General features: G+C 54.5%; 3 protein-coding genes across 5 annotated transcripts in view; 1 reads left to right on the top strand and 2 right to left on the bottom strand.

The window, feature by feature from the left end:
* Positions 1 to 5,838, bottom strand: part of MRPS14 (mitochondrial ribosomal protein S14) — a 10,968-nt gene extending 5,130 nt beyond the window's left edge. Inside the window, exons 1-2 of the mRNA XM_024553214.3 lie at positions 5,772 to 5,838; positions 1,289 to 1,447 (exon numbers count right to left, since the gene is read on the bottom strand). Coding sequence (XP_024408982.1) covers positions 1,289 to 1,447; positions 5,772 to 5,816 — 204 coding nt within the window. The 5' untranslated portion in view covers positions 5,817 to 5,838. The remainder of the gene's footprint in view (positions 1 to 1,288; positions 1,448 to 5,771) is intronic.
* A 29,193-nt stretch (positions 5,839 to 35,031) lies between these two features.
* On the top strand, positions 35,032 to 67,242 carry TNN (tenascin N). The gene is made up of 18 exons (XM_024551753.3): positions 35,032 to 35,489; positions 37,741 to 38,115; positions 38,605 to 38,868; positions 42,003 to 42,188; positions 43,048 to 43,137; positions 43,704 to 43,967; positions 45,946 to 46,209; positions 46,848 to 47,111; positions 49,490 to 49,753; positions 50,397 to 50,660; positions 51,770 to 52,033; positions 54,740 to 54,870; positions 55,838 to 55,970; positions 56,406 to 56,557; positions 60,494 to 60,590; positions 61,386 to 61,553; positions 64,141 to 64,304; positions 66,164 to 67,242. The coding sequence occupies exons 1-18, from the start codon at positions 35,084 to 35,086 to the stop codon at positions 66,305 to 66,307; spliced, it is 3,894 nt and encodes a 1,297-aa protein (XP_024407521.3). The 5' UTR covers positions 35,032 to 35,083; the 3' UTR covers positions 66,308 to 67,242.
* Positions 67,243 to 73,643: 6,401 nt separating this feature from the next.
* On the bottom strand, positions 73,644 to 106,466 carry KIAA0040 (KIAA0040 ortholog). 3 transcript variants are annotated; one of them, XM_071219721.1, is made up of 3 exons: positions 106,174 to 106,302; positions 76,383 to 76,785; positions 73,644 to 74,294 (listed from the first exon to the last, which is right to left on the bottom strand). In XM_071219721.1, the coding sequence occupies exon 2, from the start codon at positions 76,700 to 76,702 to the stop codon at positions 76,400 to 76,402; it is 303 nt and encodes a 100-aa protein (XP_071075822.1). In that variant the 5' UTR covers positions 76,703 to 76,785; positions 106,174 to 106,302; the 3' UTR covers positions 73,644 to 74,294; positions 76,383 to 76,399. The 3 variants fall into 3 exon arrangements, with proteins under 3 accessions (XP_071075822.1, XP_024408967.1, XP_071075821.1); XM_024553199.4 differs by having other exon boundaries at positions 73,644 to 76,785; positions 106,174 to 106,466; XM_071219720.1 differs by lacking the exon at positions 106,174 to 106,302 and adding an exon at positions 88,727 to 89,042 and having other exon boundaries at positions 73,644 to 76,785.
* Between the last annotated feature and the right edge of the window lie 6,357 nt (positions 106,467 to 112,823).

Raw genomic sequence — 112,823 nt, 5'->3', positions numbered from 1 at the left:
AGACAACCAATCAGTGTTTCTCATACCAATGTTTCTCTCTCTCTCTCAAATCAATAACATACTTCAAAAAATTTTTTAAAAATCATAGTTCCTGATTTCCAATAGCTTGTAGATACGTTGCTGTTATAAAATACTGACAGAATTATACAAAACAACACAATTAAGTCGATGAACGGCAGACAGTAAGTGTTACGGGGGAACTGGAGAGGAGAGAGATGACCAGGTTGGAAGAATGAAGTAGTTTCACGGAGGCAGACCCTCAAGAATAGCTGCAAACTACTTATTTATGTATGTACATACTAGTGTATACACACACCCCCCCACCTCTCCCTGTACCCAGAAAGATCCCAGGCAGCTCACAGTGAGGAAACGAGGCAAAGGCAGATGAGACCAGAGCACGCACTGTGACAGCCCGCGGCTGGGTGAGACTGGAGCGTACACACTGGCTGGGAAGCTACTCAGCAGGCGGCACGAGCCACAGTCAGGTCCCAGAATTCAGTCTGCGCAGCTACTGCGCTTCTCTTATCAGAGACGTCTCTTTACGGCATTTCACAAGTAATGTCCTCCACAACATCTAGAGCTGAGGGGCCACTTCTTGGTACACCCTAAGTACAGGCAAGTACCTTAAGCCATTACAGCCAAAGCCGTAACAGAGTGGTCCAGGGCACTCGGTTTTCTGTTCATCTGGCTTAATCTGGACAAGATGTAAAGGAACCCATTGTAATGAGGGGCCTACATAGTCTGCAGACTTGTTCCAATCTATTTTATCTTTACTCTGAACTTTCGGTAAGTTGCGTGGCCTTGACTCTTGAATGCAGGCCCTCCGTGTCACCAGTTAGGTGCAGGACCTTAGGCTTCAGGAAGCCAAGCAGGGCTGACACCCTCTTATTCAGGTTAGGGAGTCTGGGCAAAGGGGTTCAGACAGGCAGGCCAGGAGTGGCCCTGGGTGAGGAGCACACAGCCTCATGCATCAGCAGAGCTCAGGGCGTGGAGGTACGTGGGGGCGAGACCCGAGGTCAGAACCACTGCCCGATTTCTGCGTGGCCGCCGTGCGCCGCCACTTTCTAAGGATCACCTAGCGAAACGGTTAAAGCTCAGTAGCTAGGAAGGAATAATCCTCTAATCTGGAACTCCCCAAAATCAGTTTCAGGGGTATTTGTGTTGACGAAGAGTATCTGATCATATTCTCCAGAAATCATTTTGATAGGAAGTCACAACCCACAGCACCAAGTGCTCCGATTTGCGCAAATGGCCTTGGGTGGACAGGGCCTCATCTTAATTCGCTGACCTGAAGGCCTTTGGGCAAAATGGTGTTCTTCCTGAGCGAGTTGATCCGCAGCCTCTCGTCTGCATAGTCATAGGCCATTTTCCGTCTCTTCACATCACGCAACATTCTCCAGTCTACGTAGTAACCTCGAACTTGACCTGAGGCTGATGAAGGAAGCATCTGGAAGAGAAAGGGACAACTGAAGGACAGTCAGCCCAGGCTCTCCCAGTGGTCCCACCCTGCAGTCCTCTCTTAGTCACTACTTATGACCAACTTTTTTTTTTTTTTTTTAGCAATTTGGGGTCACTTTAATAATTTTAAATAATAGACATCTTCATTCAGAATAAATAACTTTTTGGGATGTACATTAAGCCAAAATGGTGGTAACTAATACAATGCCAGTAATGTATGTTGGAAGGTGAAATATTTTCTGAGATTTTAAATATAATTCTTCACTTGATCTTTACTCAAATAGTTATGTGGTTCAACATTAAAAAAAAAAAAGTATGAAAAGAGCCCTGGCTGGTGTGGCTCAGTGGATTGAGCACCAGACTGCAAACCAAGGGGTCACTGGTTCAATTCCCAGTCAGGGCACATGCCTGGGTTGCAGGCCAGGTCCCCAGTAGGGGGTACTCAAGAGGCAACCACACATTGATGTTTCTCTCCCTCTCTTCCTCCCTCCCTTCCCCTCTGTCTAAAAATAAATAAACTCTTTTTTAAAAAACCATTACGAGAAAAGGATGAAGACATACAGTGCAGTCTCCCTCCCACCTTACCCCTCACCTTCTCAGTGACCACCCCCTACCTCCACAGGTACCCACTGTTACTAGTTTCTTCCAAAACTTTTGTCTCTACAAACACATGAATACACTCCCTCTCCCATTTTCCATCCCTTCCCTGCCCTTGTTTGCATTTAACAATATATCTTGGAGATCTTTCCATAACCAAAACAGCCTCCAGGATCCCCCCACTCTGTGGATGTGACAGGGTCTAGGACACACTACGGCAGAGTACGGCACCGCGGCATATTGACTGCTGTGAGCAAAAGAAACGTGAGACATGCCATGTGCACAGGGGCTTTCTGACCTTACCCCTGAAGCCGTAAGACCTTCACATGAAGTGGTACGTGTGCGTGTGTGGCAGGGGGGCGGGGACGGCGGGTGAAGAGCACCCTTACCTAGGAACTGACAACAGTCTGAACAAAGAGGCCTTGCTGTTTCTCCTGGGTCACACTTAGCTCATACCCTTTGCCCTGTGACAAGTTGCCTCGACTTCCCACTCGGCATCAAACCTAGCACAAAACACTCAGGTGGAACCACTTCCTGAGTCTTTAATTCCTTATGAAGGCTCCATGTCACGTAAAGCTTGTAAGTTTATATGCTTTTCTCTTGTTAATCTGTCTTTTGTTAGGGGTCCCAGAAGAACTAAGAAGGGTCAGAAGTCTTCAGGGAAATTATTTTTTTCCTCCCCACAAAAGAATCATAATTTACTTAACCTGTAACCTATTACTGGACAGCTAGACCATACCTCAGCATTTATCACTGCAAAACATGCTGCAGGGAATAACCTCCTATATAAATCATTTCACATGTGTTCCTATATAGCAGCAGGATAAATTCTTGCAAGCAGAACTACAGAGTCAAAGGGTGCTTTGGAATGATCACTGCCCTAATATTTCTTAGCACGAGCTGTCCAGAAATAACACAGCAGGCTCCTTATTGTCACATGTTTACACGGTGATAGTCTACCGTTCTGACCGAGAGTGCAGGCATAGAGTATAGGCCACTAAAAACTCAAATATCTCCCAACCGGAGCAAACATTACAGCTAGTTAAGTTGCAGCTACAGAAAATGATGATGGCTTCCTGTAACAGCTGTTTATAGAAGAAATATATGAGGTCTGTCCAGAAAAAGTCCAGCCATTGTTAATATAACAACGGCTTTACATGACATTGATGTAACCTGGCAGCCAAGGAGAGTGGACTGGAATGCGCATGTGTGGACAATGACAACTTCACTGTACTAGTCAGTGGGGGCGGTAGATGCCATTGAGTGAGGTGTGTACTGTGTGGCCGTCGCATTCAAAATGACTGAGCAAGCAGAACAATGAATCTGCATCAAATTTTGCATTAAGCTTCAACATTCCTCTGCGGAAGCTATTTGGAAGATTCAGAAGGCTGCAGCTACAGGCACCTGGTGACCGGCAGCTTCATCACGACAATGTACACTCGTGCATCACGTCTTGTGCACAGCGTTTTGGCGAAACATCAAATCACCCAGGTGACTCAGCTCCCCTACAACCCAGATTTGGTGCCCTGTGACTTCTGACTTTTCCAAAACTAAAATCACCTTTGAAAGGGAAGAGGTTTCAGACTATTGACTCAGGAAAATACAACAGGGCAGCTGATGGCCATTGGGAGAACCGTGTGAGGTCCCAAGGTGTCTACTTTAAGAGGACTGAGGTATCACTGTCCTACGTACAATGTTTCTTGTATCTTCTTCAATAAATATCTTTTTCATATTACATGGCTGGAGACCTTCTGGACAGACCACGTATGTACAGCATTATACAGAATATAAAACTGAGAATGAGAATACTATACTAGAAAGCCAACAGTTTTCCAATCTATTCACAGAAGATAAACTCAGTATTTTCAATGCTGAAATCTCTTGCGGAAATGCAACAACTCTGTAATCACCTTTTGGAAATGCGGCAAGCGTGACTGGGCTTTCAGTATTGGTTTGACACAGGCCTGGGCCAAATGGACACTCTGGCCCCATGGAAATAAGGGGCTTCATGAAGGCTCTGAGGGACTGACAGAATTTCAACTTTTTTTTTATCCTCAACCAAGGAAATTTTTTTTCATTGCTTGTAGAGAGAGAGGAAGGGAGGGAGAAGCATTGATTGGTTGCCTCTTGTAAGTGCCCAGACCAGGGATCAAACCCACAACCTTTCAGTTGCTGGTGGATGCTCCAGCCAACACAGCCACGCTGCCAGGGCCGCACTGACAGAATTTCGATACAGTTACAGGATGGGGAAGGGGAGAGAAGGTGACGCTTGTCCAAACCAAACAAGGAAATGAGAAAGACACACTCATGAAGACCAGGGGTGATCGTTCTGGCTAGAAGAATTCATACTGAGGGGCAATGCAAGGTTTGCTTTTACCTCTTCCCAGGAGACTTAGAAAACAAAATTCAACATTTTTTCCTTCAATTCTTTTTCAAACTATTCCTAATCAACTTCCTCTCTACCATTTCCTATCAGGTTCCTATTTATTTAAAAAACAACTTCCGCTCTTTATATAACTTTCTTCTGACTATAAAAGTAATACACTTTTTAAATGTATTGGTCTACATTCTGTGGATGTTTTATGTCCTTTGCCCACATTTATATTGTATTTCCTTATCAGTTTATAACAGTGCTTTATATATTAAGATTGCCTCTATTCTGTTCGGTACACGTCCTGTTCTGCCTTCCTGACTCACTCGTCTCCACCTCCTAAAATTCTTCCGCCGGGCCCTCTCCAACTAGCGGGCTACCGCCCTCAAAATCTCAGTCCTCAGTTTCTCCTCTTAACAACTGCTTCAGATTTCAGCTCTAGCTGAGTCTTGAATTTCTCCTAATAAGCTCCCTCTGTAGTTCTTCTTCCTCCCACCGCTGGGGGAGAAAAAGTAAAATTAACTTAAAAAAAAACTTTTAAAATGTGCTACTAGAAATTTTTAAGTTATATACGTGGTGAACACTATATTTCTAAAATGAAGGGAAGGGTCCACGTTCCTAAGACCAAACAATCATACACGAGACCCATTACCTCTTGCCTACCCAAGGGTACAGCTCCAGCGATTCTCTCCGTCTTTTTTTTGGGCCACTCGACAGGATCTTGCCCTTTACCACGAAAACACGCAGTTGCTTCTGTCATGTTGAACACACCCACAAAACACCCACTCTTAACTCATCATTCCTCCAGCTCCATTTTTCTGCCCCACTCGGTAGCAAAACGTCTTCAGAGGCTTGTTTCCATCCCCTGGTGTCCCATTCTTTCCTCCCATTCTCTGCAGAACGCTCTCGCCCAACCACCTCCACCACGCCCAACCACGGGCCAGTTCTCAGCGCTCCTCTAAGGGACCTTGAGCGGCTTACCACTCCCCGCTCCTGGACACTGTCACCGCCTGAGTCCAGGGCACACACTCCTGACTTTCCTCCTCCCTCGCTGAGCCCCCTTCAAGTCTCCTTTGCTTATCTCTTAACATGGGAGCCGATCCTCGGACCCCATCTCTTCTCCACCTACACTCCCTTGTAAACAGAAGTCAATTTTACGGGTACGGATACCAAATGTACATCAGCAGCAGCTCGGGCCTCCCCAGAATCGAGCGGGAGGAGGGAGAACGCCCGGCGCGGGTCCGCGCTGGGTTCTACACGCGGCAGAATAGTGCGGGAGGGCGGGGCGTGGGTTTGGGGGTTCAGGAGGGAAGAGGAGGGGTAGGGATTAGGGCGCGTGCCTGACCTGCCGAACGCTCCGCAGCAGCAACCCTAGCATGGAGGCCGCCATGTTGTCCGCCGCAAAGTCAAGCCGCTGCAACTTTATTGACACTGCCCAATACGGAGACGCTGGGGGGCGGGGCCCTGGCCTCAGGGGCGGGGCGGGGCGGGGTGGGCGTGGCTCCAGCCTACTGGAAGGAGAGGTCATTTATTGAACGTGCGTTCTCGTGGTAATTAACGGAACTCGGGCAAATTTCAAAGCTGGGAGCGCACTTTGATACTGATGGGTAGCCTGGAGCTCCTCGCTCGCTGCTGCCTTTCCGCTGGCTGCCCGCTAAGGCTACCTTCGTCGCTACCCACGCCCCTCCCGCCCCTTGCCACCCAGGTGGTCTTCGCCAAGGTCTCTTCCCCGGAGTCCTCCGTCTTACTCAACCGGTTCCTCATAGGTCCTCCTTGCAATTGAGGGGGCTACTTGCCAGACACCGACAATTATTGTCAATCCTATCATCCCGCTGTAGATGTTGCAAATCACCTTTCCACCTCAGTGGTGATAATGATCGTGTTGATGGTGGCGATGATACAGTTCCCATTTATGTCTGTGTATACACAAACACATACTCTGTATTGGAAGGGCAGCATTGCCGTTTAAAAGCTGCTGATTTCAGTCTGTAGTGCAGGGAACTTTCAGGTCATCGTACTCATTTTTAAGTGTTCAGTGGTATTAAGTGCATTCACACCATTGTACAGCTGCAACACCCATCTCCAGAACTTTTTATCTTCCCAAACTGAAACTGGGTACCCACTGGGCAAGGACTTCCCATTGCCCTGCACCCCCGGCCCCTGGTGCCATCACTCAGCTTGGGTCTCTGTGAACTGGACTCCTCTTTGTAGCTTGTCTAGATGGAATCATACACCTGTCCTTTGGTGACTGGCTTCTTTCACTGAACATGTCTTCTAGCTTCATCCAAGTGGTAGCGTGTGTTGGTGCTCCACTCCTCCTCGTGGCTGAGTAACAAATACTCCGTTGTGTAGACAAACCACATCCTGTTTATCCCTTCATCTGTAGGTGGCTATCGGCTTTGCGTCTACCTTTTTTGACTATTGTGAATAATGCTACTGTGAAAGTGCGCGTACAGTATCTTAAACAGCATCGTTATCTTAATAGGCTGTTTTTCACTGTAAGAGAAGAGATTAAAGCAATTTAATGGCTGGTAAAATAGGAGCTCAGAGATAGTGAGATACCACTCCAGGTCTTCTTTAATTAATTATGTCGGGTTTGTGAAACAGCCTAAGATCTTTTCCCCCAGCACACCCTCTTCCACTAAGTGTGGGAAGCTTGGCAAGGCCAAAAGGAGGCTTGCTTTACCTTGAGTTCTCCCAAGGGGTCTCCTTTTCACCAGAAAAAATCTCTGCCCTTCGGATGCTCCTATTCAGTTGGAGATTATAGAGTTAGACAGAGGGGGAGGTACCCACCATCGCTGTTATGCGGCCTTTGCTTTTTCCACAGTGTCTTAGCTTTGGAGGCTGAGAAGGTATTTTGGGGTGAACAGAGTAAAATTTAAGAGTTAAATTGTTTTGAGATTTGATTGTGAGAGACTGCTCTGTCACAATCTAGAGTCACAATGCTGGTTCTAGGCCTAGCGGGACAATAAAAATGACTGTATAGGTAGCGAAGGTGAGGCACGGAGACGCCGGGCGACTTGCCCAACTCCCAGAGCTCGTCCCGTGCCACGGCCCGTTCTGTTTGTCCCCATCCACACTCTCCTCTGGAGAAATGACGGCTCGAGGACAAAGGCCCGACTGTCACGGCATCCTTTCTTATGAAACCTGTCAGGTGCTTAATGTGAGATTTTGTTTCAATTAAGTCAATACCCCAATGCGATTCTTCTTAACGAAAGTAATTAAAAATATATATGTGTAAAAGAATAAGAGAAATGGGAGGGAGGTAGAAGGCTATGACATTTTTGAAAAAGAAAAATGACGGTGTTTTTGCCCTACCAGTTATTAAAAGGCCCCATATTGTTGCGCGTGACTGAACTGGCCTGGTCCTGGTGCCAAAGTCGACAGACAGGTACAGGGACTAGAACAGGTACGCCAGAAAAATACTATCAGTATAATGACAATTTGGTCTTTATTAAAGGAAGCAGAAGTTTGTTATATTGCACAAGTGGTATTAGAACAACTGTTTAAAGATTTGGGGAAAATGTTTTAATTATACTTTTACCCTTTACCACTTATCAAAATAAATTTTAGATAAATGAAGGAGTTAAATGCTAACAAACCTTACAAAGAAGAAAATATAGATGAACATATGTTTACACTTCAGAGTAACACAGTAGAATATTTGCCCGGTGCGGACTGCCCTTAGAGTCCCTGTCCTGCCGGGGCTGGCTCAGGACCTGACCACCCTCCCTTCCGGCCCGCAGTGCTCCAGACACGGTGGTCCAGCACCGCCCCCAGGACCAGGCCTTCCACCGAGGGAGAGTGGGATGAGGGGTTGGACTCAAAGGCACCAGCCTTGAGGAGCGTTTGGTGGTCCACGTGTGGGGTCGGCTGTGAGAGGCACTACAGACAGGAGGGAGATGAGAGTGAAAGGAAAGAGCGTGTGCTGGTGGAAGGGCACGGACACACGCAGAAGCGCTTCAGCCTTTGCTGTGAGGTGATGCGTGTGGACAGCCTGCCTGCCTTAAACACTGCCTGCTGAACAGTAACCCTTTTGGTGTACCCGCGTGGGCCTGGAGTAGGGGTGGCTTTTGCACCTACTTCTGGTAGCAGCCCCAGGTGCCCCTGCCTGGGAGTCTCCTCCTGGAGCTCTGTGCTGTGCACGAGTTGGACACAAGGTGGCAGTACTAGCACACGTGAGCTGCAAACCCCACCTCCCTACGGCCCCGTAGCCGGGACTGACCGCAAACTGGAAACACACCTGCACACACACACACCCCTGTCCGCCAAATAAGATGACGTCACACTGTCCTCGCGTTCAAGACGACGCGTTCCTTCCATCGGGCAGGACCTGTGTCTGAGTCTGCCTTTTTTACAGGGGTCGTGGGCAAGGCAGGCTACCCAACTTGTAGGCCCAGTGCAGAATACAAATGTAGGGCCCCTTGTTTGAAAACCAGGAAAAGTTCCTGTTGGAAATAGTAAAACATAGAGCTGAACTTGGGGGCAGTGAGACAGGCCCCTCGCACTTCTGACCTGGCGGCTTCTCTGAAGTGACACGGGACAGCTGAGGAACCAGGGACCTGCTGGGCCCTCACCCATGCGTGGCTGCCTAGTGCGGGGCAATGGACACCCGCGGGAACACCAGAACCAGTGCGGGACGGAATGGCTCCTCGAGGGTCTCGGAGGTGTGGCGTCACTAATATAGTACCGCACCCTCCGCCGCTCTGTCCTGTTCTGGCTCCGCCCTGCTCCCTGGGGTCCTTGCCCAAGCCTCCTACTGACACGTCAACCTCTGCCTTCCGATTCTGCTTTGCAGCTGGTGGGGGACTTGGGGAGGGGCTCAGGCTGAGACAAAAACACCCGGCCAACAGGCCATCCAGAGGGTGTTGAGCCTGCTTCTAGTTGTCTTCCTAACTGTCTCCATTCCTCCTCCTGCTCCTCCAGGTCAGACCCGCTTCATCTTTTGGGTTCCTTATTGTTCTTTTTGCGTCCATTTTTTAAAAACTTAACCCATCACCTTTCCCCCAAAACACACCCACCCTTTTCTGCGGCCAGAGGGAGCTTTCTCAAACACGAACTGCGCACTTCCGGTAGCTCCCCGTTGCCTGCAGAATAAAGTGCCCTGCAGCTCCACCCCCATGCCCTCAACCCCGCCTGCCCGCGGGACCGCCCCTCTCCCTTCAGTCCTCCCGCCGTGAAGCCTTTATTTCAGGCACCTCCCCATCGGGTTCGGTGTGGTTCATCCATGCTTAACTGAACACCAGGCACAGAGTAGCTTCTGCCGTCCAAGGGGTGAGGAGCAGGTGGGTGGGTGAGGAGACGTGGCAAATGACTGGGGTGAGGGGTGCTCACATGTCACCAGATCCCATGCAAATCAAGGCTTTTAGCCTGTCCCCCTCAGCTGAGGGGCCTGAAAGTATTTTTTCACCAGGCTGAACTATGGTGGAGTTTTGGTAGGGAAATAGGAATTTTTTCTTTTGCAGAATGTGAGATCTTGTAGAAAACGAAGGTTCTGAGTGGGGGAAATATATGAAAAGCCTTTTTATCCTTGTGTTAATCCTAAAGACTGACGTCTAAATAGAGGCACCACGATTGGTCTTGTGCACAGTTTAAACTAGTAGCAGTGGGTATGTGACTCAGAAAAGCAAGGTTAGGTCGTCGCCCAGCAGCTTCAGGGAGACGCCTGCATACTTGTTTTGATTTGCTGCAGATACTGCGCAAGCAAAGAGGTTTTTCTTTCCTGCGTCTCATTTTCCGTCCTCATATTCAGTGTCTTCCTGACCCGAGGGCTTGGAAAGGTTGATTTCCCACCTTCCTCGCTCTGCCTGCTGGTCCCCGGACACGGGTGCGCAGGTTGGCACCGCCCAGGGGCTGAGGGGCCCGCTGCCCCGCTCGCAGCCGCGCGGCTCTTTTCCATTCTGTCGTGATTCAGAGGTGTCAAGTACGCGGGTGCTGGAGAGAGAAGTGGTTTGGGAGAGTATTCTTTAAGCAGAGAGGCACGGCCAGCTGGGAGTTCTCCGGCCCTCCGTGCCTCTCCCCGGGTGCAGTTTCAGCCCCCGCCTTGCTGTCTGTGTGCACGAGCGCTGCGGTCGTCTGCTCTTTCGGGCCTAGCTCCCCGCCCGCTTCCTCTCGGGCTCACCCGCGCTTCTCAGGGCCCGGTTTACTTTTCCTCATTGTATTCATTTCCTGTGGCTGCGGTGACAAGTGCCACAAACCGGGTGACTTGAAGCACAGAAATTTATTCGCCACAGTTCTGGAGGCCAGAAGTCCAAAACCCAGGTGCCAGCAGGGCCCCCCCCTCCCAAAGCCTCTAGGGGAAGGTGCCTCCGTGCCTGTTCCAGCTCGGGTGGCTCCCACGCTCCTTGGCTTGCAGCCTCCTCATCCCCCTCTCCGCTCCCGTCCTCACCCGCCTTCTTCCCTGTGTGTGTGTCCTTGTGCGTTAGGTGGACAAAGGCATGTCTATTAGAATCTCTGCCAGAGGGAGGTCAAAGTCAGGGCAGATGTGTCCACACACAGCTCTTTCACTCTTGGGCCTGGTCCACACGCTCCCTAAGCTGTCATGTATATATTTGTATCCATTTCCCCAACTTATCTGAGAAGTTTCTAAGGCAAAGTGTTGTTTTCAACTTACTACCCAAGTTCCGGTGGAGTGTCGGGAATGTTCATAAACACGTGTTGGATCGAACTGGTTCCCATCCCGCCTCTGAGCAGACGTGGCCAGAATGTGCAGGAAAGGACTGGGCGGGCACAGGCTCCTCTCTCCGCTGCTGGTGCGCTGTCCCTTCAAGTCCAGTCTCCGTGCACACAAGCTGCTGGCTTAGTGTTTAATACAAAGGGCCGGTCTGTCCCTCCCTCCCCAGGCCTGCTGAAGGCCGTTCTCATGCTGCTGGGCGTCACTAGAGGTTTTGTCCCTTCCGGAGGAGAGGTGCCAGAGTTGCCCCAAGAGGGAGGGGAGGTGAGGGGCTTTCCTGCACCTCCCTAGAACACAGTGGTGAAGTACGCATCTTGGCCCCTCAGCGAGGAAGTGAAGTCCATGGGGACAGAGGGGAGGCTTGGCCTCTGTGCTCTGTGGACCCAGCCTGCCGCCCTGCGCAGAGCCAGACGCAGTCCCCGTGCTGCCTACGGCGCGCCCCGCAGTGGCTGAGACTCTTGCAGAGGTAGCCACTCTGCTGCCCCCTGGAAGCCCACAGAGCCTTGCCAGCTGCCAGCGGCAACAAAGCCCCTGGGCTCCCTGGCCTTCATGGATTCCTGAAGTCCTGCTCAGCGGAGTTCCGGGAGAAGCAGCATCCTCTTTGCCTGCGGCCTCCATGCCCAAGGCCGGGGTCAGGGCCAAGTGGATTCCGTTGCTGTCTGCCTCTGTGGCTGTGCCGGTGCCTTTCTCTCCTCTAACCAGACGCAAGTCTACCCTGACCTGAGGCTGGATGACTCAGTGGCCCCAAGGTGCTCACCCCTTCCCCTCCCCCTTCTCCAGCAGCTGCCTGTGGTCCCAGCTGAGACAAACTGCTTCCTGTGGCTTCAGGGATGAGGTCATACCCATTCTCCTGTGTGGTGGCCTCAGCAGATTTTCATTTTCGGGAATAAAAAGTTGATAGGAAAAGCAGCTTCTTTCTTTCACATCATTTTCCCCTTTTCTTTCTTTCCCCACATCCTACTTTTTCTAAATTCCAAACCCCGAAGAAAGGCGAAATGTTAGGAATTTAGCTGAACGAGCAGAGCCGTAAGTTAGTGGGAGCCGAGGGTCGGACACCCCTGCAGAGCTGCAGTGTGAGTCCCGGGGTTGCAGCACAAGGCCGAGGCCCCTTTCCCGGAGAGGACGCACGGTCAGGTCACCCTCCGGGTCGCTCAGCAGCCCCAGAGCGACGGCAGTGTGTACAATGAGTGGCTTTATGCCTGTGGTCCATGCTGGGGCCTGGGAAAGCGCAAGAGGAAGCCACCCTCACCTTAATTCCCTCTCTGTCCAGGACTCCTCGCCATGGCTTTCTCCAGAAACCCGAAGTTCTCTCCCAGCCCCGCCTCTGAGCGAACTTGTGTTAGAGTAAATGTTCCCGGGCCGGCCTTGTCTCCTGCTGAATTTATCAGTTGTCCGTCAAACCAGGTGAACTTGAATTCCCTCCTGATTTACTTTAGAAGAGGAAATGAAAATTGTGTTTCTCGAGGCCTTTTCATCCTCAGCTCTTTGCTACAGGAACAGTGGACACTCGGCCCTCAGTCAATGCCTCTTCATAGAGTAGTTAAGTCTCCAGACGGAGTCAGACTCACAGCACCTCCGCCTCCAGGGCCCCGCTGGGGGCTTTTCTTCCTTGGATGCAATTCTCGGTGAGCCAGCACCCTCGACATCTCCGCTCAAGGGAGAGAAGAGAGGAGGAAGGACAATGGTGGCTACAGAAGTCGCTTCCTGTCCGAAGGATGCACGCTGTCGCTGTCGGGTCGCTAGCATCCTGCACGGCGCTGATGCCTCCTGCCGAAGGATCCCGGAGGAATGAAAACTGCCGCTGCTTAGGTCACCTATCCCACAGAGCCCCAGGGCTGCGCCGCCTTGACATCCACCCCCTCTACCGGACGCGGGCCTTTCTCTCCAGGAATGTACACTCCACCAGGGCAGGAATGATGGCGGTGGTGGGGGTGAGGATGGTTTATTCTGCAGCCCCATCTCCCGGAACAGTCCCCAGCACACAATTCCATAAATACGTGAGTGAGCAGAGTCCGGTTTTATTGGGCGACACCTCACAGGCGACGGTAACCAGCAAAGTAGAGGTCAGACGTGTCTTCTCGTGCATGTTGAGTCTGACGTCAGGCCGACTCCTGTCTCCTCCTGTTCGGTCTGGTATCTGTGAGCAGCCCAGCCTCCTGCTTTCAGTGACCACAGGGGTCTGCTTCCGGAAGAGGAGGGGCACTTGCAGCGCAGAAAGGGAGGCGGCCAGCAGGGAAGCTGATGTAGTGATGGCGAGAACAGGCCCACACGTGTGGGTACTCACTGCAGAAGACACTTGGCGGTGTGCTCTGCCCACAGCCTCCACCGAGACCTTTTACAGGGTTCTCTTTCTCCCTTTAGCTTCACTTGCTTACCTTCCCCCTCTGTAGTGATAGGTAGGGTTTTGATTCATGTTGATTTGAATACCGGGGACTACTCAGAGAGGAGGGGCACCGACTCATCTTTGTTGGCCACGAGGTTCGGATTCGTAAGTGCATCGGGGCCAGCCCACTCTCCGGGGGCAGCAGACCTGGGCAGCTCACCTCCCGGCTGAGTCTGCAGCTGCTTCTGTCAGGGGCTTTCTGAAAGCAGCCGCCTGGTGTGTGTCTGTAGAGGGTTTGTGTCCAGCGCAGCCTCGTAGAGACATTCATAAACACACCACCACTACCAGCCAGCTCTGCTACTCCTTCCGTCCGTCTGAATTGCTGCTTGTCTTTCAGCCCCCGCAGACTGGTGCATCCTCCTGGGACACGCACACTCCCTGATACCCGCCACCCACTGGGGCCTCACCGAGGCTCCTCCCTGTGCATCCAGGCTCACAGGCTCACCAGGGACCCCACACCTTCTGCAGAGACCCAGCGCATCTTCACCTCCCTCTGTGGTTCTGTGTGGCCAGATCCTCCATTCGTAATCATTTCTGAAGCTCAGCTTTAAACCTCCCCCCAGACCACAGTGGTGTGGGAGAAGGTGAAGTCGCCAGGGTTTATTTAAGTCACGGTGCCTGGCGTCCCCTTGCCTCGGGCCATGTTCTTCCCCTGGAACATTGTGGTGGGACCAAGGGCAGACCGTGCTCTGCGCTGGTCTGATGGCTCCTCCTGGAACATAAACTAACACACGTTCCACGTGGCGCCGAGGCCCATCACAGGCGTGCTGGGATGAGCTGCGGCTGGTTTTGGAGTCAGCCAGACCAAGGGGGTTCCTGGGGTGTGTGTTTTTTGTCCTTGGTCGTTGCCACAGGGATGGCTGTAAGAGCCAAGCAAAAATAATGACGGCCTTTGAAATTCTGGGTCGGAAATCCAACCCATTCACGTCAGTGGTGACTTGGGATAGAGGACACATCTTTGGAGGGGAAATATATTCTTGACAGGCCACTCTCTACTTCTTATTCCAAATCTTGATTGCGTGGACCCAGCTTTTGGACCCCCTGGCTCCGGGCTGGGAGGCTCAGGCAGGTATAGCCAATGAATGCTCACGTGTCACCCCAATAGTCAGGAAGACCCTCAACCTCTTGGCCTTGTATGCAAGGACCCCCAAGACGTGCCCCCAGCTTCCCACTCCGACATACCACCCCCTCTTTGATCAGAACGGCACTCCTCGTGTCAGGGACCCGACGGTCTTACTTCTCCCATGGCTCCCTCTCCGTCTCCTTCAGGCCGCCTCTTCCTCCACAAAGCTGCCTCCCAAGGGTTTGGATGTCGGGGAGTCTCTGCCCTTCTTGTTCCACATGTGTTTTCCTGCACTTCGTGGCTTCAGCTCCCACAGCGAAGTTTGTATCTCTGTTTCCATCCGGAAGTCTCTTGTAAACTCCAGAACCCCTGTAATCCCACCGGATGCCTTGGATATCTCAGCCGACACCTCAAACTCAGCGTGTCCAAAGCTGAATTCCTGTCTCTCCTCAGGCTGGGTTCAGCTTCTGAATTTCCTCTCTGTGAGAATGACCCCCACGCCAAACTCTGGGATTCACCCACATTTCTTACCCAGCCTTACTTGTCAGCCCAAAAGGGAAATTTTGGTCCCTCCCCGCCACAAACGTTTTCTCCATCTCGTGTCTGTTTGCTAAGTGCCTAGTACACACCAGGCATGGTGCTAGGTGTCGGGGTCACACGTGAAGAGGAGCAGCAGCTGTCTGTCCTCCCAAAGGTTGTGGTATAACGATCTCATTGCTTGATGAGCGTTAAAGAGAAGAAATGAGGCCGGCCATTCCCTGTCCCCATGCACCCCCCACCCTGCCATGGCTCTGGCACAAATGTCTCCAAGTTCACCAGGCCTACAGAGCTCCCGGCACGACACTAGCCTTTCTAAGAGATGGGGCTGCAACCCGAGCCCTGCCTGGGGCTCCCCCGGCACACCAGGTTTCCACGGTCAGGTTCGGCTTGGTCCTTTCAGGATCGCGTGCTTCTCGCTCAGCATTGCATTCATTGCGAAAGGCTGGCCTGGAAGCCAGTGGCATCCACCCCCAAGTATCAGCAAAAAAGCTAGGAGAGTAGCAATGTGGTTGGATGAACTTTTACCAGTGAGCGATGGCGCTATTCGAGTGAACGACAGCGCTATTTCTCGTGCCAGGCCGAGGGCAGAACACACGGAGGATAGAGTAACATTTAAATGCTGTACTTTGAGATTTTAAGGAAAAAGGGAAAAACATGTAAAAACCCACTAAGTAACTGAAGGGCGGTGCAAGGATGGCCGCCCCACGGCTTGGTTAACGTTCGTTGAGTGCTCATCTGTCCAGGCTCTGCTCTCGTTGAGTTACCCCGCCCGTGGGGAGGTGCCACTGCGATCCCACCAGACAGGTCAGGCAACTGGGGCAGGGGAGGAAAGCACCTTCCCAAGACCAGATGAGTAAGTGGGAGTAACGAGGTGCGAACCTGGGCGTCTGGTGAGAAGAGAGGGGCATGTCAAGCCCCCCATCCTTTGGAATTTCTCCTGGTTCCGTCCGAGCTAGTCTGGCCTGGATACCCGGCTACCACGGGCCAGAGAAGGGGTACCTTTAAGGGGGAGTTGTAAAGTGGGCCCGTGACGTTGCCCGTGACTCTCGGGGTCTGAAGGGACGTTAACGCTCAAGCGCCAGCCGTCACTTTTATCCCTACGGCCTCGACTTTCCTCCCAAATGCGCGTGCGCCCTCTGGTCAGCGAGCAGGTCTCAGCGGCCAGGTGTGAGTCGCCACGTTAGCTCACTTCATTTTCAAGGCGTGGGGCTCAGAACCGATGGGTTGTAACGGAGGGAGAGGAGCGAGAGGCGGCCAGAGAGAGCGCGGGCGGGAGGCTGCATGTGGCAGCCCCTTCCGCAAAACACGCGTCCTTGAAACGGTGGAAGCATGATGACCTTGAAGGTCAAGATCGAAACAAGGATGCCAGCTTTCAGTGCTTCTGGTCAATTATGTCAAAAAGTATAAAGATAGAAGAAGGAAATTAAACTCCCATTATTTAGATGACATAATTATTTACACAGAAACTTGTGAAAATCTATAGCAAAATTATTGGCATATGAGAATAGAACAAAAAAGTAAGGTGTGGTAGAGGAAATACAACAAAAGGTGTAACACAAGGTCCCCGCGGAGACAGTTTAAAGCTTCGTTGACGGAAGACCCAGGTGACTGGAGAGAGCCTGTGTCTACACAGGAAAACGCAGGTGTCGGGACTGCACCCACATTCTCTGTCTTCGTTACTAGGGCCACGATACCAGAATACACAAACCGGGTGGTTTAAACAACGGAAAACTAATTTTTTCCCAGTTCCGGAGACTTCATGTCTGAGATCGAGGGGCCGGCACCACTGGCTTCTTCTGAGGTTTCTCTCCGTGGCCGGCAGGTGGCCGAATTCTCCCTGTGTCTTCAGTCACGTGGGTCTCTGTGTTGTAATCCCCTCTTCTTTAAGGCCCCCGCCACGTGGGCTTAGGGCTCACCCCCATGACCTCATTTAACCTCAACTGCCTCTTTAAAAACCCTGCCTCCAGACGCACTTACATTCTAAGGCTCTGGGTATGAGTACTTCAATATATAAACTTTGGAGGGACGCTCTGCAGCCCATGAGACTCCCTAAATGAGCCTGCAAGTCGAGGGCTGCCCCAGTCAAACTCCAGCGAGGCTTTCCTTGGACCTTGACGATCGAATCTAAGTCCTCACGAAAGAACACAGGTCAAGTACAGGCAAACATTTTTTTGAAGAAAAGAATGAGGTAGTAAGGTATGCCTTATTGGCTATTAAAACTTGCTATGAACTTACAAGAAGGCAGAGTGTGTTGGTACAGGGAAAAGCAAACAGGCACGGGAACGGGGGAGACCGCCCCTGTGCGCGTGGTGGAAACTTGATAAGGAAAGGGTGACAAGGGTGACAAGGGTGACGTGGTGCAGCAGGGGGGCACACGTGGCCTTCTCCGTACGTGGTGCTCTGCAGTGAGACATCTACGTAGAAAAATAAAACAAAACTGGATGCTTTCTTCATGCCCTGGACAAAAATAAATGTCCCATACACTATAAACCTAAATGTGTTAAAGCAAAATTTTAAAAAACCTTTATAGGAAAATAGAAAAGACTGTCTTTTTTTGACCTCCAGATAGGGTAATATTTCTTAAACAAGTCATAGAAAGAATAAATCATAAAGGGAAGAGCTGATAAATTTGACCAAATTAGAATGTTAAACTTCTGCATATCAAATATATCAGGAAGTTCCAGTAGAAGCACAGACGCGAAGAAACTATGAGAGCTGCCCCTCTCGTCCAGAACGTTATCCCACCTCCCTCCAGTGGAGGCCTCGTGCGGGGTGCTGTGGAAACGGCGGGGGGGACTGCTAGCTGGGGTCTCTGCGAGCCTACAGGACTCGTCTGCGTGACCACTTTGGTGCTTGCAGGCCTCTCGGGATTTGTAGGTGTGGCAGAATCCTTCTGAGACCTCCCGCTCCGCAGGACGGTGCCTAACCAATGGAGCCACACTGGTCAGGGCTAAGTCTGTTTCGCTTTAAGCCTCTACCTTTCCGCTAGTTTGTGACGCAGCAAGAGAAAACCAGTACAAGCATGGATAAAAGCATAACAATAAAGCAAGTTGCAACAAGAGAGTGCAACAAGATTGTTGCAACAAGATAGATACGCAACATACCCGCAACCATTCACGTAAAGCTAAAAGCAGACCAAGAAGTTCTCTGGACTGTTTGGGCTGCTGTGCGACACATGTAATGAGAATATAAAGACACACACGGCAAGGATAGTCCCACTGACAGCAAAGTGTCGTCCTCTTGGAAGGGGAGAGATGATCAGAGACACATGCAGGGGCTTTAATAGTACGTATAGTATTTTATTTCCTAAGCTGCGTGGAGACTCAAGAGAGTTTAAAGTGCCTTTCTCTAATAAACCTTTCTGTACACCTGAAATATTCCGTAACTCCCACAAGCTCTCTCTCCAGCGGTAGCTCCAGCGGAGATGACGCTTGGCTGACAATGAACCTGGCCCACTTGATGTTTCCCGAATGTGTGACTGACAAGAGGGGGTGGCAGGAAGGAGAGCCCGTAAGGCCCAGCGCAGGTGGGTGTGGGACAGCAGAGATGGGAGGAGACGGGAGGGGAGAGGGCCAGAGGGGCGGCAGTCTGCAGGGGGCCCCAGTGGGAGCCCTGTCCCTCAGGCACCCGGAGACTCACCTCCCAGAGACTGCAGTTGGCCTCAAAGGGGTGACCTCAGCAGTTCCACACAAGACCTTGTCATTACCCGCGGCTTTGCACTTCCGTGCAGCGGAACAGTCACCACACGGCAGCCTTGCTGTAACCCTACACTCTTAGAAAACAACAATTAAAAAAACAACCAAACCCCAAAATGTTGCTAGTTAAGCTGTTAGGGAGAATGAAAATGGCTTAAGACAACAATTACACCAATACAAACCCACAAAAGACTGAACAGCCTTCGGAAGAAACTTGGAGACGGGAGGCTGTGAGTCAATTCCTGAAGAAAATGATTGGGTTTCCTACCATGTTTAAGCAGTTAGTCATCTTTGGGGAGGGACGACGGGTTCTTTCTTCTCTTGGATTTACAGTCGTGAAGTTGTGCAGATGATATGGTACCTACCTAGGTAGTATAGGGACCTCTGATTCCCAGGATGACGGGGAGGAGAATTTCCAACAGCTGGCTCTGCAGAGGGAAAAGGCTCTTTTCTGATCTCCATGGTGTGAAAACTCTCACAGTGGCTGATTTTTAAGTTGCCAATGGAAGGTCCCTGAGTGTTGAACTGGGAAGAGATGCGCACAGTCAGCTCTTGGAAACCCATACATGCTGGCACCTGGAACTTCCTTCCTACCAGGGTGGCGAGCAGCCCTGCCTGGAGCTCTGAGCCATAGGGAGCTCTGAGCCATAGACCACTGCCTCGGAGGTGGCTACTGTCAGAAACCCCTATGTCTGTGGCCTCTCCTGGCTCTCTCTCAGTCCAAAGACGTTGAGATTTTATTATTCCACTTAGAATGTAAAAGCACTTCCTTCATAGCCACAATGTTTAGAGGTAAGGATATATTAAATACCTTAACCAAAACTCTATTTCTTTTAAATTTTTTTAAAGATTTTATTTATTTGTAGAGCGAAGGGAGGGAGAAAGAGAGAGAGAGAGAAATCAATGTGTGGTTGATTTTTCTCTCACATGTCCCCTACTGGGGACCTGGCCTGCAACCCAGGCCTGTGCTCTGACTGGGAATCGAACCGACAGCCCTTTGGTTTGCAGGCCGGCACTCAGTCCACTGAGCTACCCCAGCCAGGGCATATTCCTTTTTTCAGAAAAGCAATAGAGATGAGCTGTCCTCCCTGAAGAAGCCAGCGACTCGATGCTGGTGATGGAGCCCAACTTTTGTCCAATACTTTCCCGTCCTCAGCACCCTGGACGGCAGGTGTCCTCGCTGATCTCAGGGTGCTTCATCTGGGTCTCAATCTGGGAGCTCCCCTTGCAGAATGTCCCTGCCCTGTCATCCTTGCCCTGTTTCGTTTCTCTTGTGGGTGTAAGACGTCTGCCATATTCTGGGCAAGTGTGGCAACGGCCTTTGGAAAGAGAAGGGCCCACTCTTCTGACACAAGGGAACTTTTCAGAAGCCCCGTTTGACGGAAGTGGGTCAGAGATCCTTTCCTAAATTAAATCCTGCCAGAGAGACAGCAATTACTACGCTGAGCTGAGAACGAGTCAGGGTTCAACCATGAGTCACACGGGACAGCGGTAACCATGCCAACAACACGTGACCCTGCTGGGCAGGCAGCCTCCGTCCCACAGGTCCTTCCACTGTTCTGACCCCGAGACTGTTGACTCGTGCAGGTCAGTGTGGCCCTTCTGGCTGATCAGAGAGACCAACGTGAATCAGACCAATCAACCTGACCAGAAATACATTATGCTGTTTACTACATTGGTTAACTTCAAGATCGATTTGTAAACAAGTATGTATTGAAAATCTACTGGGAACTTGGTATTAAAAGTCACAACTTAGACACTGGACCCCTGATATGTAGACCTGGACAACTGGGCTTAGCGCTCCTTGTCAGCTGACAGAACGAGTGACCATTTCTCCCAGGGGAGCAGAGGTCAATACTTAGAAAGTAGATGACTGTGATTTTCAACAAGTGTGCCGTGATAATCCAATGGGGGAAGACTAGTCTCGCCAACAAACGGTGCTACCACCACTGGATGTTCACATTCAAGGGCATGGAGGGGACCCTTCCTCACACCGGACACCAAGGTTAACTCGAAATGGGTCGGTGACCTAAACGGAAGAGCCAAAACTGTAAAAAACTTAGAAGAAATCTCGTAAATCTCGTGACCTTGGGTTAGTCAATGGTTAGTTCCTTCCACATGACTCCTAAAGCACGAGCAACGAGAGAGAAAGAAATTGGACTTCGTCAACATGAAAGGTTTTTATGCTTGAAAGGATGCTATCCAGAAGGTGAAAAGACAGTCCAAGGAATGGGAGGGAATATTTGTAAATTATGTACATATTTATTAAGAGTCCAGTACCCAGAATATATAAAGGACTCCTACAACTCGACAATAAAAACACAGATAATCTAATCAAAATGGGCACAGGATTTGAACAGACATTTCTCCAAAGAATGTACAAATTTCCAGTACGAACATGGAATGGTGTTCAGCATCATGCACCATCAATGAAGCGCAAACAGGAACTCAGGCTACTGCCTCATGCCCGCTGGGGTGACATAACGTGAAAGACGGGCGGTAACAAGCGTTGGAGAGGGCGTGGAGAAACCGGAAACTCGTCTGTCGTTTGTGGGAGTGTGGAATGGTGTATGTAGCCCTTTTGGAAAACCATTTGACAGTTTCTGAAAAAGTTAATGTTACCCCACATGGCCCAGCCATCAGCTCCACTCAGAGCTAAACACCTGGAGAAATGAAAACACGTGTCCACGCAGAAACTTGTACGCAAATGTTCCTAGAAGCACTGTTTATAACGGGCAAAAAGTGGAAAACCCCACATTTCTCTCAGTGGATGAAGAAATAAACCGAACACGCTAAATCCATCTGATGGGATATAATTTGGCCCAACAAGGAGTGAATGCTACCACAGGGGTGAACCTTAAAAGTGCTGTGCTAAATGGAATAAGCCAGTCACAGAAGGTCAGATGTCCTATGATTCCACTCACATGGAATGTCCAGAACAGGCAAGGGGGTAGGTGGTTGCCACGGGGCGGGGGAGGGAGAGGTGACTATTGCCGGGCGTGGGGTTTGTTCTTGGGTTGAAGAAAGTGTTCTCCAAGTAAATAATGGTAACAGCTGGACAACCGCATGAATATATTAAGATCCACTAGGTTGGACACTTTATGGGGCAGAGTTCTATGGCATGTGAATTATATTGCAATGAAAATGTTTTTATGACTACCTCAGGTCTTTGGGGGAAAATAAGACAAAAATCAGTGGACTAATACACGCTTCGTTTGCAAACCCCGTAAAACCCCTTTATGATTCTGAAATTCCCATAACCCTCTTGATCTCCTCCTGCTTCCTTGGCCCGGTGACCTACGGGCAGACCAGTGCTTCTCAACCCCGGCCGCGCTTTTCACAGTCACCCCAGGGGGCTCTCTCGGCCAGTGAAATCCCAGTCCCTGGTTCGGGTCTTCCCACACCCTGACATCTTGCTGCTTTTATTAAACGCTCCAGGTGATTCCCACGTGCTGTTGAGACGGAGAAATCCAGGAGCAGGCACAATCTGGGCAGCACTGGGTCATGTAGATGCAGTGGCCCTTCGGCTGAATCTTTTCCCCCCTTAGGTCAGGTTTATTGAGATACAATTTTTATGCGTTGAAATCTACCCTTTTAATGTGCACAGTTCAATGAATTTTGATAAATGTGCCCAGTGCTGTGACAACCACCAGTCGGGACACACTAGCATCTTTATGCCCATCGCTCCCCCAGACCCCTCCGTGCCCCGCTGCACCCCACCCGTCCCCCGGGAATTAGACACACATGCTGGAACACTATGCAACATGGAAAGCATGTCCTTGAAAACACGTGTAAGGAAACGAGGGGGAAATACTACATCAAGTTTAGAGCAAAGAGCAGAAAAACCTCTATGTCGTGTAATCTTAGACGTTTACTCTCTTTAAAGTACACGCATCTCTCCACATACGTGTACCTTTGTAGAAGAAAATCAGTGGTCATCCCTGCTCGTGGGAATTAGAGGAAATGTCAGTTTTCTTCTTCATGTTTTGCTGTGTTTTTAGTCTACTATAATAAGTTACTTTTATAATGCAGGATGACTTCCTCAAAACGGCCATCTCTGGGCAAGCGGTGCACAAAGAGCCCCTCCGAAAGACCGGACCACCCCCGCTCCGAGGTTCCCGGTCGCACACTCAGCCCTTTGCACCCACCCACGTCAGGCTCATGGCACCTGCTGTCCCCAGAAAAGACGAGTAAGAAGACATCGACTAATACCGAGATGGAGATCAAAAGCGTCGGCCCAAGAGAGGAAACTGTTGAGGGAAGAAGAGCCACCGCCCTCGGGGCTGCAGGCCGGGTTCTGTGCTCTGTCGTGCAGACTCCTGCACCTCTCAAGTCAAAGATGCCACATCGCTGTGCGCCCCGTGAGAGCTCTGAACTCAGACTCTGCCCCAAGGGAAGGCGACCCCTTGGGTACAGAGTATAAATAGTTTAGGGCCGAGGGAGGGAGCCAGCGAGTGAGCTGGGACCACGTCTAGACGGCGGAGGTCTGTTTAGGGTTGGTTTCACTTCCCTCAGCTTCAGCCGAATCTTAATTAAAGGTACCAGGACAGACCCGCCGACCAGCTCAAACGGACCCAGAGCAGCGAAGACCAGGAGCAGGTCTCCAAACCAGACACAACGGAGCCAGGCTCCCTCGGGGCCAGCACGTGCGTCTATTGGGTCATTTCTCAGGACAAATAAAATGGGAGCTGACTGTGGTTGGATTACTTTTTCCTACAAGTTCGCCAGTAAAAGAAGATGATACAATAACATGTAGGCTGAACCATCATTTGAAGCAGCAACTCTGTTTTTTCCCCAGGTGGTTGTGGAATGGGTCACACTGTGTGGACGAAATAATGGGTTGCAATGAGTTTCAAGTTAAATTATTCCCCCAGTCTGGGAAGAGGCTCGGTATCATTTTTCCGTTGTTGCATAGTGAACCTCTCCAAAGCACAGTGACTTAAAACAAGTACGTCTTTGCTTATAATTCTGTGGGCTGGCAGTTTGAGCTGGACTGGGCTAGGGCGGCTTGCACGGGGCTGGCTGGGCTCACTCCTGAGTCTGGGGCCTCGGCCAGCATGGCTGGGCCTCGCTCTCCTTGTGTCTTCTCTCTTCCAGGAGGCACTTGGGTTCCAACAGGCTGAGAGCAGATGCTGCAAGGCCCCTGGAGGCCCCAGCTCAGAATCACATCACTTAGCCACATGCCGCTGGGCCAAGAAAAGCGCAAAGGTAAGGCAAGTTCAAGGAGTGGGGAAACCAACTGAACCTCTCTCGGGGAGGAGCCGCAGAGAATCGGTGGCCATTGAAAATGTGCCGTGGGCTCCCGGTCTGGACACAGCACAGTGAGGCCGAAAGAGCAGAAAGCCTTGGGAACTGACTTCCTGTCTCCAAGCCCCGCTTGTCTCTGGCTGGGGCTGTTTTCCTCCTGGGAAATCTACCCTGCATCTCTCTCTCCGTGTCCTCAGCAGGATCTCAATAAATCACTTTGCTCCTAGGAAACTAACTGAGCAATGTCGGGTCCCTTGAAACAAAATCCCGACTCAAGAAAGTTCTGAAGCAGGCAAACTGGAGGGCTAGTGAATTCAGCAGGTTAACAATGGCATAAGAACCCTAGATGCCTTCCCTCTCTCTGCTCTGCCTTCCGGGACAGGCTCTCTTTTCTTTGGCTAGTGCTCCTTAATGTGGCTGCAAGGTGTCTTGGGGTTTCAGGCATTACATGAAGATGTGACAATGTTTGTTTCTTCTTTGGGTCATTTATTTATTTTTTGAGTGAAAAAACCTTTCCCTGAAGCCCAGCCCGCAGCCTCTTGCTGCATCTCACTGACTCCAAGGGCATCGCTCGTTTTTGTCTGAATCGAGGTCAGTGGGACAGGGCGATAGGGTTACCCTGCTTGGCTCAGATCAGTCAGAAGCCGCCTCCTGGAGCCCACCTGTGGGAGGAGGTGACTGGCTGTCTCAAGAAAACTGGGGTTCTCTTGGGAAAGAGGAAGGGGGCAGACAAAACAGTGTGGCCGCCGTGGTGAGGCCTGACATGTCTGGGGAGTTGTCCTTGGACATCTAAGGAATAAATTTGTCATAATGGAGTTTCAGGTGACATGTTATGGACCTTGCAAAGGTAGTGAGCGGAAAGGAAAACAGCGTCTCCCTTCTCCAGAAGCTTGTCCTGAATTTAAGGAGCCACTGCCCGGACACACTGACAAGCCAATCAGCTCTAAGGGTCTCGAGATGAGGAGTGGGCCTTGAGAGGGAATCTTGTGGCCCAGGTGCCAGCTGACGTCACCTTTGCTAGAGTTACTTAAAATTGGTTCCAACCTTCTTCCTCCAACCTTGGGGAATCCTACGGTCTTCGGGAAATCCTATGAGCTTTGGGAGACCCAAAGCGCCCCTGTCCCCCGCCCATTCCCAGCTCCGGTGTGTGCGAACTCTGTCCTGGGCAGGGTGTAGGGGCGTGTGGTCCACGGGCACGTCCGGCTCTGGATCCCTGCTTCCTCTGAACATGGCCACACACGTCTAAACCTCACGGCTGTCTCCTCGTCTTGGTGCAGTGCCGACCCAGATGCGGGTCCCAACTCCTTCCCTCGGTTTCCCTCTCCCTGCGGCAAACCAGTCCAAAACAGCACCTCTGTTTGTGGGGGACTTACTCTAAGGTTTGGGGGCATTAAGGGAGATTTATACAAAGCAAAGCAAACACTTTCACATTGAATAGACACCACTGTTAAAAGTAATTCAGCTGCTAAGGAATATCTCAGGGGCCCCACTCCTCCCCAAGACCCAGCCTTTGGGGCTTCACCTCCCAGAAATCTTTGGAATTTGTTTCTGTTTCCGTTGCCAATTCCTGTCCGTGCCAGTTTAGCCTTTTATTTGTTTGTTTGTGTCTTTGTTTCATTACAAGTCTGCCCTTAGGATCCCAAGGATTTGCCCGAACAAAGAGAGGTCCCTTCCTAACAATCTCTGGGGCCAGCTGCTTGAAAACTAAAAACTGAGGACATTCGGCAAAATAACTGACCTGCACCCTTCAAAATCGTCTGGGTCGTGACAGACAGAGAAAAGCCCGAACGAAGAACTGACCCAGGGTCAGGGGGACTCCAAAGCCAGGACAACTAGACCCAATGAGTTATCCCGAGTTGGGTCCCGGACCAGTAGAAGTTATTTCCTTTTTCTTTCGTGGTAGGAGAGAGAAGCCCGTGTGTCGGACAGTGCTGTTCTGTCGGTGTCAACGTCCTCACTCTGACGGCTCTACCGAGGTCATGTAAGACTTGTCCTCGTTTGGGGGACTGTCACACACTGACCGTCCTGGGGGCCTTGGGGGTGACTTTCCTATTTAAGAAGCAGCAAAGAAAGGTGCAAGGAGAAGAGAAACGGTTGGGGCCGGGGGACACTCCGCAGCCCTGGTTCCCACCACAGCATGCCCTGGGTGTATAGCCGGCCTATGTTCACGGCGGATCGAAGGACTATTTTCGGTCGTAAGGAAGGAAGGGCAGAGAACTGTGAGCCCATCTAGACTGGGGTGCAGGTATCAAAGATGACTTTCCGGGGTACACAGGAATAAAAACTGATAATGATGACTACAACAACCATAGCAACTGTTACTTATTGACCCCTCGTTGTGTCCCTGGGACAAGTAGAAATTCTTTACATGGATCAACTCATTTAATTCCCACCATAACTGTATTTTCATCTTTAAAGATGAGTAAATTGCCCTGGCTGGTGTGGCTCAGTGGATTGAGCACCAGTCTGTGAACCAAAGGGTCACTGGTTTGATGCCCAGTCAGGGCACATGCCTGGGTTGCAGGCCAGGTTCCCAGTAGGGGGAGTGCAAGAGGCAACCACACATTGATGTTTCTCTCCCTGTCTTTCTCCCTCCCTTCCCTCCTCTAAAAAATCTTTAGAAAAATAAAAGATGAGTAAACTGAGGCAGGAAGAGGTTAAGTCAAAGGTCATTTGCAAGTAGCAGGCGGAAGCTTCAGATACAGGCAGGTCTGGCCCTAGACACACCCTCACACAGCTTCTGGGCAACTCCTTGACCACCCCACCTCTGCTGTCCTCCTACGCTGCATCGACACTCACTGTGGACTTCAGTGAACTGAGACTAGACGGGCTCCCTCCCTGTGCCCTCAGGCAGCCAGGCAGCCAAGGGGGGCAGGGAGAGAGAGCAGTGCTGGTTCACAGGAAGCAGAATGGCCTGTCCATCTGATGGCCGAGAAGGGAAGGGGCGTGAAGGGGCATCCTGCACTTTCCTGGTGATGGGTGGGTGTCCGGGTGGACTGAGGAACTGAGGGCACCGGGTCTGCACTTCTTGCTTCCAGCTGGCCTTGGACTCTGCCACTCACCGCTGTGAGCTGATGGGCAGAGGAGCAGCAGCCATAGGAGATTCTGTCCCTGAGGATCTCTGCTCACGCCTGTCCAGACTGAAGGTCTCTTCCTAAGTGGGAGGCAGTCCATCTCCGAGTACCCAAAATCGGGAAAAGAGAAAAACTTTAGAAACACACTTTCAGACCCTGAGACCCCGCTCCCAGCCAGGAGACCTGCAAACTCTTAATTTAATAGCCTTATTCTGGAGCTTCTTATGACTTTTTAATTGAATTTACTAGGGTCACATTGGTTTGCAAAACCATACAGGCTTCAAGTGTGCGACTCAACAAAACATCATCTGCACACTGCATTGCACCCCTATCACCCTAAGCAAGGCCTCTTTCCATCCCCAACCCCCCTTTGCCCACCTCCCCCATCCCCCCACCCCCCTTTCCCTCTGGCTGTCACCACACCGTTGTCCGTGTCTATGTGATATATATATATATATCTATGTTTTTTTGCTTAAATGGAAACAGTACTTTTAGTGGCTAAGTATTTTCCATCCCGTTGTTAGAATGAGTTGCTGAGCTGAGCTGCTGCCAGTAAGGGGAACACCCAGGAGGATCGGGCCAGCTCCTCCTCTGGCCCGGCCGGTATTTAAACCAGGGAGGGAAGCCGAGGACAGGAGAGAACCAGGGGCTCGGGGCTACCAGCACCAGGGTCCCGGTGGCAGGAGAGTTGGACGGACATGGGGCCCAGCAGCCTCCCAGGTAAGAGCACTGGTCTCCGAGGGCTTCACCTGTGAGATGGGACGGCGGCCCGGTGGGCGCCTCCCGTCACCTCCCCGAGGAGCGAGGCCAGTTAGGAAGTACTCCCCAGGCGCTGAGTGAAGGTCCTTAGCCAGCCGGCCCACCGGGGGCCAGGACGACCGTCTTCCTCCCGGCCCAGTGCGTCTGTGCTGCAGGGAGGTTTCCACCTGGACAGCAGAGTTGCAGGAAGTGCTTCCTGTAAGTCTACCTGTTCTTCTCGTCTTTACTTCTCGTCTTTGCTGGCTCCTTCCCCGTGTCAAAGGACTGTTTTTAAATCTATGCACATACACATTTTAAATTGCAGTTACGTGTAACAGTGTATCAGTGTCAGGGGCACAACATAGTGATTAGACATTCGCGTACCAGACAAAGCCATCTCCCTGCTAAGTCCAGCGTGCTGTGCCTCACTTTTTTTGTGAAAGATGCTTGAGTTTATTTTATTTGTATTTTTACAGAACTTATTAAAACTTTTTTCCCTCCACCATTTATCCCCATTTATGCCCTCTTCTACCTCCCCTCTCCCTCCCCCCAGCAATCACCACACTCTTCTTGTCCACGTCCCTGAGTTCTTTGTCTTTTCTTTCTTTCTTTCTTTTGTCCAATCCTTGCACCCAACTCTCACTTAAAAAAAGAAATCCTAAAATAGGACCTCTGTTGTAGTTGCGATCAGGAAACTATTAGGACTTTCCCTGTCTCTGGCTTTTGTAAATACCAATTAGATGAGGTTTACGAGTGCACTTGATTAGCTACGAACTTTATTCAAACATTTACTTTTATTCTCTCTGTGAGATGACTTCTTTTCTCCAAATTGGCATGCTCTTATCCTCACATTGCCTCAAAGAAGACATTTCGAAACATTTCAATACATGATGTGGTGGACTGTTTTTGGAGGTCTATTTAATGTATCTATTTATCTTCGGGGTTGGGAGAGAGCTGGGAAAGGAGAGAGAAAGAATGAGCCAGAGCAGTCTCTTCAAAGTACGAACCTTGGGTTGCTTATATGAGCATTTGAAGAATGCTAACATTGCCCTAACGTGAACGTAGCCAACCGCCCCCGTCTGGGCACAGGTGAGCCCCAGTGCCCGCAGCCCCCTGTTCTTGGAGACGACGCAGCATCACCCAGGTACCAGGGGACACCTGCTGAGCCAGGACCACAGGCTGGTGGCTGGCAGAGCACAGGATGTGCGTGGAAAGAAGATTCAGTGGTTTTGGCACTTGGGCGTTTTGGAACTCAGGGTCAAGCCAGGTGAGGGTGTTGGAAAAGGGACTCAGGAGGGAGTGGAGAGGATGAGATCCCCCACCTGGCATTGTTTCAGACGGAATTTTCAACCTTTGTCATCTCACGGCGCATGTAAACTGACTCCTGCCGTTCTGCGGCGCACCAGAAAACATAGTTCTTGCCGGTCTGACCAAAAAAATAGGTTATAGTTTTGATTTATTCACACCAGATGACTTTTGTATCAACTGTTGTCCTTTTTTAGTTTGACACTCGAAGGGAAGGAGGTCAGGGCCCCTGACTCAGTGGTCGGGCACTGCGTGTTCTGAGAGTTCTTGTGGCCCACCGGCTGGAAATCGCTGTTTCATGCAGCTTTAATTCCTGCTGTGTCCCAAGTCTGTGGGCTGCAGCCGACTCCTGAAAGAGGGGAAATAGGGCAGGATGACTTCAGATCGTCTCGTGGCTTCTGGCTGCTGCTCCAGCCGGCTCTGTGGTTTGAAATGTGGGGTGGACGGAGGTCTGTTCCTGAGAAGAGGCCCGAGGAAGCCCTGCCCAGGCCCACTGGAAACCCGTGTCCATCCACGGCTCGTCCCGGAGCCTAGGCTCCAGCAGGGTCTGGATGCAGACGAGAGACCGTGGTGTACGTTCTGCAGCTGTGTCTGGAGCCACCAGTCTGCGAGCTGGTGATGCTGAGGCCTTGGGCCGATGCCCGGACAGGCAGGGCCTTTGCTGGGTTTCGCTACAGTAGACTCACTGCTCATGCCCACCGGCCCCCGTGTCCACCAGCCACCACCTCAGGGGGCGCTGTTGGTCCCGAAGACAGACCCAGAGAGTGTGGGCGGAGCAGCGCAGGTCCTTGGGAGTTAGCTAAGAAAAGCCTCTCTCCTGTGGCAGGAGGCTGGCACTGAAAGCTACTCTGTATGTGGACAAGCACCCGTCAAACTAAGGCAAGGAACTGCAACCTCCTCCTCACGTCCCTCTGCCCCTGCTCGTTCAGGCGAAGCTGAGCCTGTGGTCGGGTGCCCCGCCGTGGGGAAGAAGGCCGGCCGTGTCTGAGGCAGTCTGTAGTCATTCTGGGGACTGGGTGCTTGGTCCAGCGTGGCTCGAGGTCCCTGCACTTACGCCCCCGTGTCCATTTGATCCTGTCGTTGTGCTCGAGCCAGTGCAAGCCCAGGAAAGCAAAGGAAGGTCTTTAGTGAGAAAGGGTTTCATTCCGCGGGGTGAGTCAGCATCTTTGCCCGATGTCTTTAGGGGGACCTTTGAAAGTGCTTGGCACAGAGGCCGCACACGGCAGGTGCTTTGAAAACGGGGCCGCCCTTGCCCTCACACATGTGAACCGTGCAAGGTGGGTTACATTTTGGTTGGCAGCACCGAACAGCCACAGCAGCCTGTGGCCACCGTGGCAAGGGGACTAGTGATGAGGCTGGGCCAGGGAGGCCGTCTCTCTCTCGTCTTTTCCAGCAGACTTACGGGGAGAGCTCTTAGGGAAAAGGGGGATGGCTCGGTGGGGTGTGAGCCCTCTACAGGTATGTGGGGCGCTCACTGGATGTCCTCCACGGGACCAGAGAGTGAGGGGCCAGGAGGACACCCAGAATGTGACCGTCTGAATTAAGCCTTATCACGTAAAACCAGCTTCTCATTCTCACCCACACCTGGCTTTCCCGTGTCCGCGATGGCATGCCTGTGCAGAGTTCGGCATCGCAGGGGCCAGGAGTGAAAATGTTCGTGTGTGTCCCGGGTCTGCCTGGAGTGCGACCCAGCAGCAGCAGAGCAGCCTGGGCGCTGCGCACGCTTGCATTCCTTCCGAGCTCTGTGACGCCCGCCCTGTCATTTGGGGACAGGGCGTCGTTCAAAGTGGCTCCACTGGAGACCCATGATAATCCAGCCTTTCTAACCCCCGAGCGGTGCTCTCGTGTGCTGTGGTTAACTGCGCAGGCAGGATGAGGTCATGAGGGAACCAGAGAAAGCCCTGGACTTCCGTGGAAAGATCCGCAGCAGCGAATAAGCATTTGGCTGCCCCTCTCTTTGGTGTCAGCAGTTTGCTCTTTTCCTGACCAGGGAGCATGTCCTCCTTTAGGGGAAGTGAGGAGACTCGGAGGCCGTTAGTCCTGGGATTGGAGAGGACCGTCCCGGACCCCCTGCCGGGACTCAGGGTACATCCTCCTCCTCCGGCCATGCTTGGTCAATACCTGCTCCTGGGTTTCCTAGGAACAGAGTTCCCCTGCCTCGCGTGAGACGAGACGCGATGGGGTGCAGCTCCCTATGGGGAAACACTCATTTGTCCCTGCAGGGGTTGTGCTTGGCACTCACTGCTCGGAGGAAGTGCAGGCTCAGGGTTTGGTTACCGAGTAGGTAATGTTGAACGGAGCACCCCGTGTGCCTTGGGTCTCCTCTCCTTTCAGGAGAAGCCCTCTCCTCTGTGCATCAGGGAAGAGGGCATTTTGGTCTTCCGTTGGACTCTCTCATTTGGGGGAGCGCCTGCAGTGGACAGAGGGAGAGCACAGGCGTGGGACGCGGGTAGACCCTTCATTCCATCCCAGCTCTGGCTGATTGGCTGTGTGTTCTCAGGCAGGCTGCCTAGCCGCGAGGGCACCCATAACGAAGATTGCCGTCATTGGGGTCCTGGGACCGCGCAGATTACATGAGGAGGGTGTTCATGAACTTCTGGGCACGGCACCCATCACGTAATAAACATGCCAGCACCCAGTGGCTGTTAGAGTTGAATGCGCAAAGTAGTCTTGTGGCCAGGACTGTGCCATGAGGCGGGGGGTACAGAGGGGACCCACATGGCCACGGCCATCCCTGAGCCATCCCTGAGTGCACGGGGGTGGCTGGTCTGGGAACTCGAACACAGATGTGGGAGCCGTCAGTGTTTGCCTGGGAGTTAAAGCCACAGGGGCAGACGTGGCCACCAAGAAAGAATGAGCAAAGCACAGATGTCTGCATGTCTGTGACATCAGTGTGTCTCTCAGACTGATCTGAGACAGGTCTCAGGTCACCGGACAGGTCCACCTGGCCCACTGTCAGCGGCACACATCTCAAAGGGCCCTTCTCTAAAATGCAGTCTCGGACAGCGGGTGTCCTGAGTCCCAGCGCGCCTCCACCCTCGCCCGTCCTTGCCGCCCTGCTCCCTGGCCGCAGCCAGAGCTGAGGAGGTGACTGGCGGGTGAGAATGGTTCCTGGGGACCCCGATGGTCTCCTGTGGTCTCCTGCACACACACGCCTGCAGCTGAACTCCCTTTGCCTCGTACATCCTGCCAGCACTCACCCCACTTTCTGTGAGAAGCATCCTCAATAGAGTAAGCGTTCCCACTGGGAAACCCGCCACCCTGCATTTTCCTTGGTGAGGCTGTGGTGCCGGCCGGCCCGCCCCAGCCTAGGGGAGCCTGCCCTGCCTGTAAGAGTGGGTGAGGTCATCCTTTCCTCGAGCTGCGACACGGGCAAGTGCCTCCTGCCACACATCCCCGGGAGAGCCAGGAGGGCTTCCTCTTGCTCCTCACCCTCCACAGAAGGGCTGGGGTGAGGACTGCCCCGCCCGCCCCATCTCCTTTCAAGCAATGACTCTGCCCAGGAAAACATGTCCTTACCACTCAGGACGGGGACACCCAGGGCTCCTACAAGGGCTTCTGGGGTTTCTCATATTCCAGGCTTCAGAAAACAAACACCCTGAGACTGGGCTGTGTGCAGCCTTGCGGTTTATGGCAAGAATCTGTGGCTTTTTCGCACTGGTTTGGAACGTCTTCGGAAAGCCATCTGCGTGCCATTTATGTCTGAGAGCAGTGAGCCCAGGGCCAGGCCGCGGGGGTGGGCAGCAGGGGTGGGCAGAGGGCTGAGCCTGCTTTGTGGCCCTACTGTCGCCCAGGAAGGGGGTCCTGGACCGTGCACACACGCGTGCTGTGCTGTACCAGGAAGGCACTTTGAGATCTGTCTGTGTGGCTTTGGGGGCGGCAGATGCGCACCGGGGTTAACGGCCCCGTGAGGGGCTCCGTGAGGGGCGCTGTGGCCTGGGGCTCAGTCTGTAGCCTGGCACTGACCTCGCGTCATCAGGGGCACCGGCTTCACGCCTCTGAGCTCGGCCCCATCTGAGGGGTAGGCAGGGAACTAGTGTGGGACAACTCCATGTCATAGAGCTGAGCTTCGGAAGACGGCAATGGTGAAGTAGCGTTATTTTCATCCTGCACCGGCCTTGCGTCTGGCTCTGCTCACCTCCCCAACCTCTGACAGAAGCCTCAAGCAGATTCCAGAGCTTTTCTGGTCACTTTTGTTATCGCAAGAGAAGCCTTTGGGAAAGGATTCTCTTTCCAATATCAGCCTCAGGGCCCCATCCTGGCCACACATTCCTTTCTACGGAGCTCAGGCCCCGTGCTGGGATTGAGGGTGAGCAGGAGGCACAGGGGACAGAGGGTGTGCCGGTGCTTTCTTCCCTCCCCCCACCCCCCAGTACTCACACACTGTCGCACTGCTGCGGGCTCCCCTGGCTTGCTGGCTGGGCAGGGCGTGGGGGGCCAGAGGAGAAGGGAAAAGGCGCTCGTGTCTGTGTGGGCTGCTGCAGCCCCTGGGGCTCTCCAGTGACCCTGTTATGGCGGCTCCCCGCCACTCCCGTGGGAGCCTTGTGTGGTTTCTTCAGACAGCCTTTGCTCTGTGCTGCCCGCTGGCCCCGCCTGCTGCGGTCTGCCCACCGGGGCAGCACACTCCGGCTGGGCTGGGGGGCTGCTCCCCACTCCAGCCCTCAGCTGCCTTTTCTCTGTGGCAGGACTTATCCTTGTCCCCCCCCACACTCTGGGGTGCAGGCCTCCGTCACATGGCCTCCTCGCAGTGTCTGCTGTGCAGCCAGTTCCTGGCCAGCACCCATCTCTGAATTCCTCCAGGGGAGGAGCTGGCGCTGGGCACTGCCCTCCACCCCTCTGCACCCCCGTCCCCCACCCCCCAGAAAAGCATCTCTTTGAGATGGATGGGTACTTTTTTTTTTAAAGATTCTATTTATTTATTTTTAGAGACAGGGGAAGGGAGGGAGAAAGAGAGGGAGAGAAACATCAATGTGTGGTTGCCTCTCATGCACCCCCAACTGGGGACCTGGCCTGCAACCCAGGCATGTGCCCTGACTGGGAATTGAACCGGCAACCCTTTGGTTCGCAGGCCGGTGCTCAATCCACTGAGCCACACCAGCCAGGGCAGGTGGGCACTCCTTACCCACTGTCCATACCCCACCACCACGACAACCATCCTGCTGCCGTTCTATTGTGTCTGCATGGTGGCCAGTCCAGCTCCTGGGACGTAGTAAGCGCTCAGAAAAGGCGAGCTACTGTTAGTATTATCAGCAGCACTACACGCTTTGGGCAACAGCAGGAGCCATGCAGCAGTGGGTGGGGAAGGGCTGTCTTTGGTGCTGTGCTGTTTCGTTCCCAGTGGCGGCGCCTCCCTTGGGTACCGCATGCAGGACATGTGGCCAGGAGATCCTTTAAGGTAGGTAGCTGTGCCCCGGTTTCCCTCTCTGCAAAACGGGGGTGATCACAGCAAATCCCACGAAGGCTGCTGTGAGGATGAAGTGGTACGTGTGGACCACTCAGGACAGCGCTGGCCCACAGCACGCCCCCTCTGCGCGGCCACAGCCGCTGGCATTGTCGACGGGAGAACATTCAGGTTGTTGCAGAAATTAGGGATCGGGGGATTGAAGCCTGGCCCACAGTAGGCGCTCAGTACAAGACAGTTCTCCTCGTTCCCATGAAAATGCAGGCGAGTGCAGGATGAGAAGCGCAGAGAAGGGCCTCCAGGAGTGGGAGCAGTGAGAAGTAAGCAAAGGCAGGAGGCGGGAGTGTGCCATGCTTGGGGATGGGACAAAAGACAATGTAGCTCGGTCCCCAGGAGATACAAGGTGAACTTTTCTGCTGGTTTCTCAGCTCCCTGTGGACTCTTAGAACCCATTTTGAAGTCCAGTTTCCATCTGCAAATCTCCATGGCTGCCTTTGTGTTTTTTCTGGATACAGGCCTGCTCCTCGTCTCTCCAAGGATGGCCCACCGGGGCATGTTCTGCTTCTCCCTGGGGCTCCTGTTTGGCTCCCTGCTCCTGGTGGCCTCGGCGCCAGCCACTCCCGAGCCTCATGACTGCGGTGACAAGGAGCGTCAGGTGACCGTCAGCCACACCTACAAGATCGACGTGCCCAAGTCTGCGCTGGTGCAGGTGGAAGCCGACCCTCAGCCCCTCGGGGACGATGGCACCTCGCTCCTGGCCCTGGGGGAGGCCGAGGAGCAGAACATCATCTTCAGACACAACATCCGCCTGCAGACCCCGCAGAAGGACTGCGAACTGGCGGGTGTCGTCCAGGACCTCGTGGCCCGTGTGAAGAAGCTGGAGGAGGAGATGGCGCAGGTGAAGGAGCAGTGTGACGTCCAGCGTTGCTGCCAAGCGGCTGCCGGTGAGCTCGCCACCTGTGTCTGTCCAGGAAACACTTCATGAGCACCTTCTGCTCAGTCTGGTGCCGTCCCGCCCGTCACTCCGTGTTTCCCCTGGGGGACTGTCGCTGGCCCCAGCTCCAGGGGCACGCGCAGGCCTGAGCAGGGAGGGGCCTTTCTGGGAGCCTGGACTCCTGGGTCAATGCCCCCGGATGGGAAGGCTCCGGGGTGCTGTTTTATCGGCGGATCCAATCTCTCCTTTTCGGGGAAGCAATGCAATCGAGAGGAAAGAGCTAGACAGGACTGGGGACAAGTCCTGCCCCTTTTTAGCTCTGTGACTTTAGGCAAATTTTCAAGTTTCCTGAACTGTCCAGCGAGGACAATTCTATCAACTGGTCTGGTTCTGAGACCCACAGATGATGTATTTAAGGTTCCTGGCCCATAATACAGACTCAGCAATTTTTTTTTCTTTTTTCACATTTTTTAGGGCCTTGAACGGGGTGGGGGCGCCTCAGAGGGTGAGGGCAGCTTTGCCTCCCTTGTTGGGGGCTGTGTTCCCAGCTGAGCTGAGCGAGAGGAGGCTGGGCATGAAAATCTAGCTGAGAATAAAATTAAGGAGTTTGGGGGAGTGCTGCTGGGAGGAAAGACCCTGGGCTTGGGGTTCCCCTCTCTTAGGGGCAAGAACTCCTCTTTGGCAGGGAGAAGGGCAGCTGCTTTGTCTGGGTCCCAAAGCCCAAGGCCTGCTGGGGCAGCAGGGGTCGGGGCTTCCCAGAGGGGCTGAGACCCTTCCAGGCTCCGCAGGGAAGGAGGGATTAGCAGCTCCAGGGAGACGTTGGAAGGCAGCCCCTTCCTTTACAAGTCAGGCCTCATAAAATGGATCAGAGAGGGGCATGGGAGGGAGGCATGGGGAGAATTTAAATAAGTTTGTAAATTGTTTTTTATAGAACATTCTAGCAAGTAGCCCACTGCTCAGGTCACTAAAATCTCTCCTTCCTGGGCAAGATTGCTTTGAAGGGAAGGTTGGCCATTCTTTTACTCTCTCTTAGCAGGTTTGCTGGTGGAGTGGGGAGGGGGGGTGGGGAGGGAAGGGGTCCCGTGTGGGCCCCTCCTTCCACACCCTGTCCCTGGGTACACCAGCGAGGCCTGCTCCGACTGGAACTGAGACGCCGGGTTAAGACAGGCGGAAGTGGGCTGGGGTGGAGGGGGGCAAAGGCATTAGGGAGGGTGGGGGCAGGGGCAGGGGGGAGGGGCGCAGCTGCTGCTTCTGTCCCTCTGAACGCCTGGGTCCCTGCAAAAGAAGAAAGGAAAAAGAATATTTTCAAGTACAGGTTAAATTCAACAGCATCTTGTACTAGTTCCAGGTGTGCAGCATAGCGTCTCCACAACCCTATAAATTTACAGAGTGACCCCCCATATCTCCAGCGCCCCCCCAGCCCCATACATGGTGTTCCCATATTACTGACTGTGGTTCCTGTGCTGTACTGTTCATCCCGTGACTATTTTGTAATTACCGACCTGTGCTTCTCAGTCCCTTCGCTTTTTTTTTTTTTTTTTAACATAAACTTCCCAGGCTGACCCAAGTAATACTGAGCGGCCCTTCACACACATCTCCGTGCCCTTATATGCTACACCCAGAGCTAGACTGGGGCGCCAGCAGGAATGAGTCAGCGCGGGACTGGCCCTGGGGAGTCTCCGGGGAAGAATCGTTTTCAGGAAGGAAAGCAGGTGTCCTGAGAAAGGGGGGTCACTGACTGGCCCGCCCGGCGACCGCCTCTCGCTGTCCAGGGTCAGAGAGGGGAGGCCGGCAAATCCCCTCTCCCATCCTCACCTGCTGTCGGCTGGGCTGTTCTGTAGCGTCTGCAGGTCCGCTTTCCCAGGCTTCCGTTTGGGCTCATTTCCCGAGGACATGGCGTCGCTAGGCCCAACCCCCTCCCGCCGCCCAGCCTGGAGTTCACCTGCGGGAACCAGGAGCCTGCCCCTGACTGGGTCCAGGCTGGAGCAAAGGCAGAGAATGAGCACCGTTTAGAAAGGACAGAACCGGAGGCTCCCCGTGAGCGCTTGGGGTGGGAATGGAAAGGAAGGGTGGTTACTTTTTAGGCAGGAAAGGAGGAAACAGGTCGTAGATTTCACAGGTCAGAGGCTGGTCCAGGTTGGAGGGGGCGGACCCCCTACAGTCCTCCAGAGAAAGAGCCCCGCAGGGCCTGCGCCTCGGGGTCTGCAGGGAAGGAGGCCCCACTCTGCAGCCCACAGCCCTGTCTTTCCTCTCGCTGGCAGGTGTGAGCCGCCACTGCAGCGGCCATGGGACCTTCTCACAGGATACCTGCAGCTGCCGCTGCGAGCAGGGCTGGGAGGGCGCCGACTGCGCGGAGCCCGCCTGCCCGGGCGCATGCAGTGGCCACGGGCACTGCGAGGACGGCCGCTGCCGGTGTGCCGCGCCCTACGTGGGGGCCGACTGCGCCCACCCCGCCTGCCCCAGGAACTGCAGCGGGCAGGGCGTGTGCGTGCAAGGCGTGTGCCAGTGCTACGAGGACTTCACGTCGGAGGACTGCAGCGAGCGGCGCTGCCCCGGCGACTGCAGCGGCCACGGCTTCTGCGACACGGGCGAGTGCTACTGCGAGGAGGGCTTCTCAGGCCTGGACTGCTCGCAGGGTGAGAGCCGAGCCCGCCCAGGGCTCTCCCTTTCCCTGCATGCGCGACCTCCAGGCACTGCCTGATCGTCAGTCCCCCTGGTCCTCAGAGGGGCGGGCTTCTAGCCCTGGCCAGACGCCCCAAGGGCTTGTTAAACCACAGCTGATTGCGCCCACCCCGAGTGCCTGATTCAGCAGGTCTGGGATGGGCTCCTCTTGGTGTGATCTGCCTCATGGCATTTTCAGCAAGTTCCCAAGGGACGCTGCTGCTGCTAGCTTCAGGACCAGTGGTCCTATGTGATCTAGTGGCTGTGTGTGTGTGTTAGCGGAGGGGGTCAGCATTGACTCCCAGCCGGACAACTTTTGGGGGGTCCAGAAGGGTGGCTCACACAGCTTCCCCACACCCAGTATGGTAGCATGAAGTACATAGTAGGTGCTCAGCCAGGACCCATTGGCTGTGGGTTCCGACCCTCTCCCCTCGCCTTCTCCACCCTGTTTCGGTCCTGCACAGTGGTTGCCCCCCAGAGCCTGCAGCTGCTCAAGAGCACGGAGGACTCCCTGCTGGTGGGCTGGCGGCCCTCCACCGAGGTGGACCACTACCTCCTCAGCTACCACCCGCTGGACAAGGAGCTCTCTGGGAGGCAGGTCCAGGTGCCCAAGGAGCAGCACAGCTATGACATCCTCGGCCTGCTGCCTGGGACCAAGTACATCGTCACCCTGCGCCACGTGAAGGAAGACGTTTCCAGCAGCCCCCAGCACCTGCTGGCCACCACCGGTGAGGGGCGCCAGGGGCCCCCCTTTCCCAGGAGAGGTGCCATTTAGCACGGTGTTTGCATTGGGCCCCACAAGTGCCTTTCCACTAGCCAGGCTGTTGTCCTGATTTGGGGCTGAAAAGGCAGCTACTGCAATCCCAGGGCCCGCAGAGAGGTCTCAGTTCTTGTTCCCCTCACCAATTATTGAGTCCCCCAAGCCGGTGACAGAGCCTGCTGCTTTGGAACCCCCGGGCTCTTCTCCCCCTGAGAGTAGTGAGGTCCGACTGCCCCGCACCCACACACAAGCAGCCACACGCCTGTGTCCCTGACTCCCCACTGAGCCTCTGAGGCCACAGGTGCAGGTTGGGATGAGTGAGGGCCTTCTGAAGCCACCTATTAGATTGGTCTCAGCAGGAGAGAGGGAAGAAATAGGGCAGTTGAAGAAGGTGTAATGAAAAGGTTATTTACAAAGGTGTGGGTGGGGCTTGGGTGGTGTGACACTCTAGGACTCGCATCCCTGGGGCTCTACTCCCAGGGCTGAAGGGGAGGTGGTGGGAGTTGGTGCTGAGACCCAGCAAGAGCTGTAGGAGAGGGCTGCGGGAGAGGGCTGCCCGATGAGGTGCTTTGGTAACAGGACACAGGCAGTCCTCTGTGTGCCCCTGGGAGGGAGTGAAGGAGTTCAGTCACCCCAATTCTGTCTCCTGCCATGTGACCTGGCAACCCTTACTGGTGGAACCCAACCAGAAGCCAGAGGTGAGGGAGCCTGGCTAACGCAGTTCCTAGAGGTCAGAATCCGGGATACAGAGCAGCCTGGGGGATGGATCTGGACGACAAACGGTCTCTGAGGCACCACCAAACGCTGCCAAAATGTTTGGAAGGACAAGCATCACTACTTACTCTTTAGGAATTCTTGTTTCCTCATGCAAGGTCTTAAAGCTGCTTAGCTTTTCAAGGACTTGGAGAAAGTGTATTGTTTGAGTGATTCTGATTCATTTCTTCATGCAACATATTTTATTGAGCCTCTACTATGTGCCAGGCACTGTTCTAGATGCTGATAAAAAAGAGCTTCCTCCATTCTGCACTTAACTCCTGGGGAAAGACCCAGGGAGCCCCAGACAGGTAGGCCTTCGGCAGTGTCCATGCAGAAACATCTGGCTGGCTGTCCTGTTTGGTGGTGGGGTAGGGATGGCTCAGGGTTGGAAAGAGCCCTGAGGGACTTGTCATTGGGGAGCACAATTTCTGATTGCCTTTGTTGGCTCCTCTGGAAACATCCCTGCCGTTGAACAAGTTGCTTTTACCGAGTGTTGTGGCAGGGGGAGAGGGCACGCGGAGGGGGGGGGGATGCGGCACTGTGGGCGTCTGAGTGACAGAGGGTGAGAAAGGCCAGAATGGGATGTGGGCTGGGGTGGGTGACTTGGGGAGGGTGTAAGGGAGCAAGGCTTTGCACCCTGTCAGGAAGGTGGGTGACCTCATGATGGCACCTCAGTGCCTCTTACCTAGAAAGGGTGGCCTAGAGAGAGGCGAAAGCTGCGATTGTCACATGAGGAACAGTCACTTACGTTAGTTCGGAGAGAGGTTGTTTGGTCTTTTTAGTGGTTTAGACGATGTTCCCGTGTTTGTCTGTGTTCAGACGTCATCACGAAGGTCTTATTTTTGTCCTGATCTGTCATGGCTGCAGAGCAGCCTGTCCGGTGTTGGGGTCCTGCGGAATTGTTTACGTTCAATGGGAGAACACGGCTGGGCCTCACCCTGGGGTCGCTCTCCTGGTCTCCCTTTCCGTCACCGCCTCTGCCTTCAGACAGAGCCGCGCCCAAAGCCTCCGAGGGCGGTCATCTGTTCTGAAAGGCTTAACACCCCCTCTCGGCCTCTTGTCCTAGGGACTTGTAGGACCCTGTGGCTCTCTGCCTGATCTGCCTCACGGCAAGCTCATCCTTACTTACTCTTCAGGGGGCCTCAGCCCAGGAGACACCCATCCCTGTAATACCCTTGACCCTTTTCCCGAAAGTCCTGCTTTTCCACATGTGAGCCCTGCAGGACCGTCTTCCTTACTCACTTCCGGACCTGTTTTCCCAAGGATGCCGTCTCTGCAGGGAGAGCCTGCAGGCCCTGCGGGCTGTGGGAGCCAGCAGGGTTGGGGGATGGGGGGTGCTCGGAGAGAAGGCTCTGCAAGGTCCTTCAGTCCTGACAGTGAACGGGGACTCGGCAGAGGCCAAGGGCCTGGAAGCCGCTGAGCTCCCTGCCCGATGCACAGTCCTCTTCCCTCGTCCTTGGTGAGGGGTCGCCAGCCTGGGTGGGGTTGTGACTGAGGAAGGGGGCGAGGCTGAGGGGCTGGGGCCTTGTGCCCCAGGCAGGCCCATCAGCCTGGGCTCTGGCTGTGGGAATTCAAATGCTCCCAAGACCCCAGGACTCCGAGGGAGAGTCCTCCCTCAGAGCCACGTCAGCGAGCCCTTCCCTTTGTGCTAGTCAGTAAATCTTTGGGAGGCGGGGGTGTGTGTAAAGATTTAGCCTTTAACACTTCACCATGAATAAACGTGTACAGTAACCCTCCTCCACAGGAGGGACGGACCGTTGGGCAGCCCAGGCCATCAGGTACCTGGTGGAGGTGCTGAAGTTTGGCCTAAGGGGCAGGAAGGGTACTCATAAGGACCAAGTTGAAGTTCACCCACTTTAGTGTTGCCTCGGGTTAACCCCACAGGAGCATTTGGGAGGCTGAGGAAGGAGCAAGTTGAGTGATCAGTGTTACGCTTCCAGAACCTGCAAAATGCATTTTCCGAACTTGACATGAAGGGGCCTGAGCCCCTCTTCCTGGGCTGAGTCTTGGAGGGCAGGGGCTCTGCACCCAAAGGGCGAGTGTTCAGTTCAGTTCAGATCAGCCTGAGTGCCTGCGAGGGCCGGCCTGAGCCGTGTGGTCGGGAGGGCTGCGTGGTCTGAGGGGATGGGACGGGCAGAGAAGGCTTTCCCGGAGCAGAGCCCGCCCTCTGTGGACCACGTGCAAACCAGCAGTCACCTGGGTGGTCTAGAATACCTGTGTCCCAGGGCGAGAGCCTGCTCTCAGTGCGTCATGAAGGTGAGCTGACCTGGTAGCCAGCATCCGGTACAAACCTGCTGGACCTCGGCTCCTCACCGCCTCCCCGTGCCATCCCAACCCCTGCCCTAGATCTCGCTGTGCTGGGCACCGCTTGGGTGACGGATGAGACGGAGAGCTCCCTGGACGTGGAGTGGGAGAACCTCCCAACCGAGGTGGACTATTACAAGCTGCTGTACGGCCCTGTGACAGGGCAGGAGGTGGCTGAGGTCACCGTGCCCAAGAGTAGCAACCCCAAGAGCAGATATGACATCACCGGTAAGAGCCAACACCGAGGACGTGGATGCGGGGTCAGGGGCAGCGAGGGCCGGGGATCCACATCTGACGGCTCAGGTGTGCGCAGGGGTCCTGGGGCCTGGGAGTCCCTGGAACCCTGACCCCAGAAACCCCCAGACGTGAGCCCACTCTAGAAGCACAAGGGCTCTGCTCCAGCCTCCCAGGGTGACCCCACAGTCTCAGGGCACCCGGGTAACAGAGGGAGCATCCGCCTGGGACACTAAGGCTATCATACTTTCAGCACGTGGCCTCAGAAGGGGCCCAAGCTGCCTAGTGGGGCCTCCTCTGGGGCCCGTTTCTCCGTCTGCTCCTGAGGTTCCATCCTGAATGGCCGTCTGGGGTCCCCACTGTGGTGCAGTGAAAACCAGTGTTCGCTCGCACACGCTGTCTGCCAGCAATCGTTCGAGTTGATTCTGCTGAGAAATCACAACGAAAGGCAGAGAAAAGAAAAAAAGGAAAAAATTTAGGTTAATTCTTATAATGAGAAGGAAAGAAACTTTTGAGGATAAAGGATGGTGGGGAGCAGAAAACTGTTTGGGCTGTGGAGACATTGGGAAACCAGTTCTCAGTGGCCCCACAGAGGAAACTGCGTGGGCTTCATCTCATCCACTCTGCCCGCCCCTCCACCCCCACCGCCCCACCAAAGGGCAAGCCCCTCCTCCAAGCTCCATGCCAGGAGCCCACTGGGCCTGCAGCTCTTTACCTGCCTAGATAGATTTGTAGTTAGGTGAGAAGCACAGTCCCTCTGCCCGCCCCCCAACAGAAAATCCCCAGGGAGCGCAGTGCCCCACCGAGGGGTGGGAGGCTGCACTCACATCCAGCACTGGCCATTTGTCCCCAGGTCTGCAGCCCGGGACGGAGTATAGGATCGTAGTTGTCCCCGTGAGAGGAGACCTGGAGGGCAAGCGGATCCTCCTGAACGGCAGGACAGGTAAGAGCTGCTGGGAGGCACTGGGAGCTCTTCTCTCCTCTGTGGGGACAACTCTGGGACTTGTGTGCACAGAGGCCCTGTCTTTGGTACTGAAGTCTGTTTTGGGGGGCAGGAGACCGGAAGCAAGTCTCCTAGTTGTTTTTTTTTTTTTTAAGAACCTCCAGCGGATCTTGGAGTCAAGAGAAAGGGCCATGTCTGACACCTTTCTGCTTACTTTAGTAGCTGCAGTCACTGGGTTATTTTTGAGGCGATTGTTTCCATGAACCCCGGCATCTTAGCTAAAGTCTGTCATTTCTCCCTTGCTGCCCCGTGACTGTTCCCAACGTCACACTCCGGCAGTCTGCTTTTAAACGTCAGAAGATGCTAAGGAGCCTTACGTGGGGTAGCAATATATTTTCCAGTGGTGGATTGAGACAACATAATGACAAATGTTATAAATCAGTAACATGTGACAATAAACCTGTAGTTTATTAATCAGATTATTAATGAACTAGATCTTGAAGCACTTGTGGCCTTGACCCACCAAATGGCTTCTCTGATTTTTCTTTCTCATGTGTTTTATGAAGAAATTGATAGCCCAGCCAATATGGTCACGGAGCGCGTGACCGAAGACTCGGCGGTGGTGTCCTGGGACCCCGTCCAGGCCGTCATCGATAAGTACGTGGTGCGATACACCTCCGCTGGCGGGGAGACGCGGGAGACGGCGGTGGGCAGGGAGCAGAGCAGCACGGTGCTGACGGGCCTGCGGCCGGGCGAGGCGTACAGAGTGCAGGTGTGGGCCGAGCGGGGCGGCCAGGAGAGCAAGAAGGCCGGCACCACGGCCCTGACAGGTAAGGGCGGCGGCACAGGCCGTCAGCAGGTGTCCTCGCTTGCAGGGGGGAGGAGCCAGGAGGCCGCTGCCCACCTGGGCGCAGAGCCTTTCTTTGTAAGGGTCGGGGAGGGGTAGCAAAGCAATTTCAAATTTCATAGTGATGAAATTTTTCCTTTTTAAACCTCAGACAAAAGAGACCACCAGCCTTTTTATTTGACCCAGACGGCCACACGTATTGGGGTTGGGGTCCCATACAGAGCTCCCTCAGAGTAGAGCAGCACTTCCGGATTTTCATTGTTTGGACGTGGAAACTCCAAACGTTGGCTGACAGGGACTCCGGGTGCGCATCTCCCGGTGTGCGGCGCTGCACAGGCACGTGGCCTGGGACCTGGAGCTCTCTTTCCGCCCAGGGACACGGTTTGCATCCTGAGTCATCACTCACCAAATGTGCCGAATCTGCCTTGAAGCTTTCGGAAGGGCCCCTGTAGGTCACCCCCGGTCCGCTCAGCTCTGGCAGGTGTCCTGAGACTCACGGGAAGACCGAGGACGTTCCCTCTGCGCGCACCGCCTCCAGGCCCGCCCGAGTCCAGAGAAGCCTGGTCCTGGAGAACGCTTGAGGTTGCCAGCACCTGCCAGGAATCACAGAAAAGACTTGCTGTGGGGACAGGCTCTGTTCTGACAGCCACGGGGTAGAGAAGCTCTTGGAGAAGCAGATAATGAGTTCAGAATATGTGTTCGGAAGCTTGATGGTCCAGGTTTTATAGCTGAGTGGCTTTGGGCGAGTTTCTTCACCTCTGTTCCTCAGGTTCTTACCTGTGCACTGGGCATCCGTGTGTCTGCATCCTAGGGTTCCATTCGCTAATGCATGTCAGTGTCCCACACATTGTGAGTGCTCCACAGGGTGGCCGTGTCCTTTCTGAGAACGTGTCTGTCCGCCCATAACCCAGGCCGCTATAACGTGACACCGTGGGGAGGGGGCTTCCACTGCAGAAAGGCATTTCTCAGTTCTGGAGGCTGGGGAGCCCCGTTCTCTGAGGGCCGGCTGGTTCGGCTGCTGGGGAGGACCCTCCTCTCGGCATGCAGATGGCCACCTTCTTCTAGCGCCTCGTGGGAGAGAGGAAGCTTGGCGCTGGAGGAGGAGGAGGAGGCTTCTGGAGCAGGAGAATAGAGATGCTAATCATGCACGCGGTGTCTTGGACTTCTGGCTCTCTGTGGGCTTACACTTTGAGGAGAACGTGGTATCTCATACCTCCAGTGACATACGTGATAACAAAGAGCCCATGTTTGAGGGTTTGCTGGGCGATGTCTGTTTACTGTTTGCCATGACCTGGGCGGGAGGCACTGAGAGCTCCCTCTTCGTTGAGACGAGCAGACCCAGACTGCAATCATGCAGGCTGTGCGGAGCTAGGAGCCGCAGTGCTGCAGCCCGGGGTTCCGACACGGCCACCACGCGCCACCTGACAGGTGCTGCAAAGGGGGGTTACGCTGATCAGCCCAGACCTCAAACACCATCAGCTAAAAAGCCCCCAGGTTTTGTGGCCACAGACATAAATGGGGAGAACTGGCAGCTCCTCTTCCCAGGATAATTTTCTTCCCAAAGAAAATATTACAGCAAATGCAGAGATTTATTGAAGTAGAACTGCTTTCACATAGGCATGAGGATTTGGAAACTGAAAGAGTGTTTTCCGTAAATCCAGAGGAAAGGAGAAATTTGTGTATGAAGACCAATCGTTTGTATCCAAAGGCAACTCATGGGGAAAGTGCATGAGGCTGAGACTCTATGGCAGCTTTGTCTGCACTCCCTACTTCTGATGAAGTGCAGCTGGCTCCTCCCTGGAACTTCTGACCACTCGTTTAATTAAGCCCTTAAGTTATCTCAATCATTGGCATATAGCGGGCTGTGAAGTTTCCTGAGGTCATTATTTTGGTTGCGTGTATACTGGCCTTTCATGAACTAGAGAGTTGGTAACTGCTACCCTCTTTCATTTCTCTTAAAGAAATCGACAGTCCCCAAAACCTGGTGAACGACCGGGTGACAGAGACCACGGCCTCCATCTCCTGGGACCCGGTGCAGGCCGCCATCGACAGGTACATGGTGCGCTACACCTCTGCTGACGGAGACGCCCGGGAGGTGCCGGTGGGGAAGGAGCAGAGCAGCACGGTGCTGACGGGCCTGCGGCCGGGTGTGGAGTACACAGTGCACGTGTGGGCTGAGCAGGGGGCCCGGGAGAGCCGGAAGGCCGACACCACGGCCGAGACAGGTAACAAGAGAAAGGCGGTGAGTTGGAGTTGAATTTTCAGTGCGTGCATTTGCGTGTTCATGGTGCCAAGCGATGGGGCCTGAGTTGAGGGACTTTGCAGAGCCAGTCTTAGCGATCGAGCAGGCCAGCGAGCCTAGTGGTTCTGTCCACAAGCTGCTCTCTTCTGGCTGTGCCCCGCTGCTCACAAAACCCTCAGCCCACTGGAAGGGAGATGTGAGGTTGTGACGTAGCCATGTTTCTAGCAGTGGAGATGTTCAGAGGGTGTGGCCATTGCAACGCTGGTGATAACACACTTAGAACAGTCTCCCGTGATACAATGATGCATGAGGTGCCCTGCACGCCATGGCAGATACGTGTTCGATTGTTCTGATGCGCCATAATGTTGCTGAGAAGGCATCGTTCCTTCCACGTTGTCAGCAGCTGGAAGCCAAGAGAGTAGGTCAAGTTTCTAATGCGTAGTCCGTTGAACTTGAGACCCAGAGGGGACTTTTCCCTCCACTTCCACTCAGGGAGAGACCTGGGTGGGGACTGTCACTGCCCTGTGCTGAGCGCCCCAGAAGATGAAGTCATGGGGATGGGCTGGTGGCCGTCTCTTCTGTGGCTTCAGAGCTTAAACTTCTCTAAACCTTTTCTTAAAGAAATCGACAGCCCCCAAAACCTGGTGACCGACCGGGTGACAGAGACCACGGCCTCTATCTCCTGGGACCCGGTGCAGGCCGCCATCGACAGGTACATGGTGCGCTACACCTCTGCTGACGGAGACGCCCGGGAGGTGCCAGTGGGGAAGGAGCAGAGCAGCACGGTGCTGACGGGCCTGCGGCCGGGCGTGGAGTACACGGTGCACGTGTGGGCCGAGCAGGGGTCCCGGGAGAGCCGGAAGGCTGACACCACGGCCCCAACAGGTAACAGAATTTGCATTGTCTGTCACTGTGAAGCCCGTGGTGTCCCTAGGGTGGCGTTCTTTCTGTGCCCTTGGCAGAAAGGGGGCTTCGTGAAGGAGCAGGTGGGCATCCCGGTGCAGTACACGATGTGCCCCTAACGTCCCTCTGGTGGCTTCTCTAGAGTGCGAAGCGCGTCCTGCAGCCTCCAGACCCCGGGCTTGGGTGACTGGCGTTACTGCACCAGGACCTGGCCCTCTGCCCACACACCTCCTTCGTTGCTAGCACGCTGTGTGCGTCCCCTCGATGGGGGCTGGGCGCGAAGGGAGCACAGGAGCTGTCGTGCTGAGGGAGCTGGACATGAGACTGGGCTCCAAAGCCATATCCCCTCCTCACCTGTTTAAACCCTTGCTGTGGAGATCGGCTTTGTTTTTGGATGAATGTTTTAGGTAAAACAAACAAACAAACAAAAAACCAACAACAAAAGTTTTATTAGCTAAAAATAAGCAAATATCTAGTCACTTTTAGTCCCCCAAATGTGTCATTTTAGTAATTACAATGCCCACAGCCCTGGACGTACTCATTTAGAACAGTAGTAGGTACTCATTCCACTGGAGGGAGAGGCGGGCTCAGCTTCCCTTGATTTCTGGTCTGGCACTTCGGGTGCCAGCCTTCCGGAGTCTCCCTGCGGTTTCCGACCTGTTTATGTTTGGCGGTCATGGGTGGTCTTGCTTGACTGCAAGTCACACTGGCTCGGGCCTGTCCTGGGGCCTGAAAAATGTTGAAGTTTTTCCTTCATGGGACACTTCTGTGGGTTCTTCAGAGACATGTCACCTGTCTCCTCCCAGGACCTCTCCCTGTAATGGTCCTGTGCAAAACGCACCTGTCCTACTCCTCTCCCTCAGCCCTCGTATCTGGGGGTGCACCCCAGTGCCTTTCTGGAGGGGTCTCTGCACCCCTCCCGGTGATCCCCTTGGACAGCTTCTCAAGCCCACATCTGGTCCACAGGGACGCGCAGGCATCTTTCGTTGATTCAGCCAGAAGTGCAGGTCTCTGCGATGCTGCTACCTGCCGCTGCCTCAGGGCAACTGGCCGTTTTCTTGCCTTGTAGCTATTTCAGGCACAGGTCAGATGCCTGCCCACTTGGCCCCCCAAGTCGGGTTTCTCAGCCGTGACTCTACCGATATGCCGGGAGGAGCCTTCTTTCTTGCTGGGGTCTTCTGTGTGCTGTAGGATGTTTCACAGCATCCCTGGCTCTACCTGTTAGGAGTCTGCAGCTGCCCCATCCCACATGGAATGGGGCCAAGCAGAAATGTGTCCAGATACTGCTGTGGCCCCTGGTGGAGACCCCTGCTCTGGGGTGCAGTCAGCACACCCTGTGACTGGGCCACTGCAACTGCTCACTCACCCAAGGCTCGGGCCTTGCCCGGGGCCCCCCAGAGACGCTCCAGAGAAACCCTCTTTGCAAGTCACACCTCTCTGGCCTGTTCCCTGTCACAGCCTGGATGTGGCTGCTCAGCCCAGAGCCACACAACTATTGGTCCTGCGTTTGCTGTGGGCTCTCAGGTTGGAATAGAGATAGTAATTTTAGAGGGGTCGTGGACTAAACCAAGAGAAGCATAGCCCCACCTTGACATGCCACGCACACGTGTGACGGGCCTGGGGGCAAAGGCTCTAGGGGAGCGGCTTTTGCAGTGAACTACTCAGAACAAAGAAGTGCCTTCATCGTGATGATGGTGATGGTGATGAAGATTGGTGAGTGCAGCTTTGAACACCTTCTCTCTGTGCGGCGTGAAGGAGCATAACCTCTTACTTGCCTTCATAAGACATCAGTGAACTGCTGTCAACCATAGCTATGGTCACTGGGCTCCCAGTCCGTGCTGGGACCCGCCCTGGATTACACTCTGAATTCTGGGGTGTGCGCTCTGTCATTTGGGGGTAAAGACTGTCCCACTTGGTCTTCAAGGCCCTTTTCCACATGACGTGTTTGGTCTTGGTTGTCAGTCACCCGAAGAGTTCTGTACGATGACCGGTCACTGCCTCATTTTACACATGCAGCCAGGGCACCTGCTCAAGGTCACAAAACAAGTTAGTCATCAGATGCGTGCGTGGAGTACGGCATTCAAGGGCACTCCGCCTGAGGCTCCCGGCGAAGGTGCCAAGGCAGCTGAGTTGTCCAGGGCCACAGGTTTTCTGACAGTGGCCCAGGTGCTCATCCCACTGTCCCGTGCCGCCTCCTTGAGGATCCAAGAGCCTGGCTGTGGGGAGAAGGCCTGTGTCTGTGACACAGCTGAAAACTGGCACATGGAACAGGGACACCCCAGGGACAGGGAACTGTCCCCCCCACATGACATGACCCCTAGTCTGTCAGTAGTGTTCACTGATCATCATTTTGCTCTCAGACATTGACAGCCCCCAAAACCTGGTGAACGACCGGGTGACAGAGACCACGGCCTCCATCTCCTGGGACCCGGTGCAGGCCGCCATCGACAGGTACATCGTGCGCTACACCTCTGCTGATGGAGACGCCCGGGAGGTGCCGGTGGGGAAGGAGCAGAGCAGCACGGTGCTGACGGGTCTGCGGCCGGGTGTGGAGTACACAGTGCATGTGTGGGCTGAGCAGGGGGCCCGGGAGAGCCGGAAGGCCGACACCACGGCCGAGACAGGTACCAAGAGAAGGGGGTGAGTTGGAGTTGAATTTTCAGTGCGTGCATTTGCATGTTCATGGTGCCAAGCGATGGGGCCTAAGTTGAGGGACTTTGCAGAGCCAGTCTTAGCGATCGAGCAGGCCAGCGAGCCTAGTGGTTCTGTCCACGAGCTGCTCTCTGCTGGCCGAGCCCAGCTGCTCACAAATCCCTCAGCCCACTGGAAGGGAGACGTGAGGTTGTGACGTAGCCGTGTTCCTGGCAGACTCAGTGGAGACGTTCAGAGGGTGTGGCCATTGCAGCGCTGGTGATAACACACTTAGAACAGTCTCCCGTGATACAATGATGCATGAGGTGCCCTGCACGCCATGGCAGATACGTGTTCGATTGTTCTGATGCGCCATAATGTTGCTGAGAAGGCATCGTTCCTTCCACGTTGTCAGCAGCTGGAAGCCAAGAGAGTGGGTCAAGTTTCTAATGCGTAGTCCGTTGAACTTGAGACCCAGAGGGGACTTTTCCCTCCACTTCCACTCAGGGAGAGACCTGGGCGGGGACTGTCATTGCCCTGTGCTGAGCGCCCCAGAAGATGAAGTCATGGGGATGGGCTGGTGGCCGTCTCTTCTGTGGCTTCAGAGCTTAAACCTCTCTAAACCTTTTCTTAAAGAAATCGACAGCCCCCAAAACCTGGTGACCGACCGGGTGACAGAGACCACAGCCTCCATCTCCTGGGACCCGGTGCAGGCCGCCATCGACAGGTACATGGTGCGCTACACCTCTGCTGATGGAGACGCCCGGGAGGTGCCAGTGGGGAAGGAGCAGAGCAGCACGGTGCTGACGGGCCTGCGGCCAGGTGTGGAGTACACAGTGCACGTGTGGGCTGAGCAGGGGGCCCGGGAGAGCCGGAAGGCCGACACCACGGCCGAGACAGGTAACGGAGCATTGTTCTTGGGAGTGTAAGGCCTGCCACGCTAAGTGTGCGGCTGGTCAGGTTTTGTTTTCCTGCGCTGACACAGGGAGAACCCATGGTTTGTGCGAGGGCAGGTGGCGTCCCTTTGTCATAGGATGTGCACATCGTCCCCCCAACTGTAGCTGGTTTCGTACCGTCCAGGCCCCCCCAGCAGCCCCTGAGTGACAACGTTGCCACGATGGTCACGTCGAGCCCCCTGAATGTTGGGTTGTGGGCAGTGCCGAGGGTCTGCCATTGAATTTGTGAGTGGGACAGAAGAGGGAGATCAAATGCTGTTAATATTAGCATGTTGAAAATTTAACTTCAGAAAAGTAGACTGTACCTCTGGCGGAGCGAGTGGATGCCTGTGGCTTGCCCTGCTCTCTGTGAGCGGTGCGACGATTCTGGCTTTGGGAGTAAGGATAGCTTCGATGTCGCGTTCCCATCCCGTTGGGAAGCAGACGCGTGGCCGCGTTTCTGTGTGGTGACTGAGCCAGCAGACGAGCACCCGAGGAAGTGCATCTGCGGGAGGATAAAGGACGTGGGGACAGGGTTTGGTGTTTGCCGGTTCACTGAACAGCGCACCCTCAGCGCTGGCCATTGGCCTGTCCGCTCCGCGGCAGCGAGGACCCCGAGGGTGGCCTCTGCCCCAGGGGCTCACACCTGCCACCGGCTGTTGGGATCTTCGCTCATGAGATGGGAGGTCTTCACCGATTGGTGCTGGAAACAATATTGTCAGGTGCTTGCGAGCGAAGGCCTGGCCTTTAGTTGGACCCAGCACCCTGCTGAGCGCCCTGCCGTGTGCTTAGCGGGAGCCAGACACACGCTTACTAACTGAGCAAAGACATCTGTTTTGCTAAACTCTTGCTGGAGGTAAGGGCGCAGATTTTCAGATGCTGGTCCACTGGGATGGCTCCTCAAGGAGCCAAAGTCTATGTGGGGAGAGGACATTTGTCCACGACGGAGCTAGAGCATTGGAGATGGGAAAACCACAAAACACGAGCAGCTTTTGCCCCAAGCAAGATGGCCACGGGCTTCTGCTCCCCCTTTGCCCATTGACGGTGCATATTGATCAGCATTTTTTCTTCCAGACATTGACAGCCCCCAAAACCTGGTGACTGACCAGGTGACGGAGACCACAGTCACCATCTCCTGGGACCCGGTGCAGGCCGCCATCGACAGGTACATGGTGCGCTACACCTCTGCCGACGGAGACGCCCGGGAGGTGCCGGTGGGGAAGGAGCAGAGCGGCACGGTGCTGACGGGCCTGCGGCCGGGCGTGGAGTACACGGTGCAGGTGTGGGCCGAGAGGGGGGCCCGGGAGAGCCGGAAGGCTGACACCACAGCCGAGACAGGTACTTCGAGGGACCGGAACAGGGGACCCTTCACACGGGTCAGGTGTGGGGAGGGGGCGGGGAAGACCGTTGTTTCACCTGAGGACATTCTTCAGAGGGGTTCCCCCCTTTTACTCTGGGGTCACGCGTTGATGTGACCTTTGGGATTGATGTGAAAGAGAGCAGAGGACGTGTGTCAGGCAAGGCTGCGTGACTGGTCGAGGAGGCAGTGCAGAAGGTTACCTCTCTGACCAGCCCCTGCCACCCAGTTCCACCGTTGTGCCGTTAAGGGGCATGTATGAGATCGTGGCCACTTCATTTGGAGGTTCGGATTTGCAGACAATAAAGACCCCCAGTCAAAGGTGAATAGCTAGGCACTTTATTAAGCGAGAGCAAAGAGAAAAGCAAGACTCAAGGGCATACATCACCAGACAGGAAATCACCAGCTCCCGAATGCAGATGCTAGGGAGCCCCAGAGGCAGCAGCATTTGGGGTTCCTGTGGGAAGAGATCTGAGGGAAGCGTCCTTCCCTCGGGTGGGATTCCGAAGTCTCACTTCGGGGGCTACGATTAAATATGCTTTAGACAAACGTGGCCACACACCAAGGGCCTCGTGAGATTTTGACTGACTAACCGTTCTCTCTGGGAGCAGGGCCAGTTCTCCCTGGGTTACAGCACTATATTTTGCTTTTCCCATGAAGTTCACAGCTCAGGCATAAACAGGGAGGGTTCTCAAAGTCCCTTTAATCCTTCACATGTCAGCCCCAGGCCGGCGGACAGCGGGGTCAGGAGCCCCGATCCCACCCTCTTCCAGGCTGGGGCCACAGTGCGGCATCTCCTCTCCGCAGGGTCCCCTCCAGGTGGTGAGCAAGGGGCCTGGGCACCTGATTGTAGGTGCTTGACGGGGCCTCTGGTCCCGCTGAGCATCATGGCGATTGGCCCTGGGGGTCCTGAGAAGAGCCTGGTGCCCTGAGGTCTGCGGGCCTCCTTAGCCAGTCTGGGCAAGACCTGGCCGTCCCCTCTGTGGCCAGAGCAGCGCTCGGGACCCTGGAGTTACAGGAGACTTGAATTTTTGAATTATTTTTATGAGTTACAATAGGCATTTTTAACCAAAAAAGCGATACATGCTTCTATAAAATTTTCAAACAAGGGGTATGTGGAAAGAAAACCCTTTTCCACGGCCCAGGCTCCCTAACAACAGCACTGTTCCCCAGGGGTGGCCAGTACCTTCTCCCTCCCCCCTCCCCCTTCTTCCTTTCCCCTCTCTCCCTCCCTCCTCTGCCCCCTCTGCCTCCCTTCCTCCCCTGTCTCTTCCTCCCTCTCTTCCTTTTCTTCTCTTTTGCTTCACTCTTTCTTAAAGGCAACGACATTACCATGTTTCTAGTGCATAGAACCTCTACAGCCCCTAACCCCGGATGGGTGGGCAGTCAGGGAGGTGGCAGAAGCCAGCGTAAGATATTTAAATCGTCCAGGTTTGGCTTTGATTTTGCAAGTGGAAATTCAGTTTTTCCGTGTGATGGCTACACTAAAATCCATACCAGATGTTCCGCTTTAGAATGTCAAACCAAGCTGACATCACAGAAACTCAAAATTTGTCAAAACATCCTAACTCAAAACAACAGCTGCCTGATTTCTATTCAACTACAGCAATTCAGTTCTCAGCTGAAAAGCTACTGGGTATAAAATAGCCTGGAGACACCTTTTTTTGGGAACGTCGAAATTAAAGCCAGTCTATAATGACTTTTCAAAATGGAAATTTCCATTCATATCTTATTTGGTTGGAAAAAAATAGCCTCTGACCAATTACTATGGTGTTGACCGCGAGTTTGCTGAGCTTTAGTTTTCTGGTCCACCGTACACGCAACCCTGTGTCCCCGCATGTCCCCACTCCATGTCCCCACTGGAGTTTGCGTGGGAAAGTGCATGGGACCTGGGGGAGAGCTCTGCTTGTTTCTACCTCGGCTTTTCCTTTCCTTCTGCTTCATTCTTTCCCTTCCTTCCAGTTCCCTCCCCTCCCCTCCCCTCCCTTCCCCTCCCCTCCCCTCCCCTCCCCTCCTTCCTAATCTTTCTCTTATCCTTTATACAAACACCCCTGCCCCAGCTTCTCTCTGCACAGAGCACGCATCTAAGGGCACATAGTTAGATATATAAGGAGTAGAACTTCATATTTCTATGCCAACTTAATGTCCATTCTAAGCCCTACTCTGCTTGTTGGATATAAATCTCAGTAAATTAGGGCCATGCTCCTTCCCCTGGATTGAATGTAAAGCCTTGGGTGGTTTCCAAATATCAGGCCTGGGGGCCCATCCAGCCCTTGGACCATCTTTCCCAGCAGCTATTTGCCGAGGCGCCCTGGCTTCCACGTGCAGTGCCCTTCCGGATCTGCCCTCTCCTGTCTCCACACCACTGTGGGAGCCCTGCTGTCCCTGAACCTGTCCCTAGTCTAGCTTGCTCCTACCCACTGGCCTCTGGGAGTCTCCTGGGCAGGTGGGAGCCCAGGCTCACTCCATCTGGGGGGAACTCCGCCCAAGCATCTGTTCCTTCGTCCTTGTCCTCAGTGGATCTGTGCTTGTCGATGCAAAGGTCAGAAAGGGAGCAAGGGAGAACAGAGCCTGCCACCTGCTCGAAGGGAGGAAAAGAAATGGGCAGGAACTGTAAGTTAACACTTCAGAAGTTACCCTGCCCCCGTTACCTGAGTAACAACCATCACCTGACTTTCGCTACACAGACATTGACCCTCCCCGAAACCTTCGTCCATCTGCCATGACACAGCCTGCGGGGGGATTGACCTGGATGGCCCCCTCTGCCCAGATCGATGGCTACATTCTGACCTACCAGTTCCCGGATGGCACCGCTAAGGTACTGGGCTCTCCTGGCTCTTCTCTCGGTGCCCCTGCCTGGCCCCAGGTAGAACCACTGCCTCGGGTCAGCCGCCATGACTGCCGGTCCCACGACAGCCAGCTGATAATGGAGTGGATCCTCACTGATCACCTGCTGTGTGCAAGGGACTGTGCTGAGCACAGTCACCTGTGGCCGCCGGGTCTCACTTTACAGGGCTAGCCTGTGCCTGCTCCCACTGACCACTGCGTACCTGCTGTCCACACCTCGGCCCGTGTTGTTTGTTTCTCGTGCCCCATAAATCTCAGCTCCGTGAGGACGGGGACTTTTCGTCTCTTTGGCTGAGTGCCTACCAGGTAGGCGCTCAGTAAAGATTTATTGAATGAATCCATTAACCCTTATTTCAGAGATGACACCTCCCACCTGGGATCTGAAGGCCAGTACATTTTCAAAATTAGTCCCAATGGAAAATGATTATCTTTTCTCCTTGGGAAAAAAGAAAGGAGGAAGGAAGGGAAAAAGGAGAGACGCATTGATTTAGCCATTAGCGCAGCGACTGCCTAGGACTGCTAGAGGAAGTCAGGCAGGTTCAGAAGGGAGGCGACTGAAAAACCAGCCCCCCTCCCAGCAGTGGGCCGGTTTCACTTCCCTCTTCACTTCTCAGCCTGGCGTGGACGCCCTGGCGTGGAGCCCCCAGCGTGGGCCTGGGGACCAGAGGTCTGAGAGACCTGCCGGTGTTCCCCAGGCTGCTGCGTCTCACTGGCTCCCAGCGTGTGCGCCCAGCGTGTGCACCCAGCCCATGGGCCTGGTGGTGCTGAACCTGGAGAAGCAACTGGGACACACTGGAGTCCTGGGCTGCCTCTGAGCCCTCAGAGGCAGACACTGTGCTGTCCGAGAGCTTCTGGCATTGGCACCGGGGATGTTCCTGACGCCCGGGTGCTGAGCCTGATAAACTGAACGTGTGCCTCCCGTCTCCTTTGTTTGGTAGGAGGTGCGGCTGGGACCCGGAGACCTGAGGTTTGAGCTGCAAGGCCTTGAGCAGGGCGCCGCCTACCCTGTCTCCTTGGTTGCCTTTAAGGGTGATCGCCGGAGCACGAGTGTATCCACCACCCTGTCCACAGGTACCGTGGGCTCCTGCACTTGGAACGAGAATGTCATAGGGGACGAGCCTCCGAGAGGCCAGGGGCCGTGCCCACGCAGGAGCGGGCAGCTGCCGCGCTATGGACTTCTCTAGGATGGGGAAATGGGAACGGGGTGTGGGTTCAGGAGGAATCCATCCCCTGGTGAGAGACTAGAGAGGGGAGTGAAAGGGAGGGTTATTTTGTGGGGTGGTTGGGCTGGGGGAGGAAGTGATGTGAACTTGACCTTATTTCTAGTGTGATTGGACAGTCTGATGAGAGCAGTGAGTGGGAGAAATAAGATGTGAGTGAAGAGCCAGAAGGTGCAAAGTGGTGGGAGGTCATGGGTCATTCCTGAACAAAACACATTAACTTAAAACAGGGGACTAGCCCCACTGCCCTTCTCCTCACACCGCCGCCCCTCTGCTTGGCTCCTAGTTGGTGCCCGCTTCCCACACCCTGCAGACTGCAGTCAAGTTCAACAGAACAGCAATGTCGCCAGCGGCCTGTACACCATCTACCTGCATGGCGACGCCAGCCGGCCCCTGCAGGTGTACTGTGACATGGACACGGATGGCGGTGGCTGGACTGTGAGTCATGGGGGCCCTGGGCAGTGGCCCTTTCTCAGCCCAGGCCGCTCTCGTTCTTCTTACCCATCGCGGGGAGCTGCGGTGGCCCCCGGCACACACAGGGCCCAAAGCCCCTCATGCCCAGGACAGAGCAGACTAAGGCCGACGGCTACAAGGCTCAGGGGCTGGTCCCCGTCTCAAAATGCCGTGCGTGCGTGTGTGTGTGTGTGTGTGTCTGTGTGTGTGTGTGTTACCCACTCTCCCTCTCTTCACAGTGCTCTCCTCAACACGCCCCTCACCAAGTAGGACCCTCACGGAAAACGTGGCCCATGCAACAGCTTTAGAGCAGGGGTGTCAAACTCATTTTCACCAGGGGCCACATCAGCCTCGCAGTTGCCTTCAAAGGGCTGAATGTAGAGCTCCTTGCCCCTAGTTAAGGACTAGTTACATTTACACAGCCCTAAAGTCCCATTCAGCCGCCGCAGGGGCTTGCCTTCTACAGCCTGCCCCTGCAGCTCACGCGGAAACAGTGAAATCGCCCTGCGTTCCGACTAACACCAGGCCCCACGCCGCCCAGGTCGTGCGTGCTGACTCAGAGTCCCGGGGCGATATGTGGCCAGAGAGTCTGCCGTGCTCCCCTCAAAGCCGGCACACCCGGGAAACACGTGGGAGCCGAATCTTTGACTGATGGTTTCCACAGTTTTGAGCTCAAGACTCTTTGGCCACTGAAAGATGACCTTAGTACATTTGTCTTTCCATTTGGGCTTCTAAAGTCCTTTGACGGAAATCCTTCACCACCCCAGGCGCCCCATTTGATAACTGGCCTGAAGGACTTTTCCCGAGGTACCTGAGGCCGAGTGTGGGGGCCTGGGATGAAGACCACCAGAGACCACTTAAGTGTCTCAGGTGTTTCCATCTTTGGTTTCCATCTCGTAAGGCTTGAGGACCACACTGGAGGCTCTTTCCACGGGCATTTAAATAAGACGTTCATTTTTTTTTCCCTCGATTTGGTCATTCAGGACATCGAGTAAGTTCTAGAGCCCAGGGACAGCTCGGCAGGGTAGAACTAGACAGGAAGAGATGCTTCCCCACGCCTCCCCCCGACTTACGTGCTGAGGGGCTTTTTTTTTCCCGGAAGCGTTCTTTGTAAGGTGGGACTGGGCTGGATTCTGAGTGAGTCAGTGAAGGCTTCCTGACAAAGACCTAGGACTGTTCCCTGGGCGTCAGTTCATTGCGAACCTGACGTCGTAAAATGCAAGCTAACCCTCACTGAGCTACAGTAACAACTTCCCATATCCCTCTGTGCCAGACTCTGGCCTCTGCTTCGTGATTTATGATGAGCCACGGCCTTGCCGCAGCCTCGATTTGGGAGCACGACCATGGGCCGTTCGCATCTTGGTCTAGTAGCTTAGAGAAGTGAGGCTTGTCCAGGGTGACTAACATACTCAGGGACACAGCTGGCCAGTGGAGAGCTGAGTCTCAGCTCGACAGTGACCGAACTGAAGACAATGTATCCGACTGCAGGCATGAGCTGTGAAGCGTGGCGGAGAGCAGCAGAACTGTTCTTGGGAGTTCCCCTGGCCAAGCTGAAGCATTATTAAAAAAAAAAAAAAAAAAATCAGCAGGAAAGCCCTGTGGCACTTGGATTCCTCCACTGGAGATAGGGACCAAATGCCTTTGTAATTCGTGTGCCCTGGGGGGACAGGATCGGCTTTGAGCCTGACCTTGTGACTGCTTATGTTGTTACTGGGATGTATTTTGATGTGACATGTGCAACCAGCATCAGCGCCACATCCACCCTGGGCTTCCGTCGTCCTTGATACAAGGACAGTTCCAGGGAAGGGCCAGGAACAGGCTCCGTGCTAGGAAATTAACAGTTAGCCTCAGAATCTGCAGAAATGCTTTTCGGAAAAGAGACTCGGCAGAGCTGGCATTTCCCAAATGTCCCATGGGAAGATGAGGGGACTGTGTTTTATCCTGGCGTCAGCGGCTGAATCCCTAGCTGTGCGACCTTCCACATCTGTGACACGGCATCTTACACACCCGCCCTGGGGCCAGTGATTCCAGATGCTCAGTAAACGATTGTCACGCCAGCGAATCAATGAATGACGTGATGGAGGCCGAGAACGGATTGGTGCATCTCTGAAAGAGGGAAGATTGAGAGGAGGGGCAAGTCACCAGCAAGGCTGCCGCAGCCTGTCACTGTTCGCTGGTCCCTCCCGAGTCCTGCTCAGCAGCTCGTTGCCGTGATAGAGCACTGTGACAGGCACCATCTCCATGAGTGCTCCTGGCCCCTCTGAGGAGGACGAGTCCTTGCCCTGTCTGACAGCACTGAGGCTCAGCACTGATTGAAGTGACTCACCCCCACCCCCTGCTCGGCCCTCCCCACGATCCCCTAGTGCCCTGCTTCCTGGAGAGTGTTCCAGAAGGAGCTCAGCGTGGAGCTTTCAGATGGCTGTGGGCCAGCGGCCTGCTCTCTCCTCCTGCTGCCTCTTCCCAGAGGACAATGGGAAGCTTGCACTGACATTAGGAGGCTTACTGACCGAACTCAGGACAATGTGTCCGACTTCAGGCATGACCTGTGAAGCGTGGTGGAAAGGGGGGAGATTGGCAGTCGGGGACTGAACTTCTGCGTTGGACTGAACACACAGGAGTTCAGGCAGAGAGAAGGATGCAATTCCAGCCTTCAGAATTCCCGGGTCACCTCCCTGGGTAGCTGGGATGGCGTTGAGCCTGGTGCTCGGGGCCGGGATTAGCAGTATCAAGTCCAGCAGCGTGCACAGGTGTATTTAGCTTTGGGGGGCTTTGTAGGTTCCCTTCATGTAAGAGAATCCAACTCACTCTCACCAGAGCTGCCTGCCTTCTCCAGAGAGGAACTTAGGAAGAGAAAGCAGCCCGTAGGCTCACAAAACAGCAGCCAACTCTGCCTCCGCTTCCTCATTTCCTGCTCGTGCTTCCACCCTCTGGCTTCCGTGTCTCTAACTAACGCAGCCTTTGCGAAGGGCACCCTGATTCTGTGTCGCTAAGTCCCGGGGGCAGGGCAGGCCTTGTGTTCCGTGACCTCCCAGCAGCCTGTGGCGCTGTTGCCCACTCTTTCCCTTTGCGGCCTTTGTGAGTTCACGTTTCCGGCTTCCTCCCGAATCTCTGGCTGCTCCCTCTCTCCCCCGTGCACCCATCCTTCTCCGTGCGGGGGTCACAGATTTGGCTCCTCCTGTAGCCTTTACCACACAACAGGCTATGCAGCAGCAATAACGCAACACCACATTCCAAGGATCTGAAACTTAAAATGTTTTTTCTCCCACATGCAAAGTCTTTTTTGGGTTCGGCAGTCATTTCCAACTTAGGGATTCGAGCTGACTCCAGCCTGTGGCTCTGCCCCACAACACGTGGCCTTCACCGAGGCCCAGCGGCTCGGGCGATGGAAGAGGGAGCAAGGAGAACCATCCCCCCCACCCTCCTGCGCTCCCACTTACAGTCCTTGGCTAGGAGGAGTCACAAGACTCCAGCTGCACCTAAGGGAGGCTGGCAGGTCTTCCCGGACTCCTCCTGGCAGAGGAAGTGAAGTGGGACTTTGCATCATCTCAGACAAGCTCTCCGCTTTATAAGTCTGGCCTAGGTCGCTCTTCAGAGCTCTGGCCCTTACATTCAGCAGCTCCTATGGCATCTTCATTCACCAGTGACTCCCACTCCCGGGTCCCCAGCGAGCACACGGGCACTCAAAAAACCTGTCTGCTCCCAGAGCCCCCATCCCAGCGAAGGGCCGTCCAGCCAGCACCAGAACTGCAGAACTGCTCTTGACTCCCTCCTGCCTCAGTTCCACTCCCAGTCTACCCCCACACCTGTCCACGGTACCTTCCGCCTATGCCCAGGGCAGCCCCCAGTCCGAGCTGCTGTCCCCCCTCACTCGGTGGTGGCTGTGGGAGTGCATCAGAAGGGAATGGCCATCTCCCTTTGCAGGTCTTCCAGAGGCGGAACACCGGGCAGCTGGACTTCTTCAAGCGCTGGCGGACCTACGTGGAAGGCTTTGGGGACCCCAGGAAGGAGTTCTGGCTTGGTGTGACCTTGGAGAATCCGGGATGGTGGGGGTGGAGGGGGGACTCCCCTCTTAGAAAGCTGGCCAGGCAGCTTGAGGATGCTCACCGCGTTCAGGGAGAGGTCCCAGGGCCAGGGACCCTCCGGGGAACCTGCTGGCCAGCGTGTGGGAAGTTTCCCGCCGTGCTCTGGTAAAAAGCGGGACTGTCCCAGGTGGCCTTTCTGCTGCGTCCAAGCCCCACAGGATTTGCCTGGAGCCCGAACCCTGCAGAGCCGTAGGAGCAGACAAGCAGTCGGTGGAGCGGGATTGTGGGCGGCTATTAGGAGGGCACAGTAGTCGCCCCGGACTCTGCTGGCAATGCCAGTCATGCGGGCTCTGCTGTTTCCCTTCCCTCTGCTCCACTGAGAGAGGTTCATGGAGAGGGAAGTGGCCAGAAACGCCCATCGGGAAATGAAGAATTAAAACGTTGTAGTCCAGGGACTCAGTGCCCGGTAGCGCTGGCTTCGTGCAGAATCCCTTCGCCGACCCTAGAGTGAGTGGTGGGTCCCCTCTGCCCCTCGGTGGACAAGTGGACAATACATACAAGCTGCTGAGGCCTTAGAGAGTTGAAGCCGGCAGAGCAGGGTCACCCTGGAATGGCCCCCCACCCCGCCCTTCCAGAGGACAGGGCTTCCACACTCGGTAGCCTGATGGTGCCAAAGACATAGTTGGGGGAGAAAATGAGCGCCCCCAAAAGAGAAAGTGGAGGGAGGCCTGCATGAGCAGAGGAGGTAAAGGCCAAGGTGACGTTGGATGAGTGTAAGTCTTTGTTTCCAGGACTGGACAAGCTGCATAGCCTCACCGCGGGCGCCCCGACCCGGTACGAGGTGCGGGCGGACTTGCAGACCGCCAACGAGTCCGCCTACGCTGTCTACGACTTCTTCCAGGTGGCCTCCAGCCAGGAGCGGTACAAGCTCACCGTCGGGAAGTACAGGGGCACCGCAGGTGAGAGCCCTGGACCTGGGGGTGGGATACTGTTGTGGGAAGGCGAACGGTCCTCACTGACTGGCAGCGGAGACCCTGCCCCCAGCAGGGGGTCTGGGGTAAACAAAGTCGTCAAAGCAATCCGGGACTCTCACAAAACTGGAATGTTACACGTCGACCCTCCCCATCGCACCCCCACTCCGGGGTGCTGTGCATGGGCTAAGGAACCTCATTCTGAGAGACCCACCCTGTGTGCCCACCCGCCCCCCACTGGGGCTCCGTGGCGGGGCTGCCACCCTCACACAGTGCTGAGCACAAGTGGTGCTGTTCCCACAAAGACAGGAAATGAAAGGGCCGATTCCAACAGCAGGAAGTGTGGGTCCCATCCAGGTGACAACATGGGAGCGAGCAGCAGCGCAGCAGCGGTCGGGGACCTCCACCCCCGACGAGCGACGTGACAGAAATCCCGGGTGCACCACCGACTGTTTTCTTGAAGAGGGGAGGGTGGTTACTCTTTCAGTGTTATAGCTAAGCCTCTATTTGTAGATTTTAGAACCCTAGCGAGTAGGTCTGTTGCTTGATTTTGTACGTGTTTTTTCACTTTTTAAAAAATTGTTGTTCTATTACAGCTGCCCCAATTTTCCCCCGCTGCTCTCCCCTGCCCTGCCCACCCCACCCCCACAGTCAGTCCCCGGTGCTGTCCACGCCCACGGGCCATCCACACCTGTTCGCTGGTTCGGCATGTTTTTGACTTTGGTGTGACTGGGTAGGAATGTGCACCAGCCAGATCAACTGACCGTGTAGGACACGGTCTCTCCCCTTAGACTCACGGGGAAATAGATCAGTAATGATACAAGGTAACTTTTGCAAAGAATCTGGTAAGTGGTCAGGAGACTGAGGAGCTCCAGGAGCGTGGACAAGGCGGGGCGCGGAGGGCTGAGGGGACTGATGGGAGCTTCTGCAGGACGGAGGAGCTAGAGTTGGGTCTGAGAGGGTAGAACTCAGGTAGGAGGAAAGGAAGGGGCTCCCCAGGCCCGAGGCGTCCAGGACTGAGCCGAGGCAGGGACATCGCCGTTTATCCTTGGAACCTGTAGCTCTCCCAGAATTTTCTGCTCAATGACCCCTGGTGGTGGAAGCCTGTCCAGACACCGTGATCAGAAGTGGCCAACTGCTAATGCCAAACTTCTTCCGGATTTTAGGATTTAACTTAAAAAAAAAAATCACATGAATTTTGCATTTGCTCTCATTTCCTGGGCCTTCGCAGGGGCCTGGAGCACAGTAGTTGAGTCTAAAATAGAGGCTGCCAGTGAGACTGTTCTGTACGACCTCAGGGATGTGCTGTGTCGTGAAGAACAGTCCCGAGACCCAAACAGCCCCCACCTGGGTCGGGGAGGGGATGCGTCGGGTGACACGGTGACAGGAGAGGAGACGAAATGGGAGGGGCGGGCATGTTGACGGGGCCCCCTGTGGCTTTGCAGGGTGGAGAGGTGCCCGACCCACCCCGAAGGTTTGCCAGGGGCTCCGGCTAGAGTGTTTGTGAGGGTGATCAGCAATCTCGGGGAACAGGTGCAAGCGTAGGCGGTGTTCTCGTAAGAACAGAGCTGACTTGAGCTTGGGATCGATATGGGCCCTGATTGCTTTTTATGAGCTGAATTAAAAAGGAACTTACAAAAGGATGACAGACATGATGGGGAAACAGGAGAAGGAGGAGTAAAATAACTGCAGGTTTCCACACCCGATGAGACAGAACACTGAAGGGCGTCGTGTGCCCAGAGGGCGCTGCAGGCCCAGGTGTGTGCCCTCAGGGGGTGCGCGGGAGGGAGGACCCAGGAGGGGACTCTTCCTCAGGGTGCGCTGAGCTGGGCTTTGAACGCTGGGTAGGGTTTGGACGGAGGGAGGGCAGAGCGGAACCGGTGGGCGGTGGGCAGGGGCATGGAGGCTGGACCTGCCCACCGCACAGGTGGAAGGTGCCCGTGGGGACAGCGGGCTGTGAGATGGAGCTTAGGGAGCAGGCAAGTCCCAGGCCTGCAGAGCAGAAAGGAGAAATTCATCCCCCCCCCACCCCCGTGTGGCAGAAAGTAGGACGAGAGGCCTGAGAGGACCGATGCATAGGCTTCAGGGGGGCCTGGAGGCTGCTTGTGGGGTCGCAGGTCAAGCGAGATGGGAGCCACCCCGCTGGCAGTGAAGCGGAGGGGAGGTGCAGAAGGAAGGGCTTGGCAAAGGTGCACAGCAGGTGTGCCGGACGTGGCTCACAGGTTTCTGGTCTGGGTGGCTGGGCGGAGGGTTGAGCAGAGACAGGGAGGGCGGGAGAGGACAGTCCCGTCCCCTGGGGAGAGTCCATGCGTCTGCTGCTGGGGACTTGGATCTTTCACGTGACTGTGAAGCTTCTAAGTGAAAGTTCTGCTAAGGCGGATGGAGAAACAGGCCTGGCGCGTGGGAGACAGGCCAGGAAAGAGAAGCTGCCCTGTGGCCGCTGTGAGAGGCCCGAGTCCCTGTGGCATCCTGGACCGGACCCTCGGCATTTCCATGCTGGAGGTGTTCCTGCTGAGCCCTCAGCCCTTCGGTGGGACAGCATACACTCTGACCTCTCACGTCTTCCCTCCTGCAGGGGACGCTCTTTCCTACCACAACGGGTGGAAGTTCACAACTTTCGACAGAGACAACGATATCGCCCTCAGCAACTGCGCCCTGACGCATCACGGTGGCTGGTGGTACAAGAACTGCCACCTGGCCAACCCCAACGGCAGATACGGGGAGACCAAGCATAGCGAGGTAGGTGACGGGCGCTGCCCGCTGGCAGTCCCCAAAGGGACACCCTCCGGGCTGGTGCATCTGCCCTTCTCCTTCTGCTGCCCCCACTCAGGGCGGAGGCGCTTGTTTGCAGCCTCCATGGCCTTGAGGTCAGGCACTCCCTGCCCATCCGCTGTAGCCCCTCCCCACCCTGCCTTCCCCCCAGTGCCACACACCTCGCGCAGGTCCGGGGGAGCCCGGGCTGCCCACTGCGGAACAGAGACAGGTGATGCGGGTTCCACACAGTCTCACTTTACCCGTTCACACACAGACACTGCCTGAGACAGCTCGGGCCGCTGTAACAAAACACCACGCCCTGCGAGGCTTGAACAACAGATACCTGTTTCTCCCTCTCCTGGGGGCTGGAAGTCCAACATCAAGGTGTGAGTAGGTTCATTTCCTGGCAAGGACCCTCTTTCCTTGTTCCCATGTGTGGCAGAGAGATTGAGGGAGCCCTTGTGTGCTCTGGTGTGGCTCCCTCTTCTTACAAGGGCACCGAGCTCATCTCTCCTGACCTCATCCAGCCCCAGCCCCCTCCCAAAGGCCTCGTGTCCTGAACAGTATCACAGTGGGAGTTAGGGCTTCAACACACGCGTCTGGGGTGGGGGTCGGGGCCAGTCTGCCCGGAACTCTGTGCTGAGCCAGTCTCTCCACTTCAGGAGTGCGCACGCGGGCCACGTTCTCGTGGGCCCCTCCCTGCACCCAAGTTCCCTCGGGCCCCGCCCTGCCCCTTGCTCCGAAACCGTCCTCCCAGCAGTTTCTCCAACATCTGTGACGGTTGCCCATCATCCTCAGTCCTGCTGCCTCCTCCCAGCTTCCCGAAAACTGCACCTTTGCTCCAACTCATCACCAACCCATCCCCCGCCCGGACTCTCGGAGTCCCCACCCTGGGTTTCCCATCCCGGGCCTGATCCTGGCCTCCACGCCCCAGGACTCGCCTTGCACCAACGTAACTGTAAACCCTAGCACACCTGAAGTCCAGGCACACTTTGATTACTTCGGCCCGACTTCGCAGCAGCGGGGACTCCTAATCCTGGGGTGATTTTTTAAAGGGACGAAACGTGCCCCCGGGGAGCCGAGGAGGGTGAGCCCAAGAATCAGGGTGGCAGCGTGGGGCCCGTCCTGGGGATCTGATATTTGAACCGAGCAGCCAGCAGGCCCCTCAACCAGGCCCACATTTGCTAATAAAAGACATTCATTTGGCTAATGTGCGTTTCACAGTCTGCAAGGCATTTAGTTTCTTGTTTATTATTTACCTCACAAATTAAAATACATAAAATTGGTCACTTGGGCTCTTTTTTGGCCAGGTTGCAAGGTTATTAAGTGAATTAAATATTGCGCTCACCAGTCAAAAGACATAAAATGAAATTCAGTTTTTAGCAGGCTGTTTGTTACCCCAGAGCTAATATCTAAGCAGTCTAAATTGAAAATGATTTCACACAATAGGCCAATTAATACGTTTATTTTTGCCTTTAAATTTTTGGAAAGAAAAGAGAGAAGCAAAGATCGTGTGACCGGTGCTGGCCAGGCAGACCCTGTGCTTTTTGAGCCTCTGCAGCTGCTCCCCTGGCCTCACCCACCTCCAGGGCCCACACCCCTATCTCCAATCATAGGGTGAGGATTTGAGGCTGTCTCGCACCAGCTGCCCAGCAGAGGGCGCATGTTTCTCGATTCCACCCTCATTTCCCTTATGGTGACTACCCCAGGCACCGCTTGGCTCTGTGTCCCTGAGCAGTTAGGGCTTGGTTTCCCAGGCAAAGAGGCCTTCCTTTGCATCACAGCCCACCCGACCCTCCTCCCAAGGGCCTCTTCTTCATGCTGGCTTTGTTTTCTTTATGTAGGGGGTGAACTGGGAGCCGTGGAAAGGACACGAATTCTCCATTCCTTATGTGGAGCTGAAGATCCGCCCTCATGGCTACAGCGGGGCGCACGTCCTGGGCCGGAAGAAGCAGGCACTAGGAGAGAATTCAAGAGCATTCTGGTGATCCATTTGTGCATCCATCGCACGAGGCAAGACCAGCCCGGGGGTGGGGCTGCGTAGACTTGGGGTGGGGTGGGTGGGTCCTGGGGACCGGTGAACGGAAATTGGAGGGAAGGTCGTAGCCTTCATCTCTGAGATGGCTGGATCGCCAGTAGGACAAAGCGTGTCGCCAAGGCTCAAACCACAGAGGGCGCTTCCTTATCCCCTGCGTTGTAGCCCATCTCTGGGGGGCCCAAAGACCCCCGTAGTAGATGCATGGGGCGCGTGGGAAAGACAGCTGTGAACTGCGGGTTTTTCCGTCTGTCTTCAGTAATGAGTAAAAACAGAGTCTAGTGCTGTCCCTATTGGAAAACTCTGGAAATCCGTAAATATATAAAGAGAGAGGGAGAGAAAGCTCGGCTAATACAAACCTTCTGTCTAGAAAGAAGCCCCAAAGAGGTGCTCTCTCTGAGGTGGCCCAGAGCCCGTGACCTCCCATTACCCCGGGTCCCGAGGAAAACGGGATAAATCTTTCCCCTGTAGCTAACTAAGCTCTGCCTCCCCAGCCTGCTGGAACCAAAAGCTCCCCGTTTCTGCTATTTTTAAGTGTTCTCTTTCCAGTGATTTGCATAATCACTTCCAGAGATCTGCATATGTTGTGAATAAATTCTCACTCGTTTCAATTTTAAATAATTTGACTGTCTTGCTAATTGGCTCCTCCCAAAGACTCTTTGCTGCGACCCCCTTTCCAGTGCCAGCTTCCCTCCCTTCCTTGGCCCCCCACTCCCTCAGTCCCCTGGGTTTTTGTGAAAGTGCTCAGCCTCGGAGGCTGGCTGTTTGAATGGGCACCAGCTCAGATCCTTCTGGCTAATTTCCCTATCACTTTGGAAGGTTTTTCTGTAGGGAAGTCCGTGACCATTGAAGTAACTCAAATTCCTATTCAAGATGAAAGTACTAATAAACCACTTGATTAAAAATAATTGCCTCGTGTTGTTTTCCCCACATAAGTGCGCTTGAGTTCTAAATTTAACCTAATCACAAGCGCAGGCGCAGTCTGTGCATTATAATGGAATATGGCTGGCTGGGGCCTCTCCCAGGCGTGGTCGCCGATGATGGTATTTGGAAGCAGGGGTTGAGTGGGAAGGAGGACAAATGTCACCTAACAGCTGCAGTCTCCCTCCAAGACCCGGTTGTCATTTATTGCCTCGGTTTCTCCCAGTTTTAACCTCTGGCTGAATGCCAAGCTGTACTTCTGAAACTTTTTTTTTTAATCAACCTTTAACATTGTTACCCCCTCCCGCAACACACACACTGAGCAATGCCATAGTTACTGCTCGATCTCACGGTGGGTGGTCTGAGCCACGTCCAGTCCCAGTGCTGGACTGATGGTTAAAAAGCGTGCTGCGCCTTCGTGGACTCCACGAGAATCTGTGTCTGCCCGCTTCTTAACAGGCGGTGTGCTTGGCACTGGGGAGACAGGCGGGCAAGCTGGGCAGGGTCCTGGCACTGAAGGGGTGTGTGCACCGTCATTCATTCGTTTGTTCCTTCCTTCCTGCCTTCCTTCCCCCAAGTACTGATTGAGCCCCGGTGTGTGCCCTGTTCTACTCTGGGCACCGCTGCAGCAGGAGTAAACGAAACAACATTCCTGCCCCGGGGTCACTTTCTGCACTGGAGCCTGTCACCAAACAAGCAGAAACACACAGTTCCCGGCAGTGCTGAGCGCCCTGGAGGCAGAGGTCGGGGCTGGAGGTGGGGCTTGCGCAGGCCTGGGGGTGGGGTGGGGGAGGAGGGGGATACACGTGCAGAGGCCAGCCAGCGTTCCTGCCTCCGATCCAGCTCTGGCGGGACTCGAGCTTGAGCTCATTTCCTCGCCGGCTCAAAGGTCCTTCTGGGCAGCTGCCCAGTCCCGAGTTCTCTTGTCCTGTCTGCACGTAGGGTCCACACCTTGGGGCCCAGGAGCCTCGCGCTCACCCCAGTGGGTGCAGGCTTGTAGAAAAGAAGGAGCTCCTCTGCAGTGGCTCGACCAGGGAGTGGCCCGGGGCTGGGGGTGTGCATCGTGGACTCGCTTGTCAACCGGGCTTGGGAAAGCGGGTCGCTGAGCGTTTCCCCCCAGCGCTCTGACTGTATGTCTGGGCTGGGGACCACTCAGCTCTGGACACGTGGGCGCAGGCAGCAGCCCCAGCCCCTGTACCCCATGTCCTCTGACCCCAGACAACGACTGGGGGAAACTGGTTGTGTCTTGCTGTCTTTTGCCTGTAGGACCCATGGTGCCCAGAAGTCTCAGGGTGGAGAAAACCTTAGCTGACCCTTCCAGGGTTCTACGGGAGGCAGCGCAGGAAGTGGGGGGAGGGGAGCTCATTTTCGGAGGATGCTTATCTGACGAGGAACAGTTCAGCCCTTAGGCCAGGCTGCCTACCTAACCTCCTTTAACTGTGACCAGCTCCGCTCTGGTGGCTGAAATTGGCCTCAGGAAGGGGTTTCTCCGTCAACCTGCTCTTCAGAGGGTCCCACATTTTTCTCAGAGTCAGGTTGAAGCCACTGGGGACAAACCAAAGGAAACAACAGCTGTCAGAGAAGGGACAAGCTGCCAGCCAGGCACCAGGGTAGAAGTGAGGACACAAGTGTCACAAGCATTTAGTAAAGACCCACAGGACACTACAAAGCAGTGACACCAGCCCCTGCGCAGTGTGGTGGGGCTGGCCCTGGGGACACGCCAGGGGAGTGGGCAGTGGGACGGCTCTCGGTCTCACTCCCCGTCAGAATCAGTGGGAGCTGCTGTGTTTGCAGGCCCTGCCCCACCGCCGGGGCCTCTGCTTCAACCAGCCTCAGCTGCGCCCTGTGCGCCCGCCCGCTCGCCCTTGCTTTTTAAAAGTCCGGGGAGACAGGGGGAGGTTTCAGGCAGAGGGCAGAGGTTCACAGACAAGGAAAGGGCCATGCAATAGGCCTCAGACTTGGTTTGAGCCAGAAATAGTGGGAAAGGGGAGAAAGCTCAGATTAAAGAAAGATTTAGGAGGAAGAATGAGCAGGATTTGAGGGGCCTGGGTGGTGAAGGCAGGGGAGGGGTCCTCCCCTGACGGTTTAGAGCCAGCTCTCTGCAGGAGCTTCTGCTGGGGTGGGGCCCCGGAGTTTCTGTTCCTCAGACGAAGACAAGAGCTCTGCCTACGAACTGAGGATTCTCGGGGATTCCGGGATCATCGAAGCCAGAAGGTGCTGAAGGGGCCAGGGCGCACGAGCAAGGGGCAGCTGGCAGAAAGAGGGACCAGGTGCTGTGTGTGAAGGGCAGCGAGGCAGAGGAAAAACAAGTATGAATCGTGAACATCTCTTGGTGAAACTTAATCGTTTGCTGGAGGAAGTCCTGTGTGAAAATAATTCCCAAGTCATTCCTTTAAGCTGTTTCCCTGGGCCATGGAGCAAATCTGGAAGGAGTTCTGTGGATGAAGAGCGAGGATGTACAGGGTCATGCCTGCCACCCCAGCAGGAGGCGCGCTGTACCCAGCCAGGCCAGGAGATGGCAGTGTTTCCCCGCTCCACCGCCACTTCTCTCCATGTAAAGGTGAGTTCTGGGAGCTCCCACTTTTCTTCCTTCCTGGGTAATATGGCCTTGAGAGCCAGCCTGTGGGGCATCCAACCTGTGCTTGGTCAATGCCCAAAACAGGTCACTGGGATATACCTCGAAGAGATGGCCTCGTGAGCACGGACTCAGTCCTCGACCCTGGCTCACCTGGGTGGTGAGTCAGGTGGGATGGGGGCTGTTGGCTTGGTGGAAGGAAGGTGGGGGGCACCTCCAGAAGGGAGTCTAGGCAGTTTGTAATATGCAAAGAAATCCACGCCCCAGGTCTTCCTGGACGCCGGGCTTTCCTACGGGGGAAAAAGGAGAAAGCGGTAGTTTCCATTCTGATGTTACATGAAGAAGTCAGGTTCCCAGGTTCGCCCACAGAAGCCTGCTCGTTCTGTAACACAGGATCGCAGTGCCCTGCTAAGGGAGGGACTGGGGAACGGTGGTTTTGCAGTGTTGAGATTTAAAGGGAAGAAGGACACAAAACGGAATGAAAATAGTTCTTCATTTCGGTAAGTGAAGAAAATGAGCTTTGATTGGAGCAGGCTGAGGAGGCAGATGAGGCATGGCTCGGGACACCTGGAGGAGCCACCTGGGGGTGGACAGGCTCGCGTGCAGAGCCCTCTGTTGTCTCCGATACCTTCCGACTCCAGGGAGGTGCCCACGCCGGCACGTGGTCCAGATCGTGATGCTTCGTGCCCAGCTGGGATGCTGGGAGAGGCGTCTCAGGCTGTGTTCCATGCCAGGTCTGGGGAGCTGCTTTCTCCTCTGGGCCTCGTTTTCTTCACTGATAATCGGGAATGACACCCACCCCTGGTGTATGCGCTGCGTCCGTTGCTGTAGGGGCCCGACAGCCCTTGGGAGTGGGGAGGCAGAGTGCCTGGACCTTCAGTCTCCAAACTTCATTGAAAGCTTTTGGATCTTCTGCCCCTCGACAGAGGGGTACCCCTAGCCAGCTCTAAGGTCTGTGCGCCCTGAATACCCACCAGTGGAATTATTAGGGGTTGCTAATGGAAGGAGGAGAGAGGGCAGAGTGAGAAACAGAGCTTATGACAGGTCCAGGAGGTCCCGTGTGCATGTCAGAACCAGTTTCCTTGGGGGTGGTGGGATCTGGGCTGTCAGCAGAGGAAGACGGGAACGGGTGATGCTTGGGGGAATATAGGAAACCCCCAGGGCAGCGTTTCCCAAGCGATGTTCCCCGGAGCCCTTGCTCCTCCAGGTGCACTAAGAGGTTTGATGGTCCAATAAGCTTGGGAAATCCGAGGTCAGCAGAGTTGCACCTGTTTGTTACAGCACCTGTTAGAAGCGCATGTGATACGTGCAGTGCGAGTCTCAGGGAGGAGAGGGCCATGCAGTGTTTGCCAATGTATCTGACCGTAGAATTTGTCTGTTTTCTGAGAATCTAGTTACAGTTTCTCCCAAGTGTGATTCAGAGCCCGCCGGCATTTCCCTAGAGTGCCAGTTCCTAGAGCAGGCGTCTGGCCCCGCCCGAGGTCCAAAACATCCGGCAGGAGGGTGGTGCGGCCTGGGGGCTGGGCCTGGGAGAAACAGTCCGGGACTCTTTTCCCCAATAGGTTTGTTTGGCGGTAGTGTGCATGCGCCGGGCCCCGTGCCAGGTGTGGGAGATACGCTGGTGACTACCACAATTTCACCCTGGCCGCAGAAAGGCTGGTTCTGATGTGTGCGGGGAGCGGGGTGGCGTGCCGGGAGCACAGAGACACGAGACACACACGGCCGCAGTATGATCTGACCTCCGTGAGGGGCGAGTCTTTGTGGTCACGGCAGCTTCCCTGCGCGTAAAATCTGGCACATTTTACCGGACGTGTGTTTCTAACAGCAACAAGACTTAGAATGATAGAAACCCCTCATCCATCCAATGAGCACGGCGATCTCAGCGCAGACAGGTGTGTGAGCACCATGTAAGATCCAGGGAGTCTTCAGCAGGTTGGGTCTGAGGACCCCGGCAGTGGAAAAAGATGTTGACGCAAACACTCGCCTGACCTGGCCACCAGGGGGCACTGTCGCCACACGGTGGCTTGGTGGTGGGCCACGGGGGACTGGGGCGAGGCGATAGGTACTCAGGCCAACTCGCCTTCCACGCACTACAAACTGGCAGCCCTTATTCATAGGCTACTCCTCATGCTGTAGCCAGGGGTGTCCGACCTTTTGGCGTCTCTGGGCCACACTGGAAGAAGAAGAGCTGTCTTGGGCCACACAGTAAATACACTGTGACATGTAATCACCAAAAACACTCATCATGTTTTAAGAAAATTTACGGTTTTGCGTTGGACTGCAGGCAGCCGTTGACCGTGGGGTTGGACACCCCCGCACAGCACAGTGTGTGGTGAAATTAGCGGACGTGTCTCACCCGGGGAATAGAAAGTGTGCGTTATTTTCACTCCCTGTCTCTGGGCTGCACCCTGGGACTGTCTGGCCTCTTGCTTTCTTCTCGGAAGTTTCTTCTCCTCCGACTTCTAGAGCACAGCTCTCTCGTGGTCTCCTGCCCTCAGCAGTACCAACCCCCACGCGCCGGGCACTCAGGCCAAACCAGGCCTGTGTGTGCTGCTCTGCCCGAGTCACCTCACTTACAGACTTCAGTCTCGGGCCTCACGCCTGGTCCCACATTGTCCATATCCCGTATTCATACCCTGAGGGCAGGGCCACGCCTGGGCAGGTGGAGCTGGTGGCATTCAGCTGTGGCCTCCCGTCAGGTGTCCGCAGCGGCGGCTCCCCCCACTCGGCTTCTGAGCAGCCTGCCCTCCTCTGCTCCGGGAAGGTGTGTGAGTCCCTGGGGAGCAGAGAGCTGCCTGAGGGTCTCTGTGCTCGGCCCTCGGGCTGTCAGGGAGTGTCTGGTGCTGGGGAAGGGGGCCCAGGAATCCTCCAGAACTAGAGACACCCCCTGCCTTGGGGGAGAGGAGATGCAGGCCTTGCTTGCTCAGCCCTAGCTGGTGGCCGGTATGTCTGACCGCTGCCCCCTCCACCACGAGCTTCTAGACAGACCCTTAGTCCCCAGAATAGTGGCCACTGGCATGGGCGGCTCTCAAGTGATTGAAATGTGGCTGATGGGACTCAGCTCCTGGGCCTTTAATGTCATTAAATTTCAATTTTACCCGCCGTGTGTGGCTCCTGGCACTGCGGAGGATGGTGTAGAAGCGGAGCAGCGCCATCATCCCTGGTTCTGTCAGTCCGCACGTCCTAGGCGGTCTCTGCCGAGGACCAGCTTAGGGTCCTCCAGGGGGCCAGGAGCCTCTGAACCGGGACATTTCATAGCAAAGGCAAAGCTAGGGCCGACTTGGACGATGAATCTTCACACACCTACACACGTCTCCCCACGCTCCCCCCCCCCCCCCCCGCAGCTGCTATAGAGGATTTTGATCCCCCCCCTCCCGGGCTGGAGCTAACTCCCAGGTCTTTTTTCCTTAAGTTTTTGCCATTTCCTCGCTTTTCCTCTAAGAAGGTGTTGGCTGGCTGACTGCATTGAAGGGAGCGTCTCTGGGTGCTGCCTGGGGAGCATGTGTGTTCCTGAGGGTGCCCGTCTCGGAGGCGTCTGCTCTGCAGGAGGCGGATTGGGCGTGTTCCTGGTCTTCTGACCTGTGCCCCTGTGCAGTGGGGGGGCGGGAGGGGACGACTGGGCCTGTGCAGCCCAGAGGGAGTCACTGCACCCCTCGTGGTGTCTAGGAGAGGGTGACACCGAATGTCAAGTAAGGAGGCCAGGCGTGGCTTTTATTTTCAAAGTGTTTTACTTAAATAAGTTTTTCTGTTGATGCGTTTGAATTTTCCAGAAAACAAATACTGACAAATACTGTACAATTTGGATCATTTATATTCTTCTTGAAAAGGTGATGACCTTTCCCTCTATCCCCCTCCCCCATGAGAAATACAGGAGCGAATCTGCGAAGCAGGGGGGAGACCTCTGCTGACTGTGGTCCGCCCAGCCCTGCGGACGCTTTGCGGACCCCTGGGGGCTGCGCCCCAAGCCTGTGCTGGGTTGGGGAGCGTCTCCTTCACTGTCCTCATTGTCCTTCATTAGCTGGCCCCCCCATGACGGGCCACGCAGGCTCCCACAGAGGCACCCTGGTCGCCGGTGGCAGTCTGGGACAGAGGCTGGGAAGGAAGGGGTGAAAGTGGGGATGGTGGAGGGACGGAGCTGGGAGGAGGGGGAGAGAAGAAAACCCGAGAGAGAAGGACGAGAAGGAAGTGGGAAGGGAAGGGAAGCACCTTGGGCTCCTGTCACGCACCCATTTCTTTATTCAACAGAGCTGTGAGGCCCTGCCTGCCCTGGGTGCTGCTCTAGGGGCTCCAGGGAGGGGTGCCGGGGAGGCTGGGTGGGGAAAATCGAGGCCGCTGGGGGCTGGGCGCCAGGTCCCAGGCTGTGGAAGCAGCTGAGACGTGCATCTTGGGGGTTTTGTGGCCGGAGCTGGAGCGGGTCCATTTGATGAGACCGCGGGCGCTGCACCTGCAGGTGGAGGCCTTGTCACAGCCATGACGGCCGACTTGCCGACCGCTGTCTTAATGCCCATGAACAGCCTGTTGCCACAGCAACCTGTGCCTGGTGATCTGCTTCTCCTGGGTCACATCTGACACCAGTCTCAGCCTCCAGCCCCCATATCTCCCCAAGTCACCCAGCTCGGGGCGGGGGCGGGGCGGGGCTGAGAGGCGGAGACAGGAAGGGCACCCCATCTGTGGTCAGCGGTAGGCGTGGGGGGATGCCTGGTCATCCTGTGCTATTGAGGGGACGGTCAGATGCTCCATGACAAGCTCTCCGTGTGACCAGGGGGCAGAGAATCGGAGGGTGTAGCTTTCTCTGGACAGAGGGGTTTAGGAGCGAGGGGTCCAGAGCCCAGGACTCTTGGGGCCACTCAGGGTGACAGACAGGGTGACCGCTGCTGGTCCCACAGTGTGCGCAGGCCTGAGCTCTGCTTCCTGGGGTCACGCGGCTGTCTCCACCCTGCACGGGCCTGGAGTGGACCTGGAGGGCAGGCAGCACCCACAGCCCAGGGGCGCTGACAAGGTGCACCTCCCCTTGGCACTGCCCTCTAGAATTGCGATCTTGCTACTGTAAGTACCATTCTTTAGCTGCATTGTTGATTAAGTCGCAGTCCCGCACCATTAGCACAGCTTCCGTGGGAAAGTATTTCAGGAGAGCCACCCAGCAGGTCTGCCTGTGAACTTGGCCAGCACAGCCCGCTCCCGAGTTGGGAATTGCCCATCCCTGGGATGACCAGCTCGCCCTCCCAGTGGATTGACTGGGCCCCCCGCCTTCTGCCCGCAGGGAAACACTCCCCCACCCCACAGCGGACCTGGTTTACATGTCCTCACGGGCCTCAAGGCGCACGTGCCTCCTGCAGAATTCAGCACCCAGCCTCTACCCATTGCAGCCACGTGTGGGCTCACTGAGGAGGTTACTTGGGGGGACTGGAGAGGCATAGCAGCCTTACACCTCACATCGTCATCTAACCCACAGTATCCGCTGGCAGTGAGGAGTCCCCACTGTGTGCAAGGGGTTTGCCCGAACCCTGAGATACACATCAGTAGCCCTCTATATAGCCTCTTCCTGCTTTCACTCAAACTGCGTCTTCTGCGTCCCACCAGCAACGCACTGTGCCTCCGAGGACAACCCTAGGAAGTTGTTTCCAGTGAGGCTGTGCTGGCGATCGTCTGAACCCCTTTCCTGCTGAACACCCGTGGTTCTGTGGGAGCCACCTCGCCCAGGTGTAGCACTGGCTTCCCAGCACAGGTACCTGGGGCAGCCCAGTGAAGGGAAGGAGTAGCCTTGGTCTCCAAGTTCCCATGGCCTTCTGGGAGTCCCTACCCAGACCTGTGTGTTCTTGTGTGGAAGAAGGTGGTTCTGGGGACAGTGTCTCAAAGAGAAGAGGGGGCTTAGGCTGCTGGGACACCTACCGATGGCAACGTGGACCCTGTCGGGGTTGAGACAACAGCTTTCAATGAGTTCTGAGCCTTCCCACCTTAAACTTTCCTCCCAGGTGCGGGGGCAAGGAGCACGGGACCCTGGTGGGTGTGTCTCGGTACACTGGGAAGGGGGACTGTACCAGGTTGCTGAAATGCCCCAAGAGGAGGGTTTCCAGCAAAAGGTCTTGCAGGGACAGCAGGAGGAAAGTGCACATCTCTAACCTGAGTAGTACGTGGGGCAGACAGGGGGAGGCAGCCTCGCCTGGTTCTGTGATCGTGCGAGAGCAGACAGCATACGGGGTGTGTGGTGCTCACGGTGTGTGAGTGTGCATCGGGAGACATGTCAACACGCACGGCTACATGTTCCTTGTGCTTTTGCATAGGGACTGTGCTGGAAGCCGGTGGGGGGCACGCCTGAGTCCGCAGCAGCGAGCGTGGGACACAGAGGTGCCAAGACAGTGCCCCAGAACTGTCCCCAGGCCCCCTGGGAGTGCCCTCTCCGGGGACACTCCATCAGAGGTTTGTTCCTCAGTCGAGCAGTTCCTCTGTGGACGTGAGTGCGACCTGTCGGGGATCGCTGCTCCCTACTGTGTGCGTGGCCAGACGGTGGCTGAGCCCCCACCAGTGGACACACCTCTGCTTCCTGCCTCTCTAAACGGGCAGGGACGACCTCTTGTCCATCTGCAGGAGCTTGGGCTGTGCAGAGATCCAGAGGTCTTCTTCGCCCTTCTTCTTCTTCTTCTTCTTCTTCCCCCCCTTGTTTCGCTCCTGCTGCTGGCCGCACTGGCCCGACCGGCTCCAGCAGCAGTGGCAGCAGATGAACAGCAGGGTGAGGGCCACCAGCAGCGGCAGCGCCAGGATGACGCTCAGGCAGACGGTGTTGAAGAGGCCCTCTTGGTGTTTGGTCACAAGGAGGTCCCAGATGTCACTGAAGAAGTTGTTGACTTTCTCCATGGCGCTCAGCCCACTGCCAAGTCCTGGGCTCGGGGACACGGCTTGTAACTCACGCCTCCTCCAGCCGTGGGCGTGGGCAGCACCTGAAGGGAGCAAAACAGACCATTCACCAAGACGCAGTGGGATGCTCTACGGTTTTCAGTAACGCTGCAGCTTTTAGGCTTCAGAAAGTGGAGGGAATCGAGCATTTCCGGAGGTCACGGAGGTCATGTTGAGACCCAGTGAACACGGTAAATGCATGCATTTGGTCAACACGCATTCCGTTTGGTAATTCGTGCTCTGTACACACAACTGTATTGGGCTCAGGATGTAAAAATTGACGAGGCTACCAGACCTGGCCTACAGAAGGGGCTCAGCAGTAGCTGGATAAATGAATCAATGTGTACAGTGCCGGGGGCTGGGGGGCTGGCTCCTTGGGCCCTCTGGAAGAGCAGCCCCTCCACTGCAGCCCACCGGGGGTAATGGAAAACTCCCCCCCCACCCCCCGCCCCAAGACACCTTCGTAGCTCACCTCCCATGGACACGCCTTGCCATTTTAGCACCTGTGGAAGCTTAGGTGCCAGACGGAAGGTTGATATCTGGCTGCCTGTCGGGGGGGTGCCTTGGACTTCCCCAGGCTGTGAGGTTGTCAGTCCTCATCCAGCCTCGCTCCAGCCTTCCTCCCTGTGCCTTCACGCCCCCTCCCTCGCTCCATGTCCCCCACCCCCGTCCTGACGAGGACTCATTGTGCTCGGCTAGGGAACCATCTGCTGCTTCTCTGTCTGTCTTCCTCTCCCTCGTTACCTGTGTCTGCTTGCTGTCCCTCAGCCAGGCATTCCCAGCCCTCCTCCCTGGCCTGTTTCTTTTCAACAGAAAAGGCTCCATCATGGGGCTTGGAAACTGGGCTGGGGTCCTGGGATCCCCACTCCCCGCCCCCCAAATCCTGTCCTGAGCTCAGCTTACAGCTGGCTCTCCTCTGGTTGCCGGTCCAGAGCAGTCCCTCTGCCTTTGGCACTTCTCTGCCTCTCTACGTGCACCTTCGTTCTTGGCACTCAAGTGTAAGCTCTTAGAGGCTCCTTCAGGTCTGGAGTCCACATGAGACTCTGAGGCCAGGCATGATTCAAGAAAATTTGAGACCCCTTGGTGCAAGACATTGCCCAGGACCCAAAGGTTGAAGTCCTTGGCTTTCAGGTTGCAGACCTGAGAGCTCGTCCCAACCAACTCTCTCACTGAAAGGTGGAGAATCTGAGGCCCAGAGTGGGGGGGTGACATGTCTGTGGACACATAGTGGTGACAAACACCGAGACCCCTGAACAGTGCATCCAGCACTCTGCCAAGGCTGCTGGGCCAGCAGAGGGACGAAGGATGGTAACGTTACTTCCTAACTGTATTTATCCCACTTGACAATTTTCTAATCACCTCCTTGTGAATTATATCTTTTAAGTGAGCGGCAGGGTGGCACATTGTCAATGGAGGGAAGTGCCGGGGGACCAAGGCCCAGAATTGTCATGGGGTCCCGTTTCCCGCCCTGGAGCGCGAACGTGTGGCCGCCTTGGGCGGTGCCTCACAGCGGTGCCTGGGGCTTGTCCTCAGGCGTCTTTCCTTGGACAGCACACTCTATAAGCATCCCTGTGCCCAGGGCTCCTGTGTCCTTCAAAGCCCGCCTGACCTCAGTCCTGGGCTGCTGGCCAGCGGCCCTGCACCCTCACAGGACCATTTGTGCCTCCGTCTAAACTGGCTCCTGCTGTGGGGCCATTTGGCCCATGGGAAGAAGTGAGACTAGAAGTTGGCACTTGTCACTTTACACCTGCTCGTCATTTGGTCTTCGTGAAGACCTTACTGGGCAGCTATGGCTACTCCTCAGTCCTGCAGCTGAGGGGGTGGAGCTGGTTGTGATGGGGAGTTTGGCTCCTGATGCCCCAGGGGTGGGCCATGCACAGCTGCTGCTCTGAGCCTCCTCTGGCTTTGTGTGGAATTAACCCATTCTGGGCAAGCAGCCCGGGGCGTACGGAATCTTAGGACAATTGGTTAACTTAGTTACTCCCAGGATTGACTTAAATGTTCACCCGGTCTGTCGTAGACAAAGATGGCAGAGAGATTGATTTCCCATTGTCCCACACTTCACAAAGGCAGGACAGAGAGCAAAAATCCGGACCTGCCCAAGCAAAGCTTCATAGGAAGCACGTGGCTGCCCACACTTAGTGCAACAGGCAACAAAGAAAACTATTCTGAGAGAGCACAGCCCCCTGGGGCCTGGGAACAGCATGTGGTGGGTCTCCCCACACGCCACCCAGCCCACAGGCCCCCAATAGAGGAAGCCACCCGGGACTCTGGAACCCACTGCGGCCACTCACTGCCTCAAGCGCCAGCCACACCGCTGGTCTCCTTGCTGCACCACGACCTTTGAATACTACTCAGCCCAATGGCCCAGTAGCATTCGGCCCATCGAGAGGGACTTTGCTGCACTGCGGTGGGAAGGCTTGGATGCTTTTCCCTACTTTGATCTTACAAGGAAGCTTTCCTGGGGCCAGAGGCTCTTCACCCCACATTGCTCAGGTTCCAGTTAGACAGTTAGACAGGGCCAGCACCTTTGTTGACAGTTTCCATGAAGGTGGAGCCCCTCGAGGAGGACCTTGAAAGGCAAGGAGCATCTCGACAGTGAAGCGTGGGTCAAAGACACTCAACAGTTGCAGGTGGAGGAAGAACAGGGGCCACCCAGGGGGCCCGCGGCACTGAGTGGAGGGCCGTGGGCTGTGACCCGGGGCCAGAGGGCGTGCTCATCTGGGAGCTTTGTAACCGGACGAGAGAGGACGTGGTGACCACAGCTGGCCTCCAGGAAAAGACAACAGGAGCTGAAGAGCTCTAGAAAATGCTTTTAGAGAGTTCTGCATGAACAGACACGTACCAAGCACCTAAGACATGCCGCGCGTGGCATTACGTGTCGAGGAATCAGTAATGAAAGACAAAGATACGGTTTCTGCTGTTGCGGAGCCTCACACGTCCCAGGGGAGGAGTTAGCACCATTGAGGGATCGTGGCATAAAAGCCAAACATCATCAGCAAATTCCAACCTAGGCTGCTTAGTGACTGAAATAGAAGCATGGACTTGAACCGTGTGTTTATCCCAATGTCCAAGGCCCTCCTCCCCCTCCCAACCTTTGTTTCAAACTTGTCCATCCCACGGCACCTAAAACAGCCTTTGAATAAATAGATTTCTCTTCAAGCTGAAGCTAAGTCAATAATTCACTTCCAGATTCCTAAAGGCACTTATTTGAGTCTGCTCTCCGTATGGTCAGCGAGAGGATACATTAACATTTGGGAATCCAGTCCAGGGTAAATTCAATGGAAAGATATTCTTTGTTTTTTAATCTAAAAACTCTCTTCTAGGCTCCCCCCAACCCAGGTTACCTGTTGAGCTCTGCTAATCTGTCATGTTTCATGAGTATTTATAAGCCCCACATTATTAGCATTTCCAGGAAACAATCAGAGGTCTCCTTGGTGGTTTGAATGAAAAGTTAGAGCTTCCATAGACTGCTTTGCACGAGGAACCACACTTCGGGCCTTAGAGAGGCATTCTGGGAAGCTCAGCCTTTGTGGGCTCTTAGTCGTCACTGACTCTGAAAGACAGCTCATCACTTCTTGTAAAGCGTAGGTGCCAACCAACCCGGATTGTTTGATGGTGGTTGTGCGGGTGGGGGTGGGGGTGAGGCGAGAGAAGAGGGAGGAGTTACTTTCAGTTTACTTGAAACCAGAATTATTCACCTCCGTATTCTCCGCAGTGTCTGGGTGGGGAGAGAGCCATTGATTCCTTCTTTCTTCCAACAAACCTCTACCTGCGTGTGTGTGAGCTGTTGCCAGAGAGTGAAGGTCATGGGTCACAAGGCCTGGGTTTGAGCTCGGGCTCAATCTGCACAGCCTGGATGAGGGAGTAAACCTCAGTGACAGAAGGAAGCTAATGAGCTTTCCGTGTAATGCCATTGAGGATTAAAAGAGCTCATGTATTTAGTGCACTTTGTAAACTGCAAAAGGCGATGAGACACCCTCTGTAAAATCGTGGGTGATCTGTGGGTCACAACAGATTTAGAGCCTTGGGCTTTTCTTCTCCATCCCTCACCCCCAAGCCTCTCTGCCAAAGGACCATGGGCCCTCATCCTGTTCCAGCAGAAAGGGGTTCACAGGGAAGTTCCCTGCTGAGGCCGATCTGCAGGTGGTGCCACGGCACTGCTGGGCTCACGAGATAGGGCTTGCGGCGGGCGCCTGGCCCTCTGCAGGCTCCAGCCTCTGTCTCAGGCATTGGGAGCCCTGGCTGTGTCCAGGGAGGGTCGGATCCATCCTGGGGAACCAGGAGCTGCCCCAGAGCTGTGTCCAGAGCTGGCACTCAGACTGGTGGTCCTTCTGGAGCCCCCAAACAAGGGTGGGGTACTCCCTGCTTGTATCAGCCTCTCCTTGTTTCTGTGTATCAGATGCAGTGAAATGTACAAGCTGTAGAGTAGTATCTGTTGGCCAGTAAATGCTTTCTAGACATGTTCAGCTCCCGATGGCAGCCAGTGAAAATCCCTGAGACCAGCTCCGCAGTGACCAGTGTTCCAAATCTTTAGCCCTCTTGTGAGGGGCGGTGTGTGGCAGGGGGTTCATTTTGCTCCCCGATCCTTCAAAGATCCCTGTGCTGCAGCTGCAGACTCCTGGGTATGTGTGTGGCCAGCTCGTGGTCGCAAGTCGGGGGCACAGACCTGCCCTTGGGCCTTTCCCCAAGGCTCCCTCTGAGCCGCCCGCCCTGGGCTGTGATCACGGCTGTGCTTGCTGATCTCCTCCTTACTGAGCACCTCGGGGACCGCATGGTGGGCGCTGGCCGCTCCGGGAATTAAAGATGCGGATGGCTGGCTGCCCTCCTGGAGACCCCCATTCAGTAGGTCAGCACAGTCCCCCGGGAGGATTGTCAGGCTCCATCCCGCTGTATCAGCAGGTTGGCCGCGGATCCTTTCCCGTGAGCACAGGGGCCTTGTGGTGAGTGAAGGAAGGGCCTTGGGTGAGGGCAGCATGCAGAGCGATGGGCCCTGGGGGCAAGCTCTGTGTCCAGGGACGAGGAGCAGCCTAGTGGGCGGGGCGAGCACTGGGAGCTGGAGGGGGTCGAAAGTGGTTCGAAGGGAATGACAACCAGGACAAGTGTCCCCCACTTATGGAGCGCATGTTACGTGCTGGGAGCTGCATTGGGTGCTGGGTGTCCGAGGACCTGCGGCCTCATCCCTGCCTTCTCGTGCTCGGCAAAGAACCCAGCAGACCCATGTGAAAACGTAACCATGGAAAGTGCTAGAAGAAGCCTGGGGGAAGTCAGGGCAGGCTCTGGGTGGGATGACTTTGCTCAGATCCGAACTACAGAAATAGCAAACACAGGTCGGGGGATCTGAAAAATCCCTGAGATGTCGACTCAACTCCTGTTGAGAGCCTTTGCAAGCAGCAGGCTTGGTAGGCTTCCCTCCAACCCGCAGACGCCGTTTCCGGGGAAGAGCCTTGGAGGTTAGAGCCAGGAGTTCAATTGCTAGTACATACACTAAGCGGTGTCCTTGAAGGTCTGGGAACACAGAGAAACGATGTGTGGCTTGTGCTTTTTTTTTTTCAGATGAACAGTGTCGGGCCCCTTGCTTCTCCTGAAGAGAACCAGAAGGACCGTGTGGCTGGAGGCAGCAGCAGCGGCAGCCAGTGGGGTGACAGTGTGGCGACCCAGGCCCACAAGGTAGGCGGCCCCTCAGCCACGGGGCCTCTGAGTCGTGTTGGTGGCTGCTGTTTGCTGTCGAGCCATAGGTTTTACACACGCAGGGGCCCTGATCGGTCTGTGTTTGCGAAGAATACTGTCACTGAGGAGAGAGACCCAGGCTGTCGCAGGCAGCAGTGGAAGGAGGCGATTGTTGTTGTTTGGGGCCAGGGGCAGCTGGGACTGGGTGAGGGCGGTGCCGGAGGGCGGATGCGCGGCCTGGCCCTGGTGTTCTCCAGCAGATGTGGTGGGAGAGGGACGTGAGGAAGTATCGCCGGGGCTCGGCTCGGCTCGCTGTCTTCTAGCCCTGGTCCGCTCTGGTCGTCAAGTCTGAGGCATTGATTTTCTCTAAAATAGGAACCGCAGCAAACAGTCTCTATCCCACTCCCCTCTCTGTCTCCTGGGGACCGTGCAGTCCTCGCAAAACCCCCCAAGGTGATGCTAATGTTGCATGCTGCCGCAGCCAGGGCCTGAGTGGACCCTCAGGCCGTGGTCATTAACCCTGCCGCTCTGGGATGTGTTTTGTTGATGGGTCTCACCTTGCTCACCTGAGGCGCACAGGTGCCCTGTAATAGATTAAGTACTATTTTGTACAAAAATCGTCATGCCGCAGCAGATAATCTGCAGGTAGATGATCAGGGTTATAACTGGAACCCAGCCGTGGGCACGATGAGCAGACATCTGTATTCTCCCCAGTTTAATTAATTGCTTCAAGTGACTCGTCCAGACAGGGTTCAAGGACAGTGGGTAGTATTTTCCTCTCCACATCAATGTTACAATTATGGTTGCAATTTTGAACAAAAGCACAAGTCGATCGTCAGTATAGAGTTGATGGAAGCACCGTGATTATTAAAAACAATGAAATGGGAACCAAGATGGCGGCGTAGGTAGACACACTGCGCCTCCTCGCACAACCAGAACCGACAGAGAATCGAACAGCAAGGGGGACCAACACCAAGAAAATAGAAAATAACCATTCATCCAGACTGGTAGGAGGGGCGGAGACGGGCACCGGGGTGGAGAGGACTCGCGTGGCTGTGGCGGGACTGAGACTGGCGGAGTGTGGGACAAATGGCGCAGGCAGTCCGAGCACTAGCAGACCCTGCGGCCCCACATCTGCGCAGATAAACCGAGAGGGCCGGACTCAGAGTGGGGGAGAGCGGGGCAGGCAGAGCAGCGGGTAGCACCCCGCGGCACCAAATTCGCCCACAGATAAACCTGACGAACGTCGGGCAACAAAGCAGACAGACCGTGCAACCCAGGGCTCCAGCTCCGGGAAATAAAGCCTCAAACCTCTGATTGAAAGCGCCCCTGGGGGTTGGGGCGGCAGCAGGAGAGACTCCCAGCCTCACAGAAGAGGTTGTTGGAGAGACCCACAGGGCCTAGAGTGTGCACAGGCCCACTTACTCGGGAACCAGCACCAGAGTGGCCCAGTTTGACTGTGGGTAGTGGAGTGAAGGATTGAAATCCGGAGGAGAGTGAGGCGGGCGCCATTGCTCCCACTCAGCGCCTCCCCCTCGTACAGCGTCACAGCTCAGCGACCAGCGTTACCCCGCCCTGGTGAACACCTAAGGCTCCGCCCCTTAAAGTAACAGACGCGCCAAGACAAAAAAAAAAAAAAAAATGGCCCAAATGACAGAACACTTCAAAGCTCCAGAAAAAATACAACTAAGCGAGGAAGAGATAGCCAACCTATCGGATGCACAGTTCAAAGCACTGGTTATCAATATGCTCACAGACTTGGTTGAATCTATTCGAAAAACAGATGAAAAAATGAAGCCTATGCTAAGAGAAACAAAGGAAAATGTACAGGGAACCAATAGTGATGAGAAGGAAACTGGGACTCAAATCAATGGTGTGGACCAGAAGGAAGAAACAAACATCCAAACAGAAAAGAATGAAGAAACAAGAACTTGGAAAAATGAGGAGAGGCTTAGGAACCTCCCGGACGCCTTGAAACGTTCCCACATCCGAATTATAGGGGTGCCAGAAGGAGAAGAGGAAGAACAAAAAATTGAAAACTTATTTGAACAAATAATGAAGGAGAACTTCCCTAATCTGGCAAAGGAAATAGACTTCTGGGAAGTCCAGGAAGCTCAGAGAGTCCCAAAGAAGCTGGACCCAAGGAGGAACACACCAAGGCACATCATAATTACATTACCCAAGATTAAACGCAAGGACCTACATCCAAGATTACTGTATCCAGCAAAGCTATCACTTAGAATGGAAGGGAAGATAAAGTGCTTCTCAGATAAGGTCAAGTTAAAGAAGCTCATCATCACCAAGCCCTTACTATATGAAATGTTAAAGGGAGTTACCTAAGAAAAAGAAGATCAAAAATTGGAACAGTAAAAATGACAGCAAACTCACAGTTATTAATGGCCACACATAAAACAAAAATGAGAGCAAACTAGGCAAACAACTAGAACATGAGGGTTGTCATTAAGGGAGTGGGAGGGGAGAGAGGGGGAAAGGTACAGAGAATAAGTAGCATAGATGATAGGTGGAAAATAGACAGGGGGAGGGTAAAAATAGTGTAGGAAATGTAGAAGCCAAAGAACTTATAAGTATGACCTATGGACATGAACTATAGGGGGGGAATGTGGGAGGGAGGGGGGTGGGCAGGATGGAATGGAGTGGGGGGGGGAATGGGACAACTGTAATAGCATAATCAATAAATATATTAAAAAAAAAAAAAAAAAAAAAACAATGAAATGCTGCTTTATCACGTAGGCCTTCTGAACTGGAAGCAGGCGGAGATGTGTCACGTGGTGGGTGGGGCCTTCCATAAGGAACACACAGGAGGCCAGACACACGTTGGCAATTGGTGGAGTCAGGGCCAGAATCGATGTCTTCCGGCCCCTGGCCCCTCCTCCTGCCAGGTCTCCCTACAAAAGTCCTTAAAAATAAGGCAGCATTGGCAAGATGCCCACCACCGTCCCCCTGGGCACAGGCTAGGCCACCCCTCAGCCCCCATGGGGTTGTGTGACTGAGTTCTGGCCGAGGGAGTGCGGGGTCCTCATGTTGGGTCAGGAGGACCCCCAGGCCCTGGGGTGGCCGCGGTGGATGGCCCCTGCCTGGCTGTGGAGCCCGGCAGGCCCGCCGACCACAGTCAACAGTGCCAGGAGTGAGGAACGGACGTCTGTCTGTTGGGCGAAGCCTCAGATGGAAGGGTTCTCTGCTGCAGCGATTAGCCTGCGCCGACTAACACAAGGACAACAAGTTGGTAATGACTGTAACAATGGCGGGGAGACTCGGCAACTCCTCCAAAGTGCAGCTCGGACCCAAGAGGGGTTTTGCTAAGTGCTTCAGGGGGCCGCTGTGGGGACCCCGGTTCCTGGGGTCAAGTCCTGCCCCTGCTGCTCACTGGCTGTATTGAGTCGGGCAACCGTTGTCTGGGGCTCAGGTTTCTCGTTTGGGAAGTGGATCATAGCAGGCTGCTGGGGAGTCCTTGAGCCACAGACCCGGCGCCTCCCAGAGCCAAGCCTGGCGATAACCTAATAGGCTGGTTAGCTCATCATGGTTTGCTGGCCTCTGGAGAATGTGGGGTGGTTCTGGGGTCACGGCTTTGATCATCGAGGTCTCCTTGCAACTAAGGCGCTTTCTCTCCCGTCCCTGTAGTTTTCTGTAGCCAGCAGAGGCTTCCTCGATGCCTCACCCATTTTGAAAGTGACCGGTTCAGAATGACGACACAGCCACCGCTGAGAGCAGCATCGTGCATGCACAGCCTCTTCACCCTCGCTCGTCGGGTCCCCCATTTCAGGCCAAGGCGGACCCCCGCCTCCTTCCCCACCCCCACCCCACGCTGTCCTTGTGTCTCCCTGCCTCTGCATTTGATGAGCCCGAGCCTGTGGGCACAGTCACGAACGACACAGCTGTGAGAGCTACCTGCTCTCTTTCTACAGGGTAAACTGCGCACAAATACGCCGAGCTGTGTTGTCAGGGCTACCCAGGCAATAGCTGGCGTGGCCCCGAGGAGGGGACGTGGAACCGAGGTCTGAGGGGTGACAGGGTTCCAGTGCGCACAGAGCCCGGAAGGGCCCTGGAGGGGCAGGCACAGGAGGGCGAGGCTCTGAAGTGGGAAGGGGTCGGCAACCTCGAGGGCCCGGGGGTGGGGGGCCAGTGCCATGAGCCCTGGCTACGCCGTGGGCTTCCCGCCAGGCAGCGCGGGCAGTGGGCGTGTATAAGGTGAAGGACAGAGAGCAGGGCCTCGGAAGCCAGGTGCCACTGCATTTGTCCGAGCCTCAGGGTGGCTCTGGTTCTCCTCCCTCCAGCTCCTCTTTCTGAAACCGCCTGTGACCACGGTCCTGCTCAGCTCATCTTCGCAAGGACAGAGCTCTCGTGATCGGCACCACCTCCTTACCCGCCGCCATCCCAGCCTCGTCTCCCTTCACCCCCTTATCGCCCCACTTCCCCTAAGTTCTCCCAGACATCCCTGCTTTCTCCCTTTGTGAACTTTGCACATGCTGTTCCATCTGCCTGGAAGGTTCTAGTCACGGGGGCCCTCTGCCCCCCACCCTCCCAGACAGAGTTCTTTTTCTTCCGAGCTCCACAGAGTCAATAACCTACCATGGCCTTTATCTGCATGTATCACAATCATTTGTTTCCTCAGCCTCGTGCAAGCTCCTAACCGCCTGTGGTCCCGCCCATCTGTGTGATGTGACAGCCTCGCTCTGTGCCTGTCACCCAGTGCTGCGCATAAACACGGTAGTGGAGGAACAAGTCCTTTCCAGGCCGGGGCTAAGCAGAAGGCTGGCTGTGGGTCCCGGTTCGCCGGTTACGGGCTGAGTTATGCCCTGCCCCCCAATTTATAATGTACGGGCCGTGGGAAGGCCTAACCCCTAGACCTCAGAATGTGACCTTCTTTGGACACAGCGTTTTTGCAGATGTTCTTAGTTAAGATGAGGTTGTACTGGAGTGAAGTGGGCCCACAGTTTAATGTGACTGGTGTCCTTGTGAAAAGGGGAAATTTGGACACAGACGGACATGCACGGAGGGACAACCGGGTGAAGAGACGTGAGAGAAGATGGCCACTTAGAAGCAGGGAGAGAGCCCTGGGACGGATCCTTCCCTCGCAGCCTCTCGAGGGAACCAACCTACCGACACTTTGAGTTCATATTTCTAGCCTCCAGAACCGTGAGACAATACATTTCTGCTGTTTGATCCACCCAGCTTGTGGTTCTTTGTTATCTCTCTTGCTTCACCCCCACTTCCACCCTGTCAGCTGATCCCATCAGCTCGCTCTCCAAAACCTACGCCAAATCCACCCACATCTCAACATTCTCTGGCTAGGACACCCCCATCTCTCGCCTGATCTCTGTGATGGCTTCCCAGCCAGCCCCTGGTGCTCCTGCTCCCTCTCCACAGCCTGTCTCCCACTATGAGCCAGATCAGATCCCCCCCAAGCCCTGGACACACCTATTTAACTTCAGGCCTGCCCTCCCCCAGGACCTCGTCTGTCCCCTTGGTACACTGTCTCTCAGCTCGCGGCATGCCTGGCGGTTCCTCGCATTCAGAGCTGAAACGTACCCTCACTGTCGCCCCTCCCAGAGGTCTTTCCTAACCCAGTCATCCAGCCTGCTTCTCCAGACCGCCCGAGAAACTTCTCGCTCTCGTCACTTTAGTCTGTGCCCTTCGTGACGATGCTCCTGGGCTGCAAAATGAGCTCAGTGAGAACAGGGCCTGTGCCCGTCTCGCTCTGTTTGGATGCCCGGAGCCTGCATGAATGACTGAAGTCGCGCCAGTGAGCCCAGGGGTCCTCAAAGAAAAGGGGCCTTGGAAAAAAATGTTCCTCAGTCAACCCAGGTCACTAGGGAGGGACAGCAGGAGTGACAAAGCGCCTAGAACAGTGACCATCAGTCTCTTGGATGACAGTGACCTGCCATTTAGCCCCCAGCCAACTATTTCATTTCAGGAGGAAATAATGATTGAGAAAACCCCCTAACACTGAAAGCAGCAGGCAGTGGGGAAGGCCTTTATCAGCTCCTCAGTGATCACCCACCTTCCTCTTGCTCAGCCCCCGAGGGCTCGTGGTAGCTGGGACTTTCTGAGAACAAGGGATCCTTCCCTAATTACTAAGTGCTCTATTTCAGGTTCGACAGAAGAGAAAATTAAAAAGCTCCATTCATTTCACTCCAGGTTCGAATGAGTCAGTCTTTCAATCAATCAAGGATTAATTAAGCTATGCTAGGGAGTGCAGGGGAGGTACAAGACACCCTCTCTACTTAGAGATGATACCAGGAAAATTATTAGAGAATAGTTCAGAACAGTGGAAAGAGTCGACAAAGGTTTTTTTACCTGGGCTTCCCCTGACTTTCCGCTATGGAAGAATATCTCGCCACTGTATCTCCGTTCCTCTTTGCATCCTCTTCTCTCTTTTCATCCTAATGACGTCTCCAAAGGGTCCACACCGTGGACTTTGCCAATAGTCAGTCTTTTTTGGTCACTCTTCAGATGAGACCCTTGGTCCTGTCTGCTTCTCTGAAAATTCCAACTGTGCTAAATATGATTGAATACAGTCAGTCTCTCCAGCCTGTTAGCAAGTCAACAACTTCCTCATACTTCCGTCTCTGAGATCATCAAGGAAATTTTCTGGTGTTTGTTCTCCTGAGTCAGAACACTTGTAGTCAAGCATTTTGCCTCCTCCGCTAACATAGTGCAGAGTCTGGGCAGCATTCACTCAAGCACGTTTTCTCTTGCAAATCGATATGAACACATCTCTCAAAGGGTTCGGTGTTTTATCCATTGTGCTGCTTCATGTTAACCCGAATATCCAGCACAGCGCCTCGTAGAAAGTGGGTGGCAGGAAGGACTTGTTGGATGGATGGATGGATGGATGGATGGATGGATAGATAATGAATAAATGGATGGATGGATGAATGAATGAATGAGTGCGTGAATGCATGCATTGCTGGGAAGCATAAAAAAAGACACCATGTGTGGAAAGCATGCAGCATAAGTGCACCTCACGCAGTGGGTGCCTTACAATCGCCTTGAAAACGACGTAACACTGTATTTATTATTATACCGCTCATATTGTGTGGAAGGTGAAAAGATCCACTTAAAGAATTGTTTTGTTGTAACCAGAGTTGGGTCAGTTTTTCCCCCACACTGGTTTGAAGAGTGAGCCAGCCAACTCTGAGGGAACCGGGGCAGACATGCTGGCTGGCCCTCCGCCCTCTGGCTAAGCGTCCATTCATCCCCAGCTGCGCCTCTCTTTCGGCCCTCTGACCTCCAGGACCCAGTTTCTCAGGGGTGCCTTGTTCTGCCCGTCACTCTCAGCTTTCTCCTCTCCATTTCAGCGAGAATGTGCGCTTGTTCTCCTTTGCCTGGCCTCTCTTGACACAGATACCTCAGGAGGCCAGAGCCTCAAAACAGAACATTGGCAAAGTGTCTTATCACCTTTCACAGGGATGGGAGTGTCTGTTGCATCAAAAAGCCACCATTCCTTGTGTTCTAAGAGCGTGACTCCGTGTGCATAACCAAGGTTTGACAGACACAGCCTGTTCCAGGGGGTGGGCCTTTGTGTCCCCACTATACAGATGGGCAAAGAGAGGCTACTGGAGATTAAGTGGTTTGCCCAAGGCCGTGCAGCTGCCGAACTACAGAAGAGGTTCAACTATAGTCCCATCTGAGTCCCCAACTCCTGAGGTGACCACCGTCTACACAGCCAGCATCCTCAGTAGGCCGAGGACTTCAGTCTCTGGACCTTGTCTTCTGGGACGAAGGGTGTTCACCCACTGCTTCACCCATCAGCCAGTTTAAAGCCTGTGCCCTGCAGATGTGCTCCTGATTAATTACAGTGCCCTCTGGCTTAGCAGCTCCAGTTTTCATAGGACCAAACGTGCAGAAGAGAGGCACCAAATAACACTACATACGACAGTGGGCATTGGGGGTTACTTCCGACTCACAGGCCCCTTTATTTGCTTATTCATGTATCCGCCTCTTCGGATTGCATGTGAAGTTCTCAATCTTTAGCTAGTCCTCCACTTTGGCTGCACTACCCTCACAGACAGGATTGGCTGGGCCTCTGTTCCCTCCTCCCTCCACCCCCTACCCCGTCCCCCTGCCTGCTCACCCAGTCCTGTGCCCTACCTGGTCCCCGCAGGCACTTAATGCCCGTGGCCCCTGGACTGCCCACTCCCATGAGTAGGGACCACACTACCCACCCTTGGTGCCATCTCCTGTGGAGGGGAGAGCCATCCAGGGGCTGGAAACAGAGAAGTGAGGGCCCCAGGCATGACCTCCTTTCCAGCTTGAGGGCCTGAGCCTGGTCTTTGGCTAATCAGTCAAGTGATAAGGAGGAGGGACGTTTGCAGGAGTGAACACGTACCAAAACCTCCCCAGGATGACACCCAAGGGCAGCCGAGGGGGGCAGTGGAAGAACTGGTAAGCGAGCAGTCAGAGGACCCAGTCCTAGGCTTGGTCCAGTTGTCAGCCCAGCGTCTGGCCTTGGGCCCATCAGTTCCGCTCCTGAGCCCTTCCCTCATCCGAGCCACGAAGCTATCAAGCAGCCGAGATATGTCCAAAGACTGTTGTGAAGAAAACACAAAACAGGCGTGTGGAAAGGACACCAAGAAGGGAAAATTGTGATCTAAATGCAAGGTAGTGGCGTGGTAGAGGACCAGGTGAAAAAGCTGAATTAAAGCTCAGATGGGAACTCTGGGCGGCTCTTGCCGGCCCCACCTGACCCCCTCCTCCCTTCCCCTGGCCCTTTGTGAATCGGCATCATTATAAGCCCCGTCTCTAATAGGGGGATGTGTGGGCACACACGGTGACAGCCCCGTGCGCTGGTGTTCACCGTGTGCGTGTACCTGATCCGACCCCATCCTGGTGTTAGTGGAGCCTGTAGCCATGGTTACAGTGCATTCCTCGGCTGTACAGTTCTCAGTTTTATTTTTCAAAGCTGTTTGGTAAGGGCTTGGAGCGCGTGTGGGTGGGTGTGGTAAGTGCCTAGGTAAAGTTTTATTTTTGGCGATGGTGAGCCCAGGCTCTGAGGTCACCTTGAGGGGGGGCGGGAGAGCAGGGGTGGGGGCAGGGCGGTGCCTTCTCTCTTCCCCCAATAAGGGGGAGGCTCAGTCACTGACGGCCGAGTCTTCACACGTCATCTCTTGGAGGGAAAGAGTGTTTTTTGAAAAAGCAAGAAGACAACCAAGCCCTTGTGTGATCCTGGTTCTCCCACACAGGTGGTAATTAAAAAATAGACCTCAAATTTGAAGTGGCATAATTTGCCTTAATATCGCCGACGGGAACTCAGCGTTCCACGGACTTAGCAGCAGTAACCGAATGGCTGATTTATTTTTCTCAGCGGTGGTCAAGGGAGAGGTGGTTTGGTCAGAACGCTCGAAAACTAACGGAGTGGCAAAAATATACAATTATGCAACTCAACAGCAATACAGATCCGGCTTTATGTTCCTTCCCATTTCCTCCCTTCGTTGAATGTTAACAAAGTTCAGGACAATCACAAGCCCAGAGCTACCTTGCTGTATGTAATCTTAAGGCCTAAAACGTAAAGGCCAAACCGCAGGGGAGGGAGCCGAAATATCCTCATTCCAGAGGAGCCAATGGTGTGGGGCTGGGGGGGGGGGGAGGGGGCGAGGGGCGTGTTGAGTCTCATGTGCTGTCTGCTCTAGTTCCAATCTGCACCTCTCAGGTCGAATGCAGATTTCCTCCCCTCCCCCTTTTTATCCCCCCAATTTTGATTAAGTCATTGCTGGGGCACGCGGAGGACCCATGTGAGTGTCCCAGAGTGTTTCCTGAGCACCCCACTCAGGCCCACGGCCCCCCCTTTCTCTGAAACTGGTGGCATTTTCTCAGTCTCGTCAGACGACGCGTTAGATGCCTCTGCTAATACATTGTTACCCGCCAGGCTCCCGCCACAGAGAGACTCTGGAATGGCAACCAGCCTCGCCCTGTCCCCGGTCCCCTCCGTTTGCCTGCCCTTGCCCCCAAACACCTTCCTCCCCACCCCTGAAGTGCCCCTCCCAAAGCGGGCTGCAAGCGTTGTAATATCTGCAGATACGTGACATGGGAGGACCTGCTTACGCTGTGAATTGCGTGGGGGTGGGGGTACCCCTGCAGATGCTAACATGTATGCAGACACCACACACACACACACACACACACACACACACACACACACACACACACACACACACACATCCTTTCCTCAGCCTCAACCCTGCACTCCCCACATCCACCATCTCTGTTCCGTCCTTGCCTGGAGACCTGAGAGCTTTGGAAACCACACAGGCCACTGGGAGTGGGGAGGATGAGGCGGGTAACTTAGGCCTTTCTCCAGCTCTCTGCAGGGTGGCTTCACGGTGTGGCGGCCTGCAGGCTCGGGGCCGGCCTGTAGGCTTTATCTCCCGTGAGCAGCCCAGAATACATTTTTTAGAATCAGGCTAACACTCAAAGTATCAGGGGCTTGAAGGAACAGTACACTGGGTGGGAACGTTTTGACAGAGCAAATGCTCTGAACGTGTGGCCCTGCCTCGGCCAGTCAGAAGGCAGGAGAGGGCCCCAGGGCGGGTGGCTGGCTCGGGGCAGCCAGAGGAGGGGACGGGTGTCCTCGTGGTGCTCCTCCCGGGAGAGCCTGCAGGGCCCCAGTTCTGGCTGGGACTTTTCTCCGGCTGTATCTGTTCAGGCTCCTGCAGGTTGTCACGCAGGGCGACTTCTTGGCTAACAGTTGCCCAAGGGTGGGGTGTGGGGAAGCTCACGGGCCCTGGCCTGAGGACCTGGCTCAGAGACTGACTGGTGCCTTAGCAAGGGCATTCGGTGACTGTGGGCCCCTGTTCCGCCATCTCCAAAATGGGGACAACATCTGACAAACACACAAGAAAGTGATGGCATGTGGGGCCTGGATGGAAGGACACTGGGGACAGGGCTGGAGGGAGACAGGTTGTCCTCTCGGTCCTTTGGTCCTGAGGGTCTGCCCCAGGCAGGCGCTTTCTCAAGTCAGCCGACAAGGGGACGCTGAGTCAAAGCAGACAGCGCCTGTGTGAGTGCTGCTGGGCTGTCAGGAACTGCTCAGAGACTCAGAGTCCCCCCTGGAATTATTCCAGGCAGAATTAATAGGGGCCTGGCAAAAACGTGACTCCTCCGATCTGCGGGCGGTCCAAGGGGCCTGAAGCTCTTGGGAAATTTGCTCCCTTGCGGGGAGGGCTTCCTGTTTCCCATCCAGAATGGATGGGTGGACGGACACCTCCCCACCCCTACCTGGTGGCAGTCACCTGGCTATGGAAATGTGCTGGGCAACCTGGGTCCTCCTTGTGCCAGGTGACCTGGGCTTCCCAGGGCTGGCCGGGCGTGGGGGTGTGTCCACCCTGCGGAGCCCGCTCTGAAAAGCACACTTGATCCTCCTCTGCCTGGAGGCGGTGGCCCTGGTACCGAATTTGTGGCTGACCTCTGGATGACCCTATGGGGGGGAGGTTTGTGCAGAGTGGGTGTGAGGCTCCCTCTGCACATATAAAAATGACGCTGCATGCATATTGTTCTTTGTGTATGAAGAGGCTGACAGCACAGATAACAATCATTTGCATCCATAAAATGTGCCATTTGAATTTTTTTTCCTGAAGTTGCACATGGATTTTTATATCAAGAAGTGTTAGTTCAGTTTATACCAACACGGTGAGGAGGGAGAACAAAGAGGTGCAGGAACAGAGTTCCTTCATGAAACTTTGAACGCTCCTGCCAGGGGATGGTTCAAACCCCTGAACCCCCAAACCTCGGGTTCCTCATGCCTAAGACGGGGAACTGATGAGCCCACTGACTTCCTCACCATCCAGTGTTGTGGTGAAAGTCAGCTAATAATATCACGAGAGATCTTTGTAAACGGAAAGGGCCCTTCTGAGTTTAATTCCCCCAAACAATCACAGCCATTAGAGGCTAAAGTGAGTACCAAATCCTAAGTGCACACACGATGAGAAAGGAAAGGGGTGATACTGACTGGGGTTTGAAGCAGCGGCAGGGGGCGGGGGGTGTGTAGAGGAGACACAGGTTGTGCTGCACTCTGTGCTGAACGTCACCACGTGGAGGGCTGGACGTTCGGAGGGAGAGGGAAGTTGGGGGGCACTGGAGAGGAAGGGGCAGCGAGAGCAGAGGCTCAGGCCAGTGCATGCGGAGTGTGGCGCTGGGGCGGCAGTGCAGAAATGCTCTGAGGAAGAGCGCAGGATGAGGTGGTCCAGGCACGGCTGGGGACACGACAGATGGCTGTGAAGGCCGAACAGAGGTGTCATGGGCCCCAGGGAAGCCCTGCAAGCTGGTGAGCAGGGGACATAGCAGTGTTGGTGTTTCAGATGCCACATTCTCTTCCTGAGCTCACCTGTCAATCAAAGTGTGCCTCTGCTGCAGCAGGGGATGGTGCAGGGTTAAGCCCCACCCCCCCGGGTTCAGCAATCACAAATATTACAATGAAAAAATAAAACATTTATCCTGGCTGCTGTGGCTCAATGGACTGAGCACTGGCCTGAGAAACAAAGAGTCATTGGTTCGATTCCCAGTCAGGGCATGAGCCTGGGTTGCTGGCCAGGTCCCCAGTAGGGGGTACATGAGAGGCAACCACACATTGATATTTCTCTCCTTCTCTTTCTCCCTGCCATCGCCTCTCTGTAAAAATAAAAAATCTTAAAAAAAAGAAAAAAAACTTTTATTAATAGCTTACTTTCTGCCTTAGACAAAAATCTGATTATGAATCGAAATGAAATATCACCAAACCAATCAGAAAGAAATGGCTATTTATCTCCTACTCCCCTGGGGTGGGAGAGGGGGATAAAAGCTGCGCAGTAATCACTTCCCCAAGTCTTCCGCTGACACCAGACCCGGCTGGGGCTGTTTATTTGCAGTCAGGGAAAGTCCATCAAGGACCCTGCTGTGATAACTCATCCTAATTTCTTAAAGGCTCTTGCAAACATTTCTCCATTCAGTCCCCAGTCATATGAGCAGGGAAGGCTTCCTTGGCCTGGTTCATAGAGGAAAAAACTAAAGAGCGGAAGCGTGTTCAAAATTCTTTTAAAATAACAGAGCTGGTTAGGGGCCGAGGGCCTGGGACTCTGGGCTCCTGCTTTCCCAGGGGGAGGCTCTCTCTACCAATTCCTAAAAAGCACCAGGAAAGTGAGCAAATGGGCAACCAGTCATTTCTGCCGATCAAAACCCTTTCATTTCTTGGGCTCTGTGGGCTTTGTGGTCTCTGTCGTTTGGAGCCTCACACGAGCTTCTTTATCTGGAACCCCCAACACTCAGCAATCCCACCCTAACCACCACCCTGAATCTTCTGGTCCCTCTCATGTTCATCTCAGTTAAAATGCTGTTCCCCTTGGGAACTGTCCCTGTGCCCACACTGTCCCCCGACAACAGCCTGCAACCTACTGTAGGCTCAGTGTTTACTCGGTTGTCTTTCTTCCTTTCTAGGCAGATCAGTTCCCCTCACTGCATCCCCAAGAGCTGGGGCAGGTTTTGCTCTTGGAAAATATTTGCCGAATTAATGAGTGAACATTTTTATAGATGAGGAAGCGGGGGCTCGCTCACAGCTAATCAGGATAATGTGGCCGATCTCCCCCCTGATGCCCAGTGGTCCCTTCACTCTGCCCGCTGGTTTCTGGGTTCACACACGGCACTGTGGGCAGGTAGAAGACGCTCAGGGGAAAACCATCCGCCCGCTGGAATGTCAACATTCTGGATCTGGAGAACTCTCACAATCTGGGTGGAGATGCCAGATATTCCTGGGCATTCCACAGTGTAAGTGTACCCTGCAGGCCTCTCTGGGTGACCGGCTCCTTCTGGATCTCCGGAGACGCCGTCGGTACCAAGGTCAGAGATGACAGAAGGGAGGCCCGACACCCATGATCTCTGGCCTCCAAAGGAGACGGGCGTCAGCCTCGCAGGGTGGGGGACCATCCTGAATGTTGACGTGACTCCCGTTGAAAGCGAGGTGTGGTGTCGGAAAGCCCCGCCCGGCTGTGTTCCTGACGTTTCGGTGTCTGTGGACTGGCATTTCATGGGTGATTCCTGACGGCCAGGACGATTGCGTCGGGTCTGCGTGTGTGGAGCATCTTGCTGCCTCACTGTGATTACTGCACGAGGCTCTCCCTGTTACATCCCCCAAGGGAAGACCACTTTGCTGCTGCTTCCTTCCTTCCCTGAGCCTGGGTTGTTGACGCAACAGAGGCTGAAGGGGCAAGGACTGCTGCGTCGTCCTTTGCCCGCAGTGCAGCTGCAGCAGTTTGACGCACAGGCATTGGGCACCCACCTGGTGCAGGAGGACTGGGCCCTGCTCTCTTGTCTAAGGCTCTCCCAGGCACTGCTGCACCTGCCAACCACCTGGGTCGGGGGTCCCAAAGGGAGCAAATGGTATAGACTGTGAACTCAAGGAATCTGTTTTTTGTGGGGGAAATGGATGAGCCCAGGGCAAGAACAAGAAAGCATGGCTAGTTAAGGGCCCCAAGGGAAATGCAAACAAACAGTTGTGGGAGCAGCAAGGAGGAAGCTGTCAGCTCCAAGGAGGAGTCTGGGCGAGGCTTCCAGGAGGGTGTGATTTGGGTTGGCACTCATAGGGAGAATGGATGATTCAGTGTGGGGAGGATGGAAAGACCGGACTCCAGGTTGCTCAGGAAAGTGCAGCTGGCTCAGAGGAGGAGTCCAATCAAGGGGGGCCTGGGCAGGGCGCAGCCAGAGCTGGAGGCTTCCAAGCTCCTGCTGTTGCCATGGCGACTCTCAAACAATCCCTCCAGCCCACAGCTCTAATCCATGGAGTTCCTCCACAGCCTGGCCAGCCACAGGTGTGGGGCGGTGCCCGAGCTGTGGCCCAGGAGAAGGGCTGCTCTGGGACACGGCTCTCCCTCCTTGCCAGAGTCCAGGGACAGAGCTGGGGGTGACTGGTGACGTGCTGGGCTGAGGTCCTTACGGGAAGTTTTCTATGTTTGGCCATGAAAGCAAATTACTGTGCTAGAAAACTTTGTGTGGACAGGGAGTCTGTGTCCTTCTTCCCCTGACCTGGAACACACTTTTTCTCTTTGTATATTCTCTTTTCTCCCTCCTCCCTTTTTTTTTTTAAAGAGAGGGAGAGAAACATCAATGTGCGGTCGCCTCTCTCATGCCGCCTACTGGGGACCTGGCCTGCAACCCAACCATGTGCCCTGACTGGGAATCGAACCCCCGACCCTTTGGACTGCAGGCCCATGCTCAATCCACTGAGCCACACCAGCCAGGGCCCCTCTGTATATTCTTAAGTTTGGCGGTAATCCTGATTTTAACTCTAGTGTCACAGGGTAACCAAAACTGGTTCCTGTTGGCTCCAGTTCAAAGGGATCTCTCTCTCTCTCCCCCCCTCCCCCCCTCCCCCCTCACATATACACACACACATTCAGCCTACCCATGCAGCAATATTGCTCACATTTAGCACAAGTTTGGTGGATACCAAATGTGGCGTTTGTCCAAGGGGCAAACCTCTGTCAGAGGTTACAAATTGGAAGCACACAAGGTGGATGTGACCAGGGAGTGGATTCTGTTTCCTTCACAGCTTTCCAGATTCAAAGCACATCCCCCTACCTTCCTGCCCCACCGGCATTACCCCGTTAGGTGGACAAGCCTGGGTCAAAGCCTGCCCCCCATTTACTGTCTGTCTGCCCATCTCCCTTCCCTGACCCCTGGGTTGTGTCTGTTTGGAGAGCGTCTATGAACTGAAATCGAGGACCCCGGCATTGGAGTCACGTGTCAGTGTGACAGGGGCTGGAAGTTCCACCAGCAGAAGCAGATGGACCTGTGTTTGTTGATGAACCTGTGTCTAATGAGCAGCTACTATGTACCAGATACTGTGCACTGGGAATACAACCAAGAGTGGCACCCAAGGGTGACTGGGGGAGAGTCAGATCTTACCGAGGGTCACCAAGGTTTATGAAGAAAACAATACTGGAGCCAGGGGAAGGGCACTTAGCTCTTGGTAGAGACCTCAGTTTCCTCATCTGTGAAATAGGGATAGTGGTTGAGCTGCCGTGAGGGTTAAACGGGAAGGAGGAGGTGAGGGCGTTACTGCAGCACCTGGCACATGTACACTCGTACAACACTCCATAAATGTTTCTGTTGTCACCTGTTGCTTCCTACTCAGTCACACCCAAAGGACTTACGGTTTACCCAAATATGCTCTTTGTCAAGCATCCAAATAGCCCTGTATCTCTAGGACAACAAGAGGCTATATCTCTCGTTAATGCGTAAGCTCAACGGCAACCAACATGGGGCCAGGAGTAGAAAAGTGTACCACTTAATATGCGTATTTTCTATAAGAAAGGAAAGTGAATCACAAGTATGCTGATAAGAATGTGGGAGAAGGGAAAATAGTCTGGCGGTTCCTCAAAAAGTTCATCTGAGAATCACCATACGGTCCAGCATTTCCACCCCTAGGTGTGTGCCCAAAGCAACTGCAAACAGGTACCCCAACAGATCCTCGTACACGTGCATTTACCATAGCCAAAAGCTCCATGGACCGATGAACACAAAAACAAACTGTGCTGTGTGCACACAGCGGAGTACTACTCAGCCATGAAAAAGCATGGAATGCCCATAGACCCTGAACCTTGGACGGACCTTGAAAACATTATGCTACATGAGAGAAACGGCAGACAACTGTAATTGAATAACAATAAAAATTAAAAAAAACAAAGTATAAGTTATATCTCATTAAAGCAAAGTATATATAAAAAAAAGAAAAAAATAAAACATTATGCTACATGAAAAAACCCAGGCACAAAAGGTCAGACACTGTAGGATTCCACTTATGTGGAATAACAGAATAGACAGGCCCCCAGAGACAGCACGCCCAGTGGTGGGTGCCAGGGGCTGGGAAGAGGGAGCGGTGGGGGTAACGGCTTCGTGGGTACAGGGACTTACTTGGGGATGATGGAGACATTGTGGAACTACATAGACGTGGTGATTACACGACACTGTGAATGAACTAAATGCCGTTGAATTGCTCACTTCAAAAAATTGTTAATTTTAGGTAATGTGAATTCCTCCCCGATTAAAAATGTGGAAGGAGAGAATGGGAAATTTCCTGAAAGCTAATGGATGGTGAATGGAACAGGATAGTGTGGTTTCCTTAGGAGTTGCTTAGGAAGTAGAAAACGTCAAGATCGTGTTTTCAGAGTGAGTCCTCCATTCCCTGCAGAGCCAGAGGTCGAGGGGCCACACATCTCGGTGGCTTCAGTGTGCCCATGGAAGGGGTGATAATGTTAAACCACAACAGGCTGATTCCTGGAAACTGTCAGTCAGGAAGGAGCACCAGACCTTCTTCCTCATGTGGCACACGCTCTGTGACAGTGTTGCTTCCCCTGTCCCAGACAGGGTGGGGGACGCGCAGGGCATCTGTCTGGAAATGAGATGTTCTTTCCATGGCTGGCTGGGCAAACCCGTGCCATCCAGCCACTGAATATAGCCAAAGTTGGCTCTGCCCTAGGAGGGGCCCACAGCATCACAGGTCGCGTCTGGTTGTAGGGCGGTTCACGGGCCCTTCCTGCCCCCACCCCAAGGAGTGGAGGGCTCATGATGGGACGGGTGGGTCACCCACTGGGCAGGGGGAATGTCCCAGGTCAGGAGTGGAAGGCGGAGAGGCAGGAGGGAGGCTGGATATCCATCAGGCGTTTACAAGGAAGGGGCTGGATAGATGGGGAAGTGTCTCAGCGTCAACCCTTGTCCCACACGTAACACTGAATAAATAACCCGAGGGGCTCAGGTGGGCGACCGCGACGGCTGACATTTCTGTGCACTTCGAATTCTTAGCCCCACCATTCGGCACATGGCTGTGGAGACTGTAGCCTGAGCACTAAAAATTCGAGGGGGCCGAGAAAGGCTGGGTGGGATTTGTTTACTCCTGGTCCCTGATCCTTAGGAAGGTGTCCATGGCCCCAGCTTTAGGTCCTGGGAGAGGTGAGACCATGTGTGTGAGTGGCTCCCTGGAGTCTCGGGGTTCTGGCCAGAGGGGCTTCCGAAGGCTGGCACTTTGTCCCCTGGTGGGGCTAGGGTCACAGAGCTCAAGCGGGAGGACACACAGACCCAGGATCCTGCTCAGGTTGGGGTGGGACAGGCAGGCTCCAGCCCTGCCCTGCAGTACCTGCTTTTTCAAGGGGGTCAAGGGTCATGAGGTGAAGACATGGCGTGTCCACTGTGTGCCATTCATTCTGTGTCCACAACACTACAGCTGGAGGACTCCTCACTTCCCTCCCGGCCCCAGCCCAGCCTGGACAGCTCTCCCACCTCGGGGACAGTGCGAAGACTGAAAGCAGTGTGACAGCAACTCTCCTCCTTGTGATTAGAGTTTTCCCCTCTCCTGCCAATTTTCTTTTGTGACTCGCCTGGCGAACGACAGGAAGTGGCTGCTGGGCTTTCCGGAAGCCGGCCTGGCTTGCAGTTAGGGTCGTTTTGGAGGAAAAGGAGCGTCAACCGAAGAGCCTCCTGGCAGGAAGAGGTTTCAGGTGGTTAAAAGCAAGTCTGCAGTGGCTTCTAAACACGGCCTTCAATTTTGACCTAGAAATAGAGCCACGGTGAGGTTTGCTTTCATGTCTCAGCAACAAGCTCCACAGATCAGCAGCTTGCTTATAGCTGAGGGAGCAAGTTCCTTCCCGGGGGCCAGACCTCGATTTGGGCACAGCCATGGCCCCTGGGAATCACCCTGACAAAGGAATCTTGCGTTTGTGTGACGTTCACTCTGGAACTTGGCTGTGCTGTCCTGTCTCCACTACCGGGTCCACTCACGCCCCAGGTGGTGGCCTGGTGAGGTGGCTCAGGCCCGTGCTGGGGAGAGTCAGGAGCCTGGGCTGCTCTCTCTGGGCCTGGGAATCACCCCACCCAGAATCTGCTGCAGGTCTTCCTGTTGCCGCTGGGAAGGGGGAGATGGCCTGTCTGCCCATTTTCTCTCTCTCTCACTGGGATGAGTCTCGGAGTGCCCATGATTTGCCTGCAGCCTCTCTTCAGGCGGTAAATTGTGTATCCATGTTTGATGGGTAACTCCAACCGGTCCCTGGGTCTCAATATGGTCTGTGGGACACATGGCGTGAAACACCAAAAGTGGGGAGAAAGGCACCCAGTGCATTCCCCTTGTCCAGGGCTCTTTGGGAATTCTCCAAGGTCTGCCCCCGTGTCCTCTGGAGCCACTTGGGAGAACATTCAGCTTTGAGGGCAGCCTTTTTATGTTACCTCTCTGCCAGCATTTCAGTCCCTGTGCCTGTGCCTGTGTGTGCAGGATGGAAGGTCCAGGTGTGAGGAACCCTAGGGTGTCCACTGTTCCAGCACAGAGAGACGGAGCTCGCATTGCGGTCCCTCCCTGAACCAGTTGCTGACCTGGGCGCATGCTCTGCCTGCCTGAAGCTTAGTTTGCTCATCTGTGAAGTGAAGGGGTAGGGCAGCTTCTCGCTCAAGTGTTTTTCCATTTGAAGTCTTCGAGTCTGTGGTTACTTCCTTTTTTCATCAACAGCCAGCCCTATCAGAAGTGTGTTGACTTGAAAGTTTTGATGTTGGCATAAAAGTCAAGCTTCACTGGGATGGAGAATAGGTCAGGCTTCCCAGCTGGGGCCAGAGGGAAAAATCCCAGATACACCCATGTAAGAGGCATCCATCGATGCTCAAATTCAGGGCCACTGCTGATTCAACCGGCACCTTGGATCAGAAAAAATCATCCCCTTGGAGGACACCTGGAGGCACGTGGGTGGTCCATGGCCCAGCACAGGAAAGACCGGCCGCTTCAGCCCCACATGCTCCCGGGAGCCCTTGCGCAGTGTGTGACCTGCTTCAGCGTCAGTAAAGCATTCACTCTGGGGCTCTGGCCACTGTGGGCGAGGAGTAAAAAGAGAAGTGACCAGAATAGTTGTGTGCCGTTGGTATGACGGGAGACACAGGTAAGAGCTGCAAGTCTGGGCCCGAGACGCTGTCCAGGCCCAACACCTGCTCAGTCCACCCGATGGCTTCTGGAGGCTAGATGAGTAATAATGGAGCCCCTTAATCTTTACAGAAGCTTACAATTTCTGCAGCACACTCAATGCACTCTCTTCTTCAACCTGACCCCGATTTTAACCATTGCCCTGGCGAGTAATAATTATCCCCATTTTAATTTTTTAAAAAAATTATTTATTTATTTTTAGAGCGAGAGCCAAAAGGATTGAGAAAGAGAAACATTAATGTGTGGTTGCCTCTTGTGCGGCCCCCACTGGGGAACCCAGCCCGCAACCTAGGCACATGCCCTGACTGGGAATCGAACCCGAGACCCTGGGGTTTGCAGGCTGGTGCTCAATCCACTGAGCCACACCAGCCAGTGCTTATTATCCCCATTTTAAATGTAAGGGAAATGAAGCTGAGAGATTCAAAGACTTGTTCAAGGGCAAGCCAGTCAGGGGTCAAGATAAGAATTGAACCCATGTCTGTCTAGTTCCAAGTTCAAGGCTTTTTTCCCTTCCACACCAGATCCCATAAGACCCTGACCTGGGCAGGGGCAGCCAGACGGAAAGGACCACCCTGTAGGGGTCAGAATCGGCCTGGGGAAGTCACCCTCCCGTGTGAATGACTGCAGGGCTCTCACCCCCACGTGCAGTGAGTTCTGGGGGGCTCTTGGCAGATCTTACAGTTGAGCTAAAGTATTCATTTCTCTCAGTGGACGAGATTTCCAGGGATTGGCTTGTTTGGTTAAACCCACTCGTACTTCCTGTGTGCCGTTAACCCAGGATTCTCCAATATCTCAGGCATCATCCTGCAAGGCGCCAGGGGAAAGCCTTGGGCGCCTAGAGAGAGTCATTTGGAAGCCAGCATTGATATGAAAAGGATATCTGCAGGCCTTTCCTGACAAATCCAAGACTCTCAGCAGCCCGTGGTCTCACAAGGCTTCTCTGACTCCTTCAACACTGCATTCGTGTTCCATTGGAGCAGCCTCCAGCTCTTGCTGAGCTCCAGAGCAGAGCGCTCCCTGCTGACCACACTGCTCCGCCTGGGCCTCTCCTAGGAATAGCCAACATTGACATGTCTAAAGTGTTCACTGCCTTCTTCTTCCACAATCCACTTCCCAAACCCACTCCTGTGTAGTTCATGGGATTTCTACTGCACGCATCACAATACACCCCCACCCCCAGCTCAGCACTGTATAAACATCCTCTCTCCCACTCACTCCTCCATTACCACATGCGGCTGGGCACCAGGTACTTTGATTCTCCTTCCTAAACATACGCTGAAATCCACTCTATTTCCTCAGATCCCACTGCCATTATCTTACTCGAGGTTCTCCCCATCTCTGTGTCCCATCTTGCCAAGCCAGCTTCCTCTGGTCACTAGTTGTCTCTCCAAACACAAATCCAACTGTATCCTTTCCCTGCTTAACAACCCAAAGATTCTTCCCATTGCTACAGGAGAGAGCTCACAGTTCTTAGTAGAGTATTGGGTTGGCCAAAAAGTCCATTACGTTTTTTTCCTACGATGGCTGTAGGAGTGCTTCGTTGTCTTTAACTTCATTTGAAACAATTTTGTTAGATTGTATTGTGACAGCCATCCTATCGGCGTGCATTAAAAGAACTTATCAAAATTGGTGAATTTTTGTGCAGCCATTTTAATATTGGAAGATGGAAGAAAACATGCAACATTTTCAGCATATTATGCTTTATTATTTCAAGAAAGGTAAAAAAATGCCATTGACATGCCAAAAAAAATTTATGCAGCATATGGAGAAGGTACTGTGACCGATCGAATGGTCAAAAGTGGTCTGTGAAGTTTCTTGGTACTGTTGACATTTTGGCCAAATAATTCTCTGCTGTGGGCTGTCTCATGCACTGGAGGATGGTTAGCAGCCCCCCTGGCCTCTGCCCACTAGCAGCCAATAGTGGCAGATAGCTGACTTACTCAGAATATCCAAATCAACAAAATTATTGGTGAAAATGAAAAAGGTGTCTTTTATTTTACAGAAAAAACTAAACAGACTTTTTGGCCAACCCAATAATACAGTCCCCGTGACTTGCATTTTCCCCAACCTGCCCTTGACTTTGCATGCACTCTTTGCCTGGACACCCTTCCCTGGGACCTCCCACTCATTCCCCACACCTGCCCATCCACAACTTTGGCAGGGGTGACCTTCTGTATTTTGCTGTGTATAATGTGCACCCTATTTTTCCCTCAAAAATTTGGGCAAAACAGTGTGCATTATACACGGCAAAATACGGTACTTCCCCGGGGGAGTTTATCCCACCCTCCCTGGGATTCTTCCAGTGCCCTGCGGCCAGTGCTGTTGGTCAGGGTGTGGAAGATTCTGAGCTGCAGTTTGTGTCTGTATCTGCCTCACCTATTTGTTTCTGCCTGCTCAGATTGTGGGCAAATTATCTCAGGACTCCAGGGTGTCGACACACTGCCTGGCACCCAGTAGGTACAGTCAGTGTTGAATGAATGGATGGGAGGAGGGATGTCTCCCTCTTTGATGAAAGCAGTAACTTGCTGAGTGTTCATTATTCTCTTGGGTTTAGTCTTCAGGGAAAAGGACAGAAGTCATCCTCTCTTTATTCCTCCACAGGCTATGTGTTGATTAAGTATGGAGGCTGGGGAAACATTTGTTTTGCAATGCATTTCTTTCCTAAAATTGTATCTGGGGTGAAGATGGGGAGCCAGCATTTCAGGGGAAATGGAGGACTAAATCCTTTTCCAGCACCACTGCCTCCAACAGAGCAGGAGGTCACCAACCTCCTGGAGAGACCCTGGCTGAGTTCTTTGGGGGCCCTTGCAAACCATTTGTAAAAGGGTTAGGGACAAGATGCACCAACGCCACTTTTACATCTTCTAACTCAAGGCTCTCCCAGTCTCCAGCAGGACTTCAAAAGGAGGGGTGCTTAAAATGAGCTTCAGGTTCCCGGGAACCTTAGTGGAGTCAGTGAAACCCAACAGCTTCGGTGGGAGGGGGCTTCTGAGTCGCTCCGGTGGTCTTTCCCTCCCCTTCCTCATTCGACAGAAGCCAGGGAGCAGTCCTGCCAGGTGGCTGCGGGCTGGCTGCCGCCTGCTTCGTGCCAGTAGAGCCGGCAGCCTGCTTTGGTTTCCCTTTCGGTTAGCAGAGCTGGTGTTTCCCCACTAGCTAACGGCTGGCTGTCGTGGAGTGAACTATTATGACATAATGTGTCCTCTGTGAAGCTCTTCAAATCGCTGGGGCAACAGGGCTTGCCGTGTCCTACCTTCCGGGCGGGGTGGGGGGCCGGCGGGGAGGACTTAGTCAAAGAAGTAAGGCGCAAGCAATCTGCGTCCCGGCAGCTCCCCGGGCAAATGGGGAAGAGGAGGCAGGTTCCCATTCCACCCCTGGCTCCAGGCCATGTTTTCGCTTTGGCCACTTTCTCAGCGGGGGGGGGGGGGGGGGGGGGGGGGGGAAATTTGGCTTCACCTGGAATAATTCAGAAACATCTCAGCCTAACTTTTGGGAGGGTCTCAGGCCTTAACTTTTTCACTAGCAAACAGAATGTCCCTGTGTCGCTTCCAAAGCGCTCCTACGGGCGGGCAGCTGTTGGCGACTGGAGTCGGAGAACTCCACCCAAACCGCCCAGCGCCCACGCCGGGCGCCCCGGCAAACCAGGGAAACACCGCGGAGGGGCAAGGGGCGGCTCAGAAACCACGCTTCGCTGCCACTCACTTATCCCTGGGCGCTGGTCTCATCCTGCGAAGGAAAGATGTGAGCTGGAAGTCCCCTTCCGAACAGAGGGCAGCTTGCAATGTATTCAGACATACACACAACAACCACAAAAAGTCTCCAGACTCACCTTGCAGTCCCCCGAAGGACTTCCTGCCGGCGCGGTGGCCCTGGGGTCCCTTGCTGCTGCCGGCGTCACTGCGATATCGCGTGGGGGGCGCGCGGGCAGGGCCAGGCTCGTTTTCGGGGCGCCTGTGGGTCCCGGGCGCCTGTGGGTCCCAGCCGCCGGCGGGGCCGGGTGCGGGGTCAGCGGGCACCCTGAGCCTACCTGCGCCAGGAAAGGCGCCCTCTGCCTTCCCCGCCTGCCAGCCTGCCGACGCCTCGCATTTTTGAGGTTTTACTCCACCAACTGCGTCCCGGCCCTGATGTCACAGCCTGAACTTTCTGAATCAGCCGTGCTCGCTCTCCCGCTCCCTGGGCTCGTCCCGAGAGTCCCACGGGGCCCACGGACCACGGAGCCCTCCGACTTGGGTGCACACGCCCCGGCCGCGCCCTCCTTCTTGCCGCCAGTTTCCCGCACCCCACCCCGCCCGCCCCCGCAGTTACGTGTCTGTGCCCTCTCGCTCTGGGACACGCCTCCTGCAGGACACAGCCGCCCCTCCTGGCGGGGAGCCGGTCCCCAGGCGCTTTCACAGACAGCTGGAAAGTTCCCAGGCACCTGAGACCTGCTCGGGAAGGGGGTGGGGGGCGTTGGAGAGCGAGGCCCTGGGGCAGACTGGGTGAAGGCCCCGGTGCCTCATTTGGACAGACAGAAATGACTGGCTCCCATAGTCAACTGCTGTGCCCACCACTGCGCCTCTGAGAGTCTGTGCCACTCGCTGCAGGCATTGAGGGACATTGTACCAGACAGGAGCTGTCAGAGCCCGGCGGAGGGGAAACGGCCTTCAGGAATCTCTCAGACGTTCTTCCCTCTCCCCCTCAGTTCCCCTGATCCACTTCCACTCAGGCCTTGGTGGCTCTTGTTTCTGGCACCTAGAGCGCTGGAAAACAAAATGTGGGGTACAGGACTGGGACACAAAGCCTCAATGACTCAGGGCAGGGAGTTTATTGATTGTCTCCATGGTTACTGTGGGTGGGGAAGGAGGGGGCGAGGCAAGGACCTGGCCCCCCTGGGCATCCTGTGAGTCCTGTCTCAGAGAGTCCTTCTAGGGCATGGGCAGGGGATGTGGCCCACCTGATGGTTTTCTCTAGGGTGCCCAGGTACCAGGGTCTAAGCCAGGTCTGGCACCCCACCCACTGTGCTGGATGGAGTGCTGGGTCTTTCTGCCTGCACAGGGTAGCGTTAGCATGACTGCTTAGCATTAGAATGAGCCGACTGTTCCTACTGAGGAATGGGAGACTCCTTTCTGTACCTGCAGGAGAAACCAAACGGCTCTGAGTGGAAAGGCCAAAGAGATCACCCAGCCCTCTGGTACAAATGCCAAGAATGTTTAAGGAAAATGGGGGGAAAATGTTTTCTTCCACTGGAAGGAGATTAGATGAGGCTCTCTTCCGAGAAATTCCGGCGCGTGAGCTCAGGCTGGATTGGAACAAGAAGAAGGGAAGGTGGGCCCCAGAAGCAGGTGAGCTAACAGTACTCAGGCAAGGCCAGCGGGGATCCGTAGGTCCAGCAGAAAGAGAGGACTTCCTCAGCACCTGGGTTTCCAGGTTTCCAGGTGGAGAGAAGCTCAATCCCTAATCCCACTGGGAGCCCACGGTGAGTGATCTGCCAGGTAGACTTGGCCCCTCCCACACCTGGAGCTGGAAGGCAGAAGGCAGTGGCTCCCAGACAATTGAGGAGGATGGCTGTGCAGGGCTGGCAGTGGGCCCTCAGTGCTGGCCTGCAGGTGGGGAAGGGACAGGCATGTCCTTCTGTGTTAAGGAAGGACACTGGACTGGGAGCTGGGCATATAACGGGCCATTCAATGTTTCACAGCACAGCTGTGAGAGGCAGTGTTAGCCTTGTTTTACAGACGAGGAGGCTGAGGTTCAGAGAGGTTAAGTAGCTTCCTCGAAGTCACACAGCTCGTCAGTGGTAGAGCCCGGCCTTGAGTCCAAGTGTTTCCCACCCCTGTCTGTCCCTGGCTCGCTCTGTCAGCACTTACAGGAGGAACTCGCCTCCTATGCAGAGATCCCGCTCTGGAGCCGGGGTGGCGTTCAGGCCTGGGCTGAGGCCTGGTCAGGACAAGCTACAGAAAATACTTGCCTGGAAATCTGCTGGGTTGGCCAAAAAGTCCATGTGGTTTTTTCTGTAAAATAAAGGACACATTTTTCATTGTCACCAATAACTTCATTGATTTGGATATTTTGAGTTTGTTGGCTATCTCCCACATGGTATAATGCTGGCTGTTCTCAATTAATGTCTCGATTTGATCGCTCTCGACTTCAACTGGTCTACCCGACTGTGGAGCACCATCCAGCCAGAAAGCTCTAGCACGAAACTTTGCAAACCACTTTTTTTTTTTTAAAAAAAGATTATATTTATTTACTTTTAGAGGGGAAGGGAGGGAGAAAAAGAGGGAGGACCATCAATGTGCGAGCTACGTGGAACAGTTGCCTCTCACACGCCCCCAACTGGGGACCTGGCCCGCAACACAGGCCTGTGCCCTGACTGGGAATTGAACCAGCGACCCTTTGGTTCTCAGGCTGGCACTGAATCCACTGAGCCACACCAGCCAGGGTAGCAAACCACTTTTGACACGTTCGGTCGGTCACAGCACCTTCTCCATACACTGCATGAATCTTTTTTTTGTTTGTTTCAGTTGCATTTTTACCTTTCTTGAAATAATAAAGCATAACATGCGAAAATATTGCTTATTTTCTTCCATCCTCAATATTTAAATGGCTACACCGATTCACCGATTTTGATTTTTTTTTTTTTAATGCACGCCGATAGGATAGCTGTCACAATAAAATCTAACAAAATTGTTTTGAATGAAGTTAAAGACAACTAAGCGCTACTAGAGCCATCGTATGGAAAAAAAACGAACCAACATTTTGGCCAACCCAATAGAACCCAATATTACAGATGGGCTGTGGCCTAAGTGGCAATTACTTAGGGTTGCTTTCAAGAGAAAATAGGAGGAAGCTAACTGAGAGAAACCGAGGCAAGCGACTGGGCTTCTCGGACATGACGGTCGATGGCACAGAAAAATCAGAGGCTAACCTGTAAGGTGGCAGCTCTGCGATGTGTCAGACGGAGTGAGGAGAGAGAGAGACCGGCGACTCGCCCATGAGCGAGATGCCGACAGGCTGGCTCGCAGTGCACTGCCAGGGCTGCAGAGGGAGGCGAGGGTCACACAGCCCTGGGAAGAGGCCACCCTGGCAGAAGGAAAGGAGTGGGTGTCCAGCCTGGATGCTCTCGCTCTGGAAGACCGGGCGCCCCTCACAGAAAAGCAGGCCAGAACACCCACCTGCTGTTTTCTTCTCTGGGCGGTGAAATCCCAACTCTGATGAGCTCATGGATGGCCCCGGGCAGCCACAAGGCTGTGACATTGTGCTTCATCCTCATTAGGGCTCGTTTTTTTTCAGTAAAGCTATTTGAAGGTGGTCAAGAAGTTAGTGGGCTCTCAACGGAGTGCAACAGAGCATTCATATCTTTCTTTTTTAAAGAAGCCAAAAGAAGCAGACTGGTGTAATTTGAGTGACCACCCACTACTAGCACCTGCTGAGCCCTGGTTTCAGTATGTCGGGAGCAAAGGTGTTGCCCTGCCTCTCAGAGCCCCGTGAAAGCCAACGGGCCACCTGGCACAGGACGCAGCCCGCCGCGGAGGTCAGGACTGGCTGCACTTTTCTCCTGGCTGTGCCCCGTTGCAGACAGGTGGCTCGCACTGTGGGTCAGCACCCACCTGTCCGCCCCGTGCTGCCTGCAGACTCTTTCCCGCCAGTTCACAAACTCCCTGGGTGCAGAAAGTGTGTAGACATTACTGCCCGTGCACCCAGGACAGTGCTGCCCCCCAATGGAGTATGGAAGATATTAAACTGAGATTATTTTCTTCTCACCTAAAAACTAGGGTGCATTCTGGCCTGTGACACTTGGGTGACAGTCTAGAAGCATAAGTGGGCCACCAAGAGTCAGTGGCATTCTCAGGGGCACCTGGACGTGGGCAGCGCTGTGGACAAGCCGTGGGCTGTTAGGAAGCGATCGGCCCCTCAATGAATGGTGTGGATGAGATGAGCCCGGACTTGTTCACTGCATCCTGCCAGGGAGCGGCATCTTGGAGCCACGAGGGAGGCAAGTTCAGGGCACGTCAGCAGAAATATTACACCACGCAGCAGGTAATGAATTTACGGAATGGATCACCGCACAGAGGTGGCTCCAACTGGCACTGGAAGTGGAGTGCAGAACAGTTTGAACAGACATGTCCGTGGCAGAGCTGTGGGGAGGCTGCAGGAAGCCGAGGTCTACTCCCCATGGGCAGGAGTTCAGGGTGGCCTGACAGCCCTCAGGCTGGGTGTCCATGGGGGTTTTGGAGACCAGAGCCCCGGCTGCCATGGACCTTGGACTTGAGCTGGTTGGCAACACCAGGACCACCTCTCTGAGACCACCCTCTCTGTGGCCTTTGCTCACAAAGGCAGCGACATCTTGTCTTTGTACCCTCGCCAAGTACTTTCGGCAAATGCTTTTTGTTTTAGTCTCACGCGTGTTCAGTTTTAGCAGGTTATTCAAAAAAGAGGGCTATTCCAGCTTAAGTATAACCATTGTAAGAAAATATTTCCTCTGTGACCACCGCCTACCTCCAGGGCCACCCCTTATAGCCCTTTAAAAAATGTGTCGCTTTTTCATTCTGGCTTTGGACGTCTACACAAATTTTGAGAGCTTGTTTTCATACCAGCTATTATATTTATCTCTCACAATTCGATTTCTGTTCAGACCTCCCCTGCTGAACTGTCAAATTCTGACATAAATTACTCCAATTATGAGCGCTCCTCTGGAAAGAGCCAAGACAATGCACTCGCCTCCGGAGCCCTGTTTAACGCAACATCCAAATGCCTTTGGTGCTGCATCCAGGACGCCAGGAAAAAGGTTACTTTCATGGCAGAAGCCCCAAATCTTGGCCTTGGGGAGAGTTTTGGAAACTCTGGGGTGTCTCCTCTGAGAATCCATGTACCCCACACACCCACATCCCTCTGCTCCATGTGCCCCTTCCGGTCGTGGGGCTGGTGCATGAGTGGGGGGTGCTGGCTTGGTAGACCGTTGTTCAGACCCCTGGGGCTATGCAAGGGTTTTCTTGTTCTGTTTCTGTCGCACAGGCCCCCCAGAGTTGTGTCCTGAAGGCTACTTTTACGCATTGTCCCCTTGAACTGGCCAGCCCTACTGTTAGGCATCCTCGGGGGGCACTGGGCTGTGGCTTTGCTGGAGTGTAAACGGCGGGCCTCTGGATCCCCTCGTCCTGCCAGGAAGAAGCCCCCCAGAGTCCTACTCTCTCTCTGGCCCCGTGTCTCCTGTTGTCCTCTGAGCGGTGGCTTCCTTATGGATTTATGGAGGGAGCACCTGTGTGGGTTTCTTCTGGCACCTACAGACACTGGGAGAAGCCTTGTCCCTGCTCAGGGAGCCGCCTGGGAACCCCTGGCTGGCCCTGCCCTGCACAGTCATTCGGGAGGCGGTTTTTGTGACAGTGTTTGTTCCTCTTGCCTGGAGGGCCCGCAAAGTAACGGGCTTTTGAAACTTGCTTCCTTAACTAGTTCAGTGACTCAGAACTCTGATATTGCTCTGAACAAGCTCCTTCCCATAGGCTGGCTCTTGCGTAACAGGTGCGAGGAAGGGCTGACAGAAGATAAAATAATGGAATAGCCTTCCGTTGCAGGAGTCCACGCACCCTCTGCCTCCATTTTCAACTGCCATCGACTTAGTGCTTCCTGTGAGGCCGGCACTTGGCCTTGAAATCTCTATCAACACTGAGACGCTGCTATACCCATCTAGCCGGTGAGGAGACTGAGAGTTGGGGAATTTTTAAATGTGTCACAGATCAGTACACGGAAGGCAGAGATTCCAACCCTTGGTGAGAGACACATTTATTTAGCCCATGTATGTCCCCAGCACCGCAGGAAACCTGAGATAAGATTCTTAGTCTGGTGGCACTTACATGAGAGTTCAACCCAGAACTTTCTGGATGCAGAGTTCCACCTCACTCACCCAGACAGGCTTGGGAGGTGGCTGCCATGTCCGTGGGGCGAAGTTGAATGAGCTGATTCTGGGACGATAAGGACAACGGGAATGATACCTGGAGCTTGCATGTAATTATCAGTTGACAAAGACATTTCACATGTATTATTTCATTGGATGCAACCTTTATTGTTAAGAGAGCAGCGTAGATGAGAGGCTGGGGCTTGAACAGGCTGGTTGCCCACAGCCATTGCATAATTGGACCAGAGTCCAGGGGTTCTGGCTCCCAGACCAGCGGTCTGCACATTGCAGGATGAACGATACATTCCAGGAACATCTCTTGGTGGGGGGTATACCTACTGGGCATCTGAAAGTGGCCAGAAGCAGAGCCCAAAGTGATGGACTTGAGCAGAGTCTGCGTATCAGCCTTGGAGGGAATTCCTACACTTCGAAAAGCGTGCGCTGCAAAGTGCTTCTCGAGCTTTTCCACCGAAGTGTCCCTAAAGAGCAGGAAATTGTGGCTTTAGGAAGACATTATTTAATGTCTGTGACTCTGTGTGCATTTGACACCCTTTTCTATGTACCTCCAGGGACGTGGGCGCCCCAGTTTAAAAGCATTGGATCAGATGACATAT

Source organism: Desmodus rotundus, chromosome 12 (genome assembly GCF_022682495.2).
Source record: "Desmodus rotundus isolate HL8 chromosome 12, HLdesRot8A.1, whole genome shotgun sequence".
Lineage (NCBI taxonomy): Eukaryota > Metazoa > Chordata > Mammalia > Chiroptera > Phyllostomidae > Desmodus > Desmodus rotundus.
The sequence above is the reverse complement of the archived record's forward strand: the minus strand, read 5'-3'. Positions and strand labels throughout refer to the sequence as shown.

Excerpts from the sequence above, each read along its gene's own strand:
- TNN (XM_024551753.3), top strand. The coding sequence starts at position 35,084 with ATGGCCCACCGGGGCATGTTCTGCTTCTCCCTGGGGCTCCTGTTTGGC. Across the intron at positions 43,138-43,703 it reads CCTCCTGAACGGCAGGACAG|AAATTGATAGCCCAGCCAAT; the intron begins GTAAGAGCTGCT and ends TGTTTTATGAAG. Across the intron at positions 56,558-60,493 it reads CGGATGGCGGTGGCTGGACT|GTCTTCCAGAGGCGGAACAC; the intron begins GTGAGTCATGGG and ends CTCCCTTTGCAG.
- KIAA0040 (XM_024553199.4), bottom strand. The coding sequence starts at position 76,702 with ATGGAGAAAGTCAACAACTTCTTCAGTGACATCTGGGACCTCCTTGTG.